Genomic DNA, 121896 nt, shown 5'->3' on the forward strand with positions numbered 1-121896 from the left:
AAAAGGTGAGGCGTGCCATCAAGTCAATCTCGACTCCTGGCGACCACAGAACCCTGTGGTTGTCTTTGGTAGAATACAGGAGGGGTTGACCATTGCTGTCTCCTGCACAGTGTGAGATGATGCCTTTCAGCATCTTCCTATATCACTGCTGCCCGATAGAGGTTTTTCCCATAGTACCAGCGGGGATTGGAACTGGCAACCTCTGGCTCCCTAGTCTAGTCGTTTTCCTGCTGTGCTATTAGTCCATCTGCTTAATTATAGCTTCGCCCAGGACTGGATTAGCCCTCCCCAGTAAAAACTATATTGGGAAACACTTGGGAACTAGAAAGTGGCACAAGCAGGAAAAACAGGGACAAGCAAGAAAGCTGATACTTATATTTCTATACCACTTTCCAACAGAAGTCCTCTTAAGTAGTTTACATAAATATGAATAAATTTTAAAAATGGCTCCCTGTCCCCCAAAGGGCTCAGAATCTAAAAAAGAAACATAAGATAGACACCAGCAACAGTCACTGGAGGGATGCTGTGCTGGAGATGGATAGGGCCAGTTGCTCTCCCCCTGCTACATATAAGAGAATCACCACTTTTAAAAGTTGCCTCTTTGCTCTTTTAGCTGGGATACTAGTAGTAGCAACAACGACGACGACGATGATGATGATGATGATTAATCAAATGCAGTCAATAACATCTAGTAGATTGTGTGTAAATATAATAATAATAATAGTAATAACACATATAATTATTTTAAAATATATATCTTTATTGAGAAGATAGAAAGCACCATGGCCCTCAGTTCTTGTTTCTTTCATGTTACTATTATCTGTATACTGTTTTTCAACAAAAAGCAAACTCTTCTCAGAGCAGTTTGCACAGGGGTAAGGTTTGCTGTCCCCAGAGGGCTCACAGTCCACTCAGAAAGAAGGGAGACCCCAGCAAGAGCCGCTGGAGGGATGCCGTGGTGGGGCTGGACAGGGCCAGATGCTCTCCCCCTGCTTAACCGAAAGGGCATCACCGCTTTGCTGGGTGCCCCGTTGCTCAGTCCACAGGGGGACCTTGCCTCTCCAAGCAGACCGGGCTAATCATTACTTGACTTTTATTTGAACATCTGCGCCCTGCCTTTCTCCACAGGCCCCAAGTGGCCAACCAAAACTAAAACCCCATAGAAAGCAAAAAGGTCATTTCCCAAAGCGCCATGAAATGGCAGAGCAGGCACTGGAAAACTACCCCTAGAAGACAAACAACCCTGTTCAAAGCAGCCATTGAGCAGCAACTGTTACCCAGTAACCATCAAGGATAGAACCCTGGCCCTGTTTGAGCAGGAATAACTGTCCTTCTGGCCTTCCTCTTCCCTGGGGGTTACCAACCTCTCCTCCTGTGCCTTTCAAAGCAACCCAAGAAAAGTGTCAGGAGATAAGGATCAGAGGAGGATCTGGGGCCCAATTCTCACTCAGCCTGAAGCTCCCTGGGGGGAATTGGGGCCAATCTCTTGCTATCTACCTAACCTTAGAATGTGGTTGTGAGGCTAAAAGGTGAGTGGGGAGCAAAGGAAGAGATCCATGTACATTCATTGCCCTGAGCTTTCGGCCAAAGGGTGGGTAAGACTATAATTGCTTGCTAGTGGCAAATTAGTATAAATATTCTGTCTATTTTGTGGGGAAATGTCTAACGTGATGCCTGTATAATTCACAGTTACATCTGGGGAATAGCTACAGCGAGAAAGAAGGTAAGCAGCTTCTTCTTCTTCTTCTTCTACTACTACTACTACTTCTCCTCCTCCTGCTCCTCCTCCATAAGCTTCTATACAGCGTTGGGTTTTTTTCATTTTTTGATAAGTAAAGAACCACATTTTCATTGATGCCAAAAGCCAGGAGAAGTTAACCAGTACGGGGCACATCGTGGGGGTGCCTCTGTTATGGCAAAAGAGATATTTCCAGACGGGATTGGGCAAGGTTCAGACCACAATGTGGGTCTAGACATTTAAATTTGCATTCTGATTGGGCAAGATCTCTAGGATTTTTAAATTGTATATGGAATTTTTAAATTGTATATGAAAGCACATGCTCCAATGCTGCAACCCCAAAGCCCATGCTCCACTGCTGCCACCCCAAAGCCCCGCGCTGCGCTGCTGCCACCCCAGACCCCGCGCTCCCCTGCTGGCCAATCTGCAGGCTAGAAATTCAAACAGATGCCAAAACTCAAAATGGAGACCGAAGGAGAAAGATTTTTTGTGATTGCAAAATAGAGTTCCAAAACAGCCGAAACAACAAAACGTTTTGTATCCGACATAGGGACGTTTTGTTTTGGCAACAAAATTTTCTGTTTTAAGCATTGGGTGTTTTGTTTCGGCTACAAAACAGCCAAAGCAGCCTGTTTTGTGCACAAAATGTTTTGTATCTGAAACAAAACGCACAACCCTAATTGAGTTTGAATGCTGGGCTCAAGATTTTGATGTTTTTCTGTCTATTGATAACATGGAAGGAATCATTTCACATGCAAATGTTTGAATTGGTTGTGTCATGCAAGGGTTCTGAGAACTATATTGACTAAAGAAATAGTTTGATTGCCTTGTCAGCAAGAAAGGTTTTTGCAGCCTAGGTGAGCAACTGGGCCTGACTGGTTGGATGATGCCGCATCTGTATTGGGCTTCTTCCATAACAGATGCCGAATTAGTAAATAAATCTAAGGCAGTCTAACATTTCTCAATGACTCTCTTACAGAGGTTGGGAGAAGCTAAGAAGAAGGAGAGAAGAGACTCTACAGTGGAAGAACAAACTTTGGGAAGAGCAGGATCAGCCCCTTTATCATTTCGGTTTCCATCTTCTGCTACACCTTCTTCAGTTCGACAGTATCCGCTTTTAGTAATCTGGTGACCGGAACGATACACAGTAAGTTTTCCAAATGTGGCAAAATACCAGGCTCTAGTTTCCCCAGGCACCATGAAATTGGGCCACACACCTCATGCAGTGGGGAAAGAGCAAGCCGTAAAAAATGACTCCTCCTCTTCCTGGCCCCAAAGCCAGAGCAGACTGGCCCACCAACCCTGTTCAAAGCAGGCCTTGATCAGCCACAGTAAGCATTGGAACCCTGGCCCAGTTTGAGCAGGGAGAACAGTATGACTGGTCTTCTCCTCCCTCAGGGTTGCCATCTTGCCCTGACCTTGCAGCATTCAAAGCATCCCAACCGATGTGCCAGGCGTCAGTATCTGATCAGGACTTGGCTTCCAATCCTCACCCAGACTAAAGGTCCATGGGGGAAACTTGAGCAATCTCTTGCTACTTTCCCTGCGTTATGAGACAGTTGTGAGGTTAAATCATGAGTGGGGAGCACAGGAAGAGATGGATGTACATTGCCCCAAGCTTTTGGCCAAAGGGTGAAATGAAAAAGTACTCAGAACATTGCCTAACACAATGTCTGTATCATTCACAGTTACTTCTGAGGAACAGCTACAACTGGAAACAAGGTCAGCTTCATGTTGTTGTTGTTGTTGTTGTTGTTGTTGTTGTTGTTGTTGTTATAGCCCAGTAAGCTTGCATACCACTTTGGGTTTATTCTCTCTTTTTGACAGTTAAAGCACCACATTTTCATTGATGCCAGGAGATGTTGAACAGTAGGGCACACATCTTGGGGTGCCTCTGTTATGGCACAAGAGATATTCCCAGACTGATTGGGCAAGGTTCAGACCACAATATGTGTCTGGACATTTAAATTTGCATTCTGATTGGGCAAGACCTCTAGGGTTTTTAAATTCTGTCTTGATCGAATTGGGCAAGATCTCTAGGATTTTTAAATTGTATATGGAATTGGGCAAGATCAAGGCCTGTGTGGGCCTCGATTTTTAAATTGCATCCCCCAGCTTGATATTGACATTTGTATTCTGATTGGGCAAGACCTCTAGGGTTTTTAAATATTGTAAGGAAGTGGGCAAGATCAGGGCCTGTGTGGGCCTCGATTTTTAAATTGCATCCCCCAGCTTGACTGAGCACACAATCTCTAGGTTCCCTTAGAGTGAATTGGGCACGATACCATCTTTTTTTTAAATTCCATGTCTGGGCAGCTTTAAGCCAGTGGACTGGAGTCCCATGAGCTTGGAATCTCCAATGGCTCAACTGGGCAAGACAATTGGTGTCTTTAAATTCTGTCAGGGCCTTGTGGACATATTTTTCAGCCAGGGGTGTAGTGTTAAATTTGGATCGACTGACCACCCACTTTTATTCATGCTCTTGATCAAGTCTGAATCAAATGGATCACGTTGCGTGTTTTATATGCGCTGTGTCCCAAGTCTTGAGTGACCCATGAAGAGATGACTTCTTGTTTAGTGCACTCATGGCCACCTCGGATCCTTATTCCATACTCAAGGAAAGCATTGATTTTGAATGCTGGGCCCAAGGTTTTGATGTTTTTCTGTCTATTGATAACATGGAAGGAATCATTTCACATGCAAATGTTTAAATTGGTTGTGTCATGCAAGGGTTTTGAGAACTGTCTTGACTAAAGAAATAGTTTGATTGCCTTGTCAGCAAGAATAGTTTTTGAAGCCTAGGTGGAAATCATGCTTTCTTGCACACAGATGGGGCGGGGGGGGGGGGGGAACCAACTTCTGTCCGAAGGTTGTGTCTTTGTTGAAGATGATGTTTAGCATTTTAGCATTCAAGACTCTTCAGACATGGATTGTGAGAACGCCCGGCCTGAGAAATTTACAACAGAGTGAATGGAGGCGAATGCACCTGCTTAAGGAGAGGAAGGCAGATCACCAAAGGCAGCAGGAGTCCTGTGGTGAGGACGGGGTGAGTAACTGGGCCTAACTGGTTGGATGAAACCCCATCCGTACTGGGCCTTTTCCATACCAGATTCCAATTTTTTTTTAAAAAAATTAAATTTCGGCACTGACATTTCTTAGTGACTCTCCTACATAGGTTGGGAGAAGTTAAGAAGAAAGCCAGAAGAAGCTCTACATTCGTCACATGCACTTTAGTAAGGGCAGGGTCAGCCCCTTGATCATTTCAGTTTCCCTCTGCTGCACCGATTGCAGTTCAACAGTATTCCTTTTTTTTTGCAATCTGTTGACCAGAATGATAAAGAGTAGGTATCCCAACTGTGGCAATCCATAGTCCAGGGCAGCACCACTCCGGCCCTCCTGTAGAAGTTTGACTACAATTCCCATTATCCCTGACTACCGGCCACTGTGGAAGTCATCCTAACTTCAACTGACTTGGATGTATGTCTTTTTGCATTAACTTGAATTCTTTTCCAAGCTATTCCAACCAGAGATGCACATCCCTAGTTGTCAGCGTCGCCAGAGTTTTCCAGAGGCCTCTCCTTTTTAAAGGTAGCTTGCTTGTTCAAATCGCTATGGATCTCTTCTCTATGTGTTAATGATGGAGATGCTTCTCCCCAAATAAAACCATTAACCATGCATTTGCTTCACAGTGGGTGGGAGGTTGCAGGACAGATAGGTCCCTACCTGCATGAGGTCTCACTTTTATTGTTGCAGACTTCTGCTGCTTGGTCAGAATGTTAGATCTGGAAAACAGCGTTGGAGAGAAGGACAGCGCACTCCATCCATCGGAGCTCTTTTTACCTCAAAGATATTGTCCTTATTATTGTTATTGCTGTTGTTGTTGTTACTGCAACTTTTAAGAGTGACGCATGCATGCCATATCTCTGTTTCTCTGTCCTGATCCGTTCAATCAATTCTGTTCAGTGATTATTTTCTATTTAGCGGATTGGGGGGAGCAACTGTCCCCATTCCGGGGTTGTTGCTGGGGTCTACCACCTTCCTTTTTAGATTGCGAGCCCTTTGGGAGCCGTCTTTCATATTTTATCTAAGTAAACTGCTTGGAGATGGAAGGGGAGCTGAAAAGGCTGGAGAACAGCAGAGACACTCCCAAGGCTGGCTTCTACGAATCCTTCGGTGGACTTCATTCTCCCCATGACTCCGATGACAGCAGCAATGGACTGAGAGAGAACCTACATTAGTCAGTCATTCAGTCATGTTTATTTACGGTCATAGACCAAAATAGAACCTACATTACGTGTTCAGGACTACAGAAATCCCCCTCCCCTTGGCCTCGTGAAGAGGGGAGGGAGTGTGTCCCAGCCCCGCTCTGCACGAGGCCCAAGAAGCGGGCCGATTGGCCCTTTGGGTTAGGGGGTGGGGTTTCGGCCGGGATCGGCCGATCCCCGCCCCGTTCTCCTCAGTTTTGGCCAGGCATTCCCCTCCCTCCCTCCCTGGTACAGAGCGGGTCTAGCGACTGGTCGCCCAACAGGGCCGAGTAGGAATTTTTTGCTCCCAACGCATTGGCCACTGTTGGGGTTTTTTTCGCCTACTCCGTTCTGTGTTCCAGGTGTGTAGTTAGAGTTAGGCTGGTCACAATGGCAGTAACAGTGCGGGCGGGGTGGTAATTCGAGGGTTAGAACATCGGTGAGCACCCTTGGATATTTAAAAGGGTGATTGGTCAATCGCTCCTTTGTGGCCTGTGCGGCACGGGGAGAATGGATTGCCATGAAACCTGCTTCAGGACTTCACCCACCTTTGGGCTGAGCGGTCCGGGGTGGGCGAAGACCTTGAAGTATCCAGATCCTCTCTTACGAAAGGGGGGTTGGCTTTGAAGGAAGTGGGCGGGGCGTACCTGCCCATTTCCTGAGCCAGGGTGTGTCGCCCAGTAAGGTGCTGGGTAGGACGTCAGAGTTCTAACCCGGTCCTCTTGGCCTGCACTGTTCTCTAAGGGTGATTAATCACCTGGTGTTCCAGTCCGCCATGTCTTTTGTTACAGTTAATAAAGTTGTGGCCCTTTTACCCATACTAAGTCTACGTGTCTTCTTGGGCTGGGGTCTGGGGACAAGGATTCCACTTTTGTGTGCTGATCCAGGCACACACTGCCTTGATTCTTCCACTCGGAACAAAACTCATTCCGCACACAGATGAAAAAGATCAGAGGGAACATTTAGAGGCACTCTTACCCCTGGATTTCTGGGTGAACTCCAAGGCCTCCACACATCCTGGGGTCCCCAACATCCATTTTAGTCTATCCTGGCCCATTGTTTTCCAGGCGACCGAGCATGACTGTTGCCTGCACCGGAGTTGACTTCTGCTTTAAAGACAATGGGGGGAGTGGGGAAAGAAATATATATGATGGAAATATGTTACGCCGCGTGCTGAAATGTTCCTGCTAATGCATATTTGCATAAATATAACTGGTTTTTAGTCATACATTCTTGTGAGTTCAATTTCTGTTTGTGTTCTAAGGAACCCACGTGTAAATGATACTGCATGTGTCATGGGGTGTGTGTATGTGTGTGTGTGTGTAAGGGATGGTGCTTAACTTGCAGTGGAGGGTGGGGGCTACAAAGGCCTTCAGTTCCAGGCTCCAAAATCACCTCGGTGCACCTCTGGGAAAACTGCAAGGGAAGCTCTGATTCTCTTCTCCACTCAGGGGAAGACAGGGGAAGGTTTTTCTCTCAGTTCCCCTTTCGGATGAACCACTGTGCTATACCAGATAGCACAGTAATAATTGGCCTCAACTTCAGCCTGGATACTGGTGATGGTTAAGTAGCCGTTGTCTCCAGAGGCAGAACCAGTGAACCGATCTGGGATCCCTTCTCCTCTGCTGCAACCACTACAGTGCACAAAGCGAGGGGCCTGTCCAGATCTCTGTTGATACCAGTAAAAGCTGCCTCAGTGACCACCACTGCTTTTCGTGCAGGTGAGTTTTGCTGTTTGGCCCAGGGACACAGACTGGGAGGCAGGCTGAGTCACACTTGCCTGGGAATGGACACCTTTACAAAAAAGACAAACCAACAGTCAAGATATCCGTACATTAATTCTGCCTTCATATAGCAATAGCAATAGCAATAGCACTTACATTTATATACCGCTTTATAGCTGGAGCTCTCTAAGCGGTTTACAATGATTTAGCATATTGCCCCCAACATTCTGGGTACTCATTTTACCGACCTTGGAAGGATGGAAGGCTGAGTCAACCTTGAGCCCCTGGTCAGGATCGAACTTGTAACCTTCTGGTTACAGGGCGGCAGTTTTACCACTTGGAAGGATGGAAGATAAATTGCTTTGTGGTCTGAATGAATGAATACTGAAGATGAATACTGAAGATAAATTGCTTTGTGGTCTGAGAGCAATGTGATTTGGGCCCTGCATTCCCTTACCTGAGCAGTAATTGAGAAGCGTCAAGAATAACAGAGTCCAGGCCATGGTGAGCTCTCTAGAGCAGTTTAACTGCCTGAAGTCAACAGAGAACCATGCAGGATCTTCCCTTTCCTTCCTTAAATCCTCCATCGCTGAAGAAAAGCCCCTTGATGCAAATTTGTTCTCTGATCATTGGCTCTGCTGGAGCTTCATAAAGTTGTTCCGTCAAGTTGGTGGCAACCGCTGGCGACCATAGAGCCCTGTGTGATTTTCTTTGGTAGAATACAGGAGGGGTTTATCATTGCCATCTCCCACACTGTGTGAGATGATGCCTTTCAGCACCTTCCTATATTGCTGCTGCCCAATAGAGGTGGTTTCCATAGTCTAGGAAACATACCAGTGGGGATTCGAACCTGCAACCTCTGGCTCTCTAGGCAAGTTCCTTCCCCACTGTGCCATTAGGTGGCTTGGAGCTTCATAACCTCTCTGAAAATACGTGTTCCTCTAGGAACATAGGAAGCTGCCTTATATTAAATCAGACCACTGGTCCATCTAGCTCACTCCTTTCTATACAGACTGATAGCAGCTTCTCCAAGGTAATGTAGGTGAAGAGATGAAATATTTTTCAAATCTAAACTATATAGTAATGTAGGATTCAAATAAAGAAACAGAACACACAATTTGCAGTTTATGCTAAACACCTTTTGGAGTTTTTTGATCTTCAGAGATGATTCATAGATGTCATGAATAAATAAATAGCCATACAAGTCCTATTTAAACACATTTTGAGAACGTAACCGCCAAGGCCTTTGATTTTCCTCCACATGTACGGACTCCTTACAATCATTACATAAATGTTAATTTCCTTTGCAATTGAGAGAGCCAGGCAACTGCAATATTTTTTTTAAAGATACATACATTGATTGATTGATTGTTTGTTCAAATAACAACCTCCTTCTACCTGGGTTCTACCCGGATTTGGGTGCTGTGTGTACTCCCAATTTTTAGTTGTGTGGAAGCAAGGTTGGAGGAAAACCTGGGTAGCTTTTCCTCCTACCTTGCTTCCACACAATCGGGTCTCCACAACCAAAAATTGGGAGCACAGATAGCTCCCAAACCCAAGTAGAACACAGTTTTGGGTTGTGTGAATGACCTCGATATGTGACCAGAGTTTCTGCATTTAACCATATGCGCACTTTGGCCCTGAGTGGCACAAGGCAAAGCAGAACCCCTCTAAAGGAGACAGTTGCAGGCACAGAACACATTCAGGTTTGGGAGCCCTCACTTTGAGAAGGAGGAATGAAGGTTTTTGTCTCAGTTCCTCATTCGCCTGTGCCACTGTGATACACAGCAGTACTCCACTCCCTGGCCCCACAGTAATAATTGGCCTCATCTGCAGCCTGGATGTTTGTGATGGTTAAATAGCCAGTATTCCCCGATGCAGACCCAGTGAACCGATCTGTCGTAAATCAGAAGGCGAGGGGCCTGTCCAGGCTTCTGTTGATGCCAGTAGAAGTAGTCACCCCAGTTATTACCACTGTGTCTTGTGCAGGATAGTTTAACTGTTTGACCCAGGGACACAGACTGAGTGGCCAGCTGATTCACCATTGGCTGTGTCCTGACACTTTTACAAGAAACACAAAACAGCAATCATGGCCTTAGTACCTTCTCCCTGCTCTCAGATAGCACATCATCGCTAGGTTTCTCCCTTAAATACAGAGCATCAATTGCTCTGAGGTCTGTGCTTCAGGTTATGCAAACTGCATCCTCCTCACCATTACCTGAGGCGTAACTGAGAAACGTGAGGAGAAACAGAGACCAGGGCATGGTGGTGAAAGGTGAGGCAAGAGTGTAGATCTGTCTCGAATCTTCCTTCTTCTTTTTTACATCCCCCAGGAACTGAAGAATGGTCCACCATGCAAATCTGTTCACGCTCATTGGCTGTGGTCGAAATGGAACTCTTCCACTGGAGGAGGTGATACCTGAGCTCAGCCAATGACATGAGGTCAAGGTTGACCTCAATGGCATGAGACCAAACTTGATCCATGATTTAATGTAAACATAAAACCATAAATTGATGCAATGTAAGTTGCCATAAGTTGCATTCATTTCCTGTAATTGTATATATTTTTTCTTTTTGTTTCTGTTTTTGTTTTCTGGTCGTGGACTGTAATAAATGTTAGCTAATCTCAAAAAAGAATGAAAAATGAAAGGCAATAAATGGCCATTGGGAGGATATACCACCCTCTTCCACTGCTTAATTTTATTTGTTACAGAGGGTGCATTTTCTTCTTGATGGATGAAACCGCATATGAACGGGGCCTGTCTCTAAACCATCCCAGAGTTCCAGACTATGTTCTTGGGTAGAGAAAGACATATTTTGGACCTTGATTGAAGCATAAATAGACAATAGAAATAGATTCTTTGTCACTGGCCTGGAAGCCAATGTTAAGAGAGTCCTCTACTCCCTTACCTGAGTAATAACTGAGAAGGGCAAGAATGCCCCTTCCCCTGGCCTCGTGCTGGGGGAAGGGCGATTTGTCCCAGCTCCCTAGCACGGGCCCCAAGAGGCTCCAGATTGGGCCTCAGCGTCTGGTGGGCGGGGCTAGGTTTGCTGCTCCGGCAGCTCCCCACCCTGAAGGATCAGTTTGGAGCGCGATTCCTCCATTCCTGGTTGCCCTCCTTGGGGGCCAAGTAGGAATTTTTGGCTCCCAACGCATTGGCCATGTTGGGGGTTTTTCCCCGCCTACTCCATCCTGCTACCCTAACATCAATGGTTAGATAGTTAGGTCACGGCTTGGCAGGGACAATGTGGGATGGGTGGTAAGTAGATGGGATGGAACATCGGTGAGCACCCTTGGACAGTCAAAATGGGTGATTGGTCAATCGTTCCCTTGTGGTTTGTGCGGCCCGGGTAGGACGATTCACCATGAAACCTGCTTGAGGTGCTTCACATACCGATGGGCTGTGCGGTCCGGGGTGTGCGAAGACCTGGAAGGATCCATGCCCCCTTGGGGGTTGGCCATGAAGGGAAGGGAGAAGGTTTTCCACCTGCTGCCTTCCTGAGCCAGGGTGTGTCACCCAAGAAAGGCACGGGGGAGGACGCGGTAGTCCAAACCTGGTCATTGCTAGGCCCCGCACTGTCTTGGGGAGGTGGGCTTAGCCCTATCCAGTCCGCTAATCCAATTATAGTTTATCAATAAAGCTGTGACCCTTTTTACCCACTACATTTGTTGTCCGTGTCTTCTTGGGGGCCGGGGTCTGGCGACAAAGCACAGAGCCCGGGCCATGGTAAGCTCTCTCTTGAAGAGCGAGCTTTCTGATTCCATCAGATAACAGGGTGGGACCTTCCATGTCGGCTCTTCAATCCTTTGGAGCCACAGAGTGACACCCCCCATGCAAATTTGCCTTACGGTCATTGGCTTGCTTTCCAGGTCGTGTCTCCCCTGAGAATCTGAGTTGCTCAAGTCAGTCCAATGATCATAGGAGAAATGTGCGTAAAGGAGATGATGCCAGATTTTGGAAGAAGCTGCTTACTTTGCCCTGGATCAAAATCAGGCCGTGGTAGCAGAAATCACAATGAAAAAGGTCCCCAGGGACATAAAGAAAGGGCGTTTTCAGAAATGATACCAGGAACTCCAATCACAATTTATTTTAGCTGGGAATGATGGGAGTTGTAGTTCCTCAACAGCTGGACAGCCAAGGTTGCCCACCCCTGCCTGAAGGAGAATATCTTACAGCAGAGAGTGCTCCCATGTATTTTATTTATTTTTACATTTTATATCCCGCTCTTCCTCCAAGGAGCCCAGAGCGGTGTACTACATACTTGAGTTTCTCCTCACAACAACCCTGTGAAGTAAGTTAGGCTGAGAGAGAAGTGACTGGCCCAGAGTCACCCAGCAAGTCTTATGGCTGAATGAGGATTTGAACTCGGATCTCCCCGGTCCTAGTCCAGCACTCTAACCACTGCACCACGCTGGCTCTTGGATGTAGTCACCCATCCAAAAGCAAACCAGCATGGACCCTGCATAGCAAAAAGAACAATCCATGCTCCCTTCCACAAGACCAGCTCTCTTCCTCAGAGCCTCGAGTGCAGATTCTATGACCATATGCAGGGCCAGATTAAGCTAGTGTGGGGCCTGTAGCATATATTATGAAGGGGCCCCAAAAATTTTTAAATGAACATAAATATTAAAACATAAATTATTTACTTACATAGTAAAGTAATTCATTTTTTTCATTTGCTTTACAGCCAGATAATACAGCAAATGTCTTACATTTCAGTAATACTATTATTCACATTTACATGTTATAGGTATCAATTTCAAATGTCAAAAGTAAGAAAACTACAATTTAGAAGTTACATTTTCTAGATTTAGCATGAGCAAATTTCTTGATGATATCTGAAATGTCTATTTCATGCAGAAGTTCATGTTCAATGTTCATTAGAGTGAGATTGTTCAATCTGTTTTTACCCAACATTTGGGAATCCCTGTTAGAGGGAACACTGGGGGTGGCTATGTAGTTATAGGTTGTTAATTATTAGGCCAAGTTTGCTGTTTATTGGCAGGCATTTAACCAATTAAGCAACCACAACAGCAATTTACAGCAAAAGATTTTATCCTAACCCACCTCACAGGACTGTAGTAAGAATAAAAGTAGGAAGAAAGAACCATGCACACTGAGCCTCTTAAAGGAAGGGCAGGATGCAAGTGTCATGACAAAACACATATATGCATGATGTGCATACAACATATTCATATTTATGCTGACGTTTAGCCACGTCTCCAATAAATGCATCCCATTCAATGTCATTTATGCCAAACAGAAAGAGAAGTTGCCTACTAGCCTTAGCCAATATATATGCAACCACTAAAGCCATTTCAAACTAGACAACAGGATGGTATATATGGAGTCATCCCAACTTCTTACTAGGATTTAATAATATAAACAAAGCAAACATCAGTCACAGCCACCAGCAGAATCACAGACCCACAGAGTGATTTTATGCCAGGTATCTCCCCATTTCACAAAACATCCCCCATATGCATCCCCCTCCATTTTTGCTCACTTTTGGAAATATGAATGAATGATTGGAAAACGATGCTTAGTTCGCTTTGAAATGAGATTGTTTGCTCAGCAGACTGAGCAGAACAGCAGCATCCACAGAAGACAAGAGAGCAGGTAGAATGGAGGAAACTTGAAAGAGAAGGGAGCCTCCTGCATAAACTCACTGATTTTCAGCTTCTGCAACTGTAGCGTTGTTTCAATGCCTGCTCAGGAAGTCCCGCGTCCCCGCCCCCTCCGCTAATGGTTAGCTCAATCTATTAGCTCTTGCAGAGCCAGATAACTGAGATAAGATAACAAGCTGTGGGGGGCCCTAGAAAACGCGGGGCCCATAGCATTTGCTACTTTTGCTACTACATTAATCCGGCCCTGAGCATATGAAGCTCTGATTCAAAGCAGTTCTAATATGGGCCTGCCTCCATTTGTTCTGGAGCAGCTGGCTTTATTTTCAGAAGGGATAGAAGCATATATGGATGGGGCCCATTCTAGATCGGACTAGAGTCCCAGGCTATGTTCTTGCATAGAGGATAATGTTCTTGCATAGAGAGGAGAGCTGGTCTAGCAAAGAGAGCTGGTATTGTGGTGGCAAGCATGGCCTGGCCCCCTAGCTAAGCGGGGTCCAACCTGGTTGCATTTGAATGGGAGACCACATGTGGTAGCAAGCATGACTTTTCCCCTTAGCTAAGCAGAGTCTGCCACAGTTGCCTATGAATGGGAGACCACATGTGTGATCACTGTAAGAGATTTCCCTTAGGGGATGGAGCTGCTCTGGAAAGAGCATCTAGCTTCCAAGTTCCCTCCTGGCATCTCCAAGATAGGGCTGAAAGAGTCCTGCCTGAAACCTTGGAGAAGCCACTGCCAGTCTGTGTAGACAATACTGAGCTAGATGGACTAATGGTCTGATTCAGTATAAGGCAGCTTCCTATGTTCCTATGAGAGAGGGAGAAAATTTTATCTCTCTCTACTCCATGCATAATTTAATACATTTATAAACAAGTTAGAGAACACTGGTCCCAGCAGAGTTCCCTGGTGGACCCCGCTTCTTACTTCCCTCTTTTGTGAAAACTGTCCATTTATTCCTACCCTGTTTCCTGTCCTTCAACCAATCACCAATCCACACATAGCTGACCAGCTATGGACTGCATTGTAGTACTGCAGCTATGGACTTAGGTGTTAGCAGGGGACAAAACTGTCCAATGAGGGTTTAGCTGGCAAGCTATTTGCTTTTGAGCCTATCCAGACAATGCTATATCTAGTTATGCCAGTGGGATATGCTGTCGTGATGTTGGTGTATTGTAGTTGGGATCCTGTTTTGGTCCAGAACAAGATGGGAGGAGAAAAGAAGAGCTGGGAAAAGAAATCAAGATATAAAACCCCTCTAGCCAATTTCCCAGAGTCCTTAGCAACTCCACCAAAGTCACCATCTATGGGGCAGCTTGCTCACATGAAAAAATGCTAATCCATGCATGGCAAAAGACACATGCCTCCATGACATCAGCACACCAGACCACATACACGTAACCCTCCTGACACAAGCATGCCATAATGCTTTTTGACTGCATGAACCAGGGGTGGAGCCAAGTCCAGCTTAAGCGGCCATGCCAACATAGCACAGAAAATCAGTTGGAGCACGGGCAGAGAGAGAGGAAAGCTGGAAAACGCTCCAGTAGTAGCCTGCATTTGCATGGATTCCTTAGAAGTCTGACGTTTATATTATGTTGTGAAAGAAACAAACAAGAAAGCCCACAAAAGAAGCCAATTGCGCCTGCAAGTTCAGAGACTGTCAATTTACAAATTGGCACCTGTCAATTTACATCCTAGGTGCTGCTAATCATTTACTTATCAAATGTAAATAGAACAATAAAACCCCCTCATTTCTTCTGAATACCTGGCTGGCTCTCAACAAGAATAGCTGTGGCTGTTATTATCTAAGTTTCTTCTAAGAAGTCCTCCCCTCTCCACAACTCTCTCTTGCCAATGCCATATCAGATTTAAGAGCATTCAACGTATTACTGTTATCTACAGTATCTATCTATCATATTTGAATACCACCCACTACAGAAGTATCTAGGTGGTTTACAGCAATGTTAGACAGGTGTTTCTAGGAGAAAACAATCAGATAAAATTTATGTTTATATTCAGTGCAAGTCAGATGGCATATTTGCTGCTGCACATCCTTTTGCTTGCACCAAGGGACCTAAAAAAATGTGTGACTGTTTATAAGCTACTTAGCCCCTGTCCCAGGAGTGTGTTGGGGGTGCAGCTTGGCTTGGGGACAACAACACAATAGCTTAGCCCTACCCCAGCAGCCCCCAGTCTGATGAAGGAACAGCTCACAACATACCTGCCATGTCCCTATTTTCCTCACCCTCTCTCTCTCTCTCTCTCTCTCTCTCTCTCTCTCACACACACACACACACAGTTTTTATTTACAAGAATGAGATGCATATTTAAACCCTGCAAAACCACAACACTCAGAAATGACATGTTATTGTGTGAGTATTGCACTCAGAAACCTAGTGCACACTCTGTGACTTCCTCAAAGGCTCCAAGATTCACATGGTACAGCAGAGCTTTGGGCAGAGCAAGAACATACTCCTATGTCACCTCAGGATCCGATGTAGGCTGATGAAGTGAAGGGTGTGCTGTGTGAATTTTCCATTTATTTTTAAGGGTAGAAGCATCACCCCAAATCCTGCTGCCCTCACTGACCACTCCTCTTTCTCCTCTGAATGCTGTAAAAAACCATGCACTATGCCACTCTCTTCTCCACCTCCTGAGACCACGTATAAATAAAACACAAATCTGCGTCCATAAAGAAGCACAGTCAGTGTTCCCAATTCAAATTAATTAAAAAACAAAAACCCAGCATCAGTACTGTCCAGGAATCCTTACTACAGGATTCCTAACCCAGGATTCCTCTTCTGCTGTACTACGCTGGAAGGAATAGTCCATAGGAAAGAAGGTCTGGAAGCACAAGGTTAAGACAGAGGAGTCACTGACTGACCATATCCCTGGCAGATTTCAAGCATGTGCTGAAAAGCAGCCATGTATTCACACACATGTAACATCAGACTGTGGCACTTCGGACCCATATCATTTTATGCTGAAAGCCCAGAAACATTACAACCAAGACAAAGACAGTGATTGCACTGCTTTCCATGACCCTCAAAAGACCTTATCATTCTGAATACTGGGTTTAGTTCTAGGCAGCCACATAATATTTCTTGAAAAACCTCTGAAATGAATTATCTTGGGAAAATATATTACAGAAGATTTAGATAGATTAAAATCTCAACAATTAAAATCAATGTTTTATCTAAGGTAAAGTAAAGTAAAGTAAAGTGTGCCATCTCAAGTCGATTTTGACTCCTTGCACCCACAGAGCGCTGTGGTTTTCTTTTGGTAGAATGCAGGAGGAGGGGTTGACCATTGCCTCCTCCCACACAGTATGAGATTATGCCTTTCAGCATCTTCCTGTATTGCTGCTGCTCATTATAGGTGTTTCCCCATAGTTTGGGAAACATACCAGTGGGGTTTTGAACCAGCAACCTTCTGCTTGTTAGTCAAACATTTTCCCACTGTGCCACTTAAGGTACTGTTCTGATAATCAATATTCCAATCACAGCAAATAGGTTCGCCTTAATTATGTGGCAGAAAGAATTCTGAACACTAAGTTCAGTTTGGGGCAATCACAGTTCTGCAAGGTCAGAACTTGGAAAAGGTTCATCATCAGCTTTGTCACAAAGATCATAAAGGGTCCTATAAGAAAACCCTGTATGGAGAATCTAAAAGGAAGGAAGCATATAATTTCACTTTAGACTGGAGGGGAGTGAGGCTGCAAAGCTTCTTGGGAATAAATCTCAGACACGTGGTGGTGGGATCTGCAAGGCCAGATGCAGAACTGGTGTACATGGTGGAGCACTCTAGAAAAGTGCCTTTCAGCAATGGACCAGGCTGTCAGGAGAAACTGAAATTTATTTCACGGAAGCTTTCAAGGAAGTGTGGGCTTGTGTCTTGCTAGGTGCAGGATTATATCCTTTCTCTAGCACACAACTTGACTGGACAGCCCTATGTAATCAGTAGCAATGGGGTGTTCCAAATCCCTGCTTCTGTGTTTAATTGGCTTGCTAGGTAGATGTCATGTTTAGAAAGTAGGGGTGGTTGGGGAGTGGGTTAATGTAGAGCCAGGGCTTCGACTCAGCACTTGTCTTTGTTGCTGAAGCTCAGCCCTGGAGCACTTGCAGTAATAAAGAAATTGCCTCTCTGAACATGTGCAGAGAAAACTGCATTTTCTCTAAGCAGACAGAGTCTACTGCACACAGTGCTAAAGTTAGAGGGACAGAACATCCTGGTCAAAGGATGTGGCTCTTAGGCCAGAGTTGCAGCTGCTCTTTTCCCAGAAATTATCAAAGGCAGGTTAATGAACTGCTGACCCTAGTGGTTCCTGATGGGCTTCCTGAACTGTAGAAACTTGGGGGCAGATTGATGACCTGTTGGAAAAGTTCCACTTCCTTGCATTTGCTGGGCTTTGTTGCTTTTATTCCACAGTTTCTTGTGGAAACAGAGCAAGAGAGTCTAAACTACAAGCCTGATCCAGGAGCAAGTTGCGGGTGCAGGGGAGAGGGGAGGTTAAAGGAGTACACATTTTGCTACATGCTATGTGCCTGTGCTTCTTTTTTTCTCTCAGAAATAGGTTGAGAGAACTCACACATGGTTATGAGGTTTCACCCAATATGTACCACCACACCCAGAAGGCCCCTAGCATTTTTCCGTACACAACCACATCTGCTACTTTGCAGGCGTCTCTGCAACAAATATTGGAGTTATGGTAGAGGTGAGATGACATTTCTCACATTTTAGCAATCTGCCAAGGGAAGCCAGACTTGACACACAGGTTAACCTCAAGCTTTTTGCCATTCTCCCCTTCAGTGCTACCACAGAAACACTGACTCTGACCTGAATTTGTTCATTGCTAGTAGGAGTCTATTAATTTACATTTTGACATGAATCCTAGACACACGTTCTGTTTAACACATCCGTGTACCACATACATACAACAAAGCTTGGTTAGAATGTTGGATTAGGACTGGGGAGACCCAAATTCAAATCCTCACTAAGCCATGAAAAACTCTGAGTGACTCTGGGCCAGTCATTTACCTCTCAGCCTACCCTACCTCACAGGGCTGTTGTGAGGATGTAGTGACAGCCAACAACCTGGATGGCTTTAAGAGGGGTTTGGATAACTTCATGGAGGAGAGGTCTATCAACGGCTACTAGTCGGAGGGCTGTGGGCCACCTCCAGCCTCATAGGCAGGGTGCCTCTGAGTACCAGTTGCAGGGGAGTAACAGCAGGAGGGAGGGCATGCCCTCAACTCCTGCCTCTAGGCTTCCAGCGGCATCTGGTGGGCCGCTGTGTGAAAAAGGATTGTGAACTAGATGGGCCTTGGGCCTGATCCAGCAGGGCTGTTCTTATGTTCTTATGAGGATAAACATAACTATGTATACCAGTCTGGGCTTGATATAAAAGCAAATAAATAAGTACAGTTCTACACACATTATATTCAATGTATGTACGGTAGTACAGTTTTTATCTGCATTCTGCATTGGAGGGGGCCTATACCTAGGTTGGTTCCCTTGAAAAATGATCACATGTACAGTCATTAACATGAAAACATGTCCACACACAGGAAAATGCCTGAATAGGACTATGGTTTTTCAGTTCTTCTTCTTAATTCTCCCAGCACGGTTCAGAGGATAAACCAAAGTCAACCAAGCTAACTGAGGATCCTAGTGATGCCTTCCTGGTGGGCTTCATGCAAAGTAGAAATCGGAGGACAGATTAATGGCCTGTTGAAGTTCCACTTCTCTGCACTTGCTGGACTTTTTAGGAAAATGCCAAGAAAGTCTGAATTAGCAGCCTGACCCAGAAGCAAGTGCCCGAGGAAGAGACTTCTGCTTCTTATAGTCATCGGTTGACACCTGGATTAACAAAGTGTGGGTGCTATGTGAGAAGCACTGGTGCTGCTGATAGGTTTGACTATCACTGTGCCAGCAATCACATGGCGGTGGGGGTGAGGGCAGATTTTGACAGCTTCCCTTCCCCCAGAAACACCCTGTGCCACCCAAAAATGTGTTCAGCACAGCCTCAGTCATATTTTTGGGTGGCACAGAGTGCTTATAGGGGAAGGAGAGGAAGTTTAATTCCCCTGCCATGTGATTTCCAGTGCTGAGAACTCAGTAGCAGGACCAGTGCTTCTTATGTAGCACCTACACTTTGTTAGTCTGGAAATCAGCCATTAGCTCAACAATCCCTACAATAACTGTAAGGCTGGGTACCATTATCCCTATTTTGGGCTAGCAAGGAGAGAGTTGCTTGCTTAAGGGCATCCCATGTGTTGAATTTCTGGTAAAGCTGAGATTTGAAAGAGGAACTTTCCAGCTCACACTCATGCAGTCCAAATGCTTGCTCAAAAGGCGCAGCGGGAAAATGTTTGACTAACAAGCAGAAGGTTGCCAGTTCAAATCCCCACTAATACTATATCGGGCAGCAGTGATATAGGAAGATACTGAAAGGCATCATCTCATACTGCGCTGGAAGAGGCAATGGTAAACCCCTCCTGTATCCTACCAAAGAAAACCACAGGGCTCTGTGGGCTCCAGGAGTTGAAATCGAACTGATGGCACACTTTACCTTTACTTTACTCCCCCAAACATACATTGGATTGCAGCATTAGCTACCAGGCAATGCCACTTAATAATGTGAATATAAATTTACCTTCCTTTCCGTGGAATTAAAAAATTATATTCTTGAGCATTCAAAACTTCCCTTAAAAATCATAGCCTCACATCCATGTAGGGTGCCAGTGCTGTTTTTAATATGTTCTGTGAAATGCCCTGAAATCATTAACTCAATGGGAGGCACCCCCACGCAAGGGAAACAGGATTCTGATTAATGAGAAAGTGCAATGCTCCACCCACTGTGTCCTGGGACTCTGATCCTGCCACACATCATAGCACTGAGCCTTGTGTATTGGGAAGCCCTGCAGGAGCCAAGCCCCACGGGAGAAACATCCCATTCCCAGGATGTAATCAGGCTCCAACGCATACCTGAGCTTTTGCCAGATTGCATTCCCAGGAAAGAACAAAGCTTTCAGCCATTCTCCATCCCCCGTGATGAAAAATAATTATGAGCATCCAAGGCAGTTATAAACAAACACTAATGCAATTAGCAGAGCACTCAGTTGAGGTACCTGGAAGCATAGATTTCATCTTTGTCTCTTGTGAGTCAGTTATTTTCTCGCCTTTTACAAAGATGGAACGCATCCTTGTAAACCGCCCTGAGCCATTTTTGGAAGGGTAGTATAGAAATCGAATAAATTAAATTAAATTAAAAAATAATAAACAGCGGGGCCTTTGGCATGCACGCATGAGATTCCAACAAACAGACCAACCCCTTCTCCACTTGGATTGATGAACCAGGGATGTTGCCTCTTCTAATCACAAGAACCCCTCTCCTGAAGAGGGTGGGGAAATATCTTTTTGACCATTTTTTCTAGGTTCTCCGGTGACTGACTTCACAAACATTTGTTATCTTTTCTTATTGTTTCTTTTTAGATTGTGAGCCCTTTGGGGACAGAGATCCATCTTATTTATTTGTTATTTCTCTGTGTAAACCACCCTGTGCCATTTTTGGAAGGGCGGTAAAGAAATCAAAGAAAAGAAAAGAAAAGAAAAGAAAAGAAATAAATAAAATTTGCTGCTCATATCTTATTTGGCTGCTCATTCTTATATGATTTGAAATTGCTCTCCAGTGGAAGAATGCAGTGTTTTGTTCAATTTACTCCTGATATACCAGGATCTGGCAAACCATGCTATCAGAAAAATGTTCTCACTAACTGAAACTCTCCAGAGATCAGGTGAAGCCTGAGTCTTTTTATGCCACTTGGTATCCATTCATCATGTCTGTTTATGCCACAGTGGAGTCTCATTGGCCAGCTAAGTCTCATTGGTCCTTCTGAAACAGCTTGTTGGGATTATTTTAATATCTCCTTTCATTATATAATCTCCCTCTCAAGATATTGTTGGAATAGTTTCCCTTTTGTACTTTCCCTCCCTGCCACCCCGTCCCCTCTTCGGTCCAGAATGTTGGGCACATGTGAGCAAGCGCCACACTCACTCAAGCGCAAACTGGACATGCTCTCCAATGTGCACGCAAGCAAGCATGGCGTGCCTCCATGTGCACATGTCCGGCATTCCGGACTGAAGAGGGGATAGGGCAGCAGGGAGGTATGCTGCCACCCCACTGGCCCGGTTTTCAAGGGAGCGCCAGCAGGGGAAATGTGGTGCGGGGGGTGTAAGTGCACCCTCCCCCATCTGTTCTTATGTTAATGTGTCCCCCTCCTCGCATTCGAACCAGCCCCCGCACATCCCTAGTTAACATTCATGTAAAGCAAAGGTAAAAGTTGTGCCTCCAAGTCATGTCAACTCCTGGCGACTACAGAGCCCTGTGGTTTTCTTTGGTAGAATACAGGAGGGGTTTACCATTGCCTCCTCCCGTGCAGTGTGAGATGATGCCCTTCAGCACCTTCCTATATCACTGCTGCCCGATATAGGTGTTTCCCATAGTCTGGGAAACATATCAGCTGGGATTTTGAACCAGCAATCTCTTGCTTGCTAGGCAAGTTACTTCCCTGCTGCACCATTAGGTGGCATGTAACATTTATGTATCTGCTAACTTGGCAAAGAGGCTCCTTTTAACATGGTGATTCTCTTTATTTAGCAGGGTGAGAGTAACTGGCCCTATCCACCCCCAGCACTGTACCTCCAGTGAGGGTTGCTGGTGTCTCTCTCATGTTTACTTTTAGATTGTTAGTCCTTTAGGGACAAGGACCCATCTTATTTATTTATTATTTCTCTGTGTAAACTGCCCTGAGCCATTTTTGGAAGGGTGGTATAGAAATTGGATAAATTTTCTATAGGGGTCGGGGCAGCAGGGAGGTATGCTGCTGACCCACTGGTCCAGTTTTAAAGGGAGCGCTGGCTGGGGAACATAAGAACAGCCCTGCTGGATCAGGCCCAAGGCCCATCTAGTCCAGTATCCTGTTTCACACAGTGGCCCACCAGATGCCGCTGGAAGCCACAGACAGGAGTTGAGGGCAGGCCCTCTCTCCTGCTGTTACTCCCTTGCAACTGGGAAACGTGGGGGGGGGAGGCAGGTAAGTCCACCCTCCCCTGTCCTTAAAGGTGTACCCACCCCCATGTTCAAACCGGTTCAAATGCAGTGTTCCGAAACTTCCGAATCTGTTTGGCATTCTAGGAATAGAACGCCAAACAGGTTCATGCACATCCCTGATGTTAACCATTATTATGGGGCAGGGATAGTTTTATTATTAAGAGGAGTGGGTATAGAAAGTTGTTCAATTGCACCAGGGCAAAGGAGTGTGTTGTCTTGCAGCAGCTCCTGCCTTTTCACACCTTGGCTGAGAAGCCACTAGACAGGGGTGTTCTGACTTGAGTCTTGGATGTTTTCTTTCCCCTAAGATCCACCAATGGACGTGCAAACTTTACAAAGCAAGAGTGGATCCTGGGGAACCTCTTAATAGCCAAGGCTTCACCAATCTGTGCTAAAGGGCCCTCAGTCTGCCCTCTTGCTTAGAAACTTGAGATGTGTCTTGGCCAAGGCCCACCTAGTCCAGTATTTTGTGCAAGAATTCCAGCAACCAGCAAGCCCAAGGTGGCCCACGCAGAACTGGTCAATGGGCCACCAGCGGACCACAATTTACCTCCTGCTCATGCCAGTTCTAGGCAAAAGTTTGAAGATCATCTGAGTTGTTGGGAAGCAGAAGACAAAGACAAACTGCTGAGGGCTTGGAGAGTCTCATTCTGCTGTGAACAGTGTGGGAACACCACCTTCCCTTTGAAGTTCTCAGTTGTTCAGGGAGGAGCCAGCTAATTAATGGAGCAATTTATGTTCTTTATGTGGCCATTTCATTATGAGAAACGGGTTTGGTTGGCAAGCTACACATGATGAACTTTTAAAATAGAGACTGAAAGATTTTCCAGGCAGGAAGGTTTACTATAGAGAAAGTCAGATAAACTCTGTGGACTGTCCTGTACAGACTGCCTCTCTTTCTGTCCACACAGGGGACTTTTGCATTGAAAAAGTGCATGTTTCATCTTATCTCCCTCCTCCCCAGTGTTCCCTTTAACAGGGATTCCCAGATGTTGGGGACTCTGGGAGTTGTAGTCAATAACATCTGGGAGTCCGTTAAAGGGGCCACTGTGCCTCCCACACCCACTGCTTTCCATCCTCTCTGGAATCCTCTCCCCATTTCCCACCCTCCCATTGCCTACATTCCTTTTCATTCCCACTCACTCTGACTGCATGCGTGCATGTGTTACCTACGGATCACATGGAACTATGAACCTGATGTGAATTTCCAGTGTTTGGGGAGTATTTGCACACATGCAGGAGTACTGCCAAGCTCTGCAGCTTCTGCTAGACTAGAGTCACAGAATAGAGAATAATACACAGCATGTTTTGAAGGGAGAAAGTCCTTTCAGAGTTTTGATTGTGCTTCACCTTTGGGCAGGTGGTAACCAAGGTACTTTGCTGGGTTTCTGAGCAGCATTTAGTTGTATTTTTTAATTTATTATATTTAACAGTATTTGTGCACATTTACTCTTTTGCCTGTCCCAGAAAGCATACCCAGCAGAAAAAGCTTGGGTTTCAAGGTTTTGCTTTTGCTTGCTGTTTTCTGTTCTTGGCCTTTCCCCCTTTTTTGCTTGAAGAATGTTCATGTCTGGAAGGGCTTTTCAAAATGGTGGCACAGGAACAGGTACTAGATTGCCATTTTGAGTTCACCTGAAACAGGTCACCTCTCCTGTTTCCACCCTCCATTTTGTGGGCAATAATAGTAAAGGTGTGGAAGGGCCCCCTGCTCCCCCGCATCTGATGTCAGACGCAGGGGCCTGGCTAGCCATGCTAGAGACATCTGACATCAGACACAGGGGCATGGTCTCCCTCTCAAATGGGGCCACGCGGCCCCAGAAGTACCCAGAATGTTGGGGGCAATATGCTAAATCATTGTAAACCACTTAGAGAGCTTCGGCTATAGAGCGGTATATAAATGTAAGTGCTATTGCTATTGCTATTGCTATTTGGAAAGGAGATCGGCCCACACTGCATTGGGCAGTGTGGGCCGGAGCAACTCTCCCTGCCTGAAAGACAGGGAGAGCCGTTCCGGCCATGCTGCCAATTAAGAGTGGGCCGATCTCTCTCCTAAACAGGGCTGCACAGCCCGGTTTGGGAGGAAGATTGATTGGCCCCACTGCATTGGCAGCAAGACCAGGAGCAGCTCTCTCTGCCTTTAAGGGCACTCCGGCCGTGCTGACAATGCAGCACGGGCCAATTTCAGCTCCAAACAGGGCCGCGTCTGATGTCAGATGGGGACCTCCAAACAGCCATGAAAACCAAGATTTTGCTTCTGCCATATGCTTTCCCAGGCAGGCAAAAGGATGAATGTGCACAAATAAATTTAGGGTTTTTAATTTAAAAAATGGTACAAGCAAGCACAAAGCAGAAACCCAGAGAATGGATTTGGCTACCACCTGCTGAAAGGTGCAGCACAGCCAAAATTCCTAAAATTGAACTTTTATTGCCAAAGTATGTTTTCCTAGGCAGACAAAAAGGTGAATGTGCACAAATTCTCCTAGAAAAAGTTAATTAAAAAACAACAAGCAAGTACAGAGCTACCACCTGGCCAAAGGGGAAGCATGGTCACACACACACACACACACACACACCCCAACTTGCACCCCAAAGAAATGACCCAGTGATGTTACGGCTATAGAAGCAAATCCAGCAACTGAAGTTTGTTTGCCGGTTTATAAGAATGTGCATTTGCACAAATGCTCTATTGAAAAATGTATTTTTAAATGGTGAGGGATATAAGGCACATGTGCCTGGGGAAGAATCTAGAGGTAAAGGAACCTCCAATCCACCCCGCCCCACACACACACCAAAAAACACCCACACCACAGATGTTATGATTGGTGGGTCTGCATGTTCATGTGAATACAAATAACTATGCATATGGTGTTGAATTTCTTTTTAAGAAGAGTGAAAAAAGGTGAATGTAAGGGAAAACACCAGCAAATATCAGCAAGCTAGCTAGCGACTGGAAATGGACAGCACGCCACAAGAAAGAGGACTGCAGAGGTGCATCCAGGAGCAGAATGGAGGGGGTGTGTGCTGGGTGGATCCAACACTCCCAAAGGCAATCCCCAGCCAGCCAGGTCGCCACACCTCGGGCTCCAATTCATGTTTAGCTTTCCACACGGCTGCTCCTAACTCACACAATATCCCATGCTGTTGTTCTCAGGACTGTTTAAAAGTACAATTCTTTAAAGAGTTATTTCACACATCAGAAAATAAGCTGGAAAGGGCCATTTGCTGTCTGAACACCCCACAACTGTAATGAAGCAGCTATAAATTCCCATCTGGAAAACTTCTGAGTTCGACTTGATACTGTATAACTGCTGAACCCAACTGAACATTTCCAAAGAGCAACATCACCCTCAGTGAGCAGCCTTCCAGCCCCACTCCCCCTGGCATTTCCCTTGGAGGGTTCAATATTCCCATCCTTCCAAAGCATCACAGCATGTCTTTGGCAAAAAGTAGGCTGCAGAGCTGTGAAGGTAGCTGCAATGAGAAGCTCTGCAAAAACAAGAAGAGGCTGGGAAGAAACCCCTCAAGAGAGAAAGGGCGAATAGGCTTTCCCTGGTTAAGCTTGGTTTACTCTCTTCCAAGCTGCCAAATGCCATCCAAGCTGGCACATGGAGATCCATATTGGCTGTAGATACGATGATCTCCCATGGAGTCACTTCTGACCAGAGCCTGCCTGGGTGTGGATGCTGCAAAGAGGGAGTGTGTGGCAGAGAGGAGAGGAAAGCCCAGGGACCTGCCAGGGCAAGGGGTGTGTCTGGCCCATTTTGCAGAAGTTTGTTTCCTCTGTGGCCCAAAGAACTAGTCTAAACTTGCAGTCTAGGCTTACATGAGAGGCAGGTGAAAGCAGTGCTGGGAAAACTGCCCTAGGGATTGGTACGGGCAGAACCGGTTCAGCAAAGGGCCAATCACAGCAATGCAGGCTGTGGAGCAGGGTTCTTGGCAGTGCTTGTAGGATAGTTTTGTGAATGTACAGAGACAGTAGCAATTTCAAATCAAACCCATTTGTGTTGACAGTATAACAGCACTGCACCCATAAGGTGGATTTCAAATTGGCAGCACACCCGAGCGTGCAGAACTCTTTCATGAGCAAATTAATCATCATCAAATAAGGCAGATCGTCAGTGAGTCAGTGACCAAAGCCCTGAAGCTGAAATTAGAGGTATAACTGTATAAATCTATGCACATATACATACCAATGGCCTGCTCCAGGGAAGCAAGTTGAGTAGCTGAGACCAAAGGCTCAACCAGCATCAAGACTGCTTTGTGGATCTGCCGATTCAAATTCTGACAGACTAGATGTGCCATGGGAAATTCATCCCATACCAGTCTAAAAGCTTGTATTAAGCCTTTTACTACCATAGTCTGATAGCCTACACTGCCAGACTATGGGAAACACCTATATCGGGCAGCAGCGATATAGGAAGGTGCTGAAAGGTGATGCAATGGTAAGCCCATCCTGGGCGTTTTCCAGATTACATGCTGCAACGTACTCGCAATGTATCCGCTAAGTGCCCCTCCATATTGCCTGTGTTTCCACATTGGTGTCACTGCGTTGTCAGCAGGGTGCCATTCATATTTCCCATGCATTGATTTGCATTTTAATGATGTGTTTTTGCCCTACAACATTGTAAATGCACTGCAGGAAAGTAGCTGTATTTTTCCTTTGTAGGGAGCCTTTCCCTACATTTTATATGTTGTAGCATTTTGCTGTATGGACAGTCGTCCCCCCCCACCCCACCCCCCGCACCCATGCTTGCTTCCTCTGCCCACTTGCCACGGGAAGAGAGGCAGGGAGAAATCTCAGCTTTCTCCTCCTGTCCTCCCCACAGATCCCAAACCACACACCTCCCTCCTCCTCTGCTTGTTTCCAATATAACTTGGGCTTGTGAACACAGAGGGGGAGGGGAGAGCAGCTGAGCAGATTTCTGAATCCAACCCTTTCTCATGCACTTTTTACTGAAGAGGAATCCCATTGAACTATGTCATTTACTTCTGTGCAATCCCACTTGCTTACTACAAGGCAAAGGGCAGAGAGAACAGTCACTTACTTAAAAGGAAGCCCGTTGAACTAAATCATGAGTCATTTACTTCTGTGCAATCCCACAGCTCTCACTGGAGGAGTACTTGCCTCCCCTCTGCCTCTTCCCTCCTATTTATTTATTTACTAGTATTTTTCAGCCCGTTGAAATAATGGGCGCTAGTTGCCTCCCCCGCCGCCTCCTCCTGGCCGGACCTTCCACCTCCCGCGGTGGTTGGGGGGGGGCCTCCGCGGTGGTGCTGCCCGCCGCCGCCTTTGGCCTTCTGGGCGGGCGGTGAGTTCCGCCGCCGCCAAGAGTGCCGCCTGCTGACCCGCCACCGCTGTCCTTTTCGGCGGGCGGGCCAGACCCCCCGCCGCCGCTGCCTCTCCTCTCCCCGCAGACGGGCTGGACCTGCCGCCGCCGCCTCTGCCTTCCCCGTGGCCGCCTCTGGCCGCCTGCCCAGAACAACCGAGGGAGACACGGACGCAGACACCAGCCTTGGCGACACGGATGGACACGCCAGGGACTTTATTATATAGGATTTATTTGGAGGCGCACCACCACCATCCCCAGAAGGCCTGGCAGGAGGGAAGCAGCCGCATAGCTCCCCCCACCCCCTCCTCCCCTCACTGCCGCAAGGCTCCCCCAGTGGGGGAGCTGAGGAGCCGCTGGCTGCCGCCATGGAAGAGAGTGCCCAACCAGCTGTGCCAGTTCCTCTCTCCCCCACTTCCAGGCTCACCACAGGATTCCCTTTTGCACCCCCATTATAAAGATAATTTAATTAATTAATTAATTAATTAATTAATTAATTAATTAATTCCTGGAATCACTTGTGCAAGGACACAGTGACAAAAGGTTTTGTTTTGGAACAGCACTTTCCCCTGTTGGGGGATTAGTGCAAGGCAGTTGAGATGTAAGTAAGTAAGTAAGTAAGTAAATGAATAAGAATATGAGAGATTGTCATGTTACACACACTCCATGACGCTATTGGCCCAAATAGAACAGGGGGCGGGGCAGATAAATGCATTTCAATGAAAATATAGAGGCTCCTGCCTGGAAGCATTTCAGCAGATGGAAAATATGACAAGCCACCAGCTGAAGCACTGAACAACCTTTTACTTTCGTTTTGAAACCGTTGCACTATTCTGTAACAGTCTGCAATGCATTAACCATTGCAAATCTTGTAGTGCGAAAAACACTCTGTATTCTACCAAGAAAACCACATGGCTCTGTGGTCGCCAGGAATCGACACCAATTCGATGGTACAGTCTTTCCTTTCTTTTCCACTGCTTGACTCCTGTGGAGAGCAATGGGTGGGGTGGAGGGAGATTGCCTTTCCCCAGGACACTTCTGCACTCCTGGCTGCATGCTGCTTTCAGCTTTAATCTGTCCACTTCCAGGAATTGGATTAATTTCTAGGGTTGTGCCCGAACCAGTTTGGCATTGGCACCTTAAGGAAGAGCCAAACTGGTTCGGGCATAGGCATTCAAACCAGTTTGGTGGGGTAGGGATCAGGTCCTTTAAAAAGCAGGTAAGCAGGACCTTACCTGCTCGTCCGCTGCCCCACCACTTTTCCAGGCATGGTGCTCACTGTTCAAAAGACTGTGGCGCTGCTCTCAGCAGCCTGCGTGCAGCGTGCCAACACATGGTGGCCATACACGGGCGGTAGCCATTTCTGTGGTCAGCATGGTGTTGCTTGTATGAGCAGCAGTCAAGTGTGTGCCAACATTGCACGCAGGCTGTTGGGAGCAACGCTGTGGCAGTAGAGGAGCAGGTAAGGTCCTGCTTGCTGCTCAGTTGTTTTAGGGATCATAATACCTTTCCCCCCAAGATAGGGTTAGAGGTTGTTGATTTTTACCCACAATGGGTAAAGCAGCAGAGCACTAAGGAATGAGCACACATTCCAGTTACAGAGTAGGTAGCAGAGGATGGTTTGGATATTACCGCTATGTAGAGAAAACACATGGAGATCCTTGTGTGACTAAACACTAAACATTTATTGGTTAAATACACTTAGATAGGAAAGACCTATATCTAATCTAAAGGACTACATAGTGGATAGGTAAGGAGAGAGAGAGATGTTTCCATCTGCTCTCTAGGAGGAAAGGAAGGATTGTGACTCAGCACAGGAAGTGCTGCAGAGTCAGTTCAGAGGTCATAGAGTAGGGACAGATAGGGAGACCCTGACTCACTGTCTCTACTCCCAATGCCCCTAGTGGTGATTAGGACAGTTGGTGCAAAAGGTCGATCCACTGGAAGTTCATCTCCAACAGATAGAACTGGGGTTGCTATAGAAAAACTGCATGTTTCAAACACTCCCTATGATAATATTTTGTTGCATACTCATTGCTGTAAAACAACAACAACAAAAAAACCCTTATAAGAGCCAGCATCAGGTTTGGCATTGTTGACCAGCTGCTGAAGGCAAATTCCTTCAGCAGCTCATAAGGGCCCACAGCAGAGGTTCTCTGCTTATATTATTATATTTTTTTTACACAGTCAGACAGGTGTTATTGACTAGTTTGTTTTATCCAGACATCAAGTCCTTCCCAAGGACCTGGGATGGCTGAATTTTATTGTCAATGTTGTTGCTGTTGTTATAGATATCGTCGCAGAATATAGGCTGTTCCCAGTAAAGCTGCTTTTTGTAATTGGCTGATGGTGATTTCTGTGGCCGCTATGGTGTTGAGGTGCTCTTCAAGGTCTTTTGGAACTGCACCCAGGGTGCCAATTACCACTGGGATTATTTGGGTCTTTTTCTGCCACAGCCTTTCAATTTCAATTTGTAGATCTTTGTATTTGGTGATTTTTTTTTCTATTTCTTTTTCTTCTATTCTGCTATCCCCTGGTATTGCTATGTCGATTATTTTGACTTGTTTTTCTTTCTTTTCGACTACAGTTATATCTGGTGTATTGTGTGGCAGATGTTTGTTTGTAGTCGGAAGTCCCATAATATTTTTGCATCTTCATTTTCTTCAACTTTTTCAATTTTATGGTCCCACCAATTCTTGGCTACAAGTAGCTTGTATTTTTTGCAGATGTTCCAGTGTATCATCCCTGCTACCTTGTCATGCCTTTGTCTGTAGTCAGTCTGTGCGATCTTCTTACAACAGCTGATCAGGTGGTCCACTGTTTCATCTGCTTCTTTACAAAGGCGGCACTTGCTGTTTGTTGTGAATTTTTCTACTTTTGCTCTTATTGCATTTGTTCTTGTGCAGCCAGTATTAAACCCCCTGTTTCTTTCTTCAAGTTGCCATTCTTAAGCCATTGCCAGGTCTTGGTGATGTCTGATTTTCCACTTATATTGTGCAAATATTGACCATGCAGTGGCTTATTTCTCCATTTTTCTGCTCGGTTCTTGACTTGTTCTTTCTTGTAGGCCTGCTTTGTTTCATTGGTGTTGAATAGTTTCTCGTTCTTGACCATTTTATTATTATTATTATTATTACATTTATATCCCACTCTTCTTCCAAGGAGCCCGGAGCGGTGTACTACATACCTAAGTTTCTCTTTCACAACAACCCTGTGAAGTAGGCTAGGCTGAGAGAGAAGTGACTGGCCCAGAGTTACCCAGCTAGTATTATGGCTGAATGGGGATTTGAACTCGGGTCTCCCAGTTCTAGTCCAGCACTCTAACCACTACACCACGCTGGCTCTCATCCATATAGCCTTCATATGGTGGTGACCATGTTATAAATAAAAGAGCAGGTTATCAAAGGTCCCCGGAAGGGCCCTGTGCCTTATTGTAGAATGTGGCTGCACAAGTGTTATGGGTTCCTCTCAGAGAGCACCCATGAGATGAATCCTGTTAAAGAACACAATCTCTGCCCATAACAGCCAAAGGGCTGTTAGGAGCCACCTAATGGCACAGTGTGGAAATGGCTTGACTACCAAGCCAGAGGTTGCCAGTTTGAATCTTCGCTGTTATGTTCCCAGACCATGGGAAAAACCTATATGTGGCAGCAGATATATAGGAAGATGCTGAAAGGCATAATCTCATACTGCACGGGAGGAGGCAATGGCAAACTCCTCCTGTATTCTATCAAAGACAACCACAGGGCTCTGTGGTTGCCAGGAGTTGACACCAATTTGACAGCGCACTTTACCTAAGGGTTGTTATACTCCACAGGCTCACAAGCCTAGGGATGTGCACGAACCTGTTGGGAGGTCCTTTTACGGGCCTCCCAACAGGTTTGAACTCTGGGGCTGGTTTGAAGTTCGAAGGCCCCAGGAGTGGTGCTTTAAGGGTGTGGGAGGGTGCATTCACCCCTCCTACTGCTTTCCCCCCACCGGCGCTCCTTCCCGGTAAATATCTTCAGTGTGGCAGCGTACCTCTCTGCCGCCCCTTCTCCGTCCTCGGCCAGAAGTACCAGGCGCGCGGGCGCCCATCACGTGCATGTGTGCCCATCTGCCGTGTGCGTATGTGCGTACCTCCCCACCCGGTACTTCCGGCCAAGGATTGAGAAGGGGCGGCAGGCAGGTTCGCTGCTGCCCCAAAGATTTTTACTGGGAAGGAATGCCGGTGGGGGGGAAGCAGTGGGAGGGGTGAGTGCACCCTCCCCTGCCCTCGAACCGCGGAGGCGCGGTTCTGTGCACACCCCTACCCAAGCTATCTTCTCAGCTCAAGCTAAGTAAGGCCTCAGGGAAAGGCAAAAAGGCACTTCTCCTCTCTCCAGAAATTCAGAAGAGATTCACAAAAGAAAAGAAACTCCTCCCCAAAAGAGAGGGAAAATCCAACTCTTAATTTGATTGGTTCCCATGTGGGAGACTGTAGCCAATTACAGGGTTTGGTTTGTGGTCTGACCTTGATGTCATTTATCCTAGCTCCCTTATCCTAGACTTTGTTAACCCTTTGCTCACTACAGGTAGACTATCTTGCTAAGGGCACTGGCTTTTTGGCTCTGGAAATATCTGAAATTGGGTAGAGGCTTATGGACTGTTCTAGAGACCCCAGAGGGCCTAATACTCCTTGATGTAGTGCAAATGTGGAGGAGAAGCATAGCCTTGCATGACTTCCCACTCTCCTTCCTAGGGTTGCCATATTCTGGCTTTCCAAATCTGGGTGTCTAATTTGCATACTATGTAAATTGGCTTGAAAATAATTTTTGAGCAGAATAGTGACTGCATGTTTTGTTCCATAACTCCGCTTCTACAAGGGCTAGAGCTTAGCTTTTTCCCCTTTTTCCCCCTTCTTTCTTTCTTTCTTTCTTTCTTTCTTTCTTTCTTTTTTTAATGAAGGCTGAAATCCAGGCAAATCTGGGTAGGCTAAACAACCGGGGTGAGATGCTTAAAATCCGGGTAAAACCCGGAATTCCGGGTGGCATGGCAACTCTACCCTTTCCTGACTCTAGTCACACACCACACACACCTTAGTCAGGCCTCTCTCTTCCTGCCAAGGTAACTCAAAATATCAAATTCTTCAAAAACAAAACACCCTGAAGTTTGGGGTTCAGAATAAACTATGCACATCTGGCTGTGTGCTTGTGTAAACTGAATACATTTGCATAACAGTATTTACTACAGTTAATCAATATACTGCAAAATATGTGTTGTGGGGACTCAATTTTATTTCCATCATGGTGCAAAATATGGATGAAAGTATGGCACAGTGGATAAACAGCCTGCATGCATTATGGTATGAAGCCTTCCCTCCCAGTCCTCATCGTCCAGCCAGGATGCCAGTGGATTTTGAAAGCAATGCCTGCCCGACCTCTAGCTTGAGCCTTCTGCCCTCCCACAGCTTTAAAGGACCTGGGCAGAAGGGGAAGTCCAGGCTGGCTCCCAGCCATGCCTACTAACCCCACCAACCCATTCTACTCTCAGGGCCTGGGCCCAAGCTTGGTTTTTATTGTCTCTGCATTAGGCATGGCTGCTGGTCCTTCTGCTTTCCTCAATGGAGCATTGTTTGCCATGTCCAAAGAGTGCCAAGAGAATGCATGTGTAGAAGCAGCCGAGCATCCCTAAGTATTGAACTGAGAATGAGGACTGAAGGTCACCAACAAAGCTGGGAAGGGAAAACCCAGAAGTGGGACAGCAGAGGCTGTGTTGCATTGGCAGAAGGGTGGAGAACAGCCTGCGAGCCGACCCAATCCTGGGCAATGTAATGGCATATCAGCCCTACAGACAGAAACTCATTTAAATAGCCATTTTCCTTCTCTGGGGAACTACAGTTCTATGAAGCAGCATTACTTTAGGAATCTTGCACAGAAAATTCTCAGCATGCTCACCAAACTACAATTCTCTGGATTCTTTGAGGTGGGAAACTATGACAGTTAAAATTATATGAAATGAACAATAATAGATAATGATCCTGAAAAGACGTATTCATTATAACAATCTACATTATAAATCTGTACTGTATTTGTTACATGGTTCACATTTCATAAGGAGTATGAAAGTAAGTCATGGAAATAAAATGAATCCTCCAAAGCATATTTTGCAATACATGGATTAACTATAATAAATACTGTTATGCAAATGTGTTCAGTTTACACAAGCACACAGCAACATGTATAAGGTTCATTCTGAACCCCAAACGTCAGATGTTTTGTTTTTGCAGAATTTGGTATTTTGTGTTATCTTGGCATGAAGAACAGAAAGTAAGTCTGAATCCAATTCTCATTAGTTTCACATAGTTGCGCTGTATTTAAGGTCAAGGTTTCCTGTTGCAGCAGTAACCTATCCCAAACTAGTTCTGCTATATTTCTGTGATCTTACAGTCTCTTGTTCCACAGCATTATGCTGTTTTGGTTGCTCCTTCTTTCATAAGATGGGCAATATACTGTAGATAGCTCTGAATAGGAATTCAGAGAGGGAGTCTCTAGCTCAGGGGGTTCCCAACCCATGTTCCCTCTAACAGGGATTCCCAGATGTTGTTGACTACAACTCTCATAATTCCCAAGCAATAGCCATTGCAGCTGGGGATTCTGGGAGTTGTAGTCAACAACATCTGGAAATCTTTCTTGGAAGGAATGGTTCCCACCCTTGTGTCCCCAACAACTCCCATCATCCTCAGCCATGATGGGAGTTGTTGTCCAATAACTTCTGGAGACCCAAGGTTGGGACTAACCCCTGTGAATCTAGCTCACATATCCAGCCACCCTGCCTAGCACAGACGCTGAAGAGGGCCTGACATAAGAACATAAACATAAGAACAACCCTGCTAGAACAGGCCCAAGACCTATTTAGTCCAGCATCCTGTTTCACACAGTGGCCCACCAGATGCCTCTGGGAAGCCCACAGGCAAGAGCTGAGGGCATGCCCTCTCTCCTGCTGTTGCTCCCCTGCAACTGGTATTTAGAGGCATCTTGCTTCTTGGGCTGGAGGTGGCCTATATAGCCCTCAGACTAGTAGCCATTGATAGGCCAGTCCTCCATGGATTTATCTAAACCCTTCTTAAAGCCACCCAAGCTGCTGCCTGTCACCACATCTTGTAGCAGAGACTTCCATAGGTTGATTATGCATTGTGTGAAAAAGTGCTTCCTTTTGTCAGTCCTAAATTTCTTGGCAACCAGCTTCATGGGGCTGACCCCTGGTTCTAGTGTTATGAGAGAGGGGGAAAATTTTCTCCACACTATGCATGGTTTTATAGACCTCTATCATGTCTCCTCTCAGTCATATTTTTTCTAAACTAAAAATCCCCAGATAAGGAAGGTTCTCTAGCTCCCTGATTATCTTGGTGGCCTTCTTCTGTACCTCCTCCAGTTTTATAATGTCCTTCCTGAGGTATGGTGAGCAGAACTGTACACAGTACTCCAATTGTGGCTGCACCATAGGAACATAGAACACAGGAACATAGGAAGCTGCCATATACTGAGTCAGACCACAGGTCCATCTAGCTCAGAATTGTCTTCACAGACTGGCAGTGGCTTCTCCAAGGTTGCAGGTAGGAATCTCTCTCAGCCCTATCTTGGAGAAGCCAGGGAGGGAACTTGAAACCTTCTGCTCTTCCCTGAGCGGCTCCATTCACTGAGAGGAATATCTTACAGCGCTCACATATCTAGTCTCCCTTTCATGTGCAACCAGGGTAGACCCTGCTTAGCAAAGGGGACAAGTCATGCTTGCTACCACAAGACCAGCTCTCCTCTCCTTCTCCTTATAGTTTTGTATAAGGGCATGATTTTGTATAATATTAGCAGTTTTATTTCCAGTCCCCTTCCTTATGATTCCAAGCATGGAATTGGCCTTTTTCACAGCTGCCACATATTGAGCTTTCAACCCACTACGATCCCAAGATCCCTCTCCTGGTCAGTCAGTGATGACTCAGATCCCATCAGTGTATATGTGAAGTTGGGATATTTTTGCCCCATCACTTTACACTTGTTAACATTGAACCAGATTAGCCATTTTGTTTCCCACTTCTCCAGTTTGGAGAGATCCTTTTGGAGCTCCTTGCAATCTGTTCTGGATTTCACTACCCTAAACAGTTTGGTGCCATCTGCAAATCTGGCCATCCCACTGCTTACCCCAATTCCCAGATCATTTATGGATGAATAAGAAAGCACTGGTCCCAGTACAGATCCCTGGGGAACCCCACTTCTTACTTCCCTCCATTTAGAAAACTGTCCGTTTATACCTAACCTCAGTTTCCTGTTACCAATCCACACATGAATCTGTCCCCTTATCCTATGACTGCTAAGTTTTCTTAAGAGTCTTTGATAAGGAACTTTGTCAAAAGCTTTTTGAAAGTCCAAGTAAACTATGTCAGTCAATCAATCAAACAAACAATCAGGGAACTCATCAGGGCAGTAGACATGATTGCTCCCTTCCGACCTGCTGCAAAAATGGCCCCTTGGTATAATGAGGAGTTGCGGGGGCTGAAGCAGTTGGGTAGGCGACTAAAGCGCAAGTGGAGGAGAACTCGGTTCGAATCTGACAGGATTCAGCAAGTCACCCATTTGAAGAGTTATGCGGTCGCGGTGCGTGCGGCAAAAAAGAGCTTTTGGCCTGCGCGCATTGCGGCTGGAGGTTCGCGCTCAGCGGAGCTATCCCGGGTAGGGGTGTGCACCGGACCGCGGACCTGCGGCTTGGCACTGGGGTGGGGGGGTCCATTAAGGGCGGGGGGGGGCTTTACTCACCCCTCCCGCGCTTTGCTGCTTCGGCGCCATAATTAGTTTAAAAAATGCGCCGCAGAATCCCTCGCCGCTCCGGGGCTCCTTGACTTCAAAATCGGGCGGCAGGATACTTCCCTACCGCCCCCAAAGCCCCCTCAAGCCATTTGAGCTCTTTAAATCTCGCCCCGGACCGAGTGCTAAAGCCTCCTTGCCGCCCCGTTTGCCCCCTCGGCCGGAAGTGGCCGGACGTTCCGAGCACGCGTGCGCGCATTGTGCGCGAGCGCGCCCGCCCACCCACCGTGCGCGCACAACGGGTGCACGCGCGCTCGGAACTTCCGGCCACTTCCGGCCGAGGGGGCAAACGGGGCGGCAAGGAGGAACGCTGCCGCCACGAGGGGCTTCAAATTCAGAGAGCGCCGGCGGGGGAAACGCGGCGGGGGGGTGAGTACACTCTCCCCCGCCCTTAAAGCCCTACCCCCACCGGCGCCGATAAATATTGTGCACATCCCTAGTGTCCAGCAATCCCTCTTGCAGTATTAGATTGGATCAGTTTCAATCTGTGACTCCTGAGGATGTGGACAAGCTGCTTGGGGCTTTGAGGCCTACCACCTGCTCTCTGGATCCTTGCCTGACTTGGCTGCTTCTAACTATCAGGGAGATTGTTGGAGATGGCCTAGTTAATATTATAAACGCATCACTGAGGGAGGGTAGGGTGCTCCCTTGTTTGAAGGAGGGATTGATTAGACCACTCCTAAAGAAGTGGTCTCTGGATCCCTTTAGTGATGGACATTTAAAGGCCAATCTTCAATCTCCCTTGGTTGGGCAAAGTGATTGAGAGGGTGGTGGCCAACCAGCTCCAGGCAGTCTTGGAGGAAACTGATTATCTAGACCCATTTCAAACTGGCTTTAGGGCTGGCTATGGGGTTGAGACAGCCTTGGCCGGCCTGATGGATAACCTTTACCGGGGAATCTACAGAGGGAGTGTGACTCTGCTGGTTCTTCTGGATCTCTCGGCGGCGTTCGATACCATCAACCATGGTATCCTTCTGGATCACCTGAGGGAGTTGGGGATAGGGGGCACTGCTTTGCAGTGGTTCCGCTCCTATCTCTCAGGTAGATTCCAGATGGTGGAGCTTGGTGACAGTTCCTCCTCAAAATGGGAGCTGTTATATGGAGTCCCCCAGGGCTCCATTCTGTCACCAATGCTTTTTAATATCTACATGAAACTGCTGGGTGAGGTCATCAGGAGATTTGGTGCTGGGTGTTATCAGTATGCTGACGACACCCAAATCTGCTTCTCCTTTTCATCTTCAGGAAATGGCACTCATTCTCTAAATGCCTGCCTACAGGTAGTAATGGGCTGGATGAGGGAGAACAACTTGAAGCTGAATCCAAGCAAGACGGAGGTGGTCATTGTGGGGGCTCAGAATTTGAGGGATGAGTTAGATCTCCCTGTGCTGGATGGGGTTACACTCCCCCAGAAGGAGCAGGTGCACAGCTTGGGAGTATTCCTGGACCCAGGCCTCACCCTGGTATCTCAGGTGGAGGCCATGGCCAGGAATGCTTTCCATCAGCTTCGGCTGATTCAACAGCTGTGCCCATTCCTTGGAGAGGATGACCTCAAAACAGTGGTGCATCAGCTGGTAACCTCCCGGCTTGACTACTGCAATGCGCTCTACATGGGGCTGCCTTTGTATGTAGTCTGGAAACTTCAGTTAGTTCAGAATGCGGCAGCCAGATTGGTCTCTGGGACAACTCAGAGAGACCATATGATGCCTGTTTTGAAACAGCTACACTGGCTGCCAATATGTTTCCGGGCAACATACAAAGTGCTGGTTATTACCTTTAAAGCCCTGAATGGCTTAGGTCCAAGTTATCTAAGAGAGTGCCTTCTTCTACATGATCCCCATCGCACATTAAGGTCATCCGAGGAAGTCCGTCTCCAGTTGCTACTGGTTCGTCTGGTGGTAACACAGAGGCGGGCCTTCTCTGTAGCTGCTCCTGGGCTGTGGAATGCACTCCCGGAAGAAATTCGTAATTTGAGGTCATTGCCGTCCTTCAGGAGATCCCTTAAAACCTACCTATTTGGCCTGGCCTTCCAGGGTTTAAAATGATTAACTGTTTTAAATTGTTGCCCCAGTTTTCAGGGCTTTTAGCTGTTTTATTGGTTTTATTGTGTTTTAATAGTTTTAAATTGTTAATTTGTTTTAATTGTTGTTATCACACTGTGAACTGCTCTGAGCCATTTTGGAAGGGCTGTATATAAATCTAATAAATAAATAAATAAATAAGTTTTTATTACAGCCATTGGCCAGCCAAGTAAACTATGTCAACTGGATCACCTTTATTCCCATGCCTGTTGACACTCTCAAAGAGCTCCAAAAGGTTGGTGAGGCAAGACTTACCTTTGCTGAAGTCATGCTGGTTCTCCTTCAGCAAGGCCTGTTCTTCAGTATGGTTAACAGTTTTGTCCCTGATAATGCTTTCCATCAATTTGCCTAGAACAGATGTTAAGCTAGTGAACCTGTAATTTCCTGGCTTGCACCCTCCCCTACTCCCTTTTTGAAAATCAGTGTTACATTGGCAACTTTCCAGTCCTCTGGTACAGAGCCTGATTGTAGGGATAAATTATATATTTTTGCAAGGAGGTCAACAATTTCACATTTGAGTTCTTTAAGGACTCTCAGGTGGATGCCATCTGGCCCTTGCAATTTGTTAATTTTTACAGTCAGTTTAGATTTAGAACATCATCTCGCATCATCATCTCTTGTCTGACTCAGTTCTTTAGCCTTAGTGCCTGTCAAACATACTGCAGATAATATATTAAAATTTAGGAAGGAAGGAAGGAAGGCACATTTGTGTCCTATCCCTTATTACCAACTTTCTTGCTCAGTATTTCTGTTCCTCTTAGGACTCAGTATTTCTGTTCCTCTTAGGACTTCCTCTTAGGACTTAGTATTTCTGTTCCTCTTAGGAACAGTATTTCTGTTCCTACAGGGACCCAATTGCTATTCTTCTAAAAGTCATTGACCTGAACTATTAAGAATTGTTTCAAGTGGGGAGGGGGGCAGAGAGGTAGAAACGGCCTGGACTCCTGGGTTCTCTGATGGCCAGCTCTGGGAGTGGAGTGATACCTAGTGGTTTAAGCACACTGGGAGTCCACCAGACTTCCCAATTGATTTGCAGCTTCCAGACTTGAAAGGCACAAGCAATCACTTCTGGACAACCAGAACCTGTGAGGGACCACCAATGAAGCTGTCCTGCACAATCTGAAAAGAGCACCCCAAAGTCCTTTGCAATTCACCATCCTCTGTGGAAGTACAAAGGATCCTTGGGAGCACTGCTGCAATGAGGTAGTGCAGCTTTTGGGGGTGTCTTTTTGGGTCAGTCAGGCTATTTGTTAGAAAAGGAGGGGGAGAAACAATGGCTGCACAGCCAAGAGGACTCACTCAAACGAGGTAGAGTGGATTTGAATGGGAAGGGGCAGGATTAATTCAGTCTTGAAACCCGTTTGCAACACAAGGGCTGAATTCTTTCTAGAAGTACATATGAGGTGATCTCAGAGTGCCTCTGAGCATGTAGAAGGCAGCCGGAAGCAGCGAGCTCAACTCCCACCCTCAAGGGAGCAGCTGCTGGGATAATAAGGCCAAAGGCTCTTCTTGAGTCAGAGCCCAGAATCCTTCCATTCTTCCAGGACAGCCCCTTCTCGCATGTGGCTCCAAGGCAAGCCTCCCCCTGGCTCGCTCGCCGCCTCCCCGCTTTCTAGCCCTGGCGGCGCAACTGTGTGGCATGTCCGGGACAGATGTGCGGACGGAGGAACCGATCGATCGAGTGATCCTGTTGTATACAGGAGAACACACCAGCAATAAGGTCCATAAAAGTTCTTTATTATAAGCAGTCTTCATCACAAGACAGTACAAACATGGTCAGAGCTGAGCAAGCTCTGTGACTCCCATTGCTCTCTGCCCTCTGTAAACACAGATCCCTTTCAGTGGGTTTCTTACTCTCAACCCCTTAAAGGAGCAATACCTTAAAGTCACAACTCCACACATCACTCTTTCCTCAGGTGGGTCTAGTCGTGGTATTCCACCATTGCTTGCCTGACTGAGCCTAGAGGCTCCCGCTGCTCTCTGCCCCAAGCTGCCTGTCCTACGCCTAGCCTCATCTTCAGTTCGTGAGAGCAAAGGATGCCGCTGCTGCGCGGCCGCCGCCTCGAATCCCGGGCCGGGAAGGACAAGGCGTGGTCTGCCTGCCTGCCCGCCCGCCGCCCTCCCTCTAGCTCTAGCTGGCCGGAGAAATGCAACGAAGCTGCTCTTCTGAGTACTCAGTGGTTGCGGCAGACAACGTTTAGCATCCAAGCCTCAGCGCGGGTCTGGCGTACAGCGGGAAGCGCCGACGGCTAAGCCGACCTCAGCCTGTTTGCCCGGGAACAACTAGTGAGCGAGTCTTCGACGGGGCGGACTAACAAGTTCCTCGTAATCGTCGGTTCGAGGTCACGGCTGAATTGCGCAACCGTCGGTTGAAACGCTCCCCTGCACCGCAGCCCGGTGAGGTAGGTCTCGATCATTCTCGCTTTTGCGATGGGGAACTGCGGTTGGACGAAAGGCCACTTGGCAGGTTTGTTGCCGTCTCTCTGTCCCCTGGCCCGGTTCCGAAGGCGTTATTCGAAACAAAGTTTCAGCCATATGAAAATGGGGTGTGTGTGTCAGTGTCACTGATGCTGCACTATCGGAATTCCCCAGACCCAAGAAACAGTGCTCAAAAAACAATCTGCAATAACATCGTGTTTCTGTCTCTGATACGCCAGGATCTTTTCATGCAAGACAATCCGTTCCCCCCTCCCCCCGTCCTCTAATGCCAGGGTGCCTTCTTTCAAGTAACCCAACAGGATTATTTTAAACACACATCCCCGGGGGACAGTGATTCTTGCAGTTTTCCGAGGGCAACTGATTCCGTGAGAAAGATCCTTAGCGTTTGGGCTCCTTGGTCATCTTGAGGGTCGACTTTAAACACAACTTAAAAATCGCTCTGTCAGATACTGTCTCCCACCCCAGCTTCTCCCTCATAGTCTTAACACTTATCCCTGCTGTTGTGAATGATCACTGTGCTTTACTCTATCTACTGTACATTTAAACTTTACATATCATTGCTCTTTTTTGGCCTCTTAAAGTCACCCCCACCCCACCCCCATGACTGTATAGTATATTGTATTCTCCCTGCATATGATGAAGTGGGTTGTAGTCCACACAAACTTAGAAATAATAAGTCTGTTAGTCTTTAAGGCAATTCAAGACTCTTGATTGTTTTTTCTGCAACAGAGTAAATGTGGCAGCTCCAGAAATAATACATAGCACTTTCCAACACAAGCAAAAAGAGAGAGAGAGATCGAGAGAGAGATCTCTGACCCAATGAACTTACAAGCTCAAGTTTGAGAAGAGAAAGATGGTTGGAAAATGAAAGAGTAAGAGGGTAGGCATGTAAACAAATGCTTTTGGCAATTGGTTGGGGAATTAGGCATGGTTGTTGTGGGAAAAGGGTATTTGGAGGAGGAATATGAAAGAAAGAGAGAGGGCGCAAGCTGGCACCATGTATGGCCCCCATTCTGGAACCAGGCCTAAGGGGCAGCAGCAAGTAAGAACTTGCTCTGTTTGTTCACTCTTTCCTACTAACTAAACATTACATATAGATGTATCCTCCTCCCCCTCCTCTCCTCCTCCTCCTATTATTTTATTGTACTGCTGAAAACAAAGTTCTTAAAGTGGTTTGCATAGCATAAGAAAATGGTTCCATGATTCAAGAGGCTTACAGTTTTAAAAGCAATAAAACGGCATTAGCAACAGCCTGGGAAGGAAGCAGAAATGAATAGACACTTTTAAATTTTTTTAGTTAGATCTCTGTTTTTATACTACATCTTCATATTTTAATTGTAATTTTTAAAGTCTTGTTAATTTTTCTATGTGAATCGCCTTGGGATTGTTTTAATGCAAGGCAGTATACAAATTTAACAATAAATAAATAAAATAAATAAGTAGTGGTTGTGGCTGTTCCCCTCCTAAGTATAAGAGGGTCACCACTTCAAAAGCTGTCTCTGCCCAGTTAGCAGGGATCAAACCTCCAATGGCTCCTTTTTAAAGAAAAAAGCAGCCTCAGGAGGGGCCAGTGTAGAGCAGATGAGGGGAGAGAGAGCACTTAACCATTCTGATTCCTGACTCCAAATCCTGCCTCCTGGCTACTTTTCTTGAGGTGGAGTTCCAAAGGTATGTTTTTACCATTTTCCAACTTAGCTCCATTCATTCAGAGCTATTTATTAGGCATTTCCTCCAGAAATTGAATGGCAACTAAGGGGAAGGTGAACTGGCAGCAAAGAAAAGTGAAGCAGCCACAGGGTACTTCAAACCATGATCAAACAATGATACTCCAGGGTACCCTGGAGGCTCCACATTACAGCAGACAATAAAACTCGGCCTCACAAAGTTTCTCTTTGCCTTGCCTTTGCCTGCCCAGTCCAGTTCAAGCTCCACTGTGGGCAGATATACGAAGTATGCTCAAATATGTGAGAATGAGAGATGGCAAAGGATCTGCCAAGAAACTGAGTCATCCTACCCAGGAGGTGTTCCCTGATTGTGTGGTGACATCTGTTTCTTTTGAATCCATTCAGCTTCACTGTCCACGTATTATTATACTGTATCCTGGGGGAATTACAAAGCAATATGTCTGGTCTCTTTTCTGCTAGGATCCGGGTCAGTTGTTCTTGTTGACTTTTGAGTGAGGAAACTGTTGCACTTACTCACTGACCAAGTTTGAAAAAGCTCAATCATCCTACACTCCAATCTTTCTCTGAAGTAAATCCCACTGATTCTAATGAAGCGTATTTATGAGAAATTAAGACTCATAGCCTGAGTCAGACCAGTGGTCATTCTGGACCAGGACTGTGTCTTCTCTGACTAGCTATTGCTCTCCAGGGTTTCTCTCAGACGGTTTTCCCCAAAGGGTTTCTCACAGAGATAAGTGGTGATTTTATCATGTGTTTGATTTGATTTCTATCCCTCCTTTTAATCCAGAATGATCCCCAAAACTGCTTACATCAAACAGTGATACAATTACACTGGAGCTGCTTCTGCACAGATGCAAGGAATTGAACCTCAGATCATATATATGCAAATTGTATCTTCTGCTTCTGTGAGTTCACACACACACACACACACACACACACACACACACACACGCACATGCATGTACGCACACTGCACAATTGTCTTTCTTTGTGTTCAGTGTGAGTTCTGTGCATCCCCATTTCAGCCACTACTAGCTGTATTTGACAAGAATTGGCTGTATTTCTTTGCATTTGACTATTAAGTGATAGTTCTGAGCAGGGATCATCAACCATCATTGGTTACTTTGCCCTAGCTCCCTTCCTTTCCCATCCTGTCATTAAAGTGTGCTGACTCCTGGTGACCACAGAGTCATTAGCAGGGGTGTAACAATAATAGGGCAAGGGGAGACAGTTGCCTGGGAGCCCACTGCCTTGGGGGGGCCCCAGAGGCAAGTCACATGACTGAATCCCCCAGCTGCGCACCCGCCCGGGCTTCCTTCAGTTGTATTCATCCTCCGAAACTGATGTGAGTGTTAAGACCTGGAGCTACAAGAACAGCATGTCTTTCTCTAGTACCATTAAATGACTTGCATCGTCCACAATTTACGTCCACAATTTACTTGCATCGTCCACAATTTAATAAAAATAATTTAGGATGATGTTCTATTGTGGCACATAGGATATATATGTGTGTGTGTGCTTTTTGTTACTACTATTCAGCCTCATTTAAGATTTCTTTACTTCATAAGCTGAGCTTCAGTGGGGGGGGCGCATTTTAAAAATCTTGTCTCTGGGCCCACTCCAACCTTGCTACACCCCTGGTTATTAGCGGTCTGTAAAATCATTGCAGTTCTTCACAGTCTGGGTTTTTCAGTTTTCCTTGCAAAACTATTGCCATGCTAATACACAAAACAATACTAGACTCTCCATCTGGGGCTTTTACAGGGTATCTTCCACATACATATGATCTGTTGAGAGCCACAGGACTTTGCAGGTTACAGTCTGGGAATTTCTCCTCCTCTCTCCTCCCACACCCTCTCTGAGATTTCATTGTCTCTCAGAAATGACCCTTCCCTGAACCCAGTTGCTGGGCTTATGAGCAGGAGAATCACCCTCATCTTGATTACTGCAAAAGAGGCCCATGAGGGGGAAGAAAAGGGGATGCCTCACAAATGATATTGTCCCTACATGGGTCTACTCTGGTGGAGGAAGAAAGCAGCACACCATGTGTGAAGATCACACACGTGCTCATTTTGCCTGTTTTACACTCACTGGAAAACTGTAATTGGGCTCAGGGCAAGTAACAAGATACCAAAAACGTACATATTTGGATAAGCAGATTAATGAAATAAAACTGCACTTTCTGTCTAGTTGCTGAGATGTGGATTTATAATTCTCAAAGAAAGTGACTGGTGGAGTTTGTTTGTTTTTAAAAGCACATTGCTAGTAGCACATAGCAAGTTCATACAGACTGCCTAAAACATGTGGCTCGTGTTAGGAGGCCAGGAGCCTTTTGGAGTAAAAACAGAGAATCTGTAGGGTCCCTCCTCCCCCACTGCATGTGACACTTACCTGTGGGGCACCCATTGCAAGGCAACAAGATTATTGCATGGAACAGGATTTTACCCCCACCCTTGGCAATTGTCATTTTCCAGCTGTATCCAGCTGAGAGTTGCCTAGAGAGATGATAGCAGGGGCTGAGCAAGGTTGAAGTGAACTCTAGGATGAAAAGTGAAGATGGGCCCCTGCTAAAGATATGCCTCCCCTACCCCCACATGATCTTTGCTGCAAAAGAACCATATGAACATGGTGAAAAACAAAACATTTTCAGCACACCTTTTCTTTCGCTCCTGTGTAGATATTATCACACACTCCCCACACATGTAGATACTTGCTCACACAAACGTGAATGTATGTGCACTTCCCTGGCTCAGAAACATTTTTTTTAACATGTCTACTACTTCCACTTGAAGCTGAGATGGCCCATCTAGTCAGGAGTCAGTCGCAGGTCAGGGAGGTGGGAGGGAGGAAAGTGAAGAGTGATCTGTTGCTCAGCTGCAGCTGGAGGGCCCCCGGCCCCCACTCCTTCAGGGACCCATGGACATTTTCACCCCCACACCTGTTCAATTATAGCTACACCCTGGGTGATGATAAGAAGGGTTGTGGGCCATATGTGGTCTTTTACTTGGGGTTAATAGAAAACTTGAGCCAGCCCTGCTGTTATTAGGTGAGGTGGGCAACGAATGGCCCATAGACCACCCCTGCCACTAATTTCTACAGACAGTGGTGCCTTGCAGCTCATTTTCAGTTGCTTCTAGAATGCAGACAGTCATTCTTAGCTTGAGGCAAGATAATAATCCCTGTGCCTCTCTGTTTGGGCAGAGAAAGGGGGCTAGGTGAACTATGTGTGGCTCAAAGGGTCATATCTCTGTGCAAATTGTTTTACTACTGTGATAGGTGTTGATAAAATCATGGAATCTGTGGAACTCAGTGCTGTGGCACAAAGTCTCAGCCTAACCTACTTCGCAGGGTTGTTGTGAGGAGAAACCTAAGTATGTAGTACTTAGTACTCTGGGCTCCTTGGAGGAAGTAGTACTCTGGGCTAGGGGTGTGCAATTCGGGTTTTCGGTGATTCGGTTCGGGACCCGAACCGAATCACCCCCGTTCTGTTCTGTGCCCGAATCTGGGCTATCTGAATCACCCCTGAGATAGCTAATGAGATTTTCAATGAAACACCATGAATCCACTCTAATTTGCTATCATGGAATCCACACTCAGAATACCTCTGAAACAACAGAACCCTGTACCCCATGGGTTAGAAACCCATGGGGGTGGTTGACACCCTATGTGCACTACACTACCACTCACTCTGGGCCACCCCAGCACCCCCCAAGTGCAGTTATGGGGCTGCTGAAAGCTCCATGTATACCCTATGAGGAAAAACCTTAAAGACGCGTAAACTTTAACAATTCCCCAAAAATCAGCCCTCTGCCCAAATCCTTTGAAAAAATTCAGGTAGCTTCCTTGACCCTACCTGGCACTACCACCAACCCCACACTGTTCTCGGCCACCCCTTTGCCCCCCGCGTGAAGCTATACATTTGCTGACACCTCAATGCTTCTCTATGGGGAAAAACCTTAAAGACGCGTAAACTTCAACAATTCCCCAAAAATCAGCCCTCTGCCCAATCACTCTGAAATTTGGGTGGTAGCCTCCATCCATTAGGCACTACCACCCCACCCCACTCTTTTTGCCCAGATCCCACGCTATGCCCCCGAACTGCCCCAAAGACACTAAAACTTCAAAAATTCCCCAAAAATCAGCCCTTTGCCCAATTCCCCTGAAATTTGGGTGGTAGCCTCCATCCATTAGGCACTACCACCCCACCCCACTATTTTGCCCCGGGGACCCGAAATTCGAGCTGACGTCACATCAGACCTTTTTGCATTCAAATCAATGGAGGCAAAAAGGCAGGAAATTCAAAGAGCCATCATCCCGAATCACCCAAATTTTTCGGGCACGAATCAGGGGTGATTCAGTTCGGCCCTGAAAAATATCGGGGGACATCGGGGGTGATTCGGTTTGGACCCGAATCACCCGAAATTGCTCGTTTCGGGCACAGATCGATCTGTGCCCGAACTTTTTTGCACATCCCTACTCTGGGCTCCTTGGAGGAAGAGCAGGATATAAAATGTAAATAAATAAATAAAGTGGAGCCTAATAGTATAAATTGACTCATTCACTAAGGACTGGTCAATCTACGGCAGTTCGCCCAGGGGTGACTTGTTAGTGACTCTGGATTCCTCCAGCTATTGGTGTTGGACTTGGGTCAGGCTGGCTAGAAGTCCTGCTGTTGTGACTGTAGCCTGCATGGCCACCAGTGCTTAGTTTCTAAAATAAGGCTCATGCATGCTGGATGTTTTGTCTTTCATCACACTGCAGAGGCTTTTGAAAGCTGCTTTTTATTTTTACCCCACCTTTCTGTAAAACTACTCAAAGGAACATCCTTAAAGGTGCTCTCAACACAGGTTCTGGGGATAAATTCTGACAAATGAAAACAGATTCTGAGGCTAGACCTTGGTGGGCTCTGGTTCAAATGATCATCTCTTGCCTGCAAAGGTTCTTCCAGGACGGCTCCACCTTCTGCCTCAGCCAGCCCTGTTCTCTTTCCAGGCATTTTCTAGACACCCCTGAGGTCCTCTCAGCAGAGGCCCTGCAACTTTACTGCTGGGTGGACTCTCTTCTGTTGCTGATGCTCTCCAGTGGGCATTCTAACAAGGAAGAAAAGTAGCAGCAAGGTCAGACCAATTGTGTAGTGTGTGTGCCTGTGTGTCCCTGGAAGTGTGCTGCTCTGGGTTGTGTGTGAGCAGTCACTTTTGGCTTGTCTGGAATGTCTGAGTACCGTGAAAAGCGGCAGGGGAGTGATTTGGCAGACAAGCGGGGAGTGATAGGACCAAGGTCTGTAAAACAGTGAACGATAACTGAGCACAATTTTTGCGATGGGGAAGGAAAAGCGCAGATGGATAGGAATCCAGAACTAAAAAGAAATCTATTCTGGAGCTGGTTATCAAGGGAGACATGAATGATGCAATCCTTAGATAGGACAAGCAAAACATTCCTATCTGCCATCCACAGTTGGGGGATAAATCCTGCCCCGCTTCCTTTCAGAGAGTAGCAGTGTTAATCTGTGGCAGCAAATGCAACAGAGTCTCATGGCACTTTCAAGACCAATGTGTGGTATGAGCTTTTTGAACGACAGTCCACTTACATGAAGTGTTATCTCCAGCTGGCAGATACACAGGTATACGGTAAACAGGGAAAACGGTAAACAGCGGAGTGACAAAGTGCAAGAGACCAATGCTCTATGCAGGCTTTATTAATTGGGGGTGGCAGGTGCGCTGTACTTGGGCAGAGGGGGAATGGGAGTATGCTAGCAAACCCTGCACCTTGCACTCCTTCGTGCAAGGAGGGAACCTTCTGCTCTCTCCAGGTTCAGCGTTTGCTGGGGAAGAGCATCACTGAACCCAGGAACACTTATTCATGTGTGCTGTTCAACACTTGAGTGCTGTGCAGACACCTGTACATAATGTTGTTGTGGTGTTGTGCCAGCGTGGTGGAGGCTAGAGTGCTGGACTAGGACTGGGGAGACCCGAGTTCAAATCCCCATTCAGCCATGATACTAGCTGGGTGACTATGGGCCTGTCACTTCTCTCTCAGCCTAACCTACTTCACAGGGTTGTTGTGAAAGAGAAACTTAAGTATGTAGTACACCGCTCTGGGCTCTTTGGAGGAAGAGCGGGATATAAAATAAATAAAGTATGAATAAGTCTTGTCTCCATGTGATTTAGAACCCTGGGTGTTCCAGGCTTCTAAGTTGTGTGAGGAAGTGTCCCGAGTTTCTTATTGTGTTCCTTGGGCAAATACTGAACCTGGGGAGAGAGGAGGAGATGTGGCCAAAAAGCAGCATGGGGTGGAGGCAGCGATAGCTGCTGGGCTCCCTCCCATTCCTCCTCTTCTACCCAGACACAGTCTACCCATCTGGATAATGCCTGAATAGTGCTTTAGTCTGGGGCAAGTCTATGTAAAGCTTAAATTGATATAAGATAAACACACTGACATTTACAACAGTAGTAAAACGGATAACAAGAAAATCCTTTTGGCTTTGCTAAATTAACCCTGTAATGTCACTGCCCCTTAATAAACCACTCTTTAACCCTGAGATATATGTAGATTTTGGGGAGGTAGATTTATGTTCTGAACAGTAGTGTGCTGGTGGGGTAGGGTATAAAGATTTTAAATTTTTCCTATATTTAGCACATAATCTGGTGACCAAAGTAACAAGTTTATTTATCCATCAGAAATCTAAGTCAGAAATCATGCTTTAGGATACTACATTTGTCTTTAATATTAATCTAGTCATATCTTTGCAAGTCCACCAACAGTGGATAAAATCTCACTTATTTTCCAGCATTGATCCATATTGTTCTTGTGGAGCGGAAAATGTGCTAAATACTACCCTGACTGCATTTGAAAATAGTTGTTGGACAAGTGGTGTAATAAGGCCTGAATGGGACTCTGTGCAAGATGATGCACCCCCAACCATGTTTTGGGTAGGGGGGACTCTTTCTACACTCCCTCCTGCTTTGCCTGGGCGATCCAGGCAGAACCAAGTCTGATGGTTATCACAATTAAGATTGAAACTAGTTAAAAGAACATGGGTTGCACCACATTCAGTGGTAGCACATCTGCTTTGCATGCAGAAGATCCCAGGTTCGGACTCTGGCAGGATCTCCAAGTAGGGCCAAGAAAGACTACTGACTGAAATCTTGGAGAGCTGTTGCCAGTCACTGTAGAAAATGCTTACCTAGATGCACATGACTGTGCACGTGGGCGGTTGGGCAGTCAGGGTTCAACCTACCTTCCCCCAGACAACTTCTCTGAGCCCCTGTGGCATGCAAGCTGTGCACCCACATGACCAGCACTGCAGGGAGCAGTGTGAATGACTATCTGCACTGTTCCTGGCCACGTGGAGAAACAGAGGCCGGGACTCATCCCAGCTCCAAGAATCTCACAGTGCACTGTGTGCAAACCCAGGGATGGGTGCTCTAGGCGCCCATTTCTGTGTCCGTGCAAGCTGCAAGCAGCTCACGCTGACACACGATCCTTGGAGCCAGGTTAAGGGTGCATTTGCGCCTTTAACCTCGGCTAAGAGCCAGGCTTCGGCACTGCAGCACTGCTGGGATCCACATGGATCCTGGCAGTTCTCATGGGCAGCCAAGCCTGGGCTTGGCTGCTCATAAGAACAGCCTCCAAGGCTTAGACTCCATATGGCAGCTTTATAGGTTTACTTAATCAAGCATTATTCAGAGATATGCTGCCCCTGAGCAAGGAGACTCTGTTTAACGAACATGGCATTTCACATCAAAGCTTCTGTTTATTCGTTAGATTTCTATACCGGCTCAGGGTGGTTTACACGGAGAAATAACAAACAAATAAGATGGATCCCTGTCCCCAAAGGGCTCACAATCTAAAGAGAAACATAAGATAGACACCAGCAACAGTCACTGGAGGTACTGTGCTAGGGATGGATAGGGCCAGTTACTCTCCCCTTGCTAAATAAAGAGAATCGCCATGTTAAAAGGTGCCTCTTTGCCATAATAGCAGGGGTTTAACTCCTTTTGTAATGTTTCTTTCATACTGTGACTTGATGTGTGCATTGTTTTACTGCACCCAACTGCATTCCTCCAACATTTGAAAAGAAAATAGGCACACTCACTTTGGACAGAGGAGCAAGCTGAAATAAAAGAAGCCACTTGACCAACACCCTTTCTATGAGACAGTCTAATAATATGCCTAGATTAAGGATTTAATTTCAAACATGCTTTTTTGGATTGAAGTGTGTGTAACTTCTCACATTTGGATATCACAACAATGCCTGTTTTTGCTGTCACACATGCATTGTGATCTCAGAAGTAAACCCCACCAAATTGAATGGGGCGTACTCACAAATGTGCATAGAATTGCAGTCAAAATCTCACACAGCAGAATTCTATTCTATTCAAATAAGCTCCATTTAATTCACTGGAGATTACTTGTGAGTAAACAGGATCACACCATTAGACTGCAATCTGAGAAGCCTCATTTACCTCCGTAGTACTTATTTGTAAGTTACATATGCATTAAATCGAATCAAAGAGTAAACGCTGAGGACTGCACCTTTAGAACCCATTTGCTTTACTTAATATCCAGGCTGATGAGGAGTTCTCTGGATAACTGAAAAGCCTGCTGCTGATGACCCTTCGAATCATTTTGGTTGGCTCTAATAAAGCTATTACCAGACTGTGCCTTATGGATTTTTTTTCTAGTGAACCAGCCAAGGATTTTTGTGAGCTGCAACCCAAGAATAGCTGGTCACACACCACGCAAAGTAAAAAAAGAAGACTTTTTGCAAAGATAGAAGAGAAGTGGGTAAAGAAGCTGGCAACAGCTAGGATCTGGATCTCTCTCTCTCTCTCTCTCTCTCTCACTGGTGGGTGTTTTTTTTAAGTATAGTTGACTTACAATTTCTCAGATCTGATCTCTCCAGCTGATTTCTTGCAACCTTTTGTGAAGCGGTGGTTCTCTTCTGTTAGCAGGTGGAGAGCAAATGTCCCTATTTAGCCCCGCACAATGTCCCTCCAGCAGTAGTTGCTGATGTCTCCCTTGTGTTTCCCTTGGCCTTCACATCATGTGCTGGGAGATCAAACCATTTATCACAGGAGGCATGCCCTGGAACACCAATAGAAGGGAGCATTTGCTCTCTTTTTCCTGCTTGTGGACTTTCCTGATGTTGGCCACTATGTGAAGCAGGATGCTGGGCTATTATATTATTATTACATTTATATCCTGCTCTTCCTCCAAGGAGCCCAGAGCGGTGTACTACATACTTGAGTTTTTCCTCACAACAACCCTGTGAAGTAGGTTAGGCTGAGAGAGAAGTGACTGGCGCAGAGTCACCCAGCTAGTTTCATGGCTGAATGGGGATTTGAACTCGGGTCTCCCACCGGGGGACCTAGTCCAGCACTCTAACCACTACACCACGCGGGCTAGATGGCCTGATCCAGCAGGACTGGATTTATGTTCTTACGTTCATCTTCTTATTGTTCATATTTTGAAGAGGGGTTATTGAAAAGAATAGAACATTGCTATACTATTGGTATAACAATAATTTAGAAAAACCAATCAAAACACTAAGACAGCCAGACAAAAACCAAAGATTTAAATAGCAAGGCCGAATGCCTTCTGGAGCAGTTGGGTGGGGGGAGCCTTCAGGTGGCAGCTTAACTGTGATGGGGCCAAATGGATCTCCCAGGGCATGGAGTTCCACAGTCTAGATGTGACAATGGAGAAAGCCCTCTCTCATGTACCCGCCAACTGCACCTCTGATGGAAGTGTGTCATGTGGGAGGGGCTCTACAGATGATGTGGGTGGCTCATATTTAGAAAGAAAAAGCTCAACTTTGCTTTCGTGAAGCTGATTTTGTATCTTGTCTGCCAAATTCTTTGGCAGTCCTTTATTCCGCTAATAATTAAATGTCTGCATCAGTATTAATCAGTCCTGTATAATCTCCATACATGTGTATAATCTACAAATCTATATATATGCATATCATCTAAAGCAGGGTTTCTTACTCTTGGGCCCCCAGATGTTGATGGACTACAACTCCCATCATCCCCAGCCACAATGGACATGGCTGGGGATGATGGGAGTTGTAGTCCATCAACATCTGGGGGCCCACGGTTAAGAAACCCTGATCTAAAGATCTATAGATTATATAATCTAATTTCATATTTGTTTTCAATTTTATTTTGGAGTTTTCTTTAATCATGATCACAAGTGATTCTAAATGCAAAGATTAAAAAGATATAGGGAAAAGGGACAACTTTGTATTATCTTTTCCCTTTTAAGTCAATTTTAATTATGAAATGGAAGTACTGTTAAAATTTTAGCATAAGATACTGAGTGAATAGATTTATTCAATCCATTGAGTAAAAGGTATCCCCAAACTGAACGACTGTAAAAGCTGAAATAGGCAGGCCCACTCAATGTGGTTATAGAGAATTAATTATAGAGAACGTTCATATGTCTCTTTCCTATCCTGAATAAACCCTTGCTGGTTGTCCTGAATAATATAATGCATTATCTTGTCAAGTCTCTTGCCTAAAAGAATTGCAAAGATTTTATAGTCACAATTGAAAAGCAAGCTTGAATTGTATGATGCAACTTAAAACAGGTCCTCCTTGTCAGGTTTGGAAGTAATCGTTCATAATCATAACTGCAACTAGCTTTAATGCCTTTGTCTTTGCTAATTTTTTCATTCCCTTTATAATCTGGAGATCCTTAGGGTTTTTCTGTTTATTATTTAAAAAGGAAGTGGAGCATATGTTTTATCTGAATGTTCTGCAATTAGTTTGACAATTCCCTAGGACTGGCCTGGAGTCTCCAGTAACTGACTCTAGGAATTACCAAATGACTATTAAAAGCAATCCTGGAAATCTTAATGATTTGATACAGTGACAAATATTGTGAAAAATACTGATAAATAGAAAAACTGCATGAGCAATGGAGCTGAGTTAGCTGAACTTCTCAAAATCACCTGTGCGTCTCCCATAACACCAATTAGTCTAGATGCCAGGCTCTGATCTTACATATGTTTCATTTTTATCATGACCAACTCACCAAGTCTTCTGGTTCTAGCAACCTTAATAAGAATAGAGACTAGTAATTCCAGTTGCTATTCCAAGTACATTGTCAGGTGTTCACAGAACTGGGTGGGGGTGGTTCAAAGGTGTGGGAGGGTGCACTTACATTTCCCACCACTCTTCCCCCACCAGCGCTCTGGTTTTCTAAAGTCCCTTGAGGCAGCAGCATACCTCCCTGCCTCGTTGCCCCCATTTACTGGAACTATCCAGAAGTAGCCAACGCACCTGCGCTAGAGAATTCCATTCTCTAAATGGAATTCTGAAACCCTATTATTTGTGGACATAAATGCTAATGTCCCCACTCCTTTTGGGACATTAGACAGTATGTGAACTATGTGTGTGGTCTTCCTCCAGTCCCTAGATAGTTGGGATCCCTTTCAGAAACCTCCCCTTCTGAATGACACTAGCCACTCCAGACCTTCAGGGCTGCACACTTACTAGAGTAAATCCTATTGCACATAGTGGGACTTACTTATGAATAAACATTTATAGGATTGTGCTGCATGTCTCTTTGATCCCACTGTGCTTCCCATCTATTAGTAGTAAAGGACACAGCATCTTCTCGGTTATTTAAGGTTTGTAAGGGAGACTAGACTGTTGGCACCCAATATCTCCAATCAGTGGTAGTAATGTTACTGTTCTATGTCAGGTAGGTAGAGTTATAAACCTCCAGTGACCTGGTAGCAAAGTGCAGATGAGTGATGATATCAATGTGAACATCAACCCAGTTTATATACATTCTCTAGAATGTCAGAGGAGGCCATACTAGAGGCAGTAGAGTCAAATATATTGGGAAAGAAAAAGAAACTTATACAGAATAGCTATGGGGAGAAATATCAGGCAAAAAAAAAATTCCATCCCAGGTAAAATGGTGGAAAGCATTTTTAAGAATAGATTTGTCCAATGTAAACCTTAGGAATAATAAGAATGGCTTCTGCAAAAAGAATGTTGCCTCAATTTTTAAAAAAGACTTATTCTGTTTTTGTCACTCAAAGAATAAACAACTCAAGTCACTTTTGCTCAACTGCAGGTGTGTGCAGCCCTCCCATAAGTGAAGGTTTCTGCGCACATAGAAACATAGGAAGTCAGATGATTGGTCCATCTAGTTCAGTACTGTTACGATGTCTACTGGAATCATGTCGGCTATTGGCCGCTGTGACTATGCTTTGGCATAGTGGGGAACAATAGCATCAAATAGTGCAGACCCATGAACCCCAATTAAAAATACCTTAAGAGCTGTGCAGAAAGGGAAATAAAGAGGGCCGAGATGTGACTTTGAAAACAAAGAATTGCTTTATTGATGGAGAATGGGGTACAAGAAATGAAAAAGTGGTTGGTTAGGCATGTTACAAAGTTGCTATACTAGGAAGTGGGATAGAGGCTTAAGAGTGAAAGAGAAAAGAGAAAGGCATTTTTCAGAGCTACCTAACTGTGGGAAATCCTTCTCTCAGAGGAGCTCAATCATAAAGCAAACTCATTGGCGCACTCTGGCAGCATGGGGTGCTGTGTCCGATGGCAAATACATAGGTCTAAATAGACAGTTCTCTAAATGGAGATGTAGCAGGTTTAGGCCTTCCTTGCAGGGTTGGCACGAGATTCCTTGCCACATGCAGTGGCCCCCTTTCCCCCTCTAATTCCTAGCTATCCACCGATCCCAAAAACTAGAAATTAAAATCAGAGTGTGTGCTTGCAATTCATTTTGTTCTCAGCCAACACTTGGCTCCCTGGTCAAAAAACCAAAAATCAAAAGAAAAATCCCTGTTTGTCTTCAGCCAGAGCACTTAGCCTTCCTGGTCAAAATAAAATCCAAAATCAAAAGAAAAATCCCTGTTTGGAATCAAAACCTCCCAGACAGAAGTCTTTCCTGCTTTTTTCTCAATAAAGAGGTAAGCAGAGAGTAAAACTGGTCTCTGGGGCCCTCTGGTGGCCATTCATTACACTGCTTGCCAACCATGTAGTGAATTTAAGCCCAGCCTTTGTTTCACAGCAAGCCCACGTGGGGGGAAGAAAAATGCTGCATTATTCCCTCCATGTTTGCTCAACAAGGGCTGTTCCTTTAAAACTAGTAGTCCAGTCGCTGCCACCACACCCACTTTATCAAAATTTATTTTATCCTGGTGTGGGCGAAATTCCAGGGAAACTCTCCTCTTTGCCAATGGAAAAATACAAAAATCCCTCCACATGCAGCTTCCACGTGGTGAGAAAATTTGGTAGGTTGCTGAGCAATTAATATCAAGGCATGTTTGCACCAGAGTCAACCCCTTTTCCTGAGTTAAAAATCCACTCAGAGGCAGGTAAAATACAAAGAACAAAAAGAGAAAAACTTTATTCAAAATACTACAGACTGCTTCAGTCTGAGGCTCTCTCAGCTTTTAGTTACAGGTAACAAACACTCAGTACTTGCAAAAGTACTTCAAAAAGCACCCTCAGATGATATTGGGGTGGCACACTTTAAAAATGGTGGTTACCCAGTTGCAAAGAACACAAGTGTAAGAAAATAACAAAAAGCCCCTTTGGGAATCTACAGAGACCTTTACAATGCCCTAGTTGGAAAGAAAGGGCTCAGGCTCAGTTTCTCTTAGTTTGTTACAAATAAAAACACAATAAACAACTTGTAAGGATTCGCAAAGCACAAAAAGAAAGAAATCTAACATAAGCTAACTAACAAACTCTTCCCTCGCTAACCCCTTCAGAAGCCCTGGCTTCCTTCCCCCTTGAAACTCATGCCAAACTCCAGGAGAGATTTCAAGCTTCCTGCACTCCTGTCTCTCAAGGATCTGCAGATGTCCTTCCATGAAAGAATTCTTCAGGCTAGCTTTTGACCATGAGGCAGCAAAAGTTCCATTACTGCTCATCACTAAACCTTCCGCCCATCCTCTCTCACCCCCCTCCTAGCTCCTTCTGCGAACAAAGACACACTTCTCTTCCTGCCATATGGCCCTCAAGGTCTCGCCCACTGTGTGCTGATTGGCTGTTCCCTAGCCTGTCAGTAAGGACAGGATTCACTTCCGGTTAACTCTTTAGGGTGAGGGAGGGCTGAGTAAGGAGGGAAGTAAGAAGTGGGGGCCCCCCTAGGATCTGTAAGGAACAGGGGCATTTTAATTTATCCATGAATGATCTAGAAGTTGGGGTAAGCATTGAGGTGGCCAAATGTGTAGATGGCACCAAACTATTTAGGATAGTGAAATCCAAAAGAGATTGTGAGAAGTTCTAAAAGGATCTCTCCAAACGGGGAGTGGGGAACAAAATGGCAAATGTTGTTCAATGTTGGGAAGTGTAAAAAAAACCCAATTTCACAAATATGCTGATTAAATCTGATAGATGGGCTGACCAGGAGAGAGGTCATGGTGGACAGCTCATTGAAAGTGTCGACTCAATGCATGGCCGCTGTGAAAAAGGTCAATTGCATGCTTGGAATCATTAGGAAGGGGATTGGAAATTAAACTGCTAATATTATAATGCCCTTATATAAATCTATGGTGTGGCTACATTTGGAGTACTGCGTACAGTTCTGGTCACCATATCTTACGGACATTGTAGAACTGGAAAAGGTGCAAAAGAGGGCAGCCAAGATGATCAAAGATCCTAGAGCACCTTCTACTAGGCTACAACACCTGGGGCTTTTTAGTTTAGAAAAAAGACGACTGAGGGGAGACATGATAAAATCATGCATGGTGTGGAAAAGATTCACGGAATTTTTTTCTCCCTCTCACATTACACTAGAATCAGGGGTCACCCCATGAAACTGATTACCAAGAAATTTAGGACCGACAAATGGAAGTACGTTTTCACACAATGCATAATTAACCTATGGTTAATTAACCTCTGCCACAAGATGTGATGTCATGTCTCCCCTCAGTCGTCTTTTTTCTAAACTAAAAAGCCTGGATGGCTTTAAGAGGGGTTTAGATAAATTCATGGAGGACAGTCTATGAGGAATCAAGCCAGCTCACGTGAAAGGAATTTTAGAGGAGTTGCCTCTCTCTGTTCCTCGTAGGCTGACCCAATCTTAAATTAACTAAAAGAATTAATTGCCACCAACCGCTCCTCAAGTAATAGGGCTTTTCTGATCAAAGGGAGCCATGACCCTCAGTTCCCTTCTTACTGTGCTAGCAGGCACATATAAAAACGTAGCTCCACTTTTATATGTTCAGGTGGGAAGTAGCCAGCTTGGCAGTAGGGATGTTCACGGAACTGTCTGGCCCGGTTCGGTCTGGCACCCCTCAAACACACACCCCCCCAAAAAAAATCCGGTCCGGGGGGGGGCGGTATTTCGCAAATGTTAAGTACTTAAAAAATTAATTTACTTTAAAAATGATTGTCGAGGCGGCGGGGGCATGCGTGGAGGTCCCCCCTCCCCTCGCCGACCTTCAAAGTTCACCCCTCGGGCCTTTTCGGCCCATTTTCCAGGCCGTTTTTTGGCCCATTCGGGCCTTGCTGAAAATGGCGCAGTGGCCAAAATGGCAGCTACAGCGCATGTGCAAAAGGCGTCTGCGAGGCCTGGCATGACCCACAGCCTCGCAGAGGCCATTTGTACATGTGTGGTGGCCATTTTTGTTTTTGTTTTTAAATGGCCACCAAAACAAAAATGGCCACCGCGCATGTGCAAATGGCCCCTGCGAGGCCGTGGGTCATGCCAGGCCTCACAGAGGCCTTTTGCGCATGCGCGGTGGCCGCCATTTTTGCGGCGGCTAAAAAACGGGCCTAAAAGGCCTGAGTGGTACGCTTTGAAGGCCGGAGGGGGAAGGGGGAACCTCCGCGCGCGCGCACCCCTGTCACCTCGACAATCATTTTAAAGGTAATTTTAAAAATGTTTTAAGTACTTTAGATTTGCAAACCCCCGCCCCAAACCATTGGGGTGGTTTTAGTTCTGGGGGCTATCGAGCCAGATGGTGTTTGGTCCGGGGGTCGAACCTTCAAACCCACGCACCAGAACTACGAACCTTGAACCCCAAACCTGTCTGCACATCCTTACTTGGCAGACCTTTTTGGGGTGTGTGTGTGTGTACTGGAGAGCTCCCCCTGCTCTCCCAGAGTCAGGCAGAAACTCTGAGATGAAGTTTAAACTGAGAATAAACCAATTTATTATTGTTTTCCGAAAATAAGTACGTTCAGGATTTTAAAGCATAATGTTTTCAAATGAGGTAGTTTTCTTAATAGATTCAAAAAGCGTAGTTAGGTATACAACACACACACACACACACACACACACACACAAATAACATTTCTAATGCAATTCTCACTAATACTTTTCTTAAATCTAATTCCAGAAGTCCCAACCTGGGCTTTCTCCTTCCTCCTGGCAATCACCCAGTGGCAGCTGGTGACTATTGGGACTGGGTGGGCACTAGGCAGGGCAGGTGGTGGGTGGAGCCAAAGTGGGTGGCCCCAACTATGGTGGGTGGAGCTAAAAGTGGGGCATTTGTTGCTAAAAAAACAAAAGCAGTATAAGCACTTAAGTGTTTCTTACTGTGGTTCCTGAAGTTCTGCTCTTGTTCCAGCAAGGAGAAGTGTGTGATGTGTGGCCTCCGCCTCTTGTCCTGTCAGGAGAGGCTTTTCCTGAATGGCCCCAAAGTGAGTGCTGCATCTTGACTGGAGTCTTCCCTGCAAGAGAGAGAGGAGGAGAGGGTGAGAAGCAAAGTCAGCCCAGCAGAGCAATGCTGGGCTCCACCAGCGCACCACTCTGCTCTGTTGGAACTCACCTTGGCTTCTGAAGACTCCCGCTTTCTCATGGCCCATCAGAAGAGACTTTTCCTGTGTTGCCCAAAAGGCCTGCTGGATCTGTACCAGAGTCTTCCCAGTCTTCCGCTTTCTCTTCTGAAGACTCCCTCCTTCTGCTTCCCAAGGAGTTGCTTGCCACCTCTTATGTCTTGTAGAGGAAGTTTGCACGGCAGTCTTTTTGTCTGGCAAACACTTCAGTGGTCCGATGGTTGAAGTATGGGATTTCTGCTATCATCCATTTCTCTATAGATAGCCATTGCATTCAGTCTTTCTTCCTTCATGGTGTTGTGCAGGCAAGTCTTAATTCTCTTCCATACCGAGAATGTCTGCTCAGCTTCTGCTGTTGTCATTGGCGTGGTGATCGGGATTTGCAGCTGCTTGACAGTTTATCTTGTTTCAAGATTGCTCTCCGAGAGCATACACAGCAGTGTGGATACAGTCCTGGAAGAGTAGAATTCTTGTCTTCTGTACAATACTGTAAGTTCCATTTTCAGTCTGTATTTATCCAGCATTGGGTGAGCTTCTATGGCTTCACCAAGTGCCCACTGAGGAAAGTTTGATGTGCTGGGAACAAATTTCCCTTGACAAGTGTTGCAATTGTGCCTCTGATTAAACTGATGGCATTCACAAAATCAGAGCTAGCTTGCCTGACTGCAACAGAATCCATGGATGTTGCTTGAAACTGACTGTAGCAGGGGCAGAGCCACTATTGGGCCAATGGGTTCAAAGAACCTGGGCCGCCGACCAATCGGGCCGTGAGAGGGACGTCGACACGCCCCCCGTGTATGACGTCAGACATGGGGAGGCTAGTTTAGCTCCCGAGTGGGGGCCACACGGCCTCTTCAGGAGCTAAACAAAGGCTGGCGCTGTGTTCTCAGCGCCAGCCAGGAGTAGCTCTTCCTTGCAAAGGCAGGGCCAACCTAAGTAGCTCCTGAAGGGGCCGCGCGGCCCCTTCAGGAGTTAAAAGGCTGGCGCTGCCTTCGCAGCACAGATCAGGAGAGGCTCTTCCCTGCAGGGAAGAGCCGCTCCTGGGCTGCGCTGCGAAGGCAGCGTCAGCCTTCGTTTAACTGCCGAAGGGCCACACGGCCCCTTCGGCAGTTAAAGGGCAACTCTCTCCGGCCGAATGGAGTCTCAAGGCTCTGTTCAGCCAGACCACACCTCCGTGTCTGACATCAGACACGGGGGCATGGCTAGCCCCAGTGTCTGACATCAGACGCAGGGGCAGGGTCAGCGGGGCTGCCACAGCCACCGCACACAGGCCACCGGTGATCCCGTTCCACCCCTGGACTGTAGAGAATGTCCATGGGAGGCATTATCCTGTGGAACAGGTACAGCAGATACAGGAACTCACCATCTTCTTCCAGCATTTGAAGGAATCCCCTGGTCTCACTAAAAATACTGCGATCCAGCTCCCAGGTTCTGATTTCCTGGAAACATTCAATCAGTTCAAGCCTCCTTTCAAACACGATGTTGACTGTTTGGATGTTGAAGTTCCACCATGTCTGAGATGCCCTGGAGAGTCTTCGCTTCACACCTGCCTCCAGAACTGCATTCTGTTTGGCACTGCTTGTGAAGAGTGTCGGGAACCCTGAAAGGTCTGCAAAGAAAATCCTCTCTTCCTTGATCTGCGATGCCACTTGCTAAATGACCAAGTTCAATTGATGGTCGTAACAGTGGACATAGTGGGTGTTCGGAAAGTGGGTGTTCGGACTCTCTTCTGCACCCCATGTTCCCCTTGCATGATGTTGGCCCCATCATAGATCAATGACTTTCTGCTTGTTGATCACCTCTGGGAACAGGTCATACAGCTGCTGAAGCAAGGCCATGGAGATGGTTTCAGCACGACAGTCTTGTAACCATGTGAAACTGTAGAAGCATTCCACCAGCATCCATGTAGCAGAAAATGAGCACATTCTGGCAATGGTTGGCGACATCTGTCGTGTCATCTGCTTCAATTGCCACAAATGGAGTACTTTTTAGCTGCTCCTTAAAGCCACCATCAGCATACCATCCAGTAGTTCATTCTGAATGGTCTTTGACAGTCCCCTGAATACTGTGGCATTCTGTAGGTGAAGTTGCATAGCTGAGTTGATGGATGCCATAAGATTAATCAGTCCTTGCAATACTCCTGGATTTGCAGAATCTTCACTCTCATTGTGACCACGGAGCATGAGTTCAAAAGTGCCACATAAGTGTATGCAGTCAATGATTTTGGAGAGGATGTACCTATTGTTGTTCTCCACTTGGTTGTGCTTTCTAACAGCAGATGGTAGCTTTCATCCACTTGCACCATGACATTTGCTCTGCCCAACATGGTCAGCTGCACAATGCTTTCCAGGTGACCCTTGGATGACTTGTGCTTCTTCAACTTCTCGGGAAGATGCTTTAGGTCTCTGTAGCCTGTACGAGTCAATGTCATCTTACCACCAAACAGAAAACAGGGGAAGCAGAACAACACATTACTTGCTGAACATCCGCAGAGCCATTTCTTCCTTTCATACCAGTCTCTGCTGAACTTTCTTGTATAGGTTTTTCCTCTGTTGCGTGAGTCCTGATGCAGGGTTGAAGCAGGCCTATGTGGTCCCATCTCTTTGACTCAAAGTTTGTCTTCGAAAGGGAGCCTTGAGAAAGGAGCTTTCAGCAGTTCTTCAACAGTGTTCATCTTCTTCTTTTATCTGTGCACTAGCAAAGTAACTGGTAGTATTTGGGCTCCAATGAACAAGGGAATACAGGAACCAAACTGAGGGGAGGAAGAGGAGAACATATTGCATAAGCATAATGTCCCTCCTAATACAGAACACAGCACACACAGTCCAAAAGAGAATCAAAGACACAGAAGAAACCACTGCCAGACAATTCCCATGCTGAAACATGGTTGCACAAGTTTCTCTCTCTCTCAATCTCAATCTCAATCTCAATCACACACACACACACCATTCCTTGTTTTGATAGCATAGCAACAGCTACATCACCCTCCTGTGGGCAAGCTGAGCAACTCTAGCCACATTGACTAAGTATACTGCACCTTGCAACTAGGGGTGTGCACGAACCAACCACTGAACTGGTTCAAAAGACTAGTGTTCGAGCCGGTTTGGAAGCAGGGAGGGAGCTGCTTTAAGGCATGGGGAGGGTGTCCTCACCTCGCCCGCCACATTTCCCCCACTGGCACCACAGTCAAAATTGCTGGTATGGGACGGCTGTATACCCTCTTGCTGCCCCAGCGTAATATGCACACACATGTGCACCAGCCACTTCCGGTATTACAGTGACTGAGGCAGCAGCTAAAATTTGGAGAGTTGTGTGTGTGTGTGTATATGTGTATGAGAGAGAGAGAGAGAGAGAGAGAGAGAGGTGCACACACACTGCCTTGATACTGCCATCCAGAACACTTTTTCCATGCACTAATGTTAAAAATTAGAGGGAACACTGATCCCAACACTTTCAGTGAGACTCAGTTGTGACTGAACTGTTTCTGAACTTTGCCCAATGTTTAAGTGATCCGTTACTGTTCTCTAAAGGTAACGTGTGCTGTCAAGTCGGTGCTGACTCCTGGCATCCACAGAACCCTGTGGTTTTTCTTTGGTAGAATACAGGTGGGGTTTACCATTGCCATCTCCCGTGCAGTATAAGATGATGCCTTTCAGCATCTTCCTGCATCGCTGCTGCCCAATATAGGTGTTTCCCATAGTCTGGGAAACACACCAGTGGGGATTCGAACTGGCAACCTCATGCTTGCTAGGCAAGTCATTTCCTGCTGTGCCATTAGGTGGCTGACTGTACTCTACAGATGCTAATTTTGTCTCCTGAACAGCAGATTACTTGCCAACTACATAAAGAACAGCCCTGCTGGATTAAGCACAAGGCCCATCTAAGTCCAGCATCCTGTTTCACACTGTGGCCCACCAGATGCCCCTGGGGAACCCGCAGGCAAGAGGTATGTGCATGGCCTTCTCTAGGGTAGAAGGTCCAAACAAGTACACTCCAATATGCAACGTTGCTTAAAGAGAAGCAATATTTCTTTAGGCAAGTACCCTTGCCTAAATCAACCACAGCATTACAAGATCTTAAAACCAAGTGAAGGTCTAAACAAGCTTGCATATTAGCACATGCAGTCCAACCCAATGAATTCGCCTGGCCGAGGAGAATGCCAGGCCATGTGGCAAAGGACAGGCCGGGGACTGGGGGTGGGGGGTGCAGGCTGGGACAAGCATGTGTGGCCTGCCCCCTCACTCCCTGCTTGAGGGACAGGACGGGGAGAATGCTGGGCTGAAGTTCGGAGTCCCAATGGCTGACCGAGGGGGAAGGCAGGCGAGAGGGAGAAGGCCAGGCCAACAACATCAGCAGCAGTGGGGGTGGGGACACTTGTGAAAAAAGAAGCTAACTCACCAATACTTGTCGAATATAAATAAAATCTTCTACACCAACTTGATTGATTCTTCTTTGTAGTTCTTATAAAAAAAAATTAAAATCAAAGTACTGTGCCTGATTGAGCAAACAGTGCTTAGACAAAATGGCGATTCCCTCTTCTGGCTTCATAGAACATGAAGACCTGCCCTGACTCCCTCTGGCCACTCTGATTGGCTGCCAGAGCTGTCAGTCAAAATTCTGATTGGCTAGCAGGTCAGCAGCACCGCCAAACTTTTGAAAACAAATGCAAGCCTTCCCATTGGCTGCTGCCTCGTAACTATGGAGATGATTGACAGGTACTCAGCTAGTTCAGTAGAGGCTAGTACTATCACCCACTTTATGTAAACATTGTAGCTAGGGAAGCTGCGGGGAAGGACAGGAGGACGGCCAAACCAAAACAGGTTAAATGGTGATGGGGACTGATTTTTTTTTATTTTGGGTGTGTGTGTACTGCCCACTTTGTCCTAAGACACAACCCTCCCCTGTAATCACTAGACCCTGGTGAAGCCAACCCTGCCATCCCTGGTCCTGGGACAAATAGAACTGAGAGGGCCTTATAAAACTCCAGTGCAACTCTCTCCCTCAGGGCACCCCTTTCTTCTCCCCAGAAACTTCTGGAGAACACTTTATACCCACCCATCTTTTCTGTAGATTGGGTCTGGTTCAGGGTTCCAGCGTGCCAATCAGTGGGAAACAGCCTGTCACACCATTAACCCTGTAGTTGCTGGCTGTTCACTACAAGGTCTATCAATTGCTTCTAGTCAAGTTCAAGTTCTTTAATGTTACAGCCACAAGCCGAAACAGAAGATAAAGGTTACAGTTATATAATTGATTACAGTTATATAATTGGATGTATGTAATTAAAACAGGCTGAAATTAGAATTAGTTAAAAAAAATTGACAAAATTTAAAACATAATGATGATAAAAATTTAAAACAGTAAAATATCCTTATTAACCATCCGGTGACATATATTTATGGCAGCAGCACAGAATTTAGCCACATTAGATGTAATTAAAAACTCTGAGTCCGAAAGCAACAAGGGACAATAAAATTACTCATGTTGACCGGGAAATTTACATAGCAAAGGAGTAATGAGAGATTCACGAATATCCTTGTAAAACAGGCAGAATAATAGAACGTTTTCAGTAGTTTCCACCTGATCCAACCCACAAGGGCAGAGTCTATCAGCAAATGGAACCCCTCTATAGCGCCCTTCTAGAACTGCCGAGGGTAAACAATGGCAGCGAGCCAAGGTTAAAGCTTTCCTATACCTCGGAAATTCCAACCAGGTAAAATAATTCATTGCAGAGACTAGATATCTTCTTTCATCTAAGATGTAAAACTTGGAGACCTTCCCGAGGTCATTTTGCCGTTCGGAGTCGAACACTCGTTGTTTAACCAGCAACCTTGCCTGATCAAATCCCAGCTTAGACAGGATTGTAATAGAGAGGCCCAAAGTAGCTATTTTAGCCTCAATAGACTGGATCCACCTGGAGCCAAAATCATCCTGTAAAATTAGAGGAGCCAGGCCAACTGGATGATAAATTAGTTTGAGCCAGTAACAGAGTATAATAATCCAGATACTGGCCTCCACCCTAATAAAGCCAGTCTCCAAACGGGCAGCAACATTTGAAACAGATCTTGGAATATTAAGGGCAGTTCTCAAAACTTTTGATTGTACACATTCCAAAGATGTTATATTTGGAAAAAGCCCCAGCTGCGCTCCATATAGTAGTTGGGACAGTGACTTTGCTTTGAATAGCTTAAAAGCTGCTGGTAAATAGTAGCCACCTTTTGATCGCAGTACTGTAGAATGGCAAGTGAGCTTTTCTGGGCATTGGAGGCTACGTAGTTCGCGTGGGCCTTCCTAGTGCCCCCAGCATGGTAAACTACCCCTAGGTACTTAAAGAATGATACCTGCTCAATAAGTTGACCCTCGATCCTCCAAGTGCGAATCTTAGGTCTCGTGTAAAAGCCATTATTTTGGTTTTCTGGAAATTTATCTCCAAACCCTCCTTCTTGCAGTACAGACTTAATGCGCTCAGCATTTTTTTGAGGCCAATTGGCGTCCTCAACAAGAGGACCTCATCATCTGCATAAAGCAACATAGATACATGCCTCCCTGCAAATTTAGGAGGGTGGAAATCTAAATGGCTCAATTGTTTCACCATAGAATTTATGTAGTAATTAAATAATAGTGGAGCAAGTATGCAGCCCTGCTTAACACCTCTCTGAGTCACAATAGCACTCGTTAGATGCCCTTGAAGGCTGCATCTAACTTTGAGAGAAATTTCCGAATACAGCACTTGAAGCAGGCATAACAAACGACGGTCTATGGAGGAAGTGCCCAATTTTTCCCAAATCTTCACCCTTGAAATAGAATCAAAAGCTGCCTTCAGATCTACGAAGGCAGCATATAAAGAGGTTGTACCTGGGATGGAATATTTCTCAATAAGATGTTGCAAAACTAAGCAATGATCGATAGTAGATCGACCCTTCCTAAAGCCGGCCTGTTCATCAGCAAGAATGTTCTCACGATCTAGCCAATCCTTTAACTTTTCATGTAGATGTTTTGTACAGAGCTTACCAATGAGGTTCAGTAAGCTGATTGGTCTATAGTTGGCCGGATTAGCACGTGTACCCTTCTTAAAAATAGGAACAACAACTGCAACCCTCCCAAGTTTTGGGATTTGGCCAGTCCTATCTATATAAGTGAAAAGTGAGGTCAGGATTGGTGCCCACCATTCTGGATTATTTTTAATTGCCTCCGGGGGAATAAAATCTTCCCCTGGCACTTTGCCAGGTCTTAATTGTGCAATTAAAGAAAAAATTTCAGAGATTGAAACCGGAGCCCACAAATGTGTAGACTCAATCTCTTGAAAAAGATGTTCAGAGCAAGCATTAGGGTCACTATACAGATCGGAGAAGTATTTCTCCCACTCTTCAGGGTGGATGTGACAGCTAGATGGAGTGAAATTATAACTGGAGGGATACTTAACTAAGCACCAGAATAGCGATGAATCTTTAGTTCTGACCGCCTGGGCTAACCTCCTCCAATTCTCCCTCACAGCTTCTCTTTTTTTATGCCATAACAAGCGCTTATATCGTCTTTTTTCCTGCAGCAGAATCTGAGCATCATGCCCACTAGAAGTTCTTTTATATTTCTGATAACTAATAAGAAGAGCTTTCCTGGCACCGACACATTCTCCATCGAACCAAGCTTGGGAACCCCTTTGACGGTGCCGAGAAGGCTTACAAGTATTACTACTTAATAGCTGTTGACATTCGAGAACTAGGGCGTTATAAGATGTCAAAAGGGTAGTTGGTGAGTCGTTACTAAGAACTGATTCACGTATATTCCTCAAATGATCAGAAGCCAACAGATCTTTAAACATCTGATCCAATTGAGTTGACCATCTTTTTCTGTGCATTGCATCCCCACCCTCAACAGGAAATGGGTACAAAGATTTTAAGTGTGGGTGAAGGAAGGGGGACTTGAGACAAAGAAAAATAGGTAAATGGTCACTATTAAATCTAGGGGTGACCTCCAAACTCTCCACATAGGGGAGAAGATTTCTTGAGGAAATGAAATAGTCAATAAGGCCTTGTGTCGGTGATTCGCATTTGAAAACAAATATCAGAGTCCTAAACCTTTGGCCAGTTTTTTCAGTTAAATCTCCCAGTTTGTTTGCATTCATTTGTTTAAATTCATTATCTTCGGTAGGGGCTCACATAGCTGCGTCTGTGCTCGCCAGCACCGGAACCGGAACCCCGCCCTCCTGTGGTCACTTTTCTGCACTCTGCTTCTAGTCTGAGGGCTATAGGCCACCTCGAGCCTCAGAGGCAAGATGCTTCTAAATACCAGTTGCAGGGGAGTAACAGCAGGAGAGAGGACATGCCCTGAGCTCTTGCCTGTTGGCTTCCCAGAGACATCTGGTCAACCACTCTGCGAAACAGTATGCTGGATTAGATGGGCTGTTCTCAGGGGTGGAGCCACCATTGAGCCAATGGGTTCAAAGAACCCAGGCCACCACCAATCAGGGGCTGCGCCTTGCACCCCAGACACGCCCCCTGCATCTGACACCAGGTGGGGGCGTGGCTAAACACTCCCTGCATCTGATATCAGATGCAGGAGTTGGGCTGGGGGAGGGCATGGCGGAGGCACTATCCAAGCCACTGCTTGGCTCCCTCCATGGCTGGCTGTTCTTGTGTTCTTCTGTTAAATCTGGGTGGCAAATGCAAAAGCAAAGTGGCAAACACAAAGACAAAAGAATTGGTTCAAATGCAAGGGCACCCCAGGGAGAGTGCAGGCTTGCAAGAGGGCTAGGTGGGAAGAGCGTGGTGGCAGAAATAAAAAGCAAATGCAAAAGCTAATCCCATGTTTAAGCGGGGTTCTTATAGGCAAAAACATGTCCCGAGGCTAGAGAGAGACCAGCAGATGGTCTTCTTCAGGAGTTTCCTGATGACTTCAGGAGTTTCTGCTCCTTATAAGGTGTGAATATTAGTTATTGATTAGATTATATCTGGGTGATTATTTATTATATTTGTACACCATCCCAAACTTCCATCTTTTGGAAGTTTACAGCAACATAATACAAATTAAACTAGAAATTGCAACTATAAAACAACTTAAAACCACAAGTCTAGTTAAAAAGCTTGGGTGAATAGATGTGTCTTCAGAGACTCTGGACCTTCACTTAATAGGTTATAACCAACAGCTTGTATTTTGCCTGGAAACGTATTGGTAGCCAGTGAAGTTCTTTTAATATAGGAGTAAAATGGTCTCTTCAAGATGACCCAGAGACCAACCTGGTCTCATGCATTCTGTACCAACTGCTGTTTCCAGACTATGTACAAAGGCAGCCCCACATAGAGCACATTGTAGTAGTCAAGTCTGGAGGTTACCAGCATATGCAGCATCTGCCTGCAGGGACAAGGAGCTGCAAGGCTATTTCATCTGCCTGCAGGGACTTACCAACTGGTCCCTCTGCCTCCTGTGGTGCTTGCAGCCCAGATGGGGAGCAGCCTGCTTGTCTGCTGCCAAGTTCTAGATGGCTGGTTGCCAGCCCCCAGACTGTTGAGTAGATCCACCTGGAGCCTTGTTCTGGGAGCTACACGTGAGAGGTGTGGCTCTCAGGGCTTGTTGGCTCAAAACAGGGAGGCTCACCAAAGGCGTAGCCATCAGGCTGCCTGTAGGCGGTCGTCGAATCCGGCCGCCAAAGGGGGGCCGGCCTTTGGGGCTGGGCCTTCGAGGGTGGGACTGAGGGCTGGGGGGTTGGGTTGGGCCAGGCCTTTATCAAATATGTGTTTGGGCTCTCTTGAGGGGAATGGTTCTGGGAGTGTGCCCAGCATTTTTGGGGCAGCTATTACTGTTGTGGTGGGGAATAGAAGAATTGGCGCAGGCAGAGCAGCTGGCCGTTACAGGGGAAGGGAAATTAATAACTTAGTGACTGTTTCCACTTCCAACTGCGCTGTCAACTCTCAGGCCTCGAGGAGCAGCCCCAACGACCCACAGAATCTGGCCTTGCTCCTCTGTAATGCCAGGTCAGTTCAGAATAAGACCGAAATTGTCCACGATTTGATCGTGGATGAGGGAGCTGACCTGGCATGTATAACTGAGACCTGGTTGGGGGAGGCGAGTGGTCCTGTGTGGGCTCAGCTTCTCCCACCAGGTTATTCTGTCATGGAGCAGGCTAGAGGATGTGGGCGGGGGGGCGGGCGGGTGGAGTGGCTGTGGTCCATAAGAATACCATTTCCCTTACCAGAGTCCCTGTGAGACAGCTGACTTATAGCGAGTGCATATTTTTGCGGCTGGGAACTAGGGATAGATTGGGAATTCCGTTGGTGTACTGTCCACCCCGCTGCCCAACTGACTCTCTAACTGAGCTGACGGAGCTGGTCATGGAGTTGGTGTTGGAGTCTCCTAAACTTTTAGTGCTGGGGGACTTCAATATCCACTTTGGGACTGGTGCAGCTCAGGAGTTCATAGCGGCCATGACAAATATGGGCCTATCCCAATTAGTTTCTGAAACAACTCACGTTGCCGGCCACTCGATTTGGTCTTTTGTTCGCATCAGGGGGGTGTTCCGTGGGTGGGGGATCCAGTGGTTTCCCCATTGTCATGGACAGACCATTACCTGGTTAAGGTTGGTCTCACAGCCGCAATCTACCCCTGAAGTGGTGGTGGACCTGTTAGGATGGTCCGTCCGAAAAGGCTGCTGGACCCAGTGGGATTTCAAAAGGCCTTGGAGGATTTTGACGTTGGTGCGGCAGGTAATTTTGTCGATGCCCTGGTGGGAACCTGGAACAGGGAACTCATCAGGGCAGTAGACATGATTGCTCCTAAGCGTCCCTTCCGACCTGCTGCAAAAATGGCCCCTTGGTATACTGAGGAGTTGCGGGGGCTGAAGCGGTTGGGTAGGTGACTAGAGCACAAGTGGAGGAGAACTCAGTTCGAATATGACAGGATACAGCATGTCACCCATTTGAAGAGTTATGTGGTTGTCACCCATTTGAAGAGTTATGCGTGTGGCAAAAAAGAGCTTTTGGTCTGCGCGCATTGCGGCTGGAGGTTCGCGCTCAGCGGAGCTATCCTGGGTTGTGAGGAGTTTTGATTTCTGCTCTTTCTACTTCAAATCAGTCCCTGGGGTTATTCTGCTGTGATGCCTTTAATGGGTTTTTTGCAAACAAGATCTCCTGTATTCGGTCCGACTTGGACTCCACTGTTTTTGCAGGATCTATGGAGGAGGTGTCCAGCAATCCCTCTTGCAGTATTAGATTGGATCAGTTTCAATCTGTGACTCCTGAGGATGTGGACAAGCTGCTTGGGGCGGTGAGGCCTACCACCTGTTCTCTGGACCCTTGCCCAACTTGGCTGCTTCTATCTAGCAGGGAGATTGTTGGAGATGGCCTAGTTAATATCATAAAGGCATCACTGAGGGAAGGTAGGGTGCCCCCTTGTTTGAAGGAGGGATTGATTAGACCACTCCTAAAGAAGCCTTCTCTGGATCCCTTAGTGATGGACATTTACAGGCCAATCTCCAATCTCCCTTGGTTGGGCAAAGTGATTGAGAGGGTGGTGGCCAACCAGCTCCAGGCAGTCTTGGAGGAAACTGATTATCTAGATCCATTTTAAACTGGCTTTAGGGCTGGCTATGGGGTTGAGACAGCCTTGGCCGGCCTGATGGATGACCTTTACCGGGGAATCTACAGAGGGAGTGTGACTCTGCTGGTTCTTCTGGATCTCTCGGCGGCGTTCGATACCATCAACCATGGTATCCTTCTGGGTCACCTGGGGGAGTTGGGGATAGGGGGCACTGCTTTGCAGTGGTTCTGCTCCTATCTCTCAGGTAGATTCCAGATGGTGGAGCTTGGTGACAGTTCCTCCTCAAAATGGGAGCTGTTATATGGAGTCCCCCAGGGCTCCATTCTGTCACCAATGCTTTTTAATATCTACATGAAACTGCTGGGTGAGGTCATCAGGAGATTTGGTGCTGGGTGTTATCAGTATGCTGACGACACCCAAATCTGCTTCTCCTTTTCATCTTCAGGAAATGGCACTCATTCTCTAAATGCCTGCCTACAGGCAGTAATGGGCTGGATGAGGGAGAACAAATTGAAGGTGAATCCAAGCAAGATGGAGGTGCTCATTGTGGGAGGTCAGAATCTGAGGGATGAGTTAGATCTCCCTGTGCTGGATGGGGTTACACTCCCCCAGAAGGAGCAGGTGCGCAGCTTGGGAGTACTCCTGGACTCAGGCCTCACCCTGGTATCTCAGGTGGAGGCCATGGCCAGGAGTGCTTTCTATCAGCTTCGGCTGATTCGACAGCTGCGTCCATTCCTCGGAGAGGATGACCTCAAAACAGTGGTGCATCAGCTGGTAACCTCCCAGCTTGACAGTTAGTTCAGAATGCGGCAGCCAGATTGGTCTCTGGGGCAACCTGGAGAGACCATATGATGCCTGTTTTGAAACAGCTACACTGGCTGCCAATATGTTTCTGGGCAAAATACAAAGTGCTGGTTATTACCTTTAAAGCCCTGAACGGCTTAGGTCCGAGTTATCTAAGAGAGCGCCTTCTTCTACATGATCCCCACCGCACATTAAGGTCATCTGAGGAGGTCCGTCTCCAGTTGCCACTGGTCCGTCTGGTGGTGATGCAGAGGCGGGCCTTCTCTGTAGCTGCTCCTGGGCTATGGAATGCACTCCCAGCAGAAATTCGTATTTTGAGATCATCGCTGTCCTTCAAGAGAGCCCTTAAAACCTACCTATTTGGCCTGGACTTCCAGAGTTTTAAATGATTAACTGTTTAAAACTGTTTTAAACTGTTGCCCTGATTTTCAGGGCTTTTAGCTGTTTTATTGGTTTTATTGTGTTTTAATAGTTTGATTTTAATTGTTAATTTGTTTTAATTGTTTTTATCATGTTGTGAACCACCCTGAGCCATTTTGGAAGGGCAGTATATAAATCTAATAAATAAATAAATAAAATGTACTACTCCTCTGAGGTCATTTATCTCAAGAAATGGACACGGCTAGGATATCAGCCAAAGTTGATAGAAAGTACTTCTGGCCACTGTCTCAATCTGTATGCCCCTTGACAAAGAATATTCCAAAAAAGGAGATTGCCTCAGCAATCACCTGGACAAAAAGAAGGGAGGAGGGAACATCACACCCTCTGGCATATTCTAGCTCAATTCTGATAATGTTGTGAGGAAAAGTTGGATGGGGAGTTCGACTGGTCTTGAAGACTCTTGCATTCCTTTCTCCTTTATTCCTGTTTGCAACTCCCAGGTGGGTCTGTTCTGCATTTCTCCTCCTTGTGCCATAATGCTCATAATCAGTGAGGGGTATTTCCTTTGGCATGCTGCAGGTCATTTGGAATTGAACCTGAGTATTGCCTTCTAGGAAAACACTGCCAGAACAAACTTTTACCTGGAATGAAGCCAGCTTTCTCTTCCAATCAAATATAGAGAAAGAAAATGGCTGAGGTTTGAGTTTAGGAGGTACACTGAAGCACCTCAAAATGGTGAAGTAAGTAGGTATGACAGCAGTATTGTCTATATGGGCTCACTTACCGCACAGTGTCCCGCTGTCGGGCACACTCCTTCCTTCAATTCTTCTCCCTTGGATACTGCTTGCAACCACACAGAGCCTCAGTGGCTCTTTTGTTAAAATTTAATTAATTAATATTTAATTTAAAAATTAAATTAAATTATCTTGATTTTCCATGTTATAACAAATAATTACAACAAAAGGGTTGGGGTGAGAAACAAAAAAAGAGAGAGAAGGGAAGATGGAGGAGTTAAGAAGATAATCAATCTGAAATAAATATTATTATTATTTATTCAATTTCTATACCGCCCTTCCAAAAATGGCTCAGGGTGGTTTACACAGAGAAATAATAAATAAATAAGATGGATCCCTGTCCCCAAAAGGGCTCACAATCTAAAAAAAAACCAGCAACATAAGATAGACACCAGCAACAGTCATTGCTGGGGGGTGGATAGGGCAAGTTACTCTCCCCATGCTAAATAAAGAGAACCACCATGTTAAAAAGGTGCCTCTTTGCCCAGTTAGCAAGGCCAAACAGAAGAAATTACGCAAATAAATCTAAATAGTCCTTCCAGATCTTGATACGAGACTCTTCTTTCAGCATGTGATCATAAATTGTGAGTTCAAATGGAGCCAGATTAGAGTCTGTCCATTGATAACCTGAGGGGCTGGTACAGTCTTTCCAAGACTTCAAAATAATATGCTTGGCAACAAGTAGTGCACAGAATAGCCGTGATCTGCTACCCCACAAGAAGTTCCAGATACTTGGTAAATAACCAAGAAGGAAATCTTAAATCAGAATTAAAAACTAAGTTGGCTCTTAAGGATTGGCTCTTAAGGTGGCTTGTAGATTGTATACCCAAAAGGAGGAAAGGTACCACTAAGTCCAGGAGGATGCCAGCATGGGTAACAGGTACCATCAGGGAAGCTGTGAAGGGGAAGAAGACTTCCTTCCAAAATTGGAAGGCCTGTCCAAATGAAGAGAACAAAAAGGAACACAAACTCTGGCAAAATAAATGCAAGGTGACAAGGGAGGCAAAAAGAGAGTTTGAGGGACATTTAGACAAAAGTATCAAGGGGAATAACAAAAACTTCTTTAAATACATCAGAAGCAGGAAACGTGCCAGGGAGGCGGTTGGACCATTAGACAATGAGGGAGTGAAAGGGATTATTAAGGAGGATATGGAGGTTGCAGAGAAGCTCAATGAGTTATTTGCACCCATCTTCACAGCAGAGGATACTGAGCATATACCTGTTCCTGAAACAGGCTTTTTGGGGATGTAGGCTAAAGAACTGAGTTAGATAGAAGTGACGAGAGATGATGTTCTATTGTCTGGAAAAACTGAAAACTAACAAATCACCAGGGCCAGATGGCATCCATCCAAAAGTCCTCAAAGAACTCAAGTGTGAAATTGCCAACCTCCTTGCTAAAATATATAACTTATCCCTGCAATCGGGCTCTGTACCAGAGGACTGGAGAGTAGCAAATGTAACACTGACTTTCAAAAAGGGATCCAGGGACGATCCAGGAAATGACAGGCTGGTTAGCTTAACGTCCGTTCCAAGCAAATTGATGGAAAGTATCCTCAAGGATAAAATTGTAAAGCACATAGAAGAACAGGCCCTGCTGGGAGTGAACCAGCATGGCTTCCACAAAGGTAAATCTTGCCTCACCAACCTTTTTGGAGAGCGTCAGCACGTGTGTGGATCAAGGTGATCCAGCTGACATAGTATAGCTGGACTTCCAAAAAGCTTTTGACAAAGTTCCTCATCAAAGACTCCTGAGGTAACTTAGCGGTCATGGGATAAGGGGACAAGTACATGTGTGGATTGCTAACTGGTTGAAAGACAGGAAACAGAGGGTAGGGATAAATGGAGAGTTTTCACAATGAGGGAAGTAAGAAGTGGGGTCTCCTAGGGATCTGTACTGGGACTGGTGCTTTTTAATTTATTCATAAATGATCTAGAAGTAGGGGTAAGCAGTGAGGTGGCCAGATTTGCAGATGATACCAAACTCTTTCGGGTAGTGAAATCCAAAACGGATTGTGAGGCGCTCCGAAAGGATCTCTCCAAACTGGGTGAGTGGGCGACAAAATGGCAAATACGTTTCAGTGTTGGCAAGTGTAAAGTGATGCACATTGGGATGAAAAACCCCAACTTCAAGTAAGTATATGCTGATGGGATCTGAGTTGTCAGTGACTGACCAGGAGAGGGAACTTGGGGTCATGGTGGACAGCTCGTTGAAAGTGTCGACTCAATGTGCGGTAGCTGTGAAAAAGGCAAATTCAGTGCTAGGGATCATTAGGAAGGGGATTGAAAATAAAACTGCTAACATTATAATGCCCTTATACATTATATAATGTATCGTGCCACCACACTTGGAGTACTGTGTACAGTTCTGGTCACCACATCTGAAAAAGGACATTGTAGAACTGGAAACAGTGCAGAAGAGGGCAACCAAGATGATCAGGGGCCTAAAGCACCTTCCTTATGAGGCAGGGCTACAACACCTGGGGCTTTTTAGTTTAGAAAAAAGACAACTGCAGGGAGACATGATAGAGGTCTATAAAATCATGCATGGTGTGGAGAAAGTGGATAGAGAGAAATTTTTCTCCCTCTCACATAACACTAGAGGGTCATCCTATGAAACTGATTGCTGGAAAATCTAGGACCAACAAATGGAAGTGCTTTTTCACACAACGCATAATCCACTTGTGGAATTCTCTGCCACAAGATGTGGTGACAGCCAACAACCTGGATGGCTTTAAGAAGGGTTTGGATAACTTCATGGAGGAGAGGTCTATCAACGGCTACTAGTTGGAGGGCTATAGGCCACCTCCAGCCTCAAAGGCAGGATGCCTCCGAGTACCAGTTGCAGGGGAGTAACAGCAGGAGAGAGGGCATGCCCTCAACTCCTGCCTGTAGGCTTCCAGCGGCATCTAGTGGGCCACTGTGAGAAATAGGATGCTGGACTAGATGGGCCTTGGGCCTGATCCAGCAAGGCTGTTCTTATGTCTTATGGGTCTTTAAGGGTTATGCCATCACTGCAAGACACTTCTCACATTATTCTGCAGTATGGATGTGATTCTTAAGAAAGAATGTACTTGCCCTGCTCTTCCATCAGCAGGATACAGTACAGTATGTGAGCCACTGACTGGCAGAGATTCTGCAATGTTTCAGGCAAGAATCTTTCCCAACCCCACCTGAAAATGCCAGGGATTGAACCTGGGACCTTCCACATCCTAAGCAGATGCTCTACCACTGAGCTATGGCCACATCCAAGTAGACTGCCAATGTGGGTGGGTGTGGCAGGAAACTACTGTGCATGGAGTGCTACACATGGAAGGCAGTGAGCAAGTCACAACTGAGGAACTAGATGGAGTCCCTAGAAGAAACAGAGGCTTTCCAGAGCCAGCAGTGGGTGTGGACGAACTGCTGCCTCGTCTCATTTGCATAGCCCCATCCACTATCTTGGGGGGGGGAGAATATATATGAACAAACTAATGTATATAAGAGATAGGTCTAATAATATAAATGCATGCATTGAAAGAATGCACACAGAGAGAGTCTCACATGTTCAGCACTGGAAACCAACATGATTATAAAACTGGCTGATTATAGGTTCAGGACAAAGTCAAGTCCCATGTTTCACCTTCCCAGATGCATCTTCAATCTGATCCAGCATGCCAGTTATTTGGTTTCTTTGCTGGAAGTAAATATGCAGGCAGTGAAGAAAAACACCATGATGTTGCAGTAGTGGCCTTGGGCCATGTAATGCAACTTGAATTATACTTATACTTCTTCGATATGATCTCTGTGCTCTACACGATTGGGCTTTGTTCCTGCACAGAGACCTTGTCGGAGTTTCTCCAAGCTAAATCCCCTCCAAGCATTTAGGCAGTAGCCCCATCCCTGTGGATATATGCAGCTGCACGCGACTCCCTCTTCAGTCTTTCTTTGTCCGTGGACAGTTTGACTTATCTTCGAGTGGCTCCAAGCTAAATCACCTTTTCTGAGTAATTATCCTTCTTAATCTTTCTTAGTATTTTCTTCCTTTCTATCTTGATTTTGTTATGTCTCTCTCTCTGTTTCTTGGCGTTTTTCTTTCCTCCATGTCCCCACCGCCCCCGCCCTTCGGGGCTCAGCGTTTTTTCTGAGTTTCTGCATCTAATGGCCAGCAAGGTCGTTTTTAAACTCTGTGTCCAGTGGAGCGCTAAGATTCCCTCCACTGATGGACACAATCGCTGCCTTTTTTTGCCACAGTGAGGCACACAAAGTAGACGCCTACACACATTGTGTGAAGTTCACCAAACAGGCTAAGATGAACCGAGCCTCCCGTTTAAGATCTTGGCTCTGGGAACAGGCGATGAAATTTTCTGAGGCAGCCTCTCAGCCTTCTGCTATGCAAGCATTGGTCAGCACTTCCCCGCCAGGCTCGGGCTTACAGCCCCCTATACCTTCTACCTTGTCTGACGCTTCGGTGCCTGGATCTGAACTGCCTCCAGAGCCTACAGCTCCTGCCTTGTCCTCGGGACTGATCGTCCTCACTGTACCATCCTATTTGATCCCAACAACATTGAACCCGACAGTCTCCATGGCATCTCTAGCCCTAAAGAAAAGAAGAAGAAGCAGCCACGACAGGCTTCAGACACTGAACAACCTCTTAAGCGGAAGCTTCCCCCACTGCCTGATCCTCCCACCAAAAAGAAAAAGTGAAAGTTAACCTCTAACAAACCTCTCGAACCCGAGAAACAGCACCTCAAACCCATGCCAGCTACTGCCTCAGACATCCTCAAACCCGAGGACTGCCTTGACATCGAAGACCCTATGGCAGCTCCATCCGAACCTGAAGATCCAGTCTACGAACCCAATCCTCTTTCTGAAGAAGAGGAACCAGCCTACCAACCCAAAGCCAACCTCATGGAAGAGGACTTCGATTCCGAATTCAAGAGGCTACAGCCTGAACATACTGTAGATCTAGAGATCGTAGCCAGCCTTGACGTGCTTATCATCAGGATCGCTACTATTCCACTTATGACGACTACCGATGCTATCGTCCACCATCAGGGCCGCTTTACCACTCCAGACAATGGGACTCATATGAACCCCCACTGCATCCTACTTACTTGCCCTCTCAACATTACACAGCCCAGCTGGACCAGTGGGATTACAGGAGAACCCCTAGGGATTGCTCTCGATCTCTAATACACACTATTGTTAGACCACCAACCACAACTCTGCCTCCTACGACCACCACACCTCGTTCACAGTCCACTGCCACACAAAGACCGCCACCTGTTTCACCTAGATCAACCTCCTTGCTGCCACCTAAGATTCCACCACAAAATCATCCAGTCCACTCTCCAACCTCTACCCACTTTGACACTCCATGTCAGAACCTGTGTGGTGTAGTGGTTAGAGTGCTGGACTAGGACCGGGGAGACCCGAGTTCAAATCCCCATTCAGCCATGGTACTAGCTGGGTGACTCTGGGCCAGTCACTTCTCTCTCAGCCTAACCTACTTCACAGGGTTGTTGTGAAAGAGAAACTCAAGTATGTAGTACACCGCTCTGGGCTCCTTGGAGGAAGAGCAGGATATAAATGTAATAATAATAATAATAATAATAATAATAATAATAATAATAACAACCTCCCCAAGACCACAAAGGACCCTGACCTGCCTACCGTTGAGGGTGACTAATCTGATCAACAATCTGACTACGAGGATCCTGACATCGAATAATCTCATTTGGATATGGTGTCTCTTGGATCATCAGCGCAGGAACTCTTGTCCAACCTAAAACCCAGTTCTCCCTTGGAGGACTATAAGATTTATGCAGACTACATCTCTCGCATGGCTAACTCCTTAGGGGTACAACTCTCACAACAGGCCAAGGTGGATCCTGATCCTCTTTTCAGTCTCATTGAGGCAGACACACGCGCTCCTGTGTCTCTCCCTATGAATCTGTCTTCATGGACATCACAAAATCTTGCTGGCAAAAACCATCATCTCTACTCCATCCTACTAAGAAACCTGAAAGTTTTTATAGAGTCCACACCCAGGATGAACAAGCCAGTATCTTCCTCCTTAAACACTCGGCTCCTAACTCTGTGGTTGTTGAGTCCTCCTTCTCAAAAAATAGAGGGCGCCCAGCTTCTACCCCACCAGATAAAGAGAGTAAGAAGCTGGATACCTTTGGCAGACGTCTCTACTCTATCTCCACCCTGCATCTTTGGATCGCCAACTATCAGGCATACAATGCTCGTTACAACCATTTTCTCTGAGACCACCTAGCCCCCTTCCTAGACCATCTTCCTCCTGACAAGAAAGCCCCAGCCAACGTCTTCATCAGAGAAGCAGCCAAGTTAGCAAAACAAGAGCTTCATGCAGTTAGACATCCCACTGAATGTGCTTCTAAGGTGGTAGCCACCTCCATTGCTATTCATAGACATGCTTGGCTACACTCCTCGGATTTAACCCACGAAGCGCAAGCACGTATCAAGGACTTACCCTTCGAAGGAGAAGCCCTCTTTGGAGAAAAGACAGATGAAACCTTACAGAAGGTTCAACGCTTTCACAATACTGTGAGCTCCATGAGCTTCCAGTCTCCTGCCTTTCGCCCTTACCAGACTTCACAATGGCAGCAACACCAATCCCAACACCTGCCGAATCAGACACAACAGCCTGATCGCTCCATTCGTGCGCCTAGATACCAACCCTATAGAAGACATACCTCCTTTCCTTCTAGCCGCCAGTCGGCACCCAGATCCATCCTGGGAACACATTATGACGGATTCATGGGTCCTCACTATCGTAAGGATTGGATACTCAACAGAATTTTCAACTCTCCCTCCATTCAACTCTACGATTGCTACTCCACCCACACCCGCCCTCCTCTCAGAGACTGAGTCCCTACTCAACAAGGATGCAATAGAACTGGTGCTAAACCCATCTTCTCAGGGTTTCCACTCCACTTACTTCACCGTCCTGAAACCAGATGGTACCCTGCGACCTATTTTAGACCTCCGAACTCAACAGATGCATTACTTACAAATGGTTCAGAATGCTCACCATCCCTACCATCCTAGCCCCCCTCCACAGAGGGGCTTGGTTCACCCCCTTAGACCTGAAGGATGCCCACTACCATGTAACCATCCGACCCCAACACCGACGGTACCTTTGCTTCACAGTGGCAGGAAACACTTATCAATTCTGTGCACTGCCCTTCGGTCTAGCCTCGGCACTGAGGGTCTTCACAAAATGCATGGCCCCGATTGTCACCTACTTGCAACAGGGGATACAGGTCTTCCCGTACTTGGACAACTGGCTCCTCATAGCAAACCACCCACAGAATCTGTGCCACGCCTTAACAACCACGGTTACTATCCTGAATGCATTGGGCCTCCAAATAAACTACGCCAAATCCAAACACTCCAACCAGGTCCATAGAGTTTGGGGGCCTCCTTTTTGACTCCACCCAGGCAAAACTCTACCTCTCAGACTGGAGGATTCAGGCAATCCTCTCCCTCTTGACAGAGGTGCTCTCTTGCCCTTGCCACACAGCAAGAGTTATCCAACAGCTCCTAGGTTACATGGCTTCTACAACTCACGTTGTTCCTCATGCACACCTCAGATCTAGGGTCCTGCAACAACGGTTCCTTCACAACTTTCGTCTTCAGTCAGACTCCTCAGCTCGCCATCTACGGATCCCCTTGCAGGTACATCACTCCCTTCTTGGTGGAACAACCCCAACAACCTCATTGTGGGTTCCCCATTCTACCCTCAACAACCCCAATTCATCCTCATTACAGATGCACTGGAACAGGGTTGGGGCATCCACATCCTGGACCTCCATATCCACGGCCTATGGACTAGAACTTAAGCCTCTCATCACATCAACTTTTTAGAACTCTTTACAATCTTCAAAGCCCTGAAGGGGTTTCTTCCTCTCATCGCCCATTTCACAATAGTGGTCCAAAAAGACAACACCATGGCAAAGGTCTATCTCAACAGACAGGGAGGTACGTCCTCTCTTACCCTGCTACGCCTTTCCATCAGACTATGGTTCTGGTGCATCCAGCACTCCATCACTCCCATAGCTGCCCACATCCAGGGTAAGACCAACATACAGGCAGATGCCCTCAGCGGGATGGGCACTACCTCCCACGAGTTGCAACTAGACCGACCAACGATGAACTCTCTCTTTCGCCTCTGGTTCTGACCAACAATAGACCTTTTTGCGTCACCACTCAATGCACAATGGATGGGCTTAGGCCGCAACTCACTGGGCGATGCCTTCGCGCTCCCCTGAATGGCTCTCTCAGCCTACCTCTTCCCGCCCATACCCTTGATCCCCAAAATCCTACAAAAGATTTCCAAGACAAACCGGAGTGCATCCTCATCACCCCTTGGTGGCCCAGGAGGCCTTGGTTCCCTTAGCTCCTCCACCTCTCCAACAACCTCTACAAACACTTACCAGAGATTCCTCATCTTCTCACCCAGCAGTCCGGGTGTCTTCTCCATCCAGACTTGCCACAACTTTGTCTCACAGCATGGTGGATCAGGCCTCCTTCCCATTAGAACTCCAGCGGGTCCTGTTGGCCTGCAACGGCGAAATCTTACTGTCACAGATGGAAATATTTTCTTAAATTTCTAGAATCCAAGAATGCTTCCCAGACTGATGTGTCTGCTCAGCACATCTGCGCCTATCTCATAACCCTTAAGGAATCTGGCCTGAAACTATCGTCGCTGAAAGTCCATTTGGCCACCATTGCCACCCATTCCCTGTTACACTCTCATTCCTGGTTTTGCGACCTGATCATAAAAAGATTCCTAGAAGGACTACCTCACTTGTATCCAGATTCTTCTGTCATGGCTCCAACCTGGGATTTCAGTTTAGTACTTACATGCCTCATGGGACCTCCCTTTGAACCTTTGGCATCTGCCTCAGTTGACTTTCTAGAGCCAACGTGGTGAAGTGGTTAAAGTGCTGGACTAGGACCGGGGAGACCCGAGTTCAAATCCCCATTCAGCCATGAAACTATCTGGGTGACTCTGGGCCAATCACTTCTCTCTCAGCCTAACCTACTTCACAGGGTTGTTGTGAAAGAGAAACTCAAGTATGTAGTACACTGCTCTGGGCTCCTTGGAGGAAGAGCAGGATATAAATGTAATAATAATTAATTAATGTAAGGTCGCCTTTCTCGTCACTATTGTCTCCTCTAGGCATGTTAGTGAACTCAGGGCTCTCAGATTAGATTCGCTGTATCTGTCTTTCCACAGGGATAAAGTCGTTCTCCGTACAGACATCTCCTTCTAACCCAGATTGTCTCTGCCTTCCACCTCTCCCAACCTCTTACCTTACTAGTTTCCACCACCCCCAATCCAGAGGATGACTCCCAATGACTCCCCCTCTTCACACTCTGGATGTACACCGTGCCCTAGCATACTATATTTATTGGACTGCTGATTGGCATACCTCCCAGTTCCTTTTCCTCACACACTCTGGACCTAATAGAGGTGCACAAGCCTCCCCTCAGATTATATCTCAATGGGTTGTCTGTACAATTACCTTGTGCTATCAAAATGACCCCTTCCGCCCTCGATCAAGGCACATTCCACAAGAGCCATGGTGGCCTCTACAGCCTTTGACAGTTCCATTCCCCTCAACGTCATCTTCCAGGCCCCCACTTGGGTATCACATCACTCCTTTATGCAACACTATGCCCTTGATGTTCATGCCCACAGGGATGCTTCCTTTGGCACTGCAGTATTGCAATCGCTCTTTGCCTGATTCCCACCTCCAGGTAAGATTGGAACAAGGTGCAGCTTGCTATGCACCCAATCGTGTAGAGCACAGAGACCACATCAAAGAATGACAGGTTGCTTACCTGTAACTTGGGTTCTTCTAGTGGCCTCCTGTGCTCTTACACACCGACCCAACCTCCCCTCTTTAGTCTTTTTCAGGTAGTGGACAGAGACTGAGGTGGGAGTCGCACACAGCTACATATATCCACAGGGGGCAGGGCTACTGCCTAAATGCTTAGAGGGAATTTAGCTTGGAGAAACTCCGAGGTCTCTGTGCAGGCACAAAGCCCAATCATGTAAGAGCACAGGTGACCACTAGAAGAACCCAAGTTACAGGTAAGCAACCTGTCGATCTAGAGGCAGGGATTTCTGGGAGGAATCAGCTTTGTCCAAAATCTGTAAAAAGAGAAGCGGCTGTTTCCCAGCCATGTGCTTCTTGCTGCTTGTCCTTCCTAACTCGTGGAGAAGGTCTCCAGTTCAGTTCAGATAGCAACCCCCAGAGAGCTGCTATCAGGAAAGCTAGTTGGCAAAGAGCTAGATAGATCTGTGGCGGCACTTTAAGGGGACCCCTACTGGCCAGGTTCTCTTCTGGCATCACCCATGTTAATACCCTAGAAAAGAAGTTGGCTTTGCCCTTTGCAGTTGCAAATAACTCAAATGGATTTCTTATTCAATTTCTAGGTTCCCTCTTGATTGGTGAGGATGGCAAGAACCTGCTAGTGTTTTTCCAAGATTGCAACAAGGGGGATGGAAAGTGTTGACAAACTGCTCTCATTTTTGAAACATCAGCATCTTTCTTGACAAAGTGCAGAACACGCTCAATAGAAGCAATGCCTGACGGTGAGGACTCTATAGTGCTGCATAAGCCTGTGTGACTAAAAGGAGTGAGGGACCAATGAGACAGAATTCCTCAGCATGGAATCTTCACCCTCCCTGATCCAGATGTACTGGAAGTACTATAACAGCAACATAATCTCCCTGCACTATAACTACACAGGCAAGCTCCAGGCAAGCTCCAAATATAAGGGCAGCCTCAAGGCTGATGCCATCATCTTCCTGGTTGTGTGTGCCTTCATTGTGGTGGAAAACCTAGTGGTCCTGCTGGCTATATGGAGAAACAAGAAGTTCCACTCGCCTATGTACTACCTGCTTGGGAATCTGACCCTTTCGGACCTGCTGGCTGGAGTGGCGTACACTGCCAATATCATCATGTCTGGGGCCAGCACTCTCAAGCTGACCCCTGCCCAGTGGTTTCTGCGAGAAGGCGGGGTCTTCGTCACACTTGCTGCATCTGTCCTCAGCCTCCTTGCCATTGCCATTGAGAGGCACATCACTATGATCCGCATGAGACTCTACCATGGGGACAAGAAAGGGAGGATGTTCTTGCTAGCGGGTGCCAGCTGGGTAGTTTCCATCTTGCTTGGGGTGCTGCCCATCCTTGGCTGGAACTGCATTGATAACCTTCCAGAGTGTTCTATAGTGCTGCCCCTCTACTCGAAGCATTACATCCTCTTCTGCATCACTATTTTCCTGGTCATCCTGATCTCCATTGTGGTTCTGTATGTCCGCATCTATCGCATGGTCAAGTTCAACGGGCAACGCCTAGGCAGCCTCCGCAAGGGCATGCTCAAGAAATCCCAGAAATATATGGCCTTGCTGAAGACAGTGACCATTGTGGTGGGCACATTTATTGTTTGCTGGCTGCCCCTCTTCCTCCTCCTATTGCTGGATGTTGCATGCCAGGCTCGGGACTGCAGCATGCTGTACAAGGCAGACTATTTCCTGGGCTTGGCTATGATTAACTCCCTCCTTAATCCCATCATTTATACCCTGACCAGTAAGGACATGAGGCGGGCCATTCTCAGGCTGCTCTGCTGCCTCCTGGTGTCCACGCCAGGTGCAGAGGAAAGCAGAGGAAAGCGCTTTGGCCTCCCCATCCTGGAGGGCAGCACCAGCAAGTCGGAGCGCTCCTCACACCAGCAGGAGGGGCTTCATGCCAGCCTGTCCGTCACAAATGGCATCCCCACAGCCATCAAAGCATTGGTGCCAAAAACTGCCCATTGAGTTCCTTTGTCTTCTTTGCCTGGCCTGGCTATTCAGCACTGGGGCCTGAGCAGCCAGGACAACAGAATGGTGGAGCATGTGTCCCAGCAGAGGGGACAGGAGTGCAGAACGAACTGCTGTGACTGATCTAGCAATTAGCCCAGGCAAGACTGGAACTCAGGCAGGGAGAGAGCTGAGGAACAGGCAGGAAAGCTGGGGCATGCTGCTAAAAAGAGATGGAAGGGTGCAGCAGAAGTTCTAATCCACAACAGCAATTGAGAGGGCTGAAGTTACACCAGACTAGATCCCACTTACCATGACATGGTGGCCTGTAAGCCCAGTTACAAGTTCCTGGTCCTCAGGGTATGTCTAGACAAATGTCATTGTATGTAAAAGAAGGAGTGTTGTAAAAGAAGCCTTTGTTAAATTATGAGCTGCTTGGGGCCAAAACTGTTTCCATGTTTTGAAAAATTGGTATTAATAAAATGATTGCTTAATAAAACGTTGTCATGTTTTGGGGGCCCTTAATAGAGATGGAAGGGCTTTAAATTGGCCTGGCTGATACATCCCCTGCCCCATAGATAGAAGAAGAGAAGAGGATAGTGGTTTTCCAGATTTCCCCCTCCCTTTTCTACTTCTTTTTGCCTAAGTGACATATAGGGTAGAGTGCAGCAAAATAAGGAATTAACCCAGAAGTCCAGAATCCCATCTTGTGTATAAAAATCATAATGTGTGTGCAGAGATTCTCAAACTTGGATACCTAGAATTGTACTACTCTACTACAACTCCCAGCCTCCAATGGCTGAAGGCCTTCAGTTGTAGTCCAACAGCTTCTGGTGATCAAGTTTGAGAATCCTTGATGAAGAAGGTGAGCTGGAATTCAAATTGATCCCATAGCCTGTGGTGGGAGGGAATAGGCACCTTTGAGCTTACAAACAGCCAGGTAAATGCTGTCAAGAGGAATGGGGCAATCATTTGGGGAGAAGCCAGACATTCAAGCAAATGCACATGGGGAGTATATGGGATGACTGGAGCAAAAGGCAAGCCATGTGGTGTGAGAGCTGGATGAATGGCCATACTGTGCTCTCTCTGATTGGCTGAGACACTGCAGTCTCTCAAGTATACTTGTTGGTGAGAAGTCTCCTTCACCAGATCTTTCCAGAGAGGGACATCATATCCATAGCTCAAACCTTGACCTTTTGCCTATGAGATGTCGGCTATTTCATGGGCTATTCAATCTGTAGCCTCTGATGATGCATATCACTGGGCCATTTTGAGGTGGGGTGGATGCCATGCCCCCTGCCATGCCCTCTCTGTGACTGGGTGATTAGAGAGCTCTACAGGCTTTGAAACCTGCCTGCTCCCCTTCTTTTGCTTCCAAAGTATGGGTTTCAGGCCAGGCATGCAAAAAGTGAGCTTGGTCTTACTGTTCCCTTGGTTGGATCTGAAGCAATCTTCCCTGGCTCCCAACCTAGAGGTATATCCAGTCAGCTACCAGCATTTTCCTCTACTGAATGCAGTCAGGTGAAAAGTCTGGCAGCTCACTGCAAAGAGCTCTAGAGTGCCTGAGTAAAGTCAGGGCTTGTAGCGAATGGTGGGTAGTGGGAAATTTCCTTTCCTTCCTGCCTCAACCAGTTACTGCTTAACTCACTGACCAGTCTGAGTCAGCTCTGCAGCACGAGAAAAGACTCTTTCCTCTGCTTGGGAAGCAGACTGGCTGGCTTATAAACCTTTAACTTTCCAAACCCAGAAAGTTAAGAAAAAGACTCTAGTAGGGTAAATCTCACTGCCACCAAGTCACCGCTTTAGGAGGTTTTTCCCAACAGGGTTTGGGGTGATTAGCAATCCCTGTTTCCATTTTGCTCCCCCTTGCCAGCAGACAAGAATAAATCCCTCCGTGCATCTATCTGCACATGGAGTTAATTCTAATTTGGCCAAGCTATCTTTGAGACGTGTTTCTGCACCAGATAAAAACCCTTCTCCTCCTTAGATTAACCACCCTTGGAGGCTTGAAAAAGGTAAAGAAAAAAAAGAAAAAAAACTTTTATTCAGTTACTACAGACTAGTTCCATCTGAGGCTTTATACCTTTTAGATACACTGAAATATAAATTTCTAATGCAAAGTCTGACTAAACCAACTTTTCCCTAGATTAATCTTCCTGAAGCCAAAGCCCAGGCTTCCTATCCTTGAACTCACCAAACTCCTGATGAGAATCAAGATCCTGCAGTTCTACCTTCCAAGAAGCTGTAGTCATCGTGTTGCAGCAAACTCCAGCAGAGAACTTCCTTTCTTCTTCCTAGAATTCCCAGCAACAGCTCTCTAGGTCTGTCCCACCTGGTGTACTGATGGGTTGAGCCCTAGGCCAGTCTGTCAGTCAAGACAAGGGTTAACTTCCTATTAACTCTTTAGAGGTAGGGGACTGGTCATTACAGGGTTCCCTGAATTGCTTGTGCCAGTTCTTCTCTGGCAAAAGCAGGGGCGTAGCCATCATTGGGTGACTGGGTTCAAAGAACCCGGTCCGCCACCCCTCAGAGGCTGCGCCTCTTGGCCCAGACACTCCATTCTGGAGCTAAACCAGCTCCCCCCACATCTGATGTCAGACACGGGGGGAACTGGTTTAGTTCCTGAACAGGGCCGCACAGACCCATTCGGGAGTTAAATGGCCAACGCTGCATTTGCAGTGTGGCCAGGAGCAGCTCAGGGAGACCCGCTCCTGGCTGCACTGTGGATGCAGCACTGGCCTGGATCTAACTCTGAAGATAGCAACCGGTCAAGTAACCTTTTCAGAGAGCTCCCTCGCTGAGTTATAGTTTTAGTAAATTTCTCAGGTCGGATCTAACTACCGAACAGGGCCGTGCAGCCCCGTTTGGGAACCAGACCACATCAGACGTAGGGGGTGGGATGGGTAGGGCCTCTGGGGCAGCTGAACATGGGCTGCCACTGGCTTAGCTCCACTACTGGGCAAAAGTACTTGGATGCAAATGAGGGGATTTGAACCCCTGGGTTCTGGGCTCCCTGGCAGTTACCGGCACCACAGTACTTCATACAGTAGAAGATATTGTGGTAAGCATATCTCAGGCACATGTTTTGTGTGTGCGTGTGGTGTAGTGACAACATGGGGCATCTCCCCATTGCATGGAAAAGACCTATGTAATTGGCCCTGCCCATATAGCTGAGGCCTTCATATGCTGCCCCCAACCATGGAGCATGTTATGGAAAAATTATTTATTTATACATTTTATTCCCTATTCTTTCAAGGAGCCTAGAGTGGTATACACGGTTATATGTTTATCCCTACAACAACCTTGTATGGTAGGTTAGTCTGAGAGATAAGTGGCCCAGAGCCGCCCACAGGGTTTTATGGCTGAATGGGGATTTGAACTTGGGCCTTCCCAGTCTTAGTCTAAAGGTCAACCCAGAAAAGAAGAAAAGGGGCACATGTGCAGGCCAGCAATTTATCTATTGTATTGCACTTGTGGCAATAAAGCTTCTGACACACTGACTCGAATAATGGTGTCAGACTGTTCTCTGCTGCTGGAGTCCAAGGGCATCTCACGTGTGGCTTATGCAATCCCATGTGACTCCAGAGGCAGGACTAGGTTAATTAGCTTCACTTTTGAGACTGGAAGGAGCTAACCCACCTCAGTTCTTTTAGTCCTGCAAGGCTCCAGGCAGCTCCTTCCCAACTCTCCTGAGTTTTTCTCTCCGTCCTGCTAACTTGGCCTCCACTTCTCAGCCTGTCCACTCCCTTTTCTGCCTTTCTCCCTTCCTCTTTATACTGCATGGAAAGGGCCGGCAGGGTACTCCATATTAGAGTATGGGGGGGGAGGGAGAAAGGTTCAGGCCACCTCTTGGTTTTTGGAGCTGCCGCGAGGCCCCCTACAGGGCAGACTTCGTTGGAAGCCTCCATTCTCAGCTGCAGCGCTCCAGAATGCGCCACCGCCACCAATCAGCTGTTCGGCGGCATTCCAGAGCTGCAGCCAGGGCCAGCAGGCATTGCGGAGGGCAGGGAAGTGGCCTGAGCATCCATTGCTGCTTCCTTCCAGCCCTACCTGTGGTCTGCCAGCAGCAGCGGTGGCGGCGGCATTCCCGCTACCCCCCGCAAGCCCATCGAGGCCTCGTGGGCCCAATCCTGCTGGCAATGGCGTCTTCAGGCCAAAATGCCCCCAAGAAGATGCAAAGGTAAGGCAGGGACAGCACCTGAGACTAGGACAGTGGGCACTTCTCTTATGAAGCAATCCCCCCCCCCACTGCACAGTGCTGACTGGCACATCTGAATTGGTGAGCTCGGCCCTTGATGGGTCTACTGAATCTGCTGCTTCCCCCCACCCTGGTCCCCTCAAGGTCATCTAGTCTGACCCTCAAGGTCATCTAGTCTGACCCTGAATTTAACCACAACCCAGACTTTAACTCAAATGCCTGGGGATATGCCACCTACCTGGAGGTCATGGTTTGAGGATTTATTGGCAAGTTCCTTTGAGAAATATGATAAATTGAAGTCCCAAAAGTGAAAAAGGCTAAGAAAGAGAGAAAGCACGTGAAGAAGTCTAAAAAAGCCAGATCTAGGTCTAGACAGAGGGAATGGAGTGTACACTCATCTGAGGTCTCTGATCATGGCTCCCCTAACCCCAGAGTATCAACCCCAAAGAGTATGGGGGCTATACCCACCGAAATTCCTCAAGAGACCCTTCAAGGACCTTGTCTTGAGCCCATTCCAGTCATTCCTATAGAGGATGACCCTACATCTCCACTGGGTGGGGGAGATCCTGAGCAACCAAGATCTGAGGGTCTGATAGCCAAGAACCAGAGTCCTCAGAAGCACCCATCAGAATTTTACAAGTGGTACATTTGGTGCCCCTCATGTCCAAGACCATACACACCCTAGGTCTTAGCCCACCTGCCTCTCAAGAGGCTCAACCAACCGGGAAAAGCGCCCTGGTGTTTCCTGGGGCAAAGACCTCTAATATGTCTCTCACACTCCCCAAACAGTTTGTGGAAGTGGATGAAACAGAATGGTCCCGGTCCACCTCCTCAAGAAGGGCTAGTGCGGTGGCTAATAGGCTTTATACCTTCCAGTGAGAGGGGAGTGAAATATTCACTACACCCCTTACGGATGCCCTGATTGTCCAACTTCTTTCCAGCTCAATTCTGGCCAGGGACGGGGAGTCAGCCTTTAAGAACCCCACAGACAAATGCTTGGAAGGGGCCCTCAAACGTACAACTGAATCAACAGCTTTGTCAGTGAGGGCCTCGGCACTTCTATGGTGGCGAGAGCGTCTCTAATCTGGCTGGATGACTTAATCCAGGATCTGCCCTTGGACCCAGCCAGACTGTGCCAAACCCTCTTAAAGCTGAACAAGGCGCAAGCATTGATATCAGATGCTACTCTTGACTGCCTGCATTTTGCATCTAGAGCAGCCACCTCCTCGGTGGTAGACTGCCGCAACTTGTGGCTGAATGACTGGCAAGTAGATCAAAGTCCAACCTAGGCACAGTTCCTTATGATGGCGAAAAACTGTTTGGTGATGCAGCCTTAAAGGACATCTTGGTGTAGTCTAAAGATAAAAAGAAATCCATACCTGCTGCATTAAAGAAAGGGGGGGGGGAAGAAAGAAAAGAAAAGAAAACCAAACTAAACCAAACCAAACCCAAACACATATTCACAAAGGTCTTGGCACCTGTGATAGCACACCTGCAGCTCAAGGGCATGAGGATTTATGGGTACTTGGATGATCTACTCGTCAAATCCATGAAAAGTCAGACAGCCCAGAACACTATTTCAATGGGTGGAACACCACGTGACATCTCTGACAGCCCGCCATGTTCAGGGTGACCTGAACACAGTAGCAGACTGGCTGAGCTGCTCAGACCTGCTCCCCGGGGGAATGGCATCTCAACCCAAAAAATGTTCCAGCATATCATGGAACACTTCAGCCTTCCAGGAGTAGATCTCTTCGCAACCCTAACAAACACACAAGTTCCTTGCTTCTTCACGAGGTTCCCATGTCACCAGGCAGAAGCGATAGACACACTCTCATCCCAATGGCTGGAGGACCTCCTGTACCCGTTTCCTCTCACCCCACTCCTGGCACACATGCTGTGCAGAGTCGAGATTCAGAGGGCACAACTCATCTTAGTGGCCCTGTTTTGGCCCAGGAGACCGTGGTTCGCAGAACTCACCAACCTGGCCACTCAACCACATCTGATGCTTCCTGTCACGCCAGATCTTCTTCAACAAGGTCCATTTTGTCATCCAGATCCAGGTGGGTTAAAGCTGGCCACCTGGAAACTGAATGGCGCATCCTAAGACAACATGGCTACTCAGCCACAGTCCTCAATACTATGTTAGCATCCAGACCGCCGTCCACCAACAAGATCTACCAGTATATATGGAGAACCTTTTTAAGATCATCAGCACGTCACAGAGTACCCAGAGGGTCCACCACCATGAAACATCAGTTGGAGTTTCTGCAAGATAGACTGGATAAGGGACTGTCCGCAAATACCTTAAAACTTGGGGATATCAAGTTTGATCTAGGGATGGTTCACCTGAGATCTAGGGATGGTACACCTGAGAGTCTGCAGCTGTTCATCCCCAGCTGCTATAAATTGTGATCTAGGGTGATAGGAGTTATGGAGTTGCCTCAAGGTGGACATTACTGCTGATCCATTTAGCCACTGTTCTTCATTGTGAGGGCCATGGGTGAATGGTGGCTTGCACAGAACCCAGTGGCGGCCCCTGGCTTGCCTCCCCCCCAGCTCCCACTCTCAGTCTCTCTCCCTCTGTGCTCATGCTCTCTCTCTCTCGTTCCCGCCCTGCTACTCTAGCCACCACAGTGCACTGGCTCTCGCTCTCTCTTCCTGCCTCCACATGTGCTCTTTCTTTTTTGCTCTCACTCCACCACCTTGGCCACCGTACTCCCACTGAACCCCACCCTGCTCCCATCTTGTTCCTGCGCATGCTGTCTCTCTTTTTCTCTGTTCCACAGCCACTTCCTTCTCCCCCCCGCCGACCACCTCTCTTCAAGGAAGGAGCCCTCTCAGCGGCTGGGCAGCTGCACCCCCTCACATTAAAAATAGTAAAGATCACTGCATTAAGCTCTTTATTTTATATTTAATGGTCAGAAAACATGCTGGTTTAAAAACAGAGAAGGCTATCTTAATCTGGCTCAGGCTTCACAAAGCCAAGAAATTGGAACCTACAGTTAATACATTAACAGACACACCACATGATTAGTAATGATGTTGTGCAATGTCACAAGTTGTGCTCACCTTGCCCTCCATGCACCCAGTTTTCCTTGGCCTTTGAGGTCCAGATCAGATGGCATGCCACCAGCAAAGATGCCCCACATTGTCCTGCTCCTGTACTGCCTTATGAAGCATCTGAGCCTTAGTGCAGGGGTTTTCAAACCTGAGTTCCCAGATGTTGCTGGACGACAACTCACATCATCCCCAGCATTGTGGATGATGAGAGTTGTAGCTCAACACCATCTGGCAACCCAAGTTTCAAAACTCCTGTGTTGTATTGTATCCAGTTATCTTGTGTTTGTTTGTCTGAACATTTGTTTCAAAGGGAGTGTGGGGGTTCATAGGGTTGTCATATTCAAGCTTCCCAAAACCAGGTGACCCATTTTGCATATTATGCAAATTATGCAACAACTAATTTGCATTTTAAAAATTTATTTAGGTGACAGATTTGTATAACTTCCCCCTCCTTTTCTGCCCTCCCATGTGATCAGATCCAAAGTAAAATCCGGGCAGTGCATTTGAAATCTGTGTAAATCTGGGTGGAATTTTGCAGCTGGGTGGAGCAGCCAAAATCCGGGGGCTACCCTAAATTCCGGGGGACATAGCAAGGCTAGACTGAGGGAGGAGTCAAAAAGAAAGAGGGGGAGAAGAAAGAGAAAATAAGTTGTTCCTTGTGTGTATGAGGGAAGCAATTATAAAACACTCTGCTTTTACAGGAAAACCCATTTTGTTGTATTCCCAGATCCAGAATGAGAAACTTGAACTTCTAGTGCTGATCAAGGAAGCAGCCTGCTCCAGTGCCAGGGCAAGCCTCCTTGCCTGGGTACCATGTGACCCCTCTTCACCTGCCGAAACAGTGTCCTCCTTCTCATCCTCATGTGCGCCACGCCAGTGGAGGCTTTAAAAATAGAAGTGGAAAGGACCAGCAACTATAGAAGACACTAGTTACTCTAGCACCTTCTACAGACTATGGTATCATCTTCTAAGTATTTTGCATCTTCTAAGTCTATAGTCTCCTACAGAAGAGAGGCAAGTCAGTTATAGAGGATAACCTTTCCTTGGACAAGCTGATTTGCAGGGTACTTTTTAAAATTAAAAAAAACCTGGGTCCTTTTTTTCACTTTTGCTAGGAGCATGAACTGTCTCTGCTATTGCTGTTTTTGTTTTGTGGGAGATACTCCACTGCCCTGACACGGTTACTCGAAAAACCTAAATTTCTCCATTGATTCCTATGACAGCTCTCACTGCAGCCTGGGAGAGTTTTTGTGTGTATTTTTTTAAAATGGCTTTCACCCGGAAGTTCCCACTTTGCCCTATCCATCAACAAGTCATGCACTGTGCATCTGCGCATGCTCAGAAGTACTGGAGCATGCTCAGTATGGTTAAATGAAACTCCTTTTCATTTTCTGCCAAAACCCCTATCAGATTTTCATTCCTGATTAAAATATCAAAGAAATGCAATCCAGATTCTCCAAAAAAACATCACATGTGATTGGATGTGCAATTATGTAACAAAATTACTCTGAAACATAAAAAAAGAATGACTACAATAGTGCATCCCAAGGACGAATGTTAATTTCTGTGAAAGGCCTAGAGAACTGGCAACAAGAGAGCAAGAAGGGAGCATGCTCAGTCTCTCCAGTTGAAGCCAGTGCCTTTACCTTGAAGGTCAATCTATCAACGACTGACATCTTGAATGCTGGCAAAAAGAGAGCATGCTCAGTCTCTCCAACACCTGTCAGAAGCTCTTACACATGGTAACTTTAGAATTCGTAAAGAGACTTGTGTACTCCACAATTAACTGCATCTGTCATGTCCCCTTATGAGCAGGTGAGGAGCTGTCATTGTGTGCTGCTGTGGCAGAGTCACTGCTGTTTCCACGCACAGGTCCTGAATCAGCACCCTCTCATATTCCACCAACCCGCTCTTTTTATCAAATAAAAAATCATGAAACATTGTTAAAAATTATGTTTCAGATTTTTTTTTTTTTTGAACAATGTCATTTAGCCAGCATGGTGTAGTGGCTAGAGTGCTGGACTGGGATCGGGGAGACCCGAGTTCAAATCCCCATTCAGCCCTGAGACTTGCTGGGTGACTCTGGGCCAGTCACTTCTCTCTCAGCCTAACCTACTTCACAGGGTTGTTGTTGTGAGGAGAAACTTAAGTATGTAGTACACTGCTCTGGGCTCCTTGGAGGAAGAGCGGGATATAAAATTAAATAAATAAAGTTATCTTTAAAACATTAAAAAAATTGGAGTTCTGGGAACAGGTGTTTAGTAACCTGGACAGGGCCTGCAAGTGTTTCATGCTGCAGGAGCATGCCGAAGCCTAATCCACTGTGCAGCTTTGCTAAGCTGCATCTGTCACGTCCCCCTATGAGCAAGTGGGAAACACAGGTTCAGCTATTAGATGTGTGGTTACTCGCCGCAGAGGTGTTTTATTATGATGATGATTATTAATAATAATACATTTATACCCCGCTCTTCCTCCAAGGAGGCCAGAGGGGTGTACTACATAAGTTTCCCTTCACAACAACCCTGTGAGGTAGGTTAGGCTAAGAGAAATGTGAGTGGCCCAGAGTCACCCAGGAAGTCTCATGGCTGAATGGGGAGTTTGTACTCTGGTCTCCCCATTCCTAGTCCAGCACTCAAGCCTAATCCACTGTGCAGCTTTGCTAACTGCATCTGTCACGTCCCCCTATCTGCAGGTGAGGAGCTCTCATTGCGTGAGGTTGCAGCAGAGGTCCTGCTTTTTGCACGCACAGGTGGGTCTTGAGTTCCAGTCCTGGAATCCAGTCCCGATTGCACTGCCCCCAACATATTCCGTGGGCACAGGTTCAGCTATTAAAGGTGTGGTTCCCCCAACCCCACACAGATTTCAACCAGCCTGGCTTTTATGATGCCTCTGCATCTCTGACGCATGAGGCCATAACTATTCCCTGTCCCTGTCAGATTGCCCCAACCGGGCAGGCTTTTCTGATGGGATCACATTTCTGATGCACTAGGCTGTCAGTTTTCCCTGTCCCTGTCAGTTTTTCCCAACCGGGCAGGCTTTTCTGATGGGTTCACATTTCTGATGCACTAGGCTGTCAGTTTTCCCTGTCCCTGTCAGATTGCACCAACCAGGTGGGCTCTTCTGATGGGTCTGCATTTCTGATGCAGTAGGCTGTCCTGAGTTCCAGTCCTCCATTGGGCTCCAATCAGTCTCCAGGAACCATCCTTCCACTCCTGGGCTGGGACCCAGCAGATCCCACTACCCCTCTCCCTGTCAGATTGTGCCACCCAGGCGGGTTTTTTAAAGGGGTCCTCATCTCGGATGCACAGGGATGTCCTTAGTTCCAGTCCTCCACTAGGCTCCAATCAGTTTCAGGGGACCATGCTTCCACTCCTGGGCTGGGACCCAGTAGATCCCACTACCCCTGTCCTTGTCAGATAGTACCACACATGCGCGCTTTTTAAAGGGGTGCACATCTCTGATGCACGAGGCTGTCAGTTTTCCCTGTCCCTGTCAGACTGCCCCAACCGGGCAGGCTTTTCTGATGGGTTCACATTTCTGATGCACTAGGCTGTCACTTTTCCTTGTCCCTGTCAGTTTGCCCCAACCGGGCAGGCTTTTCTGATGGGATCACATTTCTGATGCATTAGGCTGTCAGTTTTCCCTGTTCCTGTCAGATTGCACTTCCCCCATCCCTTTTTGTACCAGGATGAGCAGTAAGGAATGCATCACAAGAAAGATGGGCGAGAAGGTATGCAATGATGCGTTTTGAGCTGAAAATATGTCTCCTACCACAGCAGCAACATCTAGTGTATTTTTAACATGCATTACATGTGCTACATAAATAGATGTCGGGATCATATGCTAAAGGAAATGTAACCAGTTTTGAACAGGGATGCACCATCATGCCATGCCGAATTACACCTCTATAATGTGATGATTGATACATCTCAAGAGTGATGATTGCAATGGTATGCTGTCTTCAACAGGTCTTGGCAGTGAATGCTGTGGCAGCAACAGCATGCCTGAATGGAGAAATCAGAAAATTCAGTTTGGAGAAGGTAGTATCAGAAGATAAGGTAGTAACAGTTGATCTATCTCGCTTTCCCAAAGTAAGAATTCTGCAGCTGCTGTGAAGGAACAGTGCACACAATGTTCCGCCCATGCATCCAGCCGTGTTCATGGGTAGATCAAATTATCCACTGTCATAACTTTTAAGATGGACTACTTTGCTGCTCCATGTGGTCCACACCAGAACATAGGAAGCTGCCATATACCAAGTTAGACGTACATTCTGACTTAGTATATGGCAGCTTCTCATGTTGCTATGTTCTTATGGACCTGTCCCGCAGGGTGCGCTGTTGTTCCACTGGAGAATTTTATCTGGATGTTCCAGTTTTCTGATTGCTACTTATTTATGTATTTTAAGGTTGGACTTCTAGAACATGATAAGGTCGTGATGCCGTATAACAGTGGAGGGCACTGGATCGTTTTGGTAAGAGGTGGATTATTCTTGGCAAGAATCTGAAACTAGGTGCAAAGCGGCATCAGTTGCCATCCATGAGCAATGTGTTCATGAAGCTGCAGAACTTTTCTGTCTGATGACCATGTGTGCATCAAGCCATTTGTATGTATTCTTAGGAGGATTAAGCGATTCTCATTCCTAAGAAGTTTTCTTTTCTTTTTTACTTGCAGATTATTCATTCTTGTCTTGGCAAAATAGTCATAACAGACCCACTTGGGAATGAAAAGAAATATGAGGAAAAAATTCTGAAGAATTGGAGGTGAGGACAAAGTGAAGCTTGCCAGATTATCAGTGAATATAAGGGGGATTTAGTCGCAGAAACTCAACCTAACGCTTCTAAATCACCACTTTTCATCTGTAGCCCTCCCACCCAACACTTCCTTAGCCTAGAAGCTTATCAAATGCTGCACACATCCCCCCAGATGCATTGTATTTATTGATTTATTTAACACTAGTGTGTTTAAGCCCGTTATAATAACGGGCGCTAGCTTTTACCCTCCCTTTATTTATTTTTCCTTTTTTTGGTTTAATCTTTCTGTTTGTTTCTTTATCTCTCTGTCTCTTACTCTCTTTACTGTTTTCCTGTATCCCCCCCCCTTTTTTTTTGTGTTTTGCTATTTCTTCTCCCTTGCGTTGTTCTAACATATTCATGAATTTTTATTTTTATTTTTGGTTTAAGTAATTTTGTGTATTTCTCCCCCCTCTGCCCTCATAGTATTTATTTATACACCACTTTGAGTGGAAAAGGAACTGTGAGTGGAAAGGAACTCTCTCTGCTTGTGAGGGCTCCCCTGTCGGCTGGTGTGCTGTCTCCCCTCAGGGAGTTGTGACTGCAGCCTGATATCATGGTTCTCGTTAGTAAATTTTGACAATGTGGTGACAGTAATCATCAACCTGCTGTGCTCTGTTAAGCTTGCTAAATAAAAGATCAAAGTTTGCTCCACTGTGAGTGGAGAAGCACTTTCTCTGGTTCTGAGGGCTTCCCTGCCGGTTGGTGTGCTGACTCCCTTCAGGGAGTTTAGACTCCTGGCAGTATTTGGTTGTAAATCACTAATAGAAAGCCACTCCTGGATGTTATGAGCTAATTTTGGCAATGAAGAGCCAGAAATAAGCGTCCTGTTTTGCTCTCGGAATAATCTCCTCTAACGGTGAAGTGGAGACCGTTAGTGAACTCGGCTGCTGCGTGCGGCCATTATTTCTGCAGGCTGTTTTCCCGCCCTTAGTTGGAAGGGGTGGGGGGGAATTTCGCAATATGTGATTGGTTGGCCGGGGAAAGGGGCTTACTGTGTTTACTTACTTGCTTGTGCAACTGTGTGTTATGGCAGCCCGCCCTCCCAAGTCCTCCTTTCCACCACCCCCTGACACGGACGGCCATTTTCTTTTAAATATTATCAAGAATGACTAAAAGGGCTAAAATGCCCCATTAAAATGCCCCCGCGGCTGCCGCCGACAACCAGCCACCCCCCCTCCAAGCAAAAACCCACACTCCCGCGTTTTAGGGCCAAAACGGCCCATGAGCATTCCCCCGGGGCTCCCGCTGCCGAACTACCGCCAGCCCTCCCAGCTGCCCAGACCTCTCCTCCCCGGGAGCACGTCCTAAGATCGCTTGCATGACCAATGTAGAGAAGGAGAGAGGAGCGCTCGTGCAGAGCTCCTCACTCCTTAAAGCCTCTTCCTGCACTGCCGCTTTGGCCGAAAAGGACGCAATAGGCGTCCTTTTCGGCCAAAGCGGCAGTGCAGGAAGAGGCTTTAAGGAGGGAGCTGCTCTGCACGCGAGCTCCTCTCTCCTTCTCTACGTTGGTCATGCAAGCGATTTTAGGACGTGCTCCCGGGGAGGAGAGTTGTGTTGGTAAGCAGGTTTTGGCAGCTGGGAGGGCAGGCGGGCGGTTGGCGGCGATAGCCACGTGGGCATTCGGGGGCATTTTCAAGGGCCGTTTTGGTCCTTAAACGTGGGGGTGGGGGTTTAAAGCTTGGAGAGGGGGGCGGACGGTTGGCGGCGAGAGCCGCGGGGGCATTTTAATGGGGCATTTTAGGCCTTTTAGTCGTCCTTCGCAATATTTAAAAGAAGATGGCCGGCCGTGTCTGGGCGGCCGTGTCTTTTTGGGCCGTTCTGAGCACGCGCATGGTCAGAGCAGCCCAAAAAGACACGGGCAGCACGACCGCACGCCCAAGCATTTTATGGTATAGGATATATTCATACCGCCACAGACTTACATCTCTGGGCAGTTGTATTCTGAATCACAGGTTGCATCCTTCCTTCAAGACCCCAATACCGCATCCTAGCTACGTGCAAGTAACTGACAAAGGCCAGATTGAAACACTGCATCCTAGCTATGTGCAAGGAACTGCCCTGGCCAGTTGCTTTCAAATCAAAACAAGATCCAAACCAACATATCCTGGTTGGGGGCCAAGCACAGCAGTCTGTTGAAGATTCAGGAGTGGTTTGAACACTTGGTTGCTCTTTGTTTTTAATCTCCCATTGATCTTGCAATAATTTCAGCTACGAATGGAAAAATGAAGCGGTGGGTGCGTTTGCTGAAATATGTTGGCATCCACCCAAATGATAACTGGACAGTGCAAACTCATGATCAACAATGAGGGGGTGGGGTGCCTTAAAAATAAGATTTGCAGGAATGGTATCTAGACTTTTCTATGTGCAGAATCATCCTGAGGGCTGAGCAGATTGACGAAACGGTAGGGTGGCAAACCAGTTATTTGAGTCACAGTGTTCAGAAGGATGATCACAACTGCGATCCCCTGTCTTTAAAGGTAAACAAAACATGGCAGGAGAAATAGTATCCAGAGGACCCACAGTGGGTGCGTAAGACACTAACTTTTTCTCTGTCTGAAATATTTGCTTAGTTTGCAGAATCTTACCTGCAGAGTGAGGAAATATCATCTGTGCAAACCGCTGTGGACAGCATGGTGCAGTTCAGGAAGGAAATAGCAATGAGGTTACTTCAAGATGCAAAAAGCATTTTTGAAGGAACATGCTATGGTCTCAAAGTGAACTACTGTTTGCAACCTTGGAAGTATATCTGAGTAAAATTGCTCACTGCTCACTGCTCCTGTTAACACAACTACTACTTCAACACTTCTCTTCAACCTGAGATCTGAAAGCAGTCTGCACAGAAAAACTAATTATACATGAATAATAGAATCCACTGTTGCCAAAGGTCTCACAAGGACTTCGCAAAAGTTCTTCCACTGAGCCATTGCAAAAAAACCCCTCATACATATCCCAAGGAGGTCACACACACTGGAGAAAGTACTGTGGTAGAGTTGGGACATTAAGGTGGTAGTATGAAGATGAGGAGAACAGCTCCAACACTGCTCCAAGCTGTACAGTGTTATCAGAGCTCCTGAATGTAAATGCTGGCTGGCAGGGGCGGTTGTGTTATTGTCCTTGAAAACACAGGATTCCAGCATTAGATATATTAACTGACTTTCCTCCCCAAGGCCACTAATAATAATAATAATAATAATAATAAAGGTCACTAGTGAATATAGGAATGGGCAGCACTACACCAGGGCCTCCGATCATGCCCTCCTATGGACTTTCTATCGAGTGCATAGAAAGAAGGACTTTATAATCCATTTTAAGACATTCAGGAGTGCAGGTCTGGTATGGTTTTGGACGATTATCTTGTGCAGACAATGTAGACTGTCCCACAATGAAAAATTCCTCTCCAAGCTTGTCTGTTCATGAGTCACATCTGAGGACTGTATCCTGGAGGCCTTATGCTTGCATGAGTGCAACAGATTAGAAGTGCTTGTAATCCCGTCCCCTCGCCTTCACACCTTCTTTGTTCCAAGCTCCAGCAATAGCACACTCTGCACAGAAAATATGAAACATTGAAGCATAGGTGCAGATAATACATATGCTATATCTTCTGTTTTGTAGATGGAATGTCCATCGTGCATTCCACCTGGGTGCAACCGCTACACACACAGTGGATGTGTGCCTGCAGGAGTGGCAGTCAATTTGAAAGATAAGAAGGCTGAGTGTGGAACATGCAGGTGACCCAGAAAGCAGCTTCTGCACCGCTGATACCTTGTTTCTGTGCTCTCCCTACCTAGTGCAATGGTGATGAAAATCAAGAATAAAGAACTATGTAATTATTAAAAAACGTAATTGTGCATGTAACAAATCACTTGATTGCGTAGGCTGTATAACGGAAGAGTGGGACACAGGTGTAATTGTCCCTATGTATAAGAATGGTCAGCACTCCAATAAATCAGATTATCACCCAACAAGATTGTTGAGCATAGTTAGCAAAGTTTATGCTAGGGCAGAGGAAGATAACATCCTTCGAGACAAACATGCTGGCCTTCGTGACTCGGCCTTTGCAGCACATAAAGGTAAGGAGTTCAAAGTGATTAATTGGCTGTGGTAGTGAAATCAGACAGGGAAAACTGGGACCCTAGTGCATCAGAGATGTGGACCCATCAGAAAAGGCCACCTGGGTGGCACAATCTGACAGGCACGGGGGTGGGGGTAGTGGGATCTGCTGGGTCCCAGTCCAGAAGTGCAATCTGGACTGGCATCCAGGACTGAAACTCAGGACCTGTGCGTGCAAACAGCAGTGACTCTGCCACAACAGCACACAACGATAGCTCCTCACATGCTCAGAAGGGGACATGACAAACGCAGTTAGCAAAGCTGCACAGTTGATTAGGCTTGTGCATGTTCACGCAGCACGAAAAATTTTCTGCTCCTGTCCAGCTTAATAAACACCTGTACTGTGAGTAACCACACCTCTAATATCTGAACCTGTGTCCATGAAGTATGTTGAGGGTAGTGCAATCTGAAAGGGACAGGGAAAACTGACAGCCTCGTGCATCAGAGATGTGGACCCTGTTAAAAAGCGGGCCTGGGTGGTACAGTCTGACAAGGACAGAAGTCGTGGGATCTGCTGGGTCCCAGCCCAGGAGCGGAAGCATGGTCCTCGGAAACCGATTGGAGCCTAGTGGAGGACTGGAACTGAGGACAGCCCTGTGCATCCGAGATGAGGACCCCTTTAAAAAGCCCACCTGGGTGGCACAATCTGACAGGGAGAGGGGTAGTGGGATCTGCTGGGTCCCAGCCCAGGAGTGGAAGGATGGTCCCTGGAAACTGATTGGAGCCCGGTGGAGGACTGGAACTCAGGACAGCCTACTGCATCAGAAATGCAGACCCATCAGAAGAGCCCACCTGATTAGTGCAATCTGACAGGGACAGGGAAAACTGACAGCCTAGTGCATCAGAAATTTGAACCCATCAGAAAAGCCTGCCCGGTTGCTGCAATCTGACAGGGACAGGGAAAACTGACAGCCTAGTGCATCAGAAATGCAGACCCATCAGAAGAGCCCACCTGGTTGGTGCAATCTGACAGGGACAGGGAAAACTGACAGCCTAGTGCATCAGAAATGTGATCCCATCAGAAAAGCCTGCCCGGTTGCTGCAATCTGACAGGGACAGGGAAAATTGACAGCCTAGTGCATCAGAAATGTGGACCCCTTTAAAAAGCGCGTGTGGGTGGTACTATCTGACAGGGACAGGGGTAGTGGGATCTGCTGGGTCCCAGCCCAGGAGTGGAAGCATGGTCCCCGGAAACAGATTGGAGCCTAGTGGAGGACTGGAACTGAGGACATCCCTGTGCATCCGAGATGAGGACCCCTTTAAAAAGCCCTCCTGGGTGGCACAATCTGACAGGGAGAGGGGTAGTGGGAAGGATGGTCCCTGGAGACTGATTGGAGCCCGGTGGAGGACTGGAACTCAGGTCGGCCTACTGCATCAGAGATGCAGACCCATCAGAAGAGCCCACCTGGTTGGTGCAATCTGACAGGGACAGGGAAAACTGACAGCCTAGTGCATCAGAAATGTGATCCCATCAGAAAATCCTGCCCGGTTGCTGCAATCTGACAGGGACAGGGAAAACTGACAGCCTAGTGCATCAGAAATGTGATCCCATCAGAAAAGCCTGCCTGGTTGGGGCAAACTGACAGGGACAGGGGAAACTGACAGCCTGAGGACTGGAACTCAGGACAGCCTAATGCATCAGAGATGCAGACCCATCAGAAGAGCCCAGCTGGTTGGTGCAGTCTGACGGGGAGAGAGAAAAGTGACGGCCTCATGTGTCAGAGATGCAGAGGCATCAGAAAAGCCCAGCTGGTTGAAATCTGTGTGGGGTAGGGGGAATTACACCTTTAATAGCTGAACCTGTGCCCACGGAATATGTTGGGGGCAGTGCAATCGGGACTGGATTCCAGGACTGGAACTGAAGACCTACCTGTGCGTGCAAAAAGCAGGACCTCTGCTGCAACCTCACGCAATGAGAGCTCGTCACCTGCTGATAGGGGGACATGACAGATGCAGTTTTAGCAAAGCTGCACAGTGGATTAGGCTTGAGTGCTGGACTAGGAATGGAGAGACCAGAGTACAAACTCCCCATTCAGCCATGAGACTTGCTGGGTGACTCTGGGCCAGTCACTTCTCTCTCAGCCTAACATACCTCACAGGGTTGTTATGTACCCTGGAGGTAGAGCGGGATATAAATGTATTATATTTACCCCTGGTGGCGCAGTGGTAAAACTGCCGCCCTGTAACCAGAAGGTTGCAAGATCGATCCTGACCAAGGGGCTCAAGCCTTCCATCCTTCCGAGGTCGGTAAAATGAGTACCCAGAAATGTTGGGGGCAATATGCTAAATCATTGTAAACCGCTTAGAGAGCTTCCAGCTTTAGAGCGGTATATAAATGTAAGTGCTATTGCTATTGCTATTATTAATAATAATCATCTTTATAAAACACCTGTGCGGTGAGTAACCAAACATCTAATAGCTGAACCTGTGCTCCTCACCTGCTCATAGGGGGACGTGACAGATGCAACTAGCAAAGCTGCACAGTGGATTAGGCTTGGGCATGTTCCTGCAGCATGAAACACTTGCAGGCCCTGTCCAGATTACAAAACACCTGTTCCCTAAGCACCAATTTTTTTAATGTTTTAAAGATAATAAATGACATTGTTCAGAAAAATACCTTTCAAAAATCTGAAACATAATTTTTAACAATGTTGTACGATTTTTAATCTAACCAAACCTTTCAAACAAACAAAAATTCAAACATCTTAAATATAGTTTTTAACTATCATTTTTTTCAAAGATGCATCTCATTTCTCAAAGGCCAAGACACAACATTTTATACATAATTTGTAAACACGTAATTTTTAACTATCTCTAAAATCATTTTTTTCAAAGATGCATTAAATTTCTCAAAAAGGCCAAGACACAACATTTTATACATAATTTGTAAACACGTAATTTTTAACAATGTTGTATAATTTTTAATTTGATAACCAAATTTAAAAAATTCAAATTCCCCCCCAAACATCTTATAGTTTTTTTACTATCTCTAACATCATTTTTTTAAAAGATGCATTACATTCCTCAAAAAAGCCAAGACACAACATCCTATATAATAAAAGGCTAAGTGAGTGGCCGTGGCTTTGGAACGTTGGGGATCTGCGTCCCTGCCTCCCTGGGCTGTTCTGGGCCTGCGCGAAGCACAGGCCCAGAAGAGCCCAAGGGACACAGGACCGCAGACACCAGTGTCCCACAGCCACGGGCGGCCATTAGCCGGTGTGTGGCGGCGGGGGAAAGTGGCCGAGGCGGCGGCAGAGCCGCCGCCTCAGCCATGAGCTGCGGCACGGCGAGAGGAGGCCGAGGCAACCAGAAGCGGCCGCCCTGAAAAAGGCGAGGGCAATGGCGGCGGGGGAAGACCGAGACGGGGGACAGGGAAGCTGGGCGAGGTGGCGGCAAAGCCGCCAACGAGGCCCCCGCCCGCTCACAGCCGCCACCGCCGCCTGCTCACCCGCCCTCCCAGCTGCCCAAAATCACCTTCCCCGCTCCCCCCAAAAAAAGATTAAGGGCCAAAATGGCCCATGAGAAGGTTGCCGCCCCCGCCTATCGCCCTCCCAGCTGTTGAAGACCACCTTACCCACTCCAGCCCGAGGGAAAAGAGAGGAGCTCACGAGCAGAGCTCCTCTCTGTGCTAAGTCACTGCTCAAACTGCCGCTATGGACGCAAAGGACGCCTATTGCGTCCATTGCAACAGTATAGGCAGCAGCTTAACACAGAGAAAGCTCTGTTTCCGAGTTCCTCTCTTCTCCTTCGGGCTGGAGCGGGTAAGGTGGCCTCCGGCAGCTGGGTGCGCGGGAGGGCGATAGGCGGGGGCGGCCACCTTCTCATGGGCCATTTTGGCCGTTATTCATCCACCCCCCCCCAAAAAAAAAGTAAAAGCAAAATAAGGAAGAACAAAAACAGAGAACAACAACAAAACAAAAAACAAAAAGAGAGAGGGGACAAGGGGGGGGGAAGAGACAGAAAGAGAGAGAGAGAGACAGAAAAGACGGGATAGAAAGCTAGCGCCCGTTATCATAACGGGCTTAAAAATACTAGTGTTATACATAATTAAGACCAAACATTCTTAACATCTTAACCAAACATCATGTTTGTAGGAATTTCTGATATTACAGGGCAAAAGTCTCCTCAAGGTATGGGCACGAGAGTGGCTACAAACAGGGAGACTGAGCATGAGCAACGACACGGAAGTTTATCAGGAAAGAGGAGACGGAAGTAGTGAAATCTGATGTGGTAGGGGACAATAAGGCACTAGCCTGTCAGAAAACCCTACAGTGCGTGACTTCAGCTGACGCTCTTCTATTAACGAACGACCTTCCCTCTACCATGCAGTTCCTACGAGTGGCGATTTGGGCCAAACGTCCTCAAATACTTTGGGGGCGGGGAAGCCGTCTTACGTCACGCGACCAAATTAGCGCCTGGTTTCAGCTCACGCCGCGTGAGATGACAGAGTCGCCGTCTCAGGAAACTTAGTCGTTGCTAGGTAACAGGCTGTCGAAGCGCCCCGCTCTCCTCGCAGGGCAATCTGGGGGCTGATGCTGCTCGTCTACACGCGCGATCTCGTGTCAGCGGGGGCGGGTCTTGTTTTCTTCTCGTAGCCAGAGTGACGTGGAAGTGTTGATTCGGAGTCAGACTATTTCTGTGCTTCCTATGGCTAAGCTGTGGGCTGGAGGAGAGGATGCGGGACAAGTCGCGCTGCGTCTTCCCCGCGTTGTCTCCGGGAGCATCTATCCTACTTGGGGAAGTGTGCTGCGCCCGCCCTTTCCCTGGGAAGCCGAGGCGCGGCGCGGCGGAGGAGGCGGTCCGCCCAGAGTGCCAGCTGCGCCGAGTGTGGCAGCTTGGAGAAGGATCAGTCCTTTTGCTTCCCTGCCCCGAAGCCCGTTTTAAGGCGTTTTTGGTGCTCTGGAGCAAAGCGGGTGCGTGTGAACGCCGAGGAGGCCTCGATCGGAGGCTGGTCGGCGCCGGCATTCAGGGAGCCCCACACTTGGTTCTCGGAGGTGTCCTTGGTGGCTTTGTAAACTGGGCGCTTTTCATGGCTTAAGCTGGGGAGGCAGTGTGGAAGAAAAGCAAGACTTTGGACCTTGGCATGTTGAGACTGGGCGTGCTGGGCTGTGCAGGAGACTGAAGCTAGCGTCCTGGCTTCCCTCTCCTTCCTTGTATGGGTTTTGGAATCTTCCCCCATTCAGTGCTGGGGCTTTTTTTTAGGTGGGATGAAGGACACCACTACTGAGGAGGTATTTTGCTCTCCCAGATCTTGGAGAGCCAACTGCAAGGCACCCTCTCTTGGGAAGATGGGAGGAATGGAGCTGAAAGAGCTGGTTCAGTTCAGTTTGATAAAGAGAAAGTAGACAGGACTATATGAGCCCTGCCGGTATTTCAAGAGAAAGCGAGGGGAAGCCCTCATAAAGGAAGATGAGCATCAAAGGGGGTAAGATTGGACACATAAGTGGGCAGAATTAAGGATTATGGGATCTACTTTATTTTCTTGTTAAAACACTGAAGACTGTCAGTGGGAGCCAAGTGTAAAACAGTGGCAGCGAGAGAGGAGGACATATAATTTAGAATTAAGGAGCTGGGTGCTTCTGAGCATATGCTCAGCCCAAGAGTTTGCTTTCAGTACCAGACTTTCACACAAACATCTGCCTGGTTTCTCAACAAGCTTTTTTCATTTTAATAGTCTCATTTGTGGGGTGGGGCTCTTTATGCTTGCAGCCAAATATGATGCATTAGCATAATTTTCTTATTTTTTATTTTAGATTGTGAGCCCTTTGAGGACAGGGATCCATCTTATTTATTTGTTGTTTTTCTGTGTAAACCACCCTGAGCCATTTTTGGAAGGGCGGTGTAGAGATCAAATAAATAAATAAAACAATTAATTAATTACTGAACTTGGATATCTGGTGGTTGTTTTTTTGGACAGGAGTGTATATTTGACTGACTCTGAATGGATCCTGCCATCATTGCTCTGGGAAGCTTCTCAGTATGGCTGTTGGCACTGCTGGCAGCCCTCACAATAACTCTTCTTGGAGCAGCTTATAAACTGGGACTGATCTACACCTTCTGGCATCCGGTAAGGCAAAAAGGAGTTACTGCTTTTAGGTGCTTGCCTGTACCCCATGTGCAAGTGAATGGAAGAGGTCATAGAATTGCTTTGCATGCAGAAGGTCCCAGGTTCAATCCTTAGTATCTCTTGTATCTTGCCTGAAATCCTGGATAGTGGCTGTCAGTCAGTGTAGCCAATACTGAGCTAGATGGATCAATAGTCTGACTTGGTATAAGGCAGCTTCCTATCAGGGGCAGTCCAAGATGTTGTGTTGCCTGAGACAAAGGGCAATATGGTAGCAATCTCAGTAGCCCACCTGATTTCTTTTTCATTTTTGGCAGAGGATTGGCCCTATGCCCCTCCTCACTCCAGTGCTTGAAGCATCTGCCTCATAGAAAGGCCACCCCAGCTTCCCATGGAAGACCTTGGATAGAGTGGGCAGGGTTTGAACACCATAGACCCCGAGTGGGATTGTGTCCTCCTCACTCTTTGCTGGTTCTTGTTTTGCTATGGGACTCAGAAGTCCTGATTTCTGTTCAGATAAAGTTTCTGATGAAGCCTTTGTAGCAAATGGCTTGCCTGAGACATCTAAGCTAGAGACATCTAAGCTTTAAAAGTAACCTTGTAGCTAACTATAGATGCCTCCCATGTTCCTGCACCTCCTTAACCAGAGCTACAGTAGGCTTTGAATGTTGTGCAGACTGATCTCTTAAATGCAGAATGTATTTAAACCCCTAAGATAGGACTTGGCAAATCTCAAGCACCTGGGAGCCATTCCACCTAGACGAGGATATTCAGAGGTAGAGTTACTGAATAAAATCCTTATTTGTCCCAGACAGCCCTGTTTCTGTTCAAAGTAAAGGGGTAAAAGAGCAGCCCACTTACCCTTTCCCTCCACAATGTCCAATAATTCCATCAAGTATCCATTGTCTGGCTCCTGAATTTTTGGGCTGGTTCCTAGAACCAAAGAATTATCAAGAACGGCCCTAAAATATGTTTCTCTCTCTTTGAAAAAGAAGAGTCCTGCTTCTGGGAGAAGATCTCAGCCGATGTGGGCATTCCTGCTAAAGACAATTGGGTTCCAGGAGTCAAGAACCTGAAATGTGTTGTCCTGCAAATATGTTTGTCTGTTCCCATGCCCTCTGGCTCCCAGTCTTTTCCTGTGTTCTTCCTGCAAAGCCTACACCAAGAAATGGCCTTGTCTGTTTCAGGTAGACCCTAAAAGCCCTCGGCATGGTGGGGAACGTGTGGCAGAAGTGCTGAAAGCTCATGGTGTGCGCTACTTGTTCACATTGGTGGGTGGGCACATCTCACCCATTTTGGTGGCCAGTGAAAAACTGGGCATTCGTGTTGTGGACACAAGACATGAGGCGACAGCTGTATTTGCGGCAGATGCAGTGGCCAGGCTCTCAGGTACCTGCTTTGTGCCTGTTTTTCTTGCTAGAGATGGGGGCGGTGGGGGGGTGGACAAGGACTGATGCTGTTTCTGCTTCTCTCCTGTTGCAGGGACAGTGGGAGTTGCTGCAGTGACAGCAGGACCCGGAGCGACAAACACTGTGACTGCTGTGAAAAATGCTCAAATGGCAGAGTCTCCTGTGTTGCTGATTGCAGGGGCAGCATCCACATTGCAGAAGGTAGGTAGATCCTAGCTACTGGCCCTGGATTCAGAAGAGGGGGAAGGAACAGCTGGAGTCTGATGGTGCTTCTAGCTAGTCTGGTCAAGCTTTGGCCTGTCTGAGTTCATCACCACTATGCCCGGGTTGGCTGACCCTCCGCTTGAGGCACTTGTGTGTGTTTGGCAGGCCCTTGTCTTTATGTCTGAGAGCAAGGCCAGCTTAATATCTGTGTGGAATAGAGGTTGGGAATGCAAGAGTGAGGATGCATCTCTCTTCCCCCCAGGGGCGAGGAGCTCTCCAGGATATTGACCAGTTGTTGCTTTTCAAACCACTCTGCAAATTCTGTGCCTCTGTGAAGACTGTCCGAGAGATTATCCCTGTGCTGCAAAAGGCCATTGCCATTGCCCAGAGTGACACGCCAGGTATACATGCAAATGAGTCTATGCTGCTGATCTCAGGATTGCAACTTCTGAGCAAGGCTGCATGTGGAATGCTGCTGCCGCCGCCGCCAACTCTCACCAGGATTGCTGGCTGCCTCGCCTCTTGCCTCAACTCTTCTGCTTGGGGCAATGAGGACCACTTTCGGTCTTGTACTCTAAACTAGGCCAGAAATAAAACCTCAAGCACTCAGAAAGTTTTCAGGAAGAATGAAAAATTATTCCTGAGTGCTTTCTAACACAGTTAGAAAGCACTCTTCCGTTAGGTGAACTGAGGCAATTAAAATCAAATAAATAGCTTTAGATGTGCCTTTTGGGGGACCAAGCCTCTGCCACCCCCCAGCTGCCTGCCCACCACTTGCGTTGCATACCTAAGGTGCTGTTGCTGCCCCCTTTGGGCATGAGCCAGCACTGGCCCCACAGCACCTCCCATGCCCTGGTGCCACCCTCTTCCTCCTTGCAGGGGGGTGGGGAGCTGCTGTCTGTCTGTCCAGCATGTGCCCTGTAAGAAGGTATTCTTTGGAATGTGTTGGCCAGTGGCGGCCTGGCCTCTCAGTTGTTGGTTACCACCAAAGCCAGCAACACCAGTTGTTGCTCACATTGTCTCCACGTCCCTCCAGAATAATGCTGGAGGAAAGGGGAGACTGTGTGAGCGAGCTGGGAAGTGAGAGGGAAAGAACCGTTTCCCAGCAGCAGCTTTCTCCTGCTTTCTCTTTCCACTCAGAGAACAGCACAGCTGATGCTGCTGGCTGTCCTCTTCTCTGTGCTGGAAGGTTGGGGGTGCTGGCATTCTAGCTTCACAACTAGTTTTATTGGCATCTTGGGGTATATAGGGTTTGAACTGGGTACAGCTGTCAGCTAATTAAAGGTTTTTAGCTTTGTCCTCCAAGAAAATTACAAAAGTTGGGTAGTAGGGATGTGCATGGAACAGTTCGGGGGTTTGAAGGCAGCAGGGGTGCCTCTTTAAGGGCGGGGGAAGGTGCACTTAACTCTCTTGCAAGTTTTCCCCCTGCTGGGGCTCGTTTCTGTTAAAAGCCTTCAGGGCGGCAGTGTACCGCCCTGTTGCCCTCCTTGGCTGGAAGTACCGGGCACGTGTGCACATGCGGGCATGCAGTGGGCATACACGTGCCCAGTACTTCTGGCCGAGGAGGGCAACGGGGCAGCAGGGAGGTACACTGCCGCCCCGAAAGCTTTTAACAATAATGAGCGCCAGCGGGGGGAAAGCAGCAGGGAAAGCACCCACCCTTAAAGAGGCTCTCCTGCCACCTTTGTACCAGCCCCGTGTTCGAACCTGTTCGATGGGCCATAAAAGGGCCTCTGAACAGGTTTGTGCATGTCCCTATTGGGTAGTACTCAACTTATTCTTGTGCTGAGTGTCCGGTCTGTGCTGAGTGTCCGGCCACTTGTATGCCTCCCCACAGAGTTCCTTCAATATTCCTTTGATATCTCTTTATGATAAAGCTTTGATATCTCTTTATGCTAAAGTTCCTCTGGTCTGAGCCCTGTATTCAAGACCAGCAGGCAAACTGGCTCTCTTCAGGAATGTGGCCCCTCTCACAAGCTGAGGCGCTCGCCTGGAATGAAGGCACTCAATCTACTCCTCTGTTAAAGACACAGACACTTCCACCCCGCCAGAAATCAAACCCTAGAAAATCACCAGCCCTAACAAACCTGGCTTCTCCTTCCTCTCTTGTTTACTTGGAGATTTATTTATTATTTATCTCCTTGCTGCGTTCCATGGCTTGATATTTTCTATAGGAGAGAAATACAGGCTTGTTGCTCCAAGACCAGCAGGCAACCTGCAGATCATGCCAGGACAGCAGCTCCCTCCCTGCAGGAGTTTGCACAACATATATGGAAGGCTGCACTAGGGATGCAGAGAGAGTAGTCTGCCTGCAGTGCTGAACAGTCAAGTGGGATCCTCTGTAGTTTGTCTGGCTCACTGGGAAGAGGCAGGCTGTCACTCTTTCAGCACTTTGGGGCTTGAGTACTCCCTGATAGGCCTCCTTTCGCTTCCAGCTGCAGCCTCCTTATAGCTGGTCTTCAAAGACTTGCAAGAGTACAGAGAGCTACTGTGGCACCTCTTCTGGGTTTGCTGGAGCCCAGCTGATGGCAAACACAGGAAGGAACCCAGGGTGTGCCCTGTGGGAGGGAAGGCAGAAAGCTAGTGGCAGGCTTGTGACAGAAATGGTCTTTTAAAGGTCCACATCTGGGCAGGTGAGTTGGTTTCAGGGCAAGCCTCTTACCTGTTTAGGTTTTGGAAGCAAAATAAGTTGTCATTTAGGGGAAATTCCTCACCTGTAGGGCCTTGGTGATTGGGATGAGGTGGTGGTGTATAGGTGAAGAGGGATATAAACTCCCTGACTGTTTTGCAGGTCCTGTGTTTGTGGAATTCCCCTTGGATGTGCTCTACCCCTATCATCTGGTGGAGAGGGAGATTATAAAGCAGAAGACTTCCAAGGGCCTGGTGGGAATGGTTGTGAACTGGTGAGTGAATTGCCCTTCCCTACTAGCAAAGCTGTTCACTGGAGAGTTGCTTGAGGCAAGTGGGGGCGGGGTGTCGCTAGGGGAACAGAGAACCATCCATATGGAAATTTGGGGTGCTTTTTATCAACACCATAGAAAGAGAGCAACAATCTGTTTGATATATCATACATATAAAAATGGTCACTCTCAAGTTGCACAGGAGAAGTTTGTTAGATTTTTGTGCATGACTGTTAGATGTTAATGTTAATTAACATCTAAATTAGAAGTTAATGTTAGATTTGCACAGGAGAAGTTTGTTAGATTTTTGTGCATGAATGTTAGATTTTTGTGCATGATTTGGGGATAGCAAGCAGGGTAATATCCCTGTGTAGTAATTGATGTACAAAGGTTTTTTTAATGTAGTGTTTGGGTTCTGTTTTAGGTTTGATATGCAAGTATGTTCTGTTGTGAGTGCTTCTCAGAACCAGTTCTGTGCACACCTGGGAGGCTGGGGGTGGTGGCTTTAAGGTGCAACGAGTGTGCTCTTACCTCCCCCGCCACGCTTCCCCCTCCGGTGCTGCTCTATAAACCACCGTGCCGGTTTTACTCTGACTGGGACGGCAAGAGGGTATACAGCTGCTCACTGCCAGCGGTTTTTAAAGCAGCGCTGGAGGACGAAGCATGGAGCGGTGGAAGGTAAGAGCACCCTGCCCATGCCTTAAAGCTGCCCCTGCATTCGAACCGTTTCAAACGCAGGGGTTCCGAACCTGTTCGGCGTTCTAGGAGTAGGATGCTGAACAGGTTTGTGCACATCCTTTGTGAGTGTTCCCCTCCCCACCCCTTGGCTTCTTACATCTTCGTCTTATTTTATTAAGCCTTTAATGTAAATGGCAGGTGTGCTTTGATCCCTTTTCCCCTTTAAAAAAGAAGAAAGCCACATGGTCTAACCACAAGATACTCCAATTCTTTGATCCAGTCTTCTACATTATTATTTTAGGAAGTATATTTACCATCCAGACCTGCAGTGTTCTACATTTTGTCACCATAGCGGTCCTAAATGGTGTACCAGCTTTGACCTTGGCTGGATGGGAAAAGAGAGCCTGTCCACTGAAGCCCAGCACTAGTGACTTCGGTTGTCACTAGTGACTGCAAATGTTACTGGCTGGTACTAGCCATAGGGTATTAGCCACCAGCATTGAGACAGCTTCTCTGGCTTCCTGTTTGTTTCCTGGCAGAATTCCAACTGCTGCTCTTAACCCTTAAGGCTCAATGCAGTTTGGAATCTTGGTATCTGAAGAACCACCTACTTCCATACAAATCTGCCCAGATGTTAAGATCTTTGTTGTATGTAGACCATTCTCCAGTCACCCCCTGACCTCGGACAACTGCCTTTGAAGTGGCAGTGCCCCCATATGGAATGCCTGCTTGGCACTTTTTTGTTTGTCCAAGCTTTTAATGAACAGTGACTCTGATTGTATCTTAGACCATTGCATAGTTTTATCCATGATTTTACTTGCTGTTTTTATTATTTACCTGTAGTTGTTGGTTTTTAGCGTGGCTTTGTGTTTCACAACTCTAGTATGCCACTTTTGAAACATTTAAATCAAGATGTACATTTTAAAAAAATAAGCAGCTGACCGTATTTTACTTCTTGTTTATTTTATGTATTAAAATAAACATCACTCTTGGTGTTGAATAAGAATATGGCAGTCATGACAGGTTCTTGGCCTCTGTGGTAACCTTCTCTCTCTTCTCATCAAGGTATCTACAGAGCTATATGGGAAACCTGTTTGCTGGGGCATGGGAAGTGCGAGATCTTTCACCTCTACCAGTGAAGGTGCCACACGCCACAAAGCAACAGGTGAGACTCCCTGGGTTTGCCTGCTGATGCCTTCTCCAGGGAATCCCTACTCCAATTGAGCTCATTTAGCCAAGTCAGAGTGGGGAGCTAGTAGCATCTCCTCTTTCCCACCCCCATGACCCTTCATTTGTTCCCTTTGAAAGGGGACAGACTTAGGGTGGAAGAGTACTTATCGACCCTGTTACCTGCAAAGCCCAGGACTCACTGTCTTCCCACATTCTCTGCCCACAAGATGGTCTGGAGCTATTCCCACCATAGTGGCCATTTTGCTGCTTGGAAGCCTTAGACTTTGCTCCCAGTCTAGCCCTCACCTTGACATACTTCTGTGTGCAGATGCAACAGTGTGTGGAGCTCATCAGCCGGGCCAAGAAGCCAGTCATCCTTCTTGGCAGCCAAGTGACCCTGCCTCCAACAACTACAACGATGCTCAGGTGAGGTGTGCTACCTCAGAGGAAACCTAGCCTGTAATGTTGGCTCTTTTTTCCAAGGTATGGGGAGGGCATCCATCACGTGATGGGTTGTCAAGCTCTGCATGCTCCGAGACAGGGCCAGTGAAAAACCAACATGTCCTCTACTCCCTCTGCTCTGCCCCATTGTGCCCAGTTCTGGTCCTGTCTCGCTCCGGGACAATTCGGCTTCGTTGTGTGTTGGATCTCAGCTTACTTTTCTCTTTCTACTGTGTGCGAGGTGGGGAAAGGAGTTGCCAGTGTTGTACCTTGTTGGATTCTGCCCCGGTGTTGTGAGTTTTTTGTGAACCTCGGATAGTCCTTAGTCTCTCTGTCGTTTGGTCTCCTCCTCTACCCACACCTTTTCCTCCTCATTTCAGCTGTTTTATGTAGTTTTGGTCTTTTGTGTCCCCCCCCCCCCCCGCTGCCTCGCACTTCATTGGAATTGAGAAGATGGAAATCGCCCATACTGGGGACATGCTCAGAGGTTCCCTTTCAGAGGGCCCTCTTTCAGATATCCCTAAAGATACCCCAATAGCTCCTACGGGGGCTGGGGAGGGAGCGGAAAATGACGCGCCAGCCCCGACAGTTCCCCTGACCGGGGGGCGGGGGACAGAGAGCGCACGGCTGCAAATTGAGCATTCTAAAGTGCTCAAAAAAATCAAAGCATTTAAAAAGTGTGGATGGCACTAAACAAAAGAAGAAGAAGACAGACAAGAAAAGCGTATTGGGTTGGCTCCTTTCTTGTCCCATCTACATCTTGTCTGTGGTACAATGATGTATTGGTGCTCAGAGAGGCTACCTCTTTAGGCTGAGGGGTGGGGGGGAATAATTGCAGGGGTGGGGGAATCTGGGAATGGGATAGCCAAACTGACAGTGAGACCAAAACTGGAATCAAAGGAGAGAATGGCTTTGGGTTAGTGAGTAGAAATAGGGTGTGGGGAGCACACAAGCTGTGGATTACAACCAGATGAGACTGCTGTTAGCACCTGACACTCTTTGGTGAAATGTTCTTCCTTCCTCCTGTCCTTACAGAGCTGCTTTAGAAGAACTGGGAATTCCATGCTTCTTGGGAGGCATGGCCCGTGGCATGCTGGGGAAGAATAGCCTACTGCACATCCGTCAGAACCGCCGCGAGGCACTCAAGGAGGCAGATGTCGTTATTCTGGCAGGTAGTGGCTAGAGGAGCATTGGCCTCTTGCTGGTGGGACTTCGCTAGAAGCATTGGGCCACTTTGGAGTCAGGTTGTATCTATATGGATAGACAATGGATGTCTTCAATGATTGCTCCATTTCCCACAACTTCTTTCCAGGCACAGTCTGTGATTTCCGCCTGTCATATGGGCGTGTATTGAGTAAGCGCAGCAAAATCATTGCCGTCAACAGGAATCAGAAACAACTATTGAAGAATTCAGATATCTTTTGGAAACCTCACATAGCTGTTAAGGGTGAGTATTCCACCAGGGACTACGATATGAGTGTGTTGGAGAAGGATCCTGTGGAGTTTGCTATGGGTAGAAATGATGCTGCTCTTTGGCATGGCTTAGTGATGCCAGTGGCCAAAGGCAGAGGATGCACAGGCCTTTTGTACCCTGCCTCCCCTCCTCTTAGTCAGAACCTTGTGTTTTTTTTGAGCCTCCTGCAACTCGTTTCCCACAGGGGATGCTGGCTCCTTCCTGGTGAACTTAAGCCAAGGGCTGAAGGGCTACTCCTGCCCCCAGGACTGGGTAGAGAGCTTGAGGAAGATGGATCACCTAAAAGAGAAAGCAAACGGGTAAGAAACGCTGCTGCATATGTTTTCAGTATCTTCAGGTGCTGTTTGCTTTGCCCAGCACTTGCACAACCCAGTGGTTTTTAGAGACTAACGCTAGCCACAGAGTGATCTGTGGCTGTACCTCTCATCAATGTCTGACTTTTCTTCCTCCCCAGTAAAAAGGCAGAAGAGCCAACAATGCAGCACCTCAATCCACTGAAGCTGTTGCACCATGTGGATCACTTGCTTCCTGAAGAAGCCCTGTTGGTTGCAGATGGGGGTGACTTTGTGGGGAGCGCTGCTTATATTGTACATCCCAGGGGGCCCCTATCCTGGCTGGATCCAGGTAATTTGACTTTACCAAGAGTTGGGCATTGGTTGAAGAAGTGTTAAGTATAGTGTAATCTGGGGATAGGACTGAGTGATCTGTGGCTGAAGAGAGATGGCCAGCTCCCACTTAACAATTATGATGCCATTTTGATATCTATATTTTTAGTTTAACACACTTGTATACCGCCCAAAACACAAGTCTCTATATGCCTTACAGAGCCACCTAATTAGCACACTGCTGCAATATAGGGATGGATACCCCAGGTGGATGGATACAATATGGAGATGGATACCCCAGGATCGATACTTTGCAGTTCTGCTAAACAGGCACCCAATTTCCCAACATGATAGAAATAAGCCAGGCATCCCAGCTCAGCTCCAATGAGATTAACCTGCTGGAGACTGTGGGGTGGATGTTGTGGCCAAGGAAAGCTGCTATGGATCCATGGTGCATGGCATAATCTGAAGACCACCTTTTAAAAAAGGATTTTGGGAAGAAAAGGGGCAAGTGAAAATCAAACGAAAAGCAGTTCTACAGAGTAGGTGAAATTGGGGAAATCTGCAGAAGTGTATCTTTATTTCAAGAGCCATTTCACACTGGATTAGTATGCACCCAGAAGTTATGCTAGCCATCTTCTTCCAGAGGCTTTCAAAAGAAGCTAGAACAGGCTCTGGTTAGTGGGACTGATTGTGTGTGTCTTTTAGGGTATTTAAAATATGTATATCTTTTCCATCTTGGCTTTTAGGTACCGAAGGCAGCTAACATCAAGGAAGTTCTTAAAAAAACAATTTAAAAAGGACAAAACAAGATATATTTAAAACTAGAGAATAACAATTTAGGAACAGATCAGGCCACAAGCCTGCTGTAACAAGGCAACTCCAGGTCCTCTTTCCATCACTGATTCTTACTTCTCACTGCAGGGGCCTTTGGGACTTTGGGCGTTGGTGGAGGCTTTGCGCTGGGAGCCAAGCTCTGCAGGCCGGATTCTGAGGTTAGTACACAGTAGTGAAATACCAAGAGGTAGGATTGACTGACTGACATACTCTGAAAACAGCTTACATAGAATACTCCTGTCTTAACAAAGGAGGTCACTGAGGTGAATGTCTGAATTCCCACAGTCCCTTGTTTTGCTTATACGAACCTTCTTCAGATTTTGCAAACTGCCCTTCTCATTGACAGCTGCCCTTTCCATGAGATAGTGTAGACAGTCAGAGATTCCATGTGACCCCCACCCCTCCCCGCTGGTCTCTCGTTGTACCTGCCCTCCTCTTTTCCCCCCACCTTCCAGGTCTGGATCCTTTATGGAGATGGCTCTCTTGGGTTCAGCATCATGGAATTTGACACCTTCGTGCGGCACAAGGTAAGTATAATCTGCGTGGTTTTTGGAGACCTTGTGCTCTTTGACATTCGTAAATGATACAGAAAATAGCTGGAGATGGGTAGAGAAAGATAGCTGTGAGAACTATAGCAGCTTTCCCCAATACCACTTTGCTGGTCAATAGCATTTTAAAATAGGGGTGGTGTGATCCAAACTGCCATTCTTTGCTCCCTCACAGTCTTCAGTGGCCTGTCAGCAAAAGCAGCCATTCTCCTGTCCATCTCCCAAGTCAGTCCACACAGTACAGAGGGGAGTCTCTGCACTTCTGCAGCTGTTGAGGGGCTTTCTTGTACAAGAGGGATGCAAGTAATACATGATGGTCCCTCCTCTTGCCTGTGCAATCCCCCCCCCGCCACTTATATCCCCCAACCAAGCCCTGCATGTCACTCAGGAATGGAAGGTAAAAAGAGGCATACAGTGGGGAGGGTCCCTTGCCCTTGTTCTCTTTTGCTTTCTACTTTCTCTCCCTTCTCAATCCTCCATCTGTTTTGGGTAGTGTGGAGACAATTGAAGGGCTGGATTGGGCCCAAGGGCCATATGGTTGAGAGAATTCTTCTCCTTGCATATATGTGACAAGTGGAGGTGGCTTTTTTTTCAGATGGCAGGACCTGCAACTGGGTCCCCTCTTTTCCTCGAAACAGGGGCTCTGATTAAGGGCTTTATCCATAACTCCACAGCCCAGTCAACCTCACTATTGTCCATTTGATAGTGTGCAGTCTTATTGCAGGAAGGCAGGTGGGGAATGACTGGGAATACTTTCTCCTCTCTAGTTCTGTAACATTTTTTCCTCTTCTGCCAGACACCAGTCATTGCTCTAGTGGGGAATGATGCCTGCTGGAGCCAGATCTCCCGGGAGCAAGTCCCTCTACTGGGTAGCAATGTAGCCTGTGGCCTGGATTACCTGGGTGAGTTGATAGCATGAATAGCGACAGAGGTGACACTCTGAAAACAACCCCATATTTTAGATCTTGCCAAAGAAGAGGAAAAAGAGCCGAGGCTGGCTGTTGAACCGAGGGAACTCGCGCAGGGCCAGGGAGGTGGTACGTTCCCTGGCCTCGGGGATATGGAGCAAATTCTGCTTCTGGGGCAAAGTCTTCATGGTCTGTATCACAGGTCAGATTGCCAAATGAGATACAACTGCTCCTGTATTATTGACACACCCAGCTGTGATTTAAATGGCTCAAAGCCTGGTTACTTTCCCACTTTCACATGGATACCTCAGACCCACAGGTTGCCATATCTCTTGACTCCATATCTCCAGATTGATAGAAGCATCCTAGGAGTCAGCTGCTCAACACTCTACACAACTAGCTTCTATAGCAGTCCCCAGAATTGTTTTCCTGGTGACATGTCAACTCTGGTGCCAAAATAGTACACTTGAACAGAGCACAAATGCTCTTCCAGAGCTGCTTTCACTGTTCAAATAACATCACAGTTGTACTAACACTGCTTTTGTTTAATGGAAAGCATGGCTCATGGTGACTTTCGGAGTCATTTAGACAGAAAAAGTATGATGCTTAATCATTTACTACAATAAAATGGGCTTCAATAAAATGGATAAAGATTCAAAATAAGAGACAAACATCACAAAACTTTTGCCAGGCTTTGGAAATTGTTTTTATATGCCTTGGAATATGTAACCTGCAGTAGCATCTCTGAGCATGTTCTGAGTACCTTTCCTCTCGCTATTAAGTCCTTTAGTGGCCAGCACCTCTTCATGTTGGGAACCCAGGACTGTGTGCTCTTCCCCTTGCTCATTTGTGGCATTCTTCCCTGTAGATTACCATGTGGTGGCAGAAGGCTTAGGAGGGAAAGGTTTTCTACTCTCCTGCCAAAATGAAGAGCAAATGGATGACATCATTAAGGCAGCACAAGCCGAATGCAGGAATGGACGGTCCATCCTCCTCAATGCTCTCATTGGGAAAACAAACTTCCGGGAAGGCTCCATCTCTGTGTAGGGGCTTGGCTGCTTCAACAGGACTTGGGGACTGTCCAGGTGACACAAGCTCTGCTCATCTGAATTGCTCCCAGATGAAAGGAGCAGGTCAGCACAAAGGCTTTGCATTTGTGTTGGCATCCACCAAGGCTGCCAGGAGTGCTCTGGCTCAATAGGGCCTCTTCTGCAAATACCATGCCCCCCTCCTACTTTTTAACCCAGCCGTCCTGCTACAACCTTTGTGTGTGATTCACAGCCTTCACTGCCTTTGTATCTTGCCTGTTTTTCAAAGGTGGCAACAGAGCTAACCTGTGTTTTTGGTGAATCCCTTGACTGACTATGATGGCAATTTCCTTCCTTTCAATTATATCCTAATACAACCCTTCCTGATTTAATTGCTGCTCTCTCTACCATTTTTGCTTGCTTGCTTGATTAAGTGCCGTCAAGTCAGTGTCAACTCTTAGCGACCACATAGATAGATAGATTCTCTCCAGGATGATCTGTCTTCAACTTGGCCTTTAAGATCTCTCAGTGGTGCATTCATTGCTGTTGTTATCGAGTCCATCCACCTTGCTGCTGGTCGTCCTCTTCTTCTCTTTCCTTCAACATTTCCCAGCATTATGGACTTCTCAAGGGAGCTGGATCTTTGCATAATCTGTCTGAAGTATGATAGTTTGAGCCTACCATAATCTGAACCAAAGAACACACCTTCCCCAGTGTGTCTGTGGAGCACAGATGCCCCTGATTACTGATGATTTAGGGGAGTTCTATTTTCAGCAGTGGTAGGTGCAGCTCCCACTTACAATGACTACAGAAGTAAGTTTAAACTGGGTTTGCAAAACTGAAGTTGGCCTCTTCTGCCTCTATCCTGCCCTTTTCCACTACACACACACACACACACACACACACACACACACACCCAGTATAGATTTCTATTTTCTTCCTTAGGACACAGGAAGTGTTTGTCTTGTCTCATGTGTCTGTCTCACATGTGCATATGCAGTCATCTGGCTGTGCTTATTCAGCAATGTTGTTGTTGTTGTTAGTTCAATTTCTATACCGCCCTTCCAAAAATGGCTCAGGGCGGTTTACAAAGAGAAATAACAAACAAATTATGGTGCAAGCTGACTCTAAACAAGAACTGAGCAGGCTTATGGAACATCCTCCTGAACTCCGCCTGTTGGGAGGGGTGACTGCTACATAGTAAGTGTGCAACATTTATGCCAGCTGCTGTCCAAACTAGGGCTGAGAGAGAGAGCATCACTTTCTATGTGGCTGCTCCCGCTTCCTTTTCCCATAAGGCGAGGCTAGGCAAGATGTGCTGCACCTTCCTTTCCCAGTCTGGTGCAAGGAGTGGCAATGATGGGAAATCTCAGGGCATAGGCTGCCATGTTAATAGATCTGTTCTGGAGTGCTTGGCTAGGACACGCCAACTATACTTTTGGGTTAACATGAGGAATCAGCTTGACTGTGGGGGAGCAGTCTATTACAGTATTAATCTTGAGCAAAGCTTTGGTCTGGAAATAGTAATAGCAATAGCACTTACATTTATATACCGCTCTATAGCCGGAGCTCTCTAAGCGGTTTACAATGATTTTAGCATATTGCCCCCAACATTCTGGGTACTCATTTTACCGACCTCGGAAGGATGGAAGGCTGAGTCAACCTTGAGCCCCTGGTCAGAATCGAACTTGTAACCTTCTGGTTACAGGGCGGCAGTTTTTACCACTGCGCCACCAGGGGACGTATATGATGAGGAAACGATGATGAGGAAATGATGAGGAAACGTATATGCTGGCACAATCCTCTCCCCCTCCAGTGATGACAGTGAATATGTGCAGAGTTCATGATCCTGTGAGCTAAGGTATCCCAGAACAGAAACTATGGTCCTACAGTTCCAAATCATATAGAGGGGTGCTGTTTGCAGCCCCAAGACAAGCTGTTTTGGCAACAGCCTGTAGGCCATCCCAGGTGTATGTGGGGATGGCCTATGGGCTGTAGGCCATCCCCCAAATACTACCTCTTTAACAAATGGCTCAAGGTTTGATGTACAAAATGTAACAGAAATGCCCTAATCCATCCTGGGGGCATATGCTTGTGGAAGCTGACTTCTGCATATACAGTCATTCCTTGCCAACGGTGGTTTTCCTAATCACGGTTTTGAGTATCTGTGACTGTGAAATTGTGACTGGTCTCGCCAACCACGACCCAAATCTCTGCGGTTTGGCAAAGTTTTTTAGTGATTGAGTTTTATTCCTGCGTTGGTGGTGGGGGGGTGTGATTCAGAGGTTCAATCCACTCATTACTCTTGCTGACCTTGCCAACTCCTTGTGTTTTTGAGTGGTATTGGGGGGTTCAAAATTTTCCAGAGGTCCAATTTGCCCACTCCTCTTGTTTGTTCTTGGTGATTTTAAGGGATTCTGGGTGATTTTTTGCAAAAAAAGAATTGTATTTTTTCTTTTGATTTTTCAGTCTTTCTGCAGCCACAGTTCCCCTAACCCCATTTCCCATTGATTTTAATTGCTCACTATTTGCAAATTTGCCAACGGCAAGGTTTTGCCAGAGCGGAACCCTCGCGGTTGGC

At 46.8% G+C, this 121896-nt stretch overlaps 2 protein-coding genes and 3 long non-coding RNA genes across 13 annotated transcripts; 4 read left to right on the plus strand and 1 right to left on the minus strand.

Annotated features, from left to right (window-relative positions):
• The first annotated feature begins 1164 nt into the window (after positions 1–1164).
• On the plus strand, positions 1165–4561 carry LOC128342537 (uncharacterized). Its single transcript, XR_008315053.1, has 4 exons — positions 1165–1529; positions 1690–1723; positions 2718–2885; positions 3427–4561. It is a non-coding gene; the product is annotated as an uncharacterized LOC128342537 (long non-coding RNA).
• Positions 4562–4596: 35 nt separating this feature from the next.
• On the plus strand, positions 4597–6802 carry LOC128342538 (uncharacterized). Its single transcript, XR_008315054.1, has 2 exons — positions 4597–5326; positions 5492–6802. It is a non-coding gene; the product is annotated as an uncharacterized LOC128342538 (long non-coding RNA).
• A 21720-nt stretch (positions 6803–28522) lies between these two features.
• S1PR5 (sphingosine-1-phosphate receptor 5) lies at positions 28523–93077 on the plus strand. 7 transcript variants are annotated; one of them, XM_053289916.1, is made up of 2 exons: positions 28523–28722; positions 83518–85371. In XM_053289916.1, exon 2 carries the CDS (start codon positions 83752–83754, stop codon positions 84898–84900), a length of 1149 nt encoding a protein of 382 aa, XP_053145891.1. In that variant the 5' UTR covers positions 28523–28722; positions 83518–83751; the 3' UTR covers positions 84901–85371. The 7 variants fall into 7 exon arrangements, 6 of the variants coding, with proteins under 6 accessions (XP_053145891.1, XP_053145889.1, XP_053145894.1 ...); XR_008315050.1 differs by lacking the exons at positions 28523–28722; positions 83518–85371 and adding exons at positions 40569–41065; positions 92871–93077; XM_053289914.1 differs by lacking the exon at positions 28523–28722 and adding an exon at positions 40574–41065.
• Positions 47489–60507, minus strand: LOC128342536 (uncharacterized). Its single transcript, XR_008315052.1, has 3 exons — positions 59550–60507; positions 59318–59451; positions 47489–47877 (listed from the first exon to the last, which is right to left on the minus strand). It is a non-coding gene; the product is annotated as an uncharacterized LOC128342536 (long non-coding RNA).
• Positions 93078–105348: 12271 nt separating the features above from the next.
• On the plus strand, positions 105349–119707 carry ILVBL (ilvB acetolactate synthase like). 3 transcript variants are annotated; one of them, XM_053289912.1, is made up of 16 exons: positions 105349–105529; positions 106967–107116; positions 108301–108502; positions 108596–108723; positions 108989–109127; positions 111518–111629; positions 113370–113469; positions 113803–113900; positions 114951–115087; positions 115228–115362; positions 115574–115688; positions 115844–116013; positions 116919–116989; positions 117287–117358; positions 118176–118281; positions 119156–119707. In XM_053289912.1, the coding sequence occupies exons 2-16, from the start codon at positions 106991–106993 to the stop codon at positions 119332–119334; spliced, it is 1890 nt and encodes a 629-aa protein (XP_053145887.1). In that variant the 5' UTR covers positions 105349–105529; positions 106967–106990; the 3' UTR covers positions 119335–119707. The 3 variants fall into 3 exon arrangements, with proteins under 3 accessions (XP_053145887.1, XP_053145886.1, XP_053145888.1); XM_053289911.1 differs by lacking the exon at positions 105349–105529 and adding an exon at positions 105536–105962; XM_053289913.1 differs by lacking the exon at positions 105349–105529 and adding an exon at positions 106071–106474.
• The last annotated feature ends 2189 nt before the right edge of the window (positions 119708–121896 follow it).

This window comes from Hemicordylus capensis, chromosome 2 (genome assembly GCF_027244095.1).
Source record: "Hemicordylus capensis ecotype Gifberg chromosome 2, rHemCap1.1.pri, whole genome shotgun sequence".
Lineage (NCBI taxonomy): Eukaryota > Metazoa > Chordata > Lepidosauria > Squamata > Cordylidae > Hemicordylus > Hemicordylus capensis.

Coding starts and splice junctions, on each gene's coding strand:
- S1PR5 (XM_053289916.1), top strand. CDS start 83,752: ATGGAATCTTCACCCTCCCTGATCCAGATGTACTGGAAGTACTATAAC.
- ILVBL (XM_053289912.1), top strand. CDS start 106,991: ATGGATCCTGCCATCATTGCTCTGGGAAGCTTCTCAGTATGGCTGTTG. Junction 116,014..116,918: donor CCTATCCTGGCTGGATCCAG/GTAATTTGACTT, acceptor TTCTCACTGCAG/GGGCCTTTGGGACTTTGGGC. Junction 116,990..117,286: donor TCTGCAGGCCGGATTCTGAG/GTTAGTACACAG, acceptor CCCACCTTCCAG/GTCTGGATCCTTTATGGAGA.